The sequence below is a fragment of the Ranitomeya variabilis genome, chromosome 1, assembly GCF_051348905.1.
Source record: "Ranitomeya variabilis isolate aRanVar5 chromosome 1, aRanVar5.hap1, whole genome shotgun sequence".
NCBI lineage: Eukaryota > Metazoa > Chordata > Amphibia > Anura > Dendrobatidae > Ranitomeya > Ranitomeya variabilis.
In genome coordinates this window covers 256752251-256896429 of record NC_135232.1, presented here as the reverse complement: position 1 = coordinate 256896429, position 144179 = coordinate 256752251, and the positions used below count along the sequence as shown (strand labels likewise).

General features: G+C 45.6%; 3 protein-coding genes across 8 annotated transcripts in view; 1 reads left to right on the top strand and 2 right to left on the bottom strand.

Annotated features, from left to right (window-relative positions):
• The window catches only part of PGAM5 (PGAM family member 5, mitochondrial serine/threonine protein phosphatase), a 12384-nt gene extending 6136 nt beyond the window's left edge, over nucleotides 1-6248 (top strand). For 3 of the 4 annotated variants that reach the window (XM_077293374.1, XM_077293372.1, XM_077293376.1), the window contains exons 3-6: nucleotides 418-543; nucleotides 2009-2097; nucleotides 2428-2561; nucleotides 4154-6248. In XM_077293374.1, the coding sequence (XP_077149489.1) occupies nucleotides 418-543; nucleotides 2009-2097; nucleotides 2428-2561; nucleotides 4154-4304 (500 nt within the window). In that variant the 3' untranslated portion in view covers nucleotides 4305-6248. The remainder of the gene's footprint in view (nucleotides 1-417; nucleotides 544-2008; nucleotides 2098-2427; nucleotides 2562-4153) is intronic. The other variant, XM_077293373.1, reaches the window with a different exon arrangement.
• Nucleotides 6249-30193: 23945 nt separating this feature from the next.
• ANKLE2 (ankyrin repeat and LEM domain containing 2) lies at nucleotides 30194-142968 on the bottom strand. 3 transcript variants are annotated; one of them, XM_077293369.1, is made up of 13 exons: nucleotides 142812-142968; nucleotides 132895-133332; nucleotides 130100-130294; nucleotides 123670-123863; nucleotides 92063-92251; nucleotides 91861-91983; nucleotides 90915-90981; nucleotides 79385-79557; nucleotides 59769-59875; nucleotides 59184-59374; nucleotides 58413-59055; nucleotides 32621-32752; nucleotides 30194-32536 (listed from the first exon to the last, which is right to left on the bottom strand). In XM_077293369.1, exons 2-13 carry the CDS (start codon nucleotides 133319-133321, stop codon nucleotides 32305-32307), a joined length of 2673 nt encoding a protein of 890 aa, XP_077149484.1. In that variant the 5' UTR covers nucleotides 133322-133332; nucleotides 142812-142968; the 3' UTR covers nucleotides 30194-32304. The 3 variants fall into 3 exon arrangements, with proteins under 3 accessions (XP_077149484.1, XP_077149483.1, XP_077149485.1); XM_077293368.1 differs by having other exon boundaries at nucleotides 142173-142828; XM_077293370.1 differs by lacking the exon at nucleotides 142812-142968 and adding an exon at nucleotides 134364-134537.
• LOC143813231 (uncharacterized) lies at nucleotides 38040-40701 on the bottom strand. The gene is made up of 6 exons (XM_077293371.1): nucleotides 40583-40701; nucleotides 40428-40487; nucleotides 40271-40339; nucleotides 39816-40041; nucleotides 39433-39592; nucleotides 38040-39354 (listed from the first exon to the last, which is right to left on the bottom strand). Exons 1-6 carry the CDS (start codon nucleotides 40643-40645, stop codon nucleotides 38763-38765), a joined length of 1170 nt encoding a protein of 389 aa, XP_077149486.1. The 5' UTR covers nucleotides 40646-40701; the 3' UTR covers nucleotides 38040-38762.
• Nucleotides 142969-144179: the final 1211 nt, after the last annotated feature.

Here is a 144179-nt window from a genome sequence, read left to right as displayed (position 1 = left end):
CTGGATACGTTTTTTCGTCATAGACTAACATTAGCGACGCATTAGCGACGCATTGCAAAACGTCGCGTCCGTTTTGCGACGCTTGGGCGTGTGTTAGCGGACCGTCGGGAAAAAAAAACGTTACATGTAACGTTTTTTGCTCCCGACGGTCCGCTTTTTCCGACCGCGCATGCGCGGCCGGAACTCCGCCCCCACCTCCCCGCACTTCCCCGCACCTCACAATGGGGCAGCGGATGCGTGGGAAAAATGCATCCGCTGCCCCCGTTGTGCGGCGGAGACCACGCTAGCGTCGGGAACGGCGGCCCGACGCACAGCGACGGGTTGTTCCCGATGCTAGTGTGAAAGTAGCCTTAACTTGATGGCCTACGAGAAAGGAAAGCTGTTGACCGTACATTGCTGATTTTGTTTTCTGCGCAGGTCGTGAACAGGCTGAGCTGACTGGGCAGCGGTTATCAAATCTAGGATTTAAATACAGCCAAATAGTTCATTCATCTATGACTAGAGCCAAAGAGACAATGGAAATTATCAGCAAATACCTGCCAGGTAAGCATAGCAGTGATTGTTGTTATATAGCTTACTCTTCTGAATTGAAGCGTTTATTCAGAATCTTTCACTTCTGCATCAAGAGATGAGAAACGCTGTGGTAATGCCATTTCAATACGTACAGTCATTCTGTCCCCTTTTCAGAAAAGCATCCCAAAAAGTAGGATGCTTGCTCCCACCATGCTTCACTGTTGGGGTGGTGTTCTTGCAGTTGTACTCATCCTTCTTCCTCCAAATATGGCAAGTGGAGTTGATACCAAAAAGTTCTATTTTAGTTTCATCTGACCTTCTCTCATGCCTTCTCTGGATTATCCAGATGGTCATTGGCAAGTTTCACACTGGCCCAGACATGGCATGTGCTGGCGTGAGCAGAGAGACCTTGCGTGCCCTGCAGGATTTTAATCCATGACAGTGTAGTGTGTTACTAATGGTAATATTTGAGACTGTGTTCCCAGCTCTCTTTAGGTCATTGACAAGGTCCTTCTGTGTTGTTCTGGGCTGATTCCTGACCTTTCTCAGAATGATCCTTACCCCATGAGACAAGTTCTTGCATGGCGCCCCAGACCAAAGAAGATTGACAGTTATCTTGTGTTTCTTCCATTTTCTAATAATTGAGCCAATAGTTGTTGCCTTCTCACGAAGCTGCTTGTCTATTGTCCTGTAGCCCATATCAGCCTTGTGCAGGTGTATAACTTTGATATTGGTGTCCTTAAACAGCGCTTCGGTCTTGGCCATGGTGGAAAGGTTGGAGTGTGATTATGTGTACAGGTGTCTTTTATATAAGTAATGAGTTCAATTAATACAGGTAATGAGTGCAGAGTAGGAAGGCTTCTTAAAGAAAAATTAACACGTCTGTGAGAGTCAGAATTGTTGCTGATTAGTAGGTGATCAAATACTTAATTCATGCAATAAAATGCAATTTAATTATGTAAAAATCATACAATGTGATTTTTCTGGATTTTTTTTTTTTTAAGATTCAGTCTCACAGTTGAAGCGTACCTACAATAAAAATTACAGACCTCTCCATTCTTTGTAGGTTGGAAAACTTGCAAAATCGAGTGTATCAAATACTTATTTTCCCCACTGTAGTTTTTTATTTTTTTTTATTTTGCACTGATATGTTCTATATTAACTTGCTACAATTGAAGTGTATGATTTTTTTTATTTTAGAGTCAAACCTAATCTCCACACTCGCTAATACTTCTCTGTATAAATATTTCCATCTTGTCTGTGCATTGTTCATTAATTCAGTCCTTCAGTTATTACCTAGTGACACTAACTCGACCCCAGCAACCCCAATATTAGAGGTCAAGTTGAGTTTATGTATCAAGTGGCAGAGGAAAGTTAGTTTAAATCTAATCTCTCCTTAATTTGTGTCCTATACTTCCTCTTGTTCCTTGCTTATTTCATTTTTTTTTTTTTTACATATTTATCTTTTATTTTTTGTTCTGCTCAACATCTACAGGTGTGCAAAAATCTAGCTCTGACTTACTTCGTGAAGGAGCTCCCATTAGGCCCGATCCCCCGGTCTGTCACTGGAAACCAGATGTTGAGGTGGGAGGTGTCCTCCATTTCAATATGGATATTTCATAAGTATTGGGGTACTCTGAAGGTTTTGTATGGTTTAATTTCCTGGTGGGAGACAAGAAGTTGTTGCTACATTTTGTGATTCTTGGTTTTCATGCACAAGACGTTGGGGTACTATGGAGTATCACTATGTATGGTGTATGGTGCCCAGAGCAGTATGTCGGAGATATTCTCCCATATACGCCATTCCATGTGAATCCAGTGGGTGTCCAATTCTGACTGTTCCATAGTACGTCTTTATGGAGTTGTACTATGTGTCCATTACGATACGGCCACTGACCATGTTGATGTCTCCAGCAGTATTATGAAGATGGACCCCGCATTGAGGCTGCATTCAGGAATTACATTCACCGAGCTGAACCGAAACAAGAAGAGGATAGTTATGAGATCATTATTTGCCATGCTAACGTCATACGTTATATTGTGTGCAGGTAACAACGCATTTAATTTTGTGTGTAAATATATATTTTTGGGGTAAAAAAATAAAGATTCCCCAAATAGCCCAGGTATTAAGGGCTTAAAATGAAGGTTCTGGATTTGCTGCATTTATCAACATGAAGGAAGTTAAGATTTATCTATTGTATTGTAAATCTCTGAAATACTTCCTTCCTACCTCCATTTTTGGGTTTTAAGAGTTCTGCACACTGTCATTGAATAGGAAACTCTGGTTGCATCTAAGGGGTAAAGATTTGTCCTGATCAAGTGATGGACATACGGCTGCAGGACTTCTTATAGAACTCAGACCTGGGAACTGTGCTATAACTTGGTCGTACATTCGGTAGCTATCCTGATGGACATTACAGTGCCACGATTGTTGTTAAAAGGAACCTGACCGCTGATGTGTGCTGCCCGATACTGGTCAGCATGTAACAGAGGCTGGTTGCAGGAGACTGGAACAGTGCCAGTGTGGGGACCACATGTCCATCTAGAGAGATCTGTGTCAGGTCAACCGGGATTTGCCATAGCAGATATCTCTGGAACATCACCGACGTGTTGAGTAATCTGTTTTTAGAAATTTCACCGAGCTTTGCCAAACTTTTCTTAATAAAATCATGTGCAAATTACATGTGTTTTTATTGCATTTCTGCTGCATCTTGTTCAAGGCTATGCGGGAAATGTGCAAGTGAAAGACATAACTCACTGCAAGAAAAATTGACATGGTCCGGATTTTAAAAACACACATCAGGTCAATTTCTGTGTTGGTTAAAAAAAAAAAAAAAAAAGCACTCGTCTCATCCACTTCGCTGCAACTGTAATATGCTGTGGTTTTTTGTGCACAAAATTATGCAACAGTAAAAACGTACCAAATGGTCATTGTGGGAACTTGGCCTATAAGACTAATAATTAATCTAGAAAGTCTTTTGGGGAAAACAATGTACATTTTTATCCTATGGTAAATAAGCCTTGTGTGATGAAATATCAGTAGCTCTTGATAGTAACTTCCTGCCAGCAACAAACCTGCCATATGTGTTTTGGCGCTTTATGGATGAATTCAGACTGAATATTCCAGCGATACGATGTGGAAATTAAGCTTTAGGCTACGTTCCCACGATGAGTATTTGGTGCAGATTTTACTATGTAAATTAGGTTATTTGCATTTTTAAAAATTTTTTTAACCGTGCAGTTTTTGTATGTCATGTTTTAAATAAAACTGCTTTATTTTTTATACTTCCTGGTATTTGGATTTGACAAAAGGTTGATACATTCATGTTGGAATTACATGCCACTTTGGAAACGCAGTAAATGCGCATATGTATCTTTTACCTGCTGATTTTCTGCATATAATACAATTTTATGGGGAAAATCACACATCGCATGTCAGTTTATGCAGTGTTATGGGAAAAAAAACAACCATAACATTGGGCATGAGGTTTCTAGAAGTCCCATCCACTGCGTTTTGGCACAGTGAAAATACACATAGTCAAAAACTTATCGTGGGAACTTAACCTTGGCTCAGTTCTACTAAACTCACTTTCTGGGAGCCTTAATGTGCTGTACTTGTCCTGTTTTTGTTTCTGCACAGGGCCTTGCAGCTGCCCCCTGAAGCCTGGCTCCGCATGTCACTAAACAATGGCAGCATTACTTATTTGGTGGTCCGTCCCAGTGGGAATGTCTCTTTGAGGATGCTTGGTGACTCTGGCTTTATGCCTCCAGAAAAAATCAGCCGAACATAAGGACGACAGCGTCTGTGCAATCCAGCCTCTCACTGCCTGCTGTGAAGCTACCGGGACGAGATCTAATGCTGCATTATGTGTGACCAGCAACCCACTCTCTGTGCCTTCACCAGGGTTTCACAACAAGAATTTTTAATTGGGGGGTGTTTGAAAAGGTGGGCTGTCCTACAATTGGAAGACATGAAAAATAATGGCTCGCTTGGCAGATAGCAGATGCCTGTGATTTTAGGCATTAAGGATGTTTTTAGTTGTATTATTCCAGTTATATCTGTAAACCAATAAGTAGTCTATGGGACAACTGTAAAGAAAAGTCCTGTATAACAAGGAAGGTGCATGGTTCTTGTAGTTTAACGTGCTGTTCTTATCCCACAATATTTTTTGTATGAAGAATAGGGATGCAGTATTGATATTATGCTTTTATCATGAGTGCAGGAAAGCATTGTCACTTTTCCAAAAGAACAAAACGATAACGCCACATGTAGATCTAACATACAGGACACTAAATGCGGAGGTGACAAACACGGGTTCTGCTTTTACAAATACATCATGTTTGTAATTTGCTTTTGGATAGAAGAATAAGGTCGCATGTATCAAGCTGTGTTACAGATTTGTAATAATGTGCTCTGGACTTTAGACCACGAGGTCGTGCCTACATTTGGTAGAATAGGACACAAGCTTGCATTCTAGCCGGTGTCTGTAGACATAACAATGCCTGAGTGAATACATGCACTTTTGATTAATGAATAAACAAACTCCGTTATTGCTATACATGTAAAAGACATGAGGTAGTTAACTTTTTTTTTTTTTAATCAAAAAAGCGAAAAAGCCATCCAACCACGACAAGGTGACCTCAATTGGATGATCCCTAGCTCTAGTGACTCGCCTCTCCATGCTCCCAGATGGGCCTCAAATGAAAAAGGGGAGAGATAGGAACCAGGCTTAGCTCGTAATAGAAACTTCCTGGGATGAGATAAGGGTGCACATCCTGGGAAAGCCTCCCCCCACCACATAATACAAAGCAAACTAAACATGATTGATTGGCCCTAGAATATCCCTTTAAGGAAGGCTGTATTCACTCAGCTATGTAAACAGACATTTTGGGCACATAAAATGGGATTTAATCCGGCTAGGAAAGCAGAGGTCTTCTCTAAAGGCTTTACTACTTGGATGACCCCTTTTACTACTGATATTTTAGATGTAATACTTGAAGCCACCAGGATTTCTATATATTGTGCTTGTTTAATTTCATTTGGAACAAAGGTTAACAGGGGCATAAAATCAGAACTTTATCAAACTAACTGGCCTCCGTCATATAGTGACTCCACGTAGGAGTCATGTGTTTTGTGCCAAAATGGTTACATGTGAGCTAAATAGGAGACATTTTGAATTTTTGTTAAAGGGACTCTGGCACTTAATTTTTGCCATCTAATTTGAGAGCCTCATAATGTAGAGAAACAGATCCTGATTCCAGTGATGTTACTCATTGGGTTTCATAGTGTAGTTTTGATAAAATCACTGTTTTCTTAGATTTTCACTAGAGGACTAGTAAACCTTCTGCCAGGTAGTCAAACATATTCATGTGCTGTATGTAACCCAGCCCCATCACTGATTGGCAGCTTTTTGCCCATGTACACAATCAGTGATGGGAAAGGTTATACAGAGCTCATCGTTCAGCGAACTGGTAGATCTGCAGCAGATAAAACTGTGATTTTATTGAAGTGACGGTGAGCAATCCAGTAAGTAACACAACACTGGAATTAGGGTCTCTGCCTCTACAGCATACTGTTCTCACATGGTGGAGTACAACTTGGTGACAGATTCCCTTTTAAACCTTTACCCGTATTGTCTCTCATTCATTTGACTGTGCAGCCCGGTTACTTTGGTATGACTTGTAAAACTGGTTAATAGAATTTTTTAAATTAAAATCTGTGTTTGTATATTTTACCATGTTTTGATTTATTGCACTATTGTAACAATTAAGCATATCTCTGAGGTACTCTGCATGTTCAGCAAAGGCGCCAGCAACATACAAACTTATCCAAAAAATTCCATTCTCCTAATTGGAGGTTAGAAAAAACTGGCCCTGTAACATCTCCAGTCGATTTTTTTTATTATGTATGGGGATGACATATGTTGGGATCTCTTCCCAATGTATACCTTTATGTAAAACAGGAACACATGAGCCGTGCACACAGTGAACAAGCCTGTAGAGACATGTTCACACCACCAAGGGACTTGAAAACACAAAAAAGCACAGTAAAACCAAAAACACTCTGTTGCAAAAAAAAATCACAGTAAACAGCAAGTGCTAGTAAAAAAATGGAAAAAACAGGGTATTTGGTTGATACGTTTTTTTGCAAAAAATGTATACTAAGCCGCTCTACCAAACATCAAGGTATACCCGTATCAGAGCAGTCCTAACTCATGTGTATGTAATCCCTATCTGATGTATTTAAAAACCTGGTCATCTGTACAATACCTGCATGAGCAGGGTTCAGAGAGGGAATGTCCAATGTGGACACGCTGGATAGAACAGCTGTTGTGGGCAATATTGCCTTGCGCAGGCATGTACTCCGGAGGACAGAGAATGAACTTCAATCCAATATTGCAGCCAGCGGGTAAGGAAAGGGTGAATCAAACACCCGAAAATCCCGCCCATATGACCCAAAACTGGTCCCGCCAAATTCAGGTGACAGGTTCCCTTTAATGATCAGACTTCCCTGATTTCCAATATGGTACTGGCCCGCTTCTGGCCCACGTGAGCTGAAAACAAGCTAACCAGCTCACAAAGGGCTCTACGTACGAACTAGAAGTCACTTTCTCCATGCAAGACTATAGAGCTGCAATCAAAGGCTTACATTGATGAAAGTAGCACTAACCTACACAATGGTTCCTGTCCTATGTGAACCAGGAAAGTTTAAAAGCAATCAAGTGGGTCCGGGAAAAATAGCTATTGGTAAGTATCATTACATAAGAGAATAAAATGGATTATGAAATAAAAATTGTAACTAGATGGGTATTTCCTGAAGGAACTACAGATAGTGCTTTGGAATGGTGCCCGGGCTGCCCCTGCAAGACTTTCACACTTGGGTGCCCCTCAGGCGCTGGTTTGGTAGTCGTAGCCCCTCATTTGGTGGGCCGGGTCACTCTGGGTCCGATTTGGTGGGCCGGGTCACTCTGGGTCCGATTTGGTGGCCCGGGTCACTCTGGGTCCGATTTGGTGGCCCGGGTCACTCTGGGTCCGATTTGGTGGCCCGGGCCACTCTGGGTCCGATTTGGTGGCCCGGGCCACTCTGGGTCCGATTTGGTGGCCCGGGCCACTCTGGGTCCGATTTGGTGGCCCGGGCCACTCTGGGTCCGATTTGGTGGCCCGGGCCACTCTGGGTCCGATTTGGTGGCCCGGGCCACTCTGGGTCCGATTTGGTGGCCCGGGCCACTCGGGGTCCGATTTGGTGGCCCGGGTCACTCTGGGTCCGATTTGGTGGCCCGGGCCACTCGGGGTCCGATTTGGTGGCCCGGGCCACTCGGGGTCCGATTTGGTGGCCCGGGCCACTCGGGGTCCGATTTGGTGGCCCGGGCCACTCGGGGTCCGATTTGGTGGCCCGGGCCACTCGGGGTCCGATTTGGTGGCCCGGGCCACTCGGGGTCCGATTTGGTGGCCCGGGCCACTCGGGGTCCGATTTGGTGGCCCGGGCCACTCGGGGTCCGATTTGGTGGCCCGGGCCACTCTGGGTCCGATTTGGTGGGCCGGGTCACTCTGGGTCCGATTTGGTGGGCCGGGTCACTCTGGGTCCGATTTGGTGGGCCGGGTCACTCTGGGTCCGATTTGGTGGGCCGGGTCACTCTGGGTCCGATTTGGTGGGCCGGGTCACTCTGGGTCCGCTTTGGTGGGCCGGGTCACTCTGGGTCCGGTTTGGTGGGCCGGGTCACTCTGGGTCCGGTTTGGTGGGCCGGGTCACTCTGGGTCCTGTTTGGTGGGCCGGGTCACTCTGGGTCCGCTTTGGTGGGCCGGGTCACTCTGAATGGCTGATAACAGAGAGAAATAGACTGACAGCAGGACGGGGAATGGCTGATAACAGAGAGAATAGACTGACAGCAGGACAGGGGAATGGCTGATAATAGAGAGAATAGACTGACAGCAGGACGGGGAATGGCTGATAACAGAGAGAATAGACTGACAGCAGGACATGGGAATGGCTGATAACAGAGAGAAATAGATGGGTATTTCCTGAAGGAACTACAGATAGTGCTTTGGAATGGTGCCCGGGTTGCCCCAGCAAGACTTTCACACTTGGGTGCCCCTCAGGCGCTGGTTTGGTAGTTGTAGCCACTCTGGGTCCGATTTGGTGGGTGGGCCCCCTCAGGGGCCGATTTGGTGGGCGCTGTATACTGCGCGGCTCTGCGCGGTATACTGCGGGGCTCTGCGCTGTATGCTGCGGGGCTCTGCGCTGTATGCTGCGGGGCTCTGCGCTGTATGCTGCGCGGCTCTGCGCTGTATGCTGCGCGGCTCTGCGCTGTATGCTGCGCGGCTCTGCGCTGTATGCTGCGCGGCTCTGCGCTGTATGCTGCGCGGCCTCGCGCTGTATGCTGCGCGGCCCCGCGCTGTATGCTGCGCGGGTCCGCGCTGTATGCTGCGCGGCTCCGCGCTGTATGCTGCGCGGCTCCGCGCTGTATGCTGCGCGGCTCCGCGCTGTATGCTGGGCGGCGCTGCGCGGCTCTGCGCTGTATGCTGCGCGGCTCTGCGCTGTATGCTGCGCGGCTCTGCGCTGTATGCTGCGCGGCTCTGCGCTGTATGCTGCGGGGCACCGCGCTGTATGCTGCGGGGCACCGCGCTGTATGCTGCGGGGCTCCGCGCTGTATGCTGCGCGGCTCCGCGCTGTATGCTGCGCGGCTCCGCGCTGTATGCTGCGCGGCTCCGCGCTGTATGCTGCGCGGCTCCGCGCTGTATGCTGCGCGGCTCCGCGCTGTATGCTGCGCGGCTCCGCGCTGTATGCTGCGGGGCTCCGCGCTGTATGCTGCGGGGCTCCGCGCTGTATGCTGCGGGGCTCCGCGCTGTATGCTGCGGGGCTCCGCGCTGTATGCTGCGGGGCTCCGCGCTGTATGCTGCGGGGCTCCGCGCTGTATGCTGCGGGGCTCCGCGCTGTATGCTGCGGGGCTCCGCGCTGTATGCTGCGGGGCTCCGCGCTGTATGCTGCGGGGCTCTGCGCTGTATAATGCGGGGCTCTGCGCTGTATGCTGCGCGGCTCTGCGCTGTATGCTGCGGGGCTCTGCGCTGTATGCTGCGGGGCTCTGCGCTGTGTACTGTAATAATAATAAGACTACAGATAGTGCTTTGAAATTGTGCTGTGCTGTCACTTTAAGAGCTGATATTATCTGACAAAACTGTGACCTGGTGGAGTTGATAGGCGTTGGCATAGTAACTGTGTCTGACTGCGCATATCAATGAGCTAATCAGCCAGGTGGCATTTGGCAGTTAAGTTATTTTTAGAAATTGCCTCAGAAACCAGCCCATTTTAAACGTATAGGAAAATTTCCCTATTGAAATGCATTGAAACAATGCTTTCCAATGAGGGGGAAACAATTTTCAAATGCAAATTGCACCAAAACTACAAATCTGATCGACATGAAAATAACTTAGCACACCTCTCGTGGACGCTGGCTTCGAAATGACACCTCACTGGAGTCTGTGCGTTCAGCGGTTCGGGCCGCATTAACTGCGAAAAAAAGCCTAATAATAAGAAGAAGTTTACCACGATGGAATAACAGTATAGTGCTTTGTTCCAAAGCACTATAATAATAATAAGAAGTTTACCATGATGGAATAACAGTATAGTGCTTTGTTCCAAAGCACTATAATAAGAAGTTATCCACGATGGAATAACAGTATAGTGCTTTGCTCCAAAGCACTATAATAATAAGAATAAGAAGAAGTTATCCACGATGGAATAGCAGTATAGTGCTTTGTTCCAAAGCACTATAATTAGTTTAAATATTTTGAAGCATTTTTTCCAGCTAGGGCATGAATTGCTGCATTAAAACAGTGTGCATGTAGGGTGGAGCGCTTTGTGGGTGAGAGTGATACGTTTATATTGGTCTCTGTAGCAGATGGGCCATCAGTACAATGACTGGCACAGGGTAGAGGCATCGGTGTAGGAGTTGGACTGGAATTGATCCTGGCTAATGCATTCAGGATGGATTGGATGAGGGAGAGTTTAGTAAAAGGGAGATCAAGTATTTGAGTTGCAATAGTCCAGACAAGAATGAATAAGAGTAACGGTAAGAGTTTTTTCAGCGTCGAGAAAAGGTCGAATACTAGAGCTGTTTTTGAGGTGCAGGTGACATAAGTGAGTGAGTGGTTTGATATAGTAAGTAAGGGAGAGATCTGAATCAAGTATAACTCCAAGACGGCGGGCGTGCTGCAGGAGAGTTAGAGTAGAACCACACATGGGACTAGCAGTATTGGGTTTGGGAATGTTAGTAGAGAGAGGAAACACAAGGAGTTCAGTTTTTGAGAGATTCAGTTTTAAATAGAGGGAGGACATAATGTTAGAGACAGTGGAAAAGACAATCACTGGTATTTTGTAATAATGCATGGGTGATGTCAGGAGACAATGTGTATAACTAGGTGTCATCAGGATAGATATGGTACTGAAAACCGAATCTACGGCTTTAATAGGGGCAGTGTATTGAGTGGAGTGGACCTAGGACTGAACCCTGAAAAACTTAGACAGTAAGGAGAAAAGGAGGCTGCAAAAGATAAAGTGAAGGAGCAGTCAGATAGGTAGAAGAAGAGAGCAGTATCCTTGAGACAGCAGTGCATAGTGAGGAGGCGCTGCCAATCCACAGTGTCAAATGCTGGAGACATCCTGGAAAATCAGCAGAGAGTTGTGACCATTAGATTTAGCTGTTAGATCCTTTAGTTTGGGCAATTTCAGTGATCTGAGAGATTGCAGATTAGAAGGGAGTAGACCAGACCTTACAGAAGCTTAGAGATTATGGTCTCGAGGTCTAGTATGAATTTCCACAATCAGTGATGGTTTGGGGAGCCATGTCATCTGCTGGTGTAGTTCACTGTGTTTTATCAAGACCAAGGCCATAGACACCACAGAGCTGATTCCTCCAACTATGGGTACAAGTATACTTTTGACTGAAATCATCAGTAGAGAATCACACTTATGTCCCCATATCTCTGAAGCCATCAGTAACTTTATTGCCCACAATAACAGACTGTTATTCCTCGCCAGTGCCAGACAGGTGAGGATCCACATGGCTTTGTGGTTGTAGTCAGGCTTTTTTATTCGGACTCCCATGACAGCACTACGAGAGAGGGGATCCGCCCTTAAGGAACAGGAAACCTACAGATACAAAAAGGGCGGCACCTCTCCCATGCATCAGTCGGTTTCCTATTCCTAAAGGGACTGGATCCTACAGAAGAAGCTTAGGATTTCCAGGCCGGCCAGACCGATTCAGGTAGCGAGGGGGTCTCCTACCTCGGCCGGTGCGGGGTGCCTGAAGCAGTCACTGTGGTCCTGGTAGGGCTGCACGGCGGTGGCTGATCAGCAGGGAGCGGTCGCCGGGTTGTCCTGTCTCCGGAGCCGGCGCATGGTGAGTATTACGGATATCCCCTCCCTCGAGTGCTGTGGGGGCTCTGTTGGGGCGGCAGCTTCATGGTGGCGCCACCTGGAGTCCTGCTGGCAGTGTCTCGGCATCCCACACTGTTCACAGCGCTGACAGGAAGCGCTGTGGACTGGGGTGACGTCGGAGGGCGGCGCCCACCGGAAAAATGTGCGCTGATCACCCTCAGATGTCGGGCGATCCCCTGCAGCTGCGGGGCGGGGGGGGGTGGGGGGTGGATAACCAAAAGAGCGCTGCACAATTTCGCTGACCGAAGGAGGGGCTATATAACAGTCTTCAGGTGCGTGTTCCTTGCTTCTGGTCTCCAAACTTCTAAAGATGGAGTCTGATCAGGATCAGCAGTCTTTGCTGCTGGATGAAGCACCCCAGAAGCCTATAGAGAGGGAACGTGAGAAAAGAGGCGATGGATCTGGCCGCAGAAGCTCCTCCGGACAGGGGTCCGGAGCGTCAGCCAGGAAGAATCCCCCTCATACTTCGGTAGCTTTCTGGGTATGGGCATCCACTGGTAAGTGATCTTCGAGAATGTTCACTCAGTGACTAGTCTCCCCTCGTGTATGTTTTCACAGGGGAAGAAAAGCAAAGCATAGGGAATGTGCCATCTGCGGGGTTCCCTTGCCCGACTCCTACCCTAAAAAGCTATGCGACTCCTGTATCCAGCAGACGGTGAGGTCTGGGAGAGGGGAAGGGGGTGGGGGTTTGGCATTAGATCTTATAGACTAGTTTGCCTTACTTGCCCCCCTCAGGTAGCGGAAGAATCCTCTTCTATTGCGGCCAGTCTGAAGGAAATTGTTAGAATGGAAGTTAAGCAGTCCATCAAGAACCTTTCACAAACAGGTGTCTCGAATCGGATGTCCACTGAGTTTTCTGCTTAATCTGTGGATAAGGACAAGAGCGAAGAATCAGACGATTCAGCGGCATCGTCCTCCTTCTCAGAAGATGCTGCTCGTTTTTGTTTACCCTTGGAGAGAATAGACAAATTAATAAAGGCAGTCAGAGACACTATGGGTATAACAGAACCCAAGCCTCAACTATCTAAAGAACAAATGATGTTCAGTGGGTTAGAGCAAAGAAAGCGCAGAGTATTCCCTCTAAATGAGAAGATACAGGAGCTTATTAACAAGGAGTGGAAAAAAACAGAGAGAAAAGGCTCCTTACCACCTGCACAGAAGCGTAGGTATCCTTTTGGTGACCCAGCTGTAAATAATTGGGAAAAGGCCCCTAAACTGGATGCAGCGATTGCCAAGTTAGCAAAGCGATCCTCTCTGCCATTTGAAGATATGGGAACGCTTAAAGGGAACCTGTCACCACGTTTTTGGAAGATGGGATAAAAATAGCGTTAAATAGGGGCAGAGGTGGGCATTACATTAGTGTGTTTGTTATGCGTTTATTACCCACCTAAGTTGCCGAAATACCTTTGCAAAGTCTCCGTTTTCGCCTGTCAATCAGGCTGGTCTGGTCAAAAGGGCGTCTTGTCTTCCCCCAGATTTTGCGTAGTTTTCCGTTGGTGGCGTAGTGGTGTGCGCATGCCCAAGGTCCCGAATCCTCTGCCAGGGGATTTAAAAGAGCGCGCTGTTCGTTATTTCATTGGTGATCGGTGGGCGCGGCCATCTTCCTTTGGCCGCGCGTGCGCAGAAGCGGCGCTCTGCTGGCTGCGGCTTCAGGAAAATGGCCGCGGGATGCCGCGCGTGCGCAGATGGAGATCGCGGCGGCCATTTTCCTGAAGCCGCGGCCAGCAGAGCGCCACTTCTGCGCACGCGCGGCCAAAGGAAGATGGCCGCGCCCACCGATCACCAATGAAATAACGAACAGCGCGCTCTTTTAAATCCCCTGGCAGAGGATTCGGGACCTTGGGCATGCGCACACCACTACGCCACCAACGGAAAACTACGCAAAATCTGGAGGAAGACAACGCCCTTTTGACCAGACCAGCCTGATTGACAGGCGAAAACGGAGACTTTGCAAAGGTATTTCGGCAACTTAGGTGGGTAATAAACGCATAACAAACACACTAATGTAACGCCCACCTCTGCCCCTATTTAACGCTATTTTTATTCCATCTTCCAAAAACGTGGTGACAGGTTCCCTTTAAAGACCCCTTGGATAGGAAAGTAGATACCTTCCTAAAGGGGACCTGGGAAATGGCAGCTGGCTCCTTAAGACCTGCGGTGGCATCAACCTGTACGGCAAGGTCGATGATGGTTTGGCTGGACCAGTTAGAGACTCAATTAAAACAGGGGGCTTCCAGAGACTCTATACTAGCAGCATTACCGATAATCCAGGAGGGGGCGGCTTTCTTATCGGACGATTCAATTGACTCCGTTAAGTTGGCAGCTAGAGCAGCAGGTCTTTCTAATGCTGCAAGGAGAGCCCTATGGTTGAAATGCTGGCCAGGGGATATGCAGGCGAAAGCAAAGCTCTGCGCTATCCCTTGTAAGGGCAAATATTTATTTGGGCCTACCCTGGATGAGCTCCTGGAGAAAGCGGGAGATGATAAGAAAAAATTTCCCAATTTATTCAATTCATATCGTCGTCCCTTCAACAAGAGAAGGTTCAATCGGGGAGGGAAGCGCGCCTTCTCACCGGGTAGAGATCGATCCAGATGGGATGATAAACGCAAACGAGGTACAGGTCTCATGTTTCGCCGTAACCCGACAGAAAACAAAAAAACAGGATCAATGACTAGCAATTCCGGTGGGAGGGAGACTTTTGCATTTCTCGACAGAATGGTCAAAAATCACAAACAGCGTTTGGATACAAGACACTGTTTCCCATGCTCTCAAACTTGAATTTACTCATACTCCATGGGATAAATTCAAGTTAACACCCTGGCGCTCATCTCCCACTGAACAATTTGCCTTTGAAGAGGAAGTGAGGACTCTTTGCTCTAAAAACGTTCTGGTAGAAGTGCCGTATACTCAGGCAGGGAAAGGGTTTTACTCTCCCCTATTCCTGATCCAAAAACCGGATAAGACTTATAAAACTATTATAAATCTTAAGGGTCTCAATAAATTTTTGATCAAACATACGTTCAAAATGGAATCCATCAATTCGACAATAAAAATGCTTTTCAACAATTGTTTTATGGTAGTGGATTTAAAAGATGCCTACTATCATGTACCCATTCATGCAGATTTCCAACAATACCTGAGGGTAGCAGTGCTAATGGGGGGAAGGATTCAACATTTTCAGTTCAGGGCACTCCCCTTCGGGATAACTTCGGCTCCTAGAGTGTTCACTAAAATAATCGCTGAAGTCATGGCGCATTTAAAGGAATCAAATATCCTTATAATCCCCTACTTGGATGATTTCCTCATTGTAGGGAATTCGGTAGATCATTGTCTGTCGCTATGGGAGATTACTAAAGCTAAACTAGAAAACCTGGGTTGGATCATAAACTTTGAAAAATCTAAGTTACAGCCCCTAAATATTCAAAAATTCCTGGGATTAATGTTGAATTCAGTAACACAACAGTGTATTCTCCCTATTGAAAAAATAGAACTGATTCAGAATTATGTATTAAAAGCAATTAATACACCCTCCATGACACTTCGGCAAGCAATGTCCCTACTTGGGTCACTCACATGTTGCATTCCAGCAGTTAAGTGGCCTCAGTTTCACACCAGATCCCTACAAAAAGAAGTCTTGTTCCAGGACAGAGCCTTAGGAGGCCCATTAAATGGGAAATTGACGTTGGGGTCAATAACATTGGATTCCCTTAGGTGGTGGTTAGATAAACGAAATTTATCAACAGGGGTTCCCTGGATAGTAGACGCCACCCAGGTGATAACCACAGATGCCAGCTATTCGGGGTGGGGAGCCTATATGGGAGACATGGTGGTCCAGGGGCAATGGGAACCCTTCACAATGTTCTCATCCAATCAAAGGGAATTGTTGGCGGTTGAATTGGCTGTTAAAAAATTCCTCATATATCTGCAGGGCCAGCACGTCAGAATTCTGTCGGACAACAGAGTTGCAGTCGCCTATATAAACCGGCAAGGGGGAACACGTTCCGAGACATTAATGTGGATCACGGATCGCTTGTTCCAGGTGGCAGAGCTCAATTTTCAATCTTTGACAGCTCTCCACATCAAAGGAAAAGAGAATATAACAGCAGATTTCCTAAGCCGAAACGTATTAAGGCAAGGAGAGTGGTCTCTCAACGAGGACATTTTCAACCATATCGTCCACAGATGGGGTCAGCCAGTAGTGGATCTGTTCGCCACCAGAAGCAACAGAAAAGTAAAAGTTTTTTGCTCTCTAAATCCCAGGGGGAATCCCCTGGCGGTGGACGCGTTTCTAATAAAATTGAATTTTCCGCTTGCTTATGCCTTCCCACCATTGAACTTGATACCTCTAGTTGTGAGAAAAATCAGGGAAGATCGAGCAAAAGTCATCCTTATTGCCCTCTTTTGGCCCAGAAGAACTTGGTTTGCCTGGCTCAGAACAATGTCCGTATCGGTTCCCTGGGTACTGCCGGAGATCCCGAACTTGCTTTCTCAGGGACCAATCTCCCATCCACAAGTGGCAGCGCGGAGTTTGAACGGTCACTGTTAGTAGATAAAGGCTTCTCTCCAAACTTAGTAGAAACGCTCCTAAAGAGTAGGAAACAAATAACTACGAAAATCTACTCTAGGACTTGGAGGAAGTTCTTGACCTGTTCAAAATTTAATATCCAAGAAGGGGGTGCCGATACAACAAATTTTAGAGTTTCTGCAGAAGGGGTTTGAGTTAAAACTCTCTACTAGTACCCTTAGAGTACAGGTCTCAGCCTTGGGTGCCCCGTTTTCCTGTAATATAGCTAACAACTATTGGATAGCGAGATTTATGAAGGCAGTTAAGAACTAGACCAGTATATAAAGACAGAACAGTTCCGTGGGATCTAAATTTAGTTCTATCCTCTCTAACAAAACCCCCCTTTGAACCTCTACAAGATGCCTCGATCAAAATGTTGACACTTAAGACAGCCTTCTTGATTGCCATAACCTCAGCTCGCAGGATAGGGGATATCCAGGCACTTTCCAGACTTCCCCCATACACACAAATCTTGGCAGACAGGGTAGTCCTTAGGCCAGACCCAGCATATCTGCCGAAAGTAGCGACACGTTTTCATAGATCGCAGGAGATAGTTTTGCCATCTCTTATTCCTAATCCCTCTAATCCCAAAGAGCAGGAGCTTCATACGTTAGATTTCTTCTACAGTATATTTCGGTCACCGATAATTGGAAGAAAGATGAGGCACTCCTTCTTTCCTTCCAAGGAAAGGGTGTAGAGTATCGAAATATTCACTGGCTAAATGGATTAGGGAAACTATCTCTCTGGCTTATACAGCGGGTGGGGGGCCAGCTCCGCAGAATCTAAAGGCACATTCCACCCGGGCCATGGCGTCATCCTGGGCAGAAAGATCTGGAGTATCAGTGGAACAAATATGTAAGGCGGCCACATGGTCATCCCCTTCCACATTCTTTAAGCACTATCGGTTGGATTTGGGGTCCTCCTCTGATCTCACCTTCGGGTTAAGGGTGCTGCAGACTATAGTCCCTCCCTAAGGTAGCTTACATCTCTGTAAATCTCTCGTAGTGCTGTCATGGGAGTCCAAATAAAGCATTAAGCTACTTACAGGTAGCGGCATTTTTCGGAGGCCCATGACAGCACCCTTAGTTCCCTCCCTATTCACGTGGGGGTTGCACTTCCTAATATGTATATAGTGTGATATGTAGATCTCACGTATGGTGTCTAGTTACAATATAATAGGATATTTTTGTTTTCAAAATGTATATTTGTGTGCCACTAACCGCGGTAGTCCTCTCAGGCTCTGAAATACAACTGATGCATGGGAGAGGTGCCGCCTTTTTGTATCTGTAGGTTTCCTGTTCCTTAAGGGCGGATCCCCTCTCTCGTAGTGCTGTCATGGGCCTCTGAAAAATGCCGCTACCCATAAGTAGCTTAATGCTTTCCTACTATGACAACATTATTACACGTAAAGTATCAGCGCGTATCAATGAAATAATGTCTGGACCAAGTGGCCAGAGAAAGTAGAACATCCTGGTAATTGGCTGGCAGAGCAGTCCCCAGCTGGCTCACCTTCCTTCCAGATCAGGTGAGGTTGTATTCCCTGCCCAAGGCCTTTTTTATTGTGTCATTTGCGTCATAGCCCCCCCCATCTAGCTCTGATGGAAGGACAGCAAAAGCTTAAAAGGCATTGCCTGTAAATTCTAGAATTAAATACTGTGCTCACTGACCATGGAGTAGATGGTATTGCCTGCAGGATTTTTTTTGTAATCCCGAAGAAAGATGTCTAAATCTCCATCACAGGGAAGTTTTCCAAGCCGGGTCTCCATGAATTTAAGTCCTGGAAATCAAGTGGCTAAGAACTATTACATATTTGTAATCAGGTCATTTCCAACTAGAACTCTCTCAGCCTGGGAAGCCTTGTATTCTGCAGGCTGTTGCTACTGTAGAGCAAGGCGCATGCTGACATCACATGCTCCCAAATGGTGTAAAGCCATTCGCAAAGAAAATTACACGTTCTTCTCAGACCTGGTGACGTTGGTACTGTTAGGAGAAGTTGTTTCTGGGACAAGTTCGAGCACTTTGCCCCTCCAAATCGGGCTTCCTCTTTGTCTAGGTGCCTGCGTACACTGCTCAGAGGACTGCTCTGTCAATGCACCAGATCTTTAAGTTGTCCGCTATCTCAACTAGAGAAAGGAAAACCCGAACTTAAAAGATTGGGGTTTGCACCAGACATTTAGTGTCTGGTGCTTAATACCGAACATGGGTGGTTCCCAGACGGATCTTGCAATGTTCAAGAGGGGGAATTTTCCATAGCAAAAGTTTGGGTCACCATTCTTTTCAATGGGGTTTGGGTTCAAGTTCAGGAGCAGTTCTGGTACTCAAACCAAACTTTGGAATAAAGTTTGGTTTGGGTACCAGAACTTCCACTGGTCTGCTCATCCCTAGTCTCAATTCCTCTTGGCTCCCAGAAGTTCAGATTCAGTGCTGTTACTATTTATTGGTAAGCTGTTTCGTTGTTGTGTGGTCGCTGGAGAGCTGTCACACAGACAGCTCTCCAGCGACCAACTATGCCGAGGTCACCAGGTAACCAGGGTAAACATCGGGTTACTAAGCGCAGGGCCGTGCTTAGTAACCCGATGTTTACCCTGGTTACCAGTGTAAATGTAAAAAAACCCAAACACTACATACTCACATTCTGGTGTCTGTCGGGTCCCCCAGCGTCCACTTCCCTGCACTGTGTAAGCGCCCTGCGCTTAGTAACCCAATGTTTACCCTGGTTAGCAGTGAAGACATTGCTGGATCGGTGTCACACACACCGATCCAGCGATGTCAGCGGGTGATCCAGCGACTAAATAAGGTGCTGGCCTTCTAGCTCCGACCAACGATGTCACAGCAGGATCCTGATCGCTGCTGCGTGTCAAACACAACGATATCGCTATCCAGAACGCTGCAACGTCACGGATCGCTATCGTTGTTAAGTTGTTCAGTGTGAAGGTACTGTACCTTTAGGCTATGTGCACATGCTGCGGATTACTCTGCGGATTTTTCCGGACTGATTTTGGTAAATCCGCAGGTAAACCGCACTGCGGATTTACCGCGTTTTTTGGCTGATTTTGTGCGGATTCCTAAGATGGAGCAGGTGTAAACGGCTGTGGAATCCGCACAAAGAATTGACATGCTGCGGCATAAACGACACTACGTTTCCACGCGTTTTTTTCCACAGCATGTGCACTGCAGATTTTGTTTACCATAGGTTTACATGGTACTGTAAATGCATGGAAAACTGCTGCAGATCCGCAGCAAAATCCGCAGCGTGTGCACATAGTCTTAAAGCTTGCGCTCACCAGTCTGAGGTGTCAGGAACAACACTTTAGTCCCAGTGATACACCCCTTTGGTTCTGACTTCTTGTAATAACAGTACATAGAGGTTATGGCCTTTCTGTAGTGTCAATCATGTGAATGGCAGACTTAATCAAGCGTTACCGAGGTTATAATTTCCCCGTACAAACCTCTCCACCCACCCTCCTACTGTCCGGTCGTACTATTCCATCTGTGTGCTCTATGCGATTTTCATCGATTTGAAAAATTCCAATACATCTGTGCCGACAGGAGAAAAAAAAAATTTTTTTGCACAGACACAGTCGGGAAAAAAAAACAAATATAGGCTTTACTGCTATTCACATAAGTATATTTAAATGACATCACACCAATAGGTCAAATGGATCTACCAGATTAGAGAAAAAAAAACAACACACCCTGCTAAAATTTCACTCTTACAACTAAAACAAAATCAGTACAGCTCCAGATACTATCCCATAAAACAAGAACTATCATGGCAGTTATGGACCCTAGTCATAGGGTGGTACTGAATGCCAGTCTGCGTGTAGCAAGTTGGTCATCTAATAAACACGAGCTGAGGCATGTGCAGTGCAAATACTCCAAAGGGTAACCCCTTAGTGACAGAGCCAATTTGGTACTTAATGACCAAGCCAATTTTTACAATTCTGACCAGTGTCACTTTAAGAGGTTATAACTCTGGAACGCTTTATCGGATCCCGCTGATTCTGAGATTGTTTTTTCGTGACATGTTGTACTTCAAGTTAGTGGTAACATTTCTTCGATATTACTTGCGATTATTTATGAAAAAAATGGAAATATGGCGAAAATTTTTAAAATTTTGCAATTTTCAAACTTTGTATTTTTATGCCCTTAAATCAGAGAGATGTGTCACAAAAAATAGTTAATAAATAACATTTCTCACATGTCTACTTTACATCAGCACAATTTTGGAAACAATTTTTTTTTTTGTTAGGGAGTTATAAGGGTTAAAAGTTGACCAGCAATTTCTCATTTTTACAACACCATGTTTTTTTTAGGGACCACATCACCTTTGAAGTGATTTTGAGGGGTCTATATGATAGAAAATAACCAAGTGTGACACCATTCTAAACTGCACCCCTCAAGCTGCTCAAAACCACATTCAAGTTTATTAACCCTTTACGTACTTCACAGGAACTAAAACAATGTGGAAGAAAAAAAATGAACATTTAACTTTTTTTTGCAAACATTTTACTTCAGAACCATTTTTTTTAATTTTCACAAGTGTAAAAACAGAAATTTAACCACAAATTTTGTTGTGCAATTTTTCCTGAGTACGCCGATACCCCATATGTGGAGGTAAACCACTGTTTGGGCGCACCGCAGAGCTTGGAAGTGAAGGAGCACCGTTTGACTGTTTCAATGCAGAATTGGCTGGAATTGAGATCGGATGCCATGTCGCGTTTGGAGAGTCCCTGATATGCCTAAACAGTGGAAACCCCCCACAAGTGATACCATTTTGGAAACTAGACCCCTTAAGGAACTTATCTAGATGTGTGGTGAGCACTTTGAACCCCCAAGTGCTTCACAGAAGTTTATAACGTAGAGCCGTGAAAATAAAAAAAAAACGCATTTTTTCTACAAAAATGATCTTTTTGCCTCCAAATTTTTATTTTACCAAGGGTAACAGGAGAAAATGGACCCCAGAAGCTGTTGTACAATTTGTCTTGAGTACGCCGACACCCCATATGTGGGGGTAAACCACTGTTTGGGCGCATGGCTGAGCTCGGAAGCAAAGGAGCGCCATTTGACTTTTCAATGCAAAATTGACTGGAATTGAGATCGGACGCCATGTCGCGTTTGGAGAGCCCCTGATGTGCCTAAACAGTAGAAACCCCCCAAAAGTGACCCCATTTTGGAAACTAGACCCCCCATGGAACTTATCTAGATGTGTAGTGAGAACTTTGAATGCCCAAGTGCATCACAGAAGTTTATAATGCAGAGTAGTGAAAATAAAAAATATTTTTTTCCCACAAAAAATATTTTTTTAGCCCCCAAATTTTTATTTTCACAAGGGTAACAAGAGAAATTGGACCCCAAAAGTTGTTGTCCAATTTGTCCTGAGTATGCTGGTACCCCATATGTGGGGGTAAACCACTGTTTGGGCGCATGGCAGAGCTCGGAAGGGAAGGAGCGCCATTTTGGAATGCAGACTTTGATAGAATTGTCTGCGGGCGTTATGTTGCGTTTGCAGACCCCTAATGTACCTAAACAGTAGAAACCCCCACAAGTGACCAAATTTTGGAAACTAGACCCCCTAAGGAACTTATCTAGATATGTGGTGAGAACTTTGAAAGCTCAAGTGCTTCACAGAAGTTTATAATGCAGAGTAGTGAAAATAAAAAAATATTTTTTTTTCCAACAAAAAAGATTTTTAGCCCCCAAGTTTTTATTTTCACAAGGGTAACAGGAGAAATTGGACCCCAAAAGTTGTTGTCCAATTTATCCCGAGTACGCTGATGCCCCATATGTGGGGGTAAACCACTGTTTGGGCGCACGGCAGAGCGCAGAAGGGAGGGAGTACCATTTGACTTTTTTAGCGCAAAATTGGCTGTCGTGTTTGGAGACCCCCTGATGTACCTAAACAGTGGAAACCCCCCAATTCTAACTCCAACCCTAACCCTAATCTCAACCCGATCCATAATCCTAATCACAACCCTAACGATAATCACAACCCTAACCCCAAAACAGCCCTAATCTCAACCCTAACCATAACCCTAATCAAAACCCTAAATCCAACACACCCCTAACCCTAATCCCAACCCTAACCCTAATCCCAACCCTAATCCCAAACGTAACACTAATCCCAACCCTAATCCAAACCCTAACCCTAATCCCAACTCTAACCCTAACTTTAGCCCCAACCCTAACTTTAGCCCCAACCCTAACCATAACTTTAGCCCCCGTCATCACAAAAAAAGTTCAATGTAACCTTTTTTTTGTACGTCGCGTCCGCCATTTCCGCGCATGCGTGGCCGTAACTCTGCCCCCTCCTCCCCAGGACATAGACTGGGCAGCGGATGCGTTGAAAAACTGCATCCGCTGCCCACGTTGTGCACAATTTTCACAACGTGCGTCGGTACATCGGGCCGACGCATTGCGACCGCCCCGTACCGACGCAAGTGTGAAAGAAGCCTAAGGCTACTTTCACACTAGCGTCGTACTCGGCCCATCGCAGTGTGTCGGGCCGACGTACCGACGCTAGCGTTGTAAGCGCCGCACAACGGGTGCAGCGGATGCTGTTTTTTCAACGCATCCGCTGCCCCATTGTGAGGTGCGGGGAGGCGGGGGCGGAGTTCCGGCCACGCATGCGCGGTCGGAAATGGCGGACACGTCGCACAAAAAAGTTACATGTAGTTTTTTTTGTGTTGACGGTCCGCCAAAGCACGTCGCATCCGTCGCACGACGGATGCGACATGTGGCAATCCGTCGCAATGCGTCGCTAATGCAAGCCAATGGAGAAAAAACGCATCCTGCAAGCACTTTTGCAGGATGCGTTTTTTCTCCAACGACGCATTGCGACGGAAGCCAAAAAACGCTAGTGTGAAAGTAGCCTAACCCTAACCCTAAATTTAGCCCCAACCCTAACCCTAACTCTAACCCTAACCCTAACTCTAACCCTAACTTTAGCCCCAACTTGTCTTCTCCTGCCGGCCGGCAGATGGCAGCAGATGGCGGGCGCACTGCGCATGCGTCCGCCATGATGAAAAAGCCGGCTGGCAGGAGAAGACAGAAGAGGACCCAGGGACCCCGGGTGAGTATGATAGGGTCCCCGAATCCCCCTATTTCTCTGTCCTCTGATGTGCGATCACATCAGAGGACAGAGAAATAACTGATCGCTTTTTTTTTTTTTTTGCGGTCGCCGGTAAACTGTTAATTACCAGCGATCGCAAAGCAGGGGTCGGTGCAAACCGACCCCGATCATGTTCTTTGGGGTCTCAGCTACCCCCGGCAGCCGAGACCCCAAAGATCTTCCGGGTGCCGGGCGCACTGCGCGTGCGCCCGCCATTTTTTCCCGGAAAAAAGATGGCGGCGCCCATGGGGAGACACGAGGAGCACCGGGGGAGGTAGGTGAGTATTGGGGGGCTATTGGGGGCCATCGGGGACCACATTTCTCTGTCCTCCGATGTGCGATCACATCGGAGGACAGAGAAATTAAACGGCAAATCGCGTTTTTTTTTTTTTTGTTGCGACCACCGGCAAACGGTTAATTACCGGCGATCGCAACTCGGGGGTCGGTAAAAACCCCCCGAATCATGTTCTCTGGGGTCTCGGCTACCCTCGGCAACCGAGACCCCAGAGAAAATCCGACTCTGGGGGGCGCTATTCACTTTTTCCACAGCGCCGTTAATTAACGGCGCTGTGGATTAAGTACCCTTAGCGGCCGCCGTTAAAAGGCGTATCGGCGGTCGTTAAGGGGGTAAAATACAAAACAACAACAACAAAAAAAAAAAGGAAACGTAAGAATTTAACTGAAAATGTAAACAATATTAAAAATTACATAGAAAAGACACTGCACATTAAGGCTCTTATTTCAATGTAAATAAAAAAAAAATATACATTTTATACATAATCACTTTACTTTATGTGCGTAAAATCACTCCAGGGAGATACTGGAGCAGAGTTGTACCAAATTTTGCATTTTTTATTTTTATTTTTTTTTTTACATTTTTTGCACACAAAATTCACTATTGAAGAATCAGGTGAAAAAAAAAAATCTGGAAATCCAAAACGCTGCCCAGCCCACAATGGAGAATATAAGAAAAACACTTTTAAAAAGGCATGAGCTACAAAAAAAATAAATAAAAGGAGGAGGAAATTAAACGAAAACACAAATTCGAAAACAGGCAGGAATGCCATAGCTTCAGTTTCCACTCTGTTTCTACATAAGGGAAATATCACTGATGTAGCAAATCAGTGTCTCAGATTAGAGTTTGGTCAGTGTTTACCCTGTGTTTCAGCAGTCTTGCCTGATGGGGACCGCCACAAAATATGTAATCCTTATAGCACGAGTGCCATCAGCGTGATCGCCATGATTTTCACAGACTTGTGTCGATAATTTTGATTAGTGACTCCTTAACTTTTATGGACCATTCAATTCACAGAAAAAAAAAAACACCCAAAAAACAAAACCCCAAACTGACATTTAAACAGCCACATTGACTATAACAGGTCAACAACAAAAAAATTTTTTTCTGGTGTCCAAAATATTTTAATGAATTTGGGGTATTTTTGGGGTGCTGATTCTGAATATGTCATCAGTTTTGCCAGATTGGCTCAAGTTTTTGAGATTTTTGGTATCTTATTTATAGCACTTGTTGGTAAATGCAACGCATCATCTCATTAATTTCTTTGGATTAGTACTTGAACTGAGCAGTTCTCAATATAGTTTTGTGTTAATTAGTGTTCTAAAAGTTTGTTCATAGCTTGATTTTTGCACTAACTTTATGTTGTTGTCTGTTTTCCAGTGAAAAGCATGAACTCATCAAGAAGAAGTTGTCTTAACGATCCAGACTCATTCTGTTACATTTGTGGTGAATACACACTGCCAAAACATAGAAGAAACATAACAGACTTCGTAAAAAAAGTGTATTTTGCCTATTTTGGGGTTATGCTTGGGGACCAAGACAAGTTTTGGGCACCACACATAGTGTGCAAAGCACGTATCGAATTATTACGAAAATGGAGCAAAGGACAAAGAAAAAGCTTCAAATTTGGTGTTCCAATGGTGTGGAGAGAGCCAAAAAATCATCATGATGACTGTTATTTCTGTGCAGTGCAAGTGCAAGGATTCAATAAGCATAAGAAACGAAAATGGGAGTAACATGGAATCTGCAAGAAGGCCTGTCCCTCATTGTGAAGATGTGCCTGTACCTGTGTTTACCATAAATAACAGTCATCATGATGATTTTTTGGCTCTCTCCACACCATTGGAACACCAAATTTGAAGCTTTTTCTTTGTCCTTTGCTCAATTTTCGTAATAATTCGATACATGCTTTGCACACTATGTGTGGTGCCCAAAACTTGTCTTGGTCCCCAAGCATAACCCCAAAATAGGCAAAATACACTTTTTTTACGAAGTCTGTTATGTTTCTTCTATGTTTTGGCAGTGTGTATTCACCACAAATGTAACAGAATGAGTCTGGATCGTTAAGACAACTTCTTCTTGATGAGTTCATGCTTTTCACTGGAAAACAGACAACATAAAGTTAGCTTGATTTTTGCACTATGAACAAACTTTTAGAACACTAATTAACACAAAACTATATTGAGAACTGCTCAGTTCAAGTACTAATCCAAAGAAATTAATGAGATGATGCGTCGCATTTACCAACAAGTGCTATAAATAAGATACCAAAAATCTCAAAAACTTGAGCCAATCTGGCAAAACTGATGACATATTCAGAATCAGCACCCCAAAAATACCCTAAATTCGATGAAATATCTTTGGCACCAAAAATGCTGTTGACCAGTGTAATAAGCATGCTCCTTCCACAGAAAAAACATGAATAGAACACAGACATCTGACTGAGGTCTAAGGGCCGTGGCTGTCCCATAAAAGAGAAACCACTTTTGTTGAGTCTAGGATTTTATCTGAAGCTGTTCTGCTGGTTTTATTTGTAAAGAATAGCAATACATTTTATGTGTTGTATGGATATTGGTTGCTTTGTCTATTCATAGTAAGTACAACCGTAAGCCAGGCAGCCAGTGGCTGAGCTGCTTGAATGCATGCGATTCAGTTGTCCTATTCATTAGAACAAGACAAGTGCATACGACCAGGCGGATATCTGTAGACATGACATTACCAACATCGCTCATTCCCCGATGCAAAAATGAGTATTTAGATAACCCCTCTCTGCTACTGCACAATGACTCCCGGCGCCCGCGCAGAAGATCATCGTAGACACTGCCCATAGGAGGGCGGACAGGGTTCACGTAACCACGCGCGTGCATGGGATTACAAGGTCAGTGTCACCCTGATGGGAGGTACCATAATGAAGTGAGGAAGCAGTGATTTCTTCCAGGCACTGTACACCCCGGAGGCTGAAAATCATTACTATAAAACATTATAAATTAATTTCTCAAGATCTACACCGCAGCCATGAGGCATACAGGCAAGACTGGTTTAACCATTCTATTACCCGTGTGCCCATAGTAATAGCTTAAAGGGAATCTGTCACCTTCTGGACGATTTTAATTACTGCTATGTGCATGAGCACCAGCTCCCCTACGTGACACGGGGGCCCGATGTGCCATCTTGGTCTCACATGAAGCTCAGACGGCACCTGGATTGACTGGAGCATTATCATTTATACTATAGAATTGCAATAGTGTTGAAGCTGCGAGCCTTTATCCAATAAAATGCAGTGCCAAAGCCCCAAAGAGGACTCAAATGTAAAATATATTAAATTTTTTCGCTAGATGGTGTTTTTTTTTTTTTTTTAATATCCTTTTTCTGAGTCATACCCCTTTCTAAAGTGTAAAAACAAAGAAATGCGGTACGTATCTGGCATCGCCACGTCTATAAAAGTCCAATCTATCAAAATATAAAAGTGACCTAAAACTGGAAATCTCGTGAATTGCATAAGTATTTATTTCCAAAGTGGGTGACAAATGTTCGCATTTTTATTAACCAGCACATTTTCTTTTTGACAATTTAAACAAATAGCTGAAAATACATATTGAATCTGTTAGTCAATTGGCACCAAGGTATAAATGCACAAAACTAAAACGTGATGAAAAGCAAAAAAGTGAATACGCACATCAACTAGATGCAAATACATTTTCCAGCTAAAATTATGGCAGACTACGATCCATTAACAGAATAATCTCCATTTTCTAGAAAAGCAGCAAGTACTACTTAAATGCATTTCACTCCGATTGTGCATCTGGAAGACTAAGGCCGGGATCACACATACGCGAGATACGGCCGGCACTCCGGAGCGGAGCGTGCAGCTCCATGTATTGCTGTGCGGCTGCACGCTCCGCTCCGGAGTGCCGGCACCAGAGCTGGGTTTTCACCTGCGAGACTCGGCCGTATCTGGCATATGTGTGATCTCGGCCTAAGGCTTCTTTTACACTTGCTGTGATTTTGCGGCCCCAATAGATTTCTATGGGGCCGCATAAATTAGTCAAGGACGCTGTACGCCATATGGCCATGAAAAAAATACCGAGCCTGCTTGATATTTTTCACAGCTTATGGACATGGCACTCATTGAAAATCAATGGGGCCGCAAAAACAACGGAAGCTCGATTTTGCGGTGCACCGTCAAGAACGTATTTGCGGATCACCTTTTTTACGGCAATACGGCCCGCAAAAATTACGGCAAGTGTAAAAGAAGCCTAATGGGATTCCCTTCAAGCACAGGCTTTCAGTGGCCAGAAGTAAAGCCTGTTGTGTCAGAAACACATTTACCACCTCCACATTAAAAGTGTATTTTTCTATTTTTATCTGAGTAGATTGTAAACCTTTCCTTAGCCGTGTGCTTCATTTTTTTTCTCTTTTACATGGAACATATATTACACTCTCACAATACAGCCATTTAAATGCACATCATCTGCTTGTGTTAAAGGGACTATAGGTACGATGCACAGCAAGTTCCATGCATACGTCCTATTCTAATTAATGGAACTTGTGCATAACACCTCCGGAGAATCAAAGTTGAATCTCTCCAAGATAATACATCTTGACAACCCTTTAAATCTGTTAAATAATTGTTGTTTCTTTACCAAAATGACCATTACAAGAAAAGGATACGCAGTTAATGGATATTGTGGTTGCATATACTCCTCCACAGTACATAAAGGTACTAAAGGTATAAACTAGTAATAACTACAATGAAACAAAAACTATGATGAACCATTAGAAGGTGCTTCTGGAATCATTGTACAAGTTGTGGATCAACTGACTTGTCAAACTCTCTTTAAATGAATGATGAAGAAACAATATACTTCAACAGTAACAAAAGAACCTGATTTAAACATAATAATCTTGCAATTTTCACAATGACCACGAGGCTATTTTAGACTTTCTTCCGGTCTTCCCAATACAGAGCCTTGCAGAAAACTCCCCCTGAATGGGCAGCATTAGGATAGATTCACACGAGCATATATTCTCTCATCTGTGAGAATTGGGGAGATTATGCCAGTGTTTGACCATAGTGTCATTTAATTCTCACAGATGAAGTTTTGTTTTCTCAATCTACTCATCTTTTCTATCTGGTCAGTCAATGGATATCAAACTGCATTCAGCTGTCATCTCTGTAGTCCGATGTTTTCCACAGACTCACTCACTTGCATGGCTGAGTGCAATATGAATATCCGACCAAACTAAGACATGCAGAGATTTTTCCCTTGGTCTAAGGAAAAAAAAAAAAAATGACATGTGCACGGCCCCATAGCATAACGCTGGTCTGGATGCGATCTAATATTTTGCCGTTTGAGCCTGCTACATAGTGACAGATGAAGCCTCAAAACCCAACTGATAACACAGGATCCATCGATCACAATAGGTGATGTCCATCTCTACTCAGAAAAATTGTGAAAATTGCTGTTTGTTTCTTTTTTAAACTGATGTGTAAAAAACAAACATTGCCAAGGTTAATTAAAAAAAAAAACAAAACCTCAAACCAAATTGAAACAATGGGTAATTTTCCGATTATGGTATCCCTTTAAGAAACACTGCTCTAAGCTGGCCAATGTAGGTTTAGGCATGTGAGTAATAAATTGCACTTCTTTTTGTCTTGTAGATTTTTATTTATTTTTTTATTGAAAAGGTATTTTAAATAAAAAAAGAAACCCTTCAGGTGCCCCCCCCTGCCCTCCAACCACTTACTTATGAGTAAATTCTATGCCTAATCAGCCTGTATAACGTTTTTCTGTAACAGATGGGGTGTCAGTTGCCCCAGACTAGTCAGGCCTATATCCATGTTATTACGCCCCTGATAATTTGCAGAAGCTGTCGTCATTGCAAGATCCTGCAAATCTGGCCACCGCGCATTTCGGCCGAGTCACTGTGCCTCTGCAGCTGGGTGTACACTTCCGGTCAAGCACAGTGCGCCTCTGAAGCAGGGAAGCGTACACCCGGCAGAGGTGCAGTGACGCTGCTTAAACGTGCAGCGTGCGTACGCCAGATTTGCAGGAGCTGGCAACAGCTTTTGCAAATTAGGTTATCATGCCCACAGGGGCATGATACATTTTTATTTATATAGCGCCAACATAATCTACAGCGCTTTACAGTTTAACACACGGAAAGAGGGCTCACTAGTCTGGGGCAACTAACGCCCCATTGACTAGTCAATACCTTTATTAGCATAGGAAATGGGGACAATTTTTTTGTTTTTTACAGAAAACGTTCTACAGGACTGGTTAGGTAGGGAATTTACTCATAAATAAGTGACTGCTGCTGGGTTAAAGAGCATGGGGACCCGACAGGTTCCCTTTAACAAAATCTGTAAAACATATTGCATCTTAATATTAAAGGTGCTGTCCACTACTAGGACAACTCTTTCTTGATCTAAATGTGCGGCCACGATAAAATAAAAAACATAAAAAAAACCACCCTATTCTCCTCTCTCGTGCTTGTGCCATTCCAGCGGTATCAGCAGTCACTGTGCCAGAGCTCTAGTGCGGTTGTTGTGACACGTGAGCCCAGTGCCCAATCCGTGCCAGAGTAACTGTCCCCTCCTTCAGACAAATTGAACACGAAGAGGAAGTCCAGGCTGTAGCTGCTCTCACTTCCTGTCTCCTCCTCCTGTCAAACTGAACCAGCGCTGATTGGGCGCCAGGGTCATGTGTCACAACAACAGCACGGGAGTCCTGGGGAGAGCGAGGAACAGCACCAACACTGGAGAGTATAAGATTTTTTTATTTAATAAGGGCCAAGCATGGGGTGTGAGAAGAAGTTGTCCAAGTAGTGGACAACTTTAACTCTCACACAGAAAGGAGATTCTTTACACACGGACTGAAAGTTGTGTGTTATAAACAAAACAGATACTGGCCCACTCATCTTCAGGATACAAAAATGAAAGTCTAATTTTCATAATTTTAAAGTCATGATACATTCAGATACTGTGCATCAGTGTTTCCCCAATTTCAGTCCTCAGGACCCCACAACAGGCCAGGTTTTCAAGTGGTCATTAGAATTGCACAGATGAGAGAACCCTGAAGCAATTTCTGATGCCTTGATTAATATATTATTCATCTGTGTAATACTAAGGAAATGTTGAAAACCTCTGTTAATCCTCATGGCACCCCATGTTAGGCCGGTTTCACACACAATTAATTTGAGTTTACACCACAAAGTCTGGAATGGCCACAGGTATCATGACCTAAACGCAACAGCCAATTATGGACAGTGGATGTCAGATGTGTGAAACGGGTCTTTCTACATGACTGTCAGAAATGTCTTACCATGCTGTACACTAGCACTCTCTCACCATCTTTCAGAATGCATGTTGTGTATTTTACATATGTACGGACTTTATGCAGTTTTGAAAACAATGAAACAATGAACAAGGTTATAAGCAACGAAAAAAAGTGACAAAAAAGGCCCTAAAAAAAGGAGAATTACTAAGACTGCAAAAATACAAAGTTTTCCTTTTATACAAACTAAGATGTCAACATTTTCTGTACATGGACAACTTTATTTTGTTTTATTGCCTAGACCTGTTATCAATACTACGTGGAAATACACGGCACTCTGTTGTACAGACATTGGTGCTCAGTTAGGTTATCCGGCCCGTTATGTCAAAAACAACTTGGCATTCAAAAGGCTTTATGAAAAGAATTGTGTTCATTTATTATGAACACTATTCTTTTCATAAAGCCTTTTGAGTGCCAAGGTATTTTTGACATCTAATCAATACTAGTTCTTCCATGTTCAATATTAAACCAATCGCTTAAAACACTGTCCTTATCCTTGAATATTTATGCTATTTAATTGCTTTAACAGGCTAAAAGTTAAAATACAACATAACAATTAAAAACATAGAAAGGCCACTAAACCATAGAACTTTATGAAGTCTTCTCTTGACATGAAGTAGGAGTGTGGGGCTTAAAACACTGCATTAGTGCAAGAATTAAGGCTCCAGTAGGGTTAACTTTGGAGAGCCCTACACATGTCAGACACTACTAGTTATTGCTGAGTGCTAGGTGACAAAGTTTATAAAACCATATTATTACAGAAGTACTGCCAATGAGATTCACTGGCAAATTTCCTGACTGTGACTACTAAAGTTTGTTTGCTCAATTTTATTTAAAACATTGAAGGTTCACAAAAAGGGTACAGACACTGATCTAGAGCTTCCATCTTCTAAAGTTGAATAGATAATTGGCGTACAAAACCTTTAGCAAGTGTTGACACAGAACACTCTTTTACAGTTACACATGCGACTGTCAGTTCGTTTCTTGCTGTATCAACCATATTGAAAAGCTCTTTACTCCATGAGCTGGCCATGGCAGAAAGAAACCTCTTCAAAGGCTTGAGTGGTCAGAAAAATGCCTTAAACGTAAAAGTTGTATGTGACTGGCATATGCTGGGCTGTACCTCCCTGGACTGCCATAATCGGGTGTGTTCATGTATTTGCCTGGGCTCCCCAAAATGGGACTGCTCCTTCCAGGAGTGGAAAATCCACTACCCCCAGGGGAGTTGCCACCAAAAACGTTAGATCGGTTTCTTCCAGTCATAACTGCTGGGCTTGGCCAACTATAAAACAGAATAGATAGTTCACACAAAAATGCAAAGCCAAGTTATTTTCATGATCACAAAACTTATATTGCAAACCAATACCTCTGTCTTTCTGTATTTGAGTAATGCAAAACTGATTTCATCCATTTGGAGATACTGGGGAATTTCTGTGCATCAATTTCCACATTTTGTAAAGCTGATAGCACATCATTATCTAACTTGCTTGGCTCTTTCCTGAAAAAAAGGAAAAAAAAAAAAAAAGTGAGTTATCCAAGACAGATCTGAACCCATTGTAAGATGACAGTAAAAAAAATTCCAGACAAAATGGCTTTATGTGAGTTATCACAATCTTTGACCCTTTTACCCCCAAAGGTGGTTTGCATGTTAATGACCAGGCCAATTTTAAGGGTATGTGCACATGTTGCAAAATGTCATTTTGATCAGTCCTCTGATTTGTATCATTCTGCGGACAATGAACTAATTTCTAAGGATGATTCAGTTTTTCCTTTGGGATATTTTTCTTTTCAGGATCTCTTGAATTATAACAGGTAGCGAGATCTGCAATCGCATTCAGTAAGAAGAGACTGTTCACTCAATAACAGTTTTCATATGTCTGACCCTTTTTTTTATCCTATACAATCCAGACCTGTTTTGGACCTCTTTCAGGGACTTATTGAAAAGGACCTAATAGAATTGGATAGAGAATTATGTAAAGTCTCAGATAATCTCACTGTACAGGAAAGAAATGCCCTAAGAGCTGAAAACCAACACGGACCTCATAAGGGTATGTGCACACGTTGCAGATCCACAGCAGTTTTCCCATGTGTTGTACAGTACCATGTAAACCTATGGAAAACCAAATCCGCAGTGCACGTGCTGCGGAAACGCTGCAATTTTCCACAGCATGTCAATTCTTTGTGCGGATTCCGCAGCGTTTTACACCTATTCCTTTATAGGAATCCGCAGGCGTAAAAACGCAGGCGAAATCCGCACAAAAACTGCACAAAATCCACAGGTAAAATCCGCAATGGAATCTGCGTGTGCACATACCCTTACAATTCTGACCACTGTCACTGAGGTTATAACTAGTGATGAGCGAATATACTCGTTACTCGAGATTTCCCGAGCACGCTCGGGTGTCCTCCGAGTATTTTTTTTAGTGTTCGGAGATTTAGTTTTCATCCTGGCAGCTGAATGATTTACATCTGTTAGCCAGCATAAGTACATGTGGGGGTTGCCTGGTTGCTAGGGAATCCCCACATGTAATCTAGCTGGCTAACAGATGTAAATCATTCAGCTGCGGCGCTAAAAACAATCTCCGAGCACTAAAAAATACTCGGAGGAACACCCGAGCATGCTCGAGAAATCTCGAGTATATTCGCTCATCAATAGTTAGAACCCCGGGGATCCGTTGAAGTGCTCCAGAGTTATGAGATTTTTTTTGGGGGGGACATTTTTACTTCATGATAGTGGTAAAATAAATTTCTGATATGACTTGCGTTTGTGAAAAAAACGCAAATTTGGAGAATATTTTTTACGTTTTCCAACTTTGAATTTTCATGCCCTTAAATCAGAGACGTGTCACAAAATAGTTAATAAGTAACATTTCCCACGTCTGCTTTACATCAGCACAATTTTGTTAAGTTAACCAGCGATTTTTGCAACCAAAATAAGAGTTTTGTAAATTAGGGACCACATCATATTTGAAGTCACTTTGAGGGGTCTATATGATAGACGATATTCAAAAGTGACACCATTCTAAAAAATGCACCTCTCAAGGTGCTCAAAACCACTTTCAATAAATTTATGACGTGGAGCGGTGAAACAAAACAAAAGAAAACTAACACATTTTCCCACAAGTATATGTTTTAGTCCCAAATGTTGCATTTTCATAAGGGAAAGTATGTTTCCACGGTCAGGAAAGGCTCACTATTTGCTCAGGATTTGAGGCAGGTAAAATCTGCACCAAATTATCTGAGGTCACTGGCAGGTCACCTGCGTTTTTATGTGTTATTTTCATGCGGAATTGTGTTTTTGTAAGCCAAATAAAGATAGACAGATATATATATATATATAAAAAAAGAATTGTGATGTAATTTCCTTGTCCAGCCTCTTTTACATACTTCATTGAAGAATAATGTTTACACACAAAGATAGATCTATCTATATTACACACAAAGATAGATCTATCTATAGCTCTATCTATCTATTGTATTTTTTAGATCTATTATTTAACTAAAGATATATCTATCGATATATCTATCGATAGATAGATATTAGGAAGATGATAGATATATCGATAGATAATACCAAGCCCGATGTTTAGTAATAAACATAAAATAGTACATAAAGAGTTAGGCCGGGATCACACATGCGAGAAACTTGGACGAGTCTCGCATCTCAATACCCAGCACTGCCACCGCCACTCTGGGGTGGAGGGTGCGGGTGCATGTAATTCTATGCAGCCGCATGCTCCGCTCCCGAGTGACAGCAGCAGTGCCGGGTATTAAGATGCGAGACTCGTCCAAGTTTCTCGCATGTGTGATCCTGGCCTTAAAGACACACACACACGAAATCTGAATAGGCCTGAGTCACACTTGTGAGACACTCGCACCTCAATACCCGACACTCGGGACCGGAGTGTGCAGCTGCATGTATTTCTATGTAGCTGAACGCTCTGGTCCCGAGTGCCGGCGGCAGTGCTGGGTATTGAGGTGCGAGACACGTGCGAGTTTCTCACAAGTGTGACAGCTGCCTTAAACACAATATCTGTAACTTAAAAAAAAAAGAAAATTGAAAAAAAAAAATGGCGTGGGCTCCCGAGCTATTTTCTGCGCCAGAAAGGGAAAGCCAGCGACTAGGGGCCGATGTTTGTAGCCTGGGAAGGGGTTAATACCTATAGAGCTTCCCAGGCTATGAATCTTAGCCCACAGCTGTATATTTAGCCTTTACTGGCTATTAAAATAGGGGGACCCCAAAAAATAAAATGAAGTGGGGTCCCCCTTTAATTTTATAGAAAGGCTACGCAGACAACTGATGGCTGATATTCATAACCTTTCACATGTAAAGCGCCATGGAATAAATGGCGCTATAATAATAAATAATAATAATAATAATAATAATAATAATAGAGAGGCGCCATGTATATTGCCGCCCCCCCCCCCCGGTTCCAAATACCAGCTCCCAGCCGCCCCAGAAATGGCGCCTCTGTTAAGATGAGCCACTTCCTGCGCTTAGCCTCTTCCCACTGCGACTGTACAGCGTCAAACATGCAGCGTTTCCTGACCGTGGAAACATGCCCTAACAGGAGAAATGGCACCATACAATTTGTTGTGCAATGTTTCCCGAGTACGCTGATACCCCACCATATGAGAAACTACTGTTTGGGCGCAAGGCAGGGCTCGGAAGGGAAGGAGCGTCATTTGACTTTTTAAACATAAAATTTCTGGGAATCATTAGTGGATGTCCCATTTGGAGAGCCTCTGATGTGATTAAACAGTGGAAACCCCCACAAGTTACCCCCTTCTGGAAACTATACCTCTCAAGGAACGCATTTAGATGTACAGTAAGCACCTTTAACCCCCAGGTGCTTCACAGAAGGTTTTAACGTTGAGCCGTGAAAAAAACAAAAAAAACAAACATTTTCCCCACAAAAATGTTATTTTGGCCTCAAATTTAGTATTTTCATAAGGGAAACAGGAGAAATTGCACCATACAATTTGTTGTGCATTTTCTCCTGAGTACGCAGATACCCCATATGTGGGGGAAAACTACTTTTGAGGCACAGTGCAAAGTTCAGAAGGGAGGAGGCGCCATATTGGAGTTCAGATTTTGCTGTAATGGTTTGAGGGAGCCATGTCACATTAGCAGAGACCCCGAGGTACCAGAACAACACAAACCCCCTTATATGTGAACTCATTTTACAAACTACACTCCGCAATGAATTCATTTAGTGGCGCAGTGATCATATTGACCTCACATGTGCCTCACATTTTATACCACTGAGCGGTGAGGAAAGAATAAATTACATTTTTACCACTAAAATGTTGCTTTAGCTAGGGCTAATAGTAATTTTTTTATTTTTTTTTTACAGCAAACTGAGGTCCATTTTTACCTGAAAACACCAATACCCTACATGTAATAGGGAAATATTTATCAGGCACAGTGCAAAGCTCAAAAGGCAAGGAGTGCCAGATTTTAACCCCTTCATGACCCAGCCTATTTTGACCTTAATGACCTGGCCGTTTTTTGCAATTCTGACCAGTGTCCCTTTATGAGGTAATAACTCTGGAACGCTTCAACGGATCCTAAGGCTAGGTTCACATTGCGTCAAGTACATGGCGTTAAACGGATCCGTTAAACGCATGTACAGAAAAGGATCAAATTTGTAGAAAAATCGGCTTCACGTTAACGCTTGCGTTAACGCTTTTGACAGCGTTTTCCTCATTTTGATGTCCGTTCGCGATGTATCCGTTTGTCTGCGTTTGTCACTGTCAATAAAGTTTTTTTTTTTTTTCTCCTTTTGTCCTCGTCGGGGTGTAGGTGCAGACTCATTCTCCATTTTGAAAGCATTGAGTGAACTTCTGCTAGCAAGATGTTTGTGTCTGAGCTGGTTCGATTTCGCTTGATGCGGTTGCGACTTCGCCAGAGAAAGCGTAGTTCGCAAAGGAGATATTGGATCCACGAAGTGAATTTCTTGCGGAGTACTTATGGTGCCTTTCACACCCTGTATCTTCAGCTTCGGGATCACCCTTCAAAATTCCAACGCTATCTACGGATGTCCATTGAGACCTTTGATGTTCTGCTTTCACATGTGAAGGATGAGATACATCATCAGCGCAGCACTTTCCGTGAAAGCATCTGTGCGGAGGAACGATTAGTAGTGACTGTGAGGTAATTATAAAATTTTTTCTCATTCTATTGACAAAGACTAGATCTAGGTATCGTGGGGCATAATGGTCATTTAGCAATTGTATATTCTATTTATGTAGCCTTTTAGTTGTCCTTAAAAATCCTAAACATTTTTTTTTTCTTTTTCAATGCCGACAGATATCTGGCTACCGGAGAATCTTTTGCGTCACTGCATTACCAATTTAGACTGGGGAAGTCAACAATTTGCCAACTGGTTCGGGAAACTTGTGATGCCATTTGGAACAACTTGCAACCACTTGTGCTACCAACCCCAACATCAGAAATGTGGCTAGCGATTTCCCAACAGTTCGAGGATGTGGCTAATTTCCCCAATTGTATTGGTGCCGTGGACGGCAAGCACATACGGATTCAGAAACCAGCGCATAGTGGGTCCCTGTACTATAATTATAAAAAATACTTCTCGATAATCTTGATGGCTATTGCGGATGCAAGATACCGGTTTGTAGCTGTGGATATTGGTGCGTATGGCCGTACTAACGATTCAAGAGTCTTCAGAGACTCCAACATGGGGAGATGTTTGTATAGCAACAATTTTAACTTGCCCTCATCACGACCTCTACCGGGGACCGAAGACCCAAGTTTGCCCTTTGTTTTAGTTGGTGATGAGGCATTCCAACTTGGGCAAAATCTCCTCAAACCGTACTCAAGCCGCAGTCTGAACTCCACCAAGCGCATTTTTAATTATCGCTTGAGCCGGGCAAGACGTTATGTGGAGTGCGCCTTTGGGATTTTGACATTAAAATGGCGAATTCTACTAACGTGCATGCAACTGCAACCAGAAAATGTGGACCGTGTTGTGAAGGCATGCATCTGTCTGCATAATTTTGTGGCCAGACATGAACCCCAGGTGGTTGACCCCGATGAATGTGAGTCGAACCTCATGAGCATTGAATCTACTGCTGTTCGGTCTGCAGCACAAATAATGAGGATCCGTGACCAATTTGCACAGTACTTCATACATGAGGGGCATGTTCCATGGCAAGACAGACACGTGTAAAATTTATTTCAAGTCTGAAGCTGTGTCCTGATGTGTTTTTTGTTTTTTGTTTTTTTTTTTATTTCCCATATGTCTTGTAAAATATGTCTTGTAAAATGTTACATTACTGTTATGTTGTGTTCACAGTCATACAAGAATCAGATTTTAAACAGTTTACTTAAGTTTCTGAATTTTTATGAAAGAACAGTTGTGAACTTGTTACATATGATATCCCATAGGGATGTAAAAAAACACACACGAAATTGGGTGGTAAAAAAACAATAAACCAAAGAACGTGAAACACAGTTTGCACCTGGCTGGGGACACTGAGCTGTACTACAGACTCTGGTATTGCGCGGGCGTATTGTCTGCCCAGGTGTATGATGGACTGCTACTTTGTCTCTGATGTTCCATGCTCGTTTCACACCGGGCTCTATATTGAGGGTTGTAGGCCGGCATGTCTATGCTTCTGGTTCTCGATGGAGCTGGCTCCTGGGGTCCCACAAATTCCTCAAGAAGGTCATTCAGTCTTTGCCGAAACAAAAGGTTTCTGTGTGCCGGGATATTTTGTGCTACGGGAACATAGGACAAAAAAAGTAGCTTCCACTCATTTGCAGAATATACAGACTCGCGAGATTGTAAGTCGGTAATTTCCCGCCTCAGGTCTTTCAGTTCACTCCGACACATGTCCTCAACCCGCTGAAGTCCATCGACAATAATGGCATCAGCTTCATCTTTTTGTGAAGCTCGCTTGCGTCCACGCACTGATTGCAACCGGGCACTCACACCTGAAGCCACAGTGCTTCTCTCCCCAGATCGTGGCTCGCTGATGACAGAGACGTCTTCAGTGCCCGTCAGCTGACTTGGTTCCAGTGGAGATGGCTCCAGTTCTTCTGCCTGTCTAGGCGCGGCGGTACTGCATATCGTGCTGGAACCAAAAAAATATATATATTTAGCTTTAATTTTTAAACAATTTTGTCACGCACGCAGACTAATTTGTACTTACGAGCGCTGAGACACTGTTTTTTGAAGAAAGAGCAATTGCTCGTAATGCACATACGGGGTCACCCGTTTGGCACCTGATCCACTTGGTGGATTTTGACTATTCCGGTAGTCACGGACAAAGCGGTCCCTTATTGATTTCCAACGGGTATGGACCGCATCCGCTGTAATTTTTAAAAAAAGGTAAAAAATATATATATATATTAGTAGACAGTTCTTATTTTGATAGTTTAAAAATTGTGTATAGTTAGTTAAGATAGTTGATATATAGCTAGTAGATAGATAGTTGATAGATAGTAATTATAGATGATAGAGATATAGTTTAGTGTATAGGTAGTTGATAGTTCAGAGATAGATAGTAGACAATTTAACATCACCAATATTTACCAATTTTTTTCTTTGAGGTTGACGACTTCTCCATGTATCGAGGATCGAAGTGAGAGATAATTTGATCCCACAACTTCCGGTTCTTTACTATGTCATGGTGGGAGCTGTCGCTTTGGTCCCATATTGAGGGGTTGGCTTCCACAAGGTTGATCAGTGTCTCATTGTGAATGGTCAACGGCTCTTCATCAACCACAATCCTTTTTTTTTTTTGGCTCGCTGACTTGGACTATGTAAACACAAAGCGTAATGTTGAAAGGTTCAATTATAGATAGATACAGAGATAGATAGATAGATACAGAGATAGATAGATACATAGCTAGATACATAGATAGATAGATACATAGATAGATACAGCGAAAGATAGAGAGAGAGAGATAGTGGATAGATAGTTTATAGATATAGCAGATAGAAAGTGAATAGATAGATTGTAGATACATTTCTAGTTTTATATTTACCACTGGCAGTTGTGGAGACGACAGACGGCGAGGAACCTTCTTCCTCTTGTGTCCTCCGTGTGCCACAACCTATTGTGTATGTAAATGGAAAAAAAAATTACATTTCTTTGATCAATAAAATTATGTTTGCAAAAACTTAAAAATGTCTGCTATGTACCTTTGTTGGTTTTGCCTGTTTTTTTGGGGGGGGCCTAGCAGCCTCGGGCTCCGAAGACTCCTATTTGCAATAGAAACATGATTATACATATATATATAGCTTAATACACTGAATTTTCACACAAATTTTAGTGGTTTTTTAAAGTGCAAGCCTACCGACTGAGAAGAAAAAACCGCAGACACGCTGCTGCTGCTGCTGCTTCCCTCACTATCCGACATCTGCAACAAAGCAATACATTTTTAGTACACACACATCCGTCGTACAATACAGACTCCCATGATGTATACAGAGATATCTACTATATAATTGTCTAGGGAACTTCCGTCTTTCTGTCCTTCTGTCACGGTATTAATTCGCTGATTGGCCTCGGCAGCTGCCTGTCATGGCTGCCGCGGCCAATCAGCGACGCGCACAGTCAGAAAAAAAAGGGCCGCCCCGCACTCACTGCCCGGCGCCCGCATACACCCCTCTGCTCACCGCTCACACAGGGTACTGTGACAAACGTCGCTGTGCAATATACTACGTGACTGGGTTCTGTATACTACGTCGCTGGGTGCTGTATACTACTTCACTGTGCAATACACTACGTGGCTCTGTGATGTATACTACGTCACTGGGCAATATACTACGTAGCTGGGCAATATACTACATGCTACATGGCTGGGCAATATACTACGTGGACATGCATATTCTAGAATACCCAATGCATTATCGGGCCACCATCTAGTATATATATATATCTATATATATATATACAAATGTACTTACATTTCCTGTGATCTTTTGCAAGACACTTTTTCTCTGGTGTGCAGCAGGCCTCAGGATGGCCGAAATCCTGTTTCCTGTCACATGACCACATGGACATCCCTCAAACGCTATTAAAACGTATGGTTCTTTTTTGAAATTTATCAAGATTTGCGTCTGGCTGCGTTTGCAATAGACATCAATGGCAGAATTAACGCTTCCGTTAGTATTGCGTTAGCTTGGCCGGACCCAAAAACGCTGCAAGCCGCGTTCCAAGGTCCGTCAGAAAAAAACGTTATGTGACTAACGCATGCCAAATTTGGCATGCGTCACGAGGCGTCAGACAATGCAAGTCTATGGGCGCGTTAGTATGTGCGTTATATTGCGTTTTCACTACTTAAAAACGTGTCCGTTAGACGGACTCACCTAGCGCAATGTGAACCTAGCCTAACGATTCTGAGATTGTTTTTTCGTGACATATTGGGCTTCATGTTAGTGGTAAATTTAGGTCGATAATTTTTGCGTTTATTTGTGAAAAAAATGGAAATTTGGCGAAAATGTTGAAAATTTCGCAATTTTCAAATTTTGAATTTTTATTCTGTTAAACGAGAGTTATGTGACACAAAATAGTTAATAAATAACATTTCCCACATTTTTACTTTACATCAGCACAATTTTGGAAACAAAATTTATTTTTGCTAGGAAGTTATAACGGTTAAAATTTGACCAGCAATTTCTCATTTTTACAACGAAATTTACAAAACCATTTTTTTAAGGGACCACCTCACATTTGAAGTCAGTTTGAGGGGTCTATATGGCTGAAAATACCCAAAAGTGACACCATTCTAAAAACTGCACCCCTCAAGTTGCTCAAATCCACATTCAAGAAGTTTATTAACCCTTCAGGTGCTTCACAGCAGCAGAAGCAACATGGAAGGAAAATACGTAAGCTACTTACCGGTAGCAGTGTTTTTTCAGGAGTCCATGACAGCACAATGAGAGCGGGGATCCGCCCTTCAGGGACAGGAAACCTACAGACATAAAAGGGCGGTACTTCTCTCCCGCATCACTTGGTTCCAGAGCATGAGAGGACCCCCTTGGTTAGTGACACAGATACATCATAAACTTTGGTACAATTCATAATGTGAGTGAACGTAGAATTTAAAGGAGAAAACGGAAGTGTTGAGCCATCCGAGAAAGAATAGGGTAGGGAATATAAGGGTGCTGTCATGGTCTCCTGAAAAAACACTGCTGCCGGTAAGAAAAACACTGCTGCCGGTAAGTAGCTTACGTATTTATTCAGTCGCCATGACAACGAGAGACTTTCAGAGAAGTAAGGAAGATTAGGGAGGCATAACTGCCTCCAGCACCCTTCTCCCAAACGTGAGGTCGGAGGAGTCACCCAGATCCAATCTATAGTGCTTAAGAAAGGTAGATGGAGAAGACCATGTGGCCGCCTTGCAAATGTCTTCAATCGACACTTCCGATCTCTCCGCCCAGGATGTTGCTACGGCCCGAGTGGAGTGTGCTTTTATACCTTCTGGAATCTCCATGCCCCCTGCTGAATAAGCGAGAGAGATTGCCTCCCTGATCCATCTAGCTAGAGTGTTTTTGGATACCCTAAGACCCTTTCTAACACCCTGATAACTCCTTATTTTTAGCCTATCTTTTTTTCCAGGCATCTGAAACTGAAATATATTTAAGGAGACACCTCCTTACGTCTAAGGAATGAAACTTGCGTTCCATATTATTAGTGGGATTAGAACAAAATGAAGGCAGGACAACCTCTTGCAACCTATAAAACTTTGAAGCAACTTTTGGAAGATAAAGGGGATCAGGTCTCATAATTACCCTATCCTCCCTAAACTGCATGTATGGTGGTTGTCTATGAAGTGCCTGCAGATCACTAACCCTTCTTGCGGACATGAGTGCAACCAAGAGGGCTGTTTTAATTGATAAGATTTTAATCGGGATAGTATCAATAGGTTCAAATGGGGCTTGCGTTAAGGCTGAGAGAACAAGATATAGATCCCAAGGAACTATTTTTTGTTTAATGACTGACCTGGATCTAGTGACTGCCTTAAAGAACCTGGATATCCAGTGATTGCTGGGTAAGTTAGAATTGTATAGCTCTCCCAGAGCTGAAACTTGAACCCTGAAAGTACTTGTGGCCAGGCCCATTTCTAGACCTTTTTGTAAAAACTCTAGGATTTGATTTATACAGGGACTTTGGTCAATCTGAGCCCCTGAACTTGATAGGAATTTTTTCCAAACCCTGACATAGATGTTTGTTGTAGAGGGTTTTCTACTTTTTAGCAGTGTATTTACCAGGTCCCGAGAGAACCCCTTCCCCTTCAGTAAAGACCTCTCAAATTCCATGCTGCTAAGTGCAAATTGGCCACTCTTGGATGGAGAATTGGGCCTTGTGAGAGGAGATCTGGTAATTCTGGGAGAATCCATGGCTGACTGATAGACATTTTCCTCAGCCAAGGAAACCACGATCTTCTGGGCCAGAATGGGGCTATCAAAATTACTCGGGCCCTGTCTTCCCGAATCTTCCTCAGAACTACTGGAATTAGGTTTAGAGGGGGAAAAGCATAGGCGAGACTGAAGTGCCATGATATTAGAAGAGCGTCCACTGCATACGGGTTGTCTCTTGGATTTAAAGAGCAAAATTGGTGTAATTTTTTGTTTCCTCGGCTGGCAAAAAGATCTATTTCCGGACATCCCCATAACTGTACGATCTGATTGAAGACCGTTGGATTTAGTGACCAATCCTCTTGTCTGAGCTTGTTGCGGCTTAGATAGTCGGCCATGGTATTGAGCTTTCCCTTTATGTGTAGAGCCGTAAGAGAGTAGATGATTCTCGGCGATCCGAAATATACGATCCGCGACCTCCATTAATGAACCAGACCGTGTACCTCCTTGATGATTATTGTAGGCTACGGTTACCTGGTTGTCTGATAAAAGTCTGACGTGTCGACCCTGTAGAGGTTTAAAAAAACTATTCAAAGCGCGTTCCACGGCTAACAATTCTTTTCGATTGGAGGATGAGTCCTGTTCAGACTGGGACCATAGCCCCTGGACTCAATTATCACCTAAGTGTGCCCCCCATCCCTTGGGGCTAGCATCCGTAGTTATTCTAGTTACATGATTTGTCCAAGGGACCCCTCAACGCAAATTTGGGATGTGTGTCCACCAATTAAGTGAAAGAATAGTTTCAGAAGAAAGTGAAAATATGCCGTCGAGATGAGCTCTAGTCGACGAGAGTTATGTAGGACGTCCCATTGTAGCGCTCTGGTGTGATATTGAGCCCAGAGAACCGCCGGAATACAAGATGTAAGTGAACCCAATAGAGACATTGCAACTCTTACGGAGACTAAAGGATTGCTAATTATCCTGGTGGCTAGCTGATGGATATTAGATATTTTTGAATCTGGCAGGCGACATTCCTGCTGACTAGAGTCTATGACAAGACCCAGAAATTCCTGTGTTTTTAAGAGCTGTAAGCGAGACTTTTTAAGATTGATAATCCATCCTAACCTGTGTAATGCTACCACCACCTTCTGTAATTGGTCGTTGCACTGTGACTCTGAATGTCCCACAATCAATAAATCATCTAGGTATGGAATTATTAATATGTTCTGTTCGTGCAGGTGCATCATAACCTCTATCATGATTTTTGTAAACACCCGGGGTGCGACCGCGACTCCAAAGGGAAGTGCCCGATATTGAAAGTGTTCTACTGTGCCAGCCAGTGAAACTGCCACCCTAAGAAATTTTTGATGATCTACGTGTATTGGGACATGGTAGTAGGCGTCTTTAAGGTCTAAGACAACCCTGAAGCAATTGTTAAAGAGTAGCTTTATTGCTGACTTAACAGACTCCATTTTGAAGGATGGAATCAACAAAAAAATGTTCAGGCCTTTCAAGTTGATAATTGTACGAAAGGAACCGTCAGGTTTTCTGATCAGAAATAAAGGGGAATAGAATCCCCTACCTCTTTCTTCTGTAGGAACTTTGATCAGAACTCCTTTCTGTTGAAGTTCCCGAACCTCCGATTCCAGTGCCAATTGTTCTGCAGAGGAAGAACGGAATATGGTGGGAATCGAATCTTAGGCCCTTTTCGATAATTCATCAGAATCCATGGGCTATTAGTTATTTGCATCCAGGTCGGGTAGAAGGCTAAAAGCCTACCCCCCACCTGGTCCGCCAGTCATTGTGGTTTTTTAACGTCACGAGAGGGATTAAACATAAAACCTCTACCTCTTCTTCTGTTGCTGTCATATCTGGTTGACTCTGATCGAATCTCTGTTCGATCTTCTGCGGTTAGACCATCCTCTGTTGTAATCCCGTCTATAAAAGGGTTTTCCTAAGAAGGGGAATCGTTTTTTTTATTATCCCCCGCCTTTTCCAACAGCTCGTCTAGGACAGGTCCGAACAAATGAGCCCCTTCGCAGGGAATGCTACATAACTTTGTTCTGGCTTGTAAATCTCCTGGCAAACATTTTATCCAAAGCGCTCTTCGGGCCGCGTTAGATAAAGCTGAGGACCTGGCGGCCAATCTAACAGAGTCCGCCGATGCGTCCGAAAGGAAAGCTGCTGCATCCTGGATTATAGGCATGGAAGATAAGATCTCGTTTCTGGGAACCTTATCTTTGAGCTGATCTTCTAGGTGCCCCAGCCACACCATCAGCGACCGAGCTGTGCAAGTGGCTGCTATTGCTGGTCTCAGGGATCCGGCTGAGGTTTCCCAAGCACCTTTAAGGAAGATGTCAGCTTTCCTATCCAGTGGGTCCTTCAGATTCCCTAAATCCTCAAAAGGAAGAGAGGTTTTTTTGCACGCCTTGGCCACTGCCGCATCCAGTTTCGGGACCTTATCCGACGAGGATGATGCTTCCTCTTCGAAAGGATACCTCCTTTTAAATGCTGGCGGAAGTGACCCCCTTCCTCTCGGGTTTCTTCCATTCCCTTGAAATGAGCAACTTAATTTTATCCACTACTGGGAAGGACCTTCGGGATTTCCGATCTATACCCTTAAACATTATGTCCTGAATGGAGCACTCTGATTGGGTTTCCTCAATCCCCATCGTATTGTTGACCGCTTTGACCAGGTGGTTAATCCTATCGAGCGACAGGCAGGCCCGACTAGATTCCATATCCTCGGAGGAGGAAGACGACGGGAGAGAACCTGAACATAATTCACCCGAGTCTGAAACTACATCTGATACCGGGGATGTCGCTTCTTTTCTTGGCATCAGTTTTATGAGACCTGGACTTCATGGAACCTCTGACTTCTTGCCTAACCATTTCTCTTATCATAGAAGTAAGGTCAGGAGTCTCCTCCTCTATTAGATGTTGTATACAGGATCTACACAACCTCCTTTTATGACCATCTGGAAGTGGCTCTGCACATTCGGCACACTGCCTATGTTTGGCTTTAGACAAACACTTCCTCCCCTAGTAAGGAGAGAGGGAATATAAGGGGGACAATAATCAATAAGTGAACTTTCACGTAGATCACTTACCCAGCCCAGCAACGAGTGGTACCATAGTAGGGGGGTCCTTCGTAGCCGGCGACTCTTTACGGCTTGAGGACTTTGGTTTCAACATCTGAGCCCCTTTAGCTCCACCAGCGCGACTACTGCCACTAGACCGACGCTGGGAGCTCCTCTGAGGCTCTTCCAACTCCAGAAACTGCTGAAGTGGCTGCTGCTGCTGGTTGCTGCGCTGCTGTGTTCCTTCCGGCGACTCCATTATGGAATGGACAGGAACACTTTGCAGCCCTTGTGTACCGCTTAAATAGGTCCCCCAGGGTACCGCCCCCGGATGGGGGTCAGCAGGAACTCCAGGTGTCGTTTCCGGGTATCGAATACCGATAGGGTCCGGTTTTCCCCTCCGTGCCCCCGCTTGCCTGCCAGTGAGAACGCCGGACCCCCCCGAAGCCAAGCCCGCCCCAGACGCCGCCATCGGCCGGAAAAAAGTGCTACTGCGCATGCCCGGCCGCGTCATCAGCCCGCGCCACTCGCCGCGTCATCCGGACACGCCCCTTCCGGTCGCGACTGCGGCCCTGCGAGCAGATGCGCGGACAAGGATGGCAGCAGCCCCCGGACCGGTGCGGACACCCACCGCAAGCCGCGGACAGACTCCAGAGGCCCCGAGAAAACAACAGACCCCCCATACTTACCAGGTACGAATGCGGACACCATGGAAGCCAGCCTATCCTCCTAAGGCTGCTTCCTCCTGCTGCCACCTACACAAACAGTCCCCCTGTCGTGTGGTGCTTCCAGCATCCTGATCAGGCAGAGGTAGGGGACCCCCGCTACCTGCATCGGCCTGACAGGAGTGTGATTTCTTCTAATCTTCGACCTTCTTCTTAAGGCCTGCCTGAAGAGGTTCCGCTGTCAGGGACAGGAAACCAACTGATGAGGGAGAGAGGTACCGCCCTTTTATTTCTGTAGGTTTCCTGTCCCTGAAGGGCGGATCCCCTCTCTCGTTGTGCTGTCATGGCGACTGAATAAAAATGAACATTTAACTTTTTAGTCACAAAAATGATCTTTTAGCAACAATTTTTTTATTTTCCCAAGGGTAAAAGGAGAAACTGGACCACTTGTCGTGAGTACGCTGATACCCCATGTGTGGGGGGGAACCACTGTTGGGCGCACGGCAGGGCTCGGAAGGGAAGGAGCGCCATTTGAATTTTTCTATGAAAAATTGGCTCCAATCTTTAGCGGACACCATGTCGCGTTTGGAGAGCCCCTGTGTGCCTAAACATTGGAGCTCCCCCACAAGTGACCCCATTTTGGAAACTAAACCCCCCAAGGAGCTTATCTAGATGCATAGTGAGTACTTTGAAACCCCAGGTGCTTCACAAATTGATCCGTAAAAATTAAAAAGTACTTTTTTTTTTTTTTCCACAAAAAATTTATTTTAAAACTGAAGAAACAAGGGTGCACCAGGCTGTAAACAAGATATTAAATATGCAAATAGGGTGCAATGCCTAGTCCAATAGTAAATAGAATACCAAAGCGAAGAAAAAGAATTGGACTAAAAAAGGCATGCACAACCATAAAGTATGAAAGAATATGGAAAACCTTTATTCAACACCACAACAATTACAATAAAAACATTTAAAATCAATGCATATACAACACCCCCATATATATATATACCTATACAAAAAATGCAATATATACTAGATTATAAAGACATGCTCCACTGAGTCAGTGATTGAACCTCGTACCACCTAACAGTCAAAGCTTTGTGCTCATACACCCCCGGTCTATTTTTAGGATTTCTATCTACATGCGCATCCACCCGATTTTCTTTATCCTAACTACCTCGTGGCCACGGCGCACTCCAGTCCTGATTTGGGTAATTATGGCTACCTTGGCCTGCAATATATATAGCAGTACCAGATAAGTTAGCACTGCAGGTATTTTTACATGCAGGCTCTTTCTCCTCGATGCTAATGGCAATTGAGGATTCTAGTATAGGCAGCATTATACTACCTTTATTTGGGTGTTTCTAGTTTACTAGTAGGCTTAATACATCAGTCTTATATAGCCAGGTTTTTTGAATAGGACTGTTAGGTGGTACGAGGTTCAATCACTGACTCAGTGGAACATGTCTTTATAATCTAGTATATATTGCATTTTTTGTATAGGTATATATATATGGGGGTGTTGTATATGCATTGATTTTAAATGTTTTTATTGTAATTGTTGTGGTGTTGAATAAAGGTTTTCCATATTCTTTCATACTTTATGGTTGTGCATGCCTTTTTTAGTCCAATCCTTTTTCTTCGCTTTGGTAAAAAATTTATTTTAGCCTCAATTTATTCATTTCCACATGGGCAACAGGATAAAAGGGATCCTAAAATTTATTGGGCAATTTCTCCAGAGTACACTGATACCTCACATGTGGGGGTAAACAATCGTTAGAGGACACCATGTCGCATTTGGAGAGCCTAAACATTGGAGCTCCCCCACAAGTGACCCCATTTTTGAAACTAGACCTCCCATGGAACTAATCTAGATGTGTGGTGAGCACTTTAAACCCCCAAGTGCTTCACAGAAGTTTATAACGCAGAGCCGTGGAAAAAAAAAAAAAAAATCATTTTTCTTTCCTCAAAAATAATTTTTTTAGCAAGCAATTATTTATTTTCACAAGAGTAATAGGAGAAATTGGACCCCATAAGTTATTGTCCAGTTTGTCCTGAGTCCGCTGATACCCCATATGTGGGGGGAACCACTGTTTGGGCACACGTCGGGGCTCAGAAGGGAAGTAGTGACGTTTTGGAATGCAGACTTTGATAGAATGTCTGCGGGCATCATGTTACGTTTGCAGAGCCCCTGATGTGCCTAAACAGTAGAAACCCCCCACAGCTGACCCCATTTTGGAAACTAGACCCCCCAAGGAACTTATCTAGATGTGTGGTGAGAACTTTGAATGCCCAAGTGCTTCACAGAAGTTTACAACGCAGAGCTGTGAAAATAAAAAATCATTTTTTTTTCCTCAAAAATTGTTTTACCAAGCAATTTTTTATTTTTACAAGGGTAACAGGAGAAATTGGACCCCAATATTTATTGCCCAGTTTGTCCTGAGTACGCTGATACCCCATATGTGGGGGTAAACCACTGTTTGGGCACACGTCAGGGCTCGGAAGGAAGTAGTGACGTTTTAGAATGCAGACTTTGATGGAATGTTCTGCGGGCGTCAGGTTGCATTTGCATAGCCCCTGATGTGCCTGAACAGTAGAAACCCTCACAATTGACCCCATTTTGGAAACTAGACCCCCCAAGGAACTTATCTAGATGTGTGGTGAGCACTTTGAACCCCCAAGTGCTTCACAGAAGTTAATAACGCAGAGCCGTGAAAATAAAAAATCATTTTTCTTCCCTCAAAAATTTTTTAGCCCGCAATTTTTTATTTTCACAAGGGTAACAAGAGAAATTGGACCCCAAAAGTTGTTGTCCAGTTTGTCCTGAGTACGCTGATACCCGATATGTGGGGGCGAACCACTGTTTGGGCGCATGGCAGAGCTTGGAAGGGAAGTAGTGACGTTTTGAAAAGCAGACTTTGATGGAATGGTCGGCGGGCATCACGTTGCGTTTGCAGAGCCCCTGATGTGCCTATACAGTAGAAACCCCCCACAAGTGACCCCATTTTGGAAACTAGACCCCCCAAGGAACTTATCTAGATGTATGGTGAGCACTTTGATCCCCCAAGTGCTTCACAGAAATTTATAATGCAGAGCCGTGAAAATAAAAAATCTTTTTTTTTTCCACAAAAATAAGTTTTTAGCCCCCCATTTTTTTTATTTTCCCAAGGGTAACAGGAGAAATTAGACCACCAAAGTTGTTGTGCAATTTTTCCTGAGTACGGCGATAACCCATATGTTTGGGTAAACCTCTGTTTGGGCGCACGTTTGGGCTCGGAAGGGAGGGAGCACCATTTGACTTTTTGAACGCAAGATTGGCTGAAAATCAATGGTGGCGCCATGTCGCGTTTGGAGACCCCCTGATGTGCCTAAACAGTGGAAACCCCTCAATTCTAACTCCAACACTAGCCGCAACACACCCCTAACCCTAACCACAAGCCTAACCCTAACCCCAACACACCCCGAACCCTAATCTTAACCCTATTTCCAACCCCAACTCTAATTCCAACCCTAATCCTAAGGCTATGTGCCCACGTTGCGGATTCGTGTGAGGATTTTTCCACACAGTTTTTGAAAAATCAGTGCGCTTTACCTGCGGATTTACCACGGATTTCCAGTGTTTTTTGTGCAGATTTCAACTGCGGATTCCTATTGAGGAACAGGTGTAAAACTCTGCGGAATCCGCACAAAGAATTGAGTGCAGAAAATACAACGCGTTTCCGCGTGGTATTTTCCGCACCATGGGCACAGCGGATTTGGTTTTCCATAGGTTTACATGGTACTGTAAACGTGATGGAAAACTGCTACGAATCCGCACCAGCCAATCCGCTGCGGATCCGCAGCCAAATCTGCACAGTGTGCACATAGCCTAATTCGAACCCTAAGGCTACCTTCACACTAGCGTCGGTACGGGGCCGTCGCCATGCACGCACTTTGTGAAATAAATGCATAACGGGGGCAGCGGATGCAGTTTTTCAACGCATCCGCTGCCCCATTGTAATGTCCGAGGAGGAGGGGGCGGAGTTTCGGCCGCGCATGCGTGGTCGAAAATGGCGGACACGACGCGCAAAAAAAGTTACATGTAACTTTTTTTTGCCGACGGTCCGCCAAAACACGACGCAACCGTCGCACGACGGTTGCGACGTGTGGCACTCCGTCGCAATGCGTCGCTAATGCAATTCTATGGAGAAAAAACGCATCCTGCGGGCAACTTTGCAGGATGAGTTTTTTCTCCAAAATGACGCATTGCGACGGCCGTCACAACGCTAGTGTGAAAGTAGCCTAACCCTAGCCCTAACCCTAGTTCTAACAATAACCCTAACCCTAGTTCTAACAATAACCCTAACCCTAGTTCTAACAATAACCCTAACCCTAGTTCTAACAATAACCCTAACCCTAGTTCTAACCCTAGTGGAAAAATAAAAGTAAATATTTTTTTCTATTTTAATATTGTCCCTACCTATGGGGGTGATAAAGGGGGGGGGGGTGTTATTTTTTTATTTTGATCGCTGTGATAGGTTCTATCACAGCGATCAAAATGTACCTGGAACGAATCTGCCGGCTGCGCATGCGCCCGCCATTTTGGAAGATGGCGGCGCCCATGGAGCAGACGGACGGACACCGGGAGGGACACCAGAGGTCGGTAAGTATGAGGGGGGATCGGACAGCGGGGGTTAAGATCGGACTGCAGGGGGAGCGGGGGACAGCAAATGACAGGACGGAGGACCGTGGGGATGAGATCGGTGGCGGGGGGCAGATCGCGATCTCCAGCCATGGCGGATGCTGTTGCAGCATCGGTCATGGCTGGATTGTGATATTTCACCAATATTCATTGGTAAACTATTACTATCGCTCTGATTGAAAGTGAAACGTCACTTTCAACAGCCAATCAGAGCGATCGCAGCCACGGGGGGGGGCGAAGCCACCCCCCTGGGCTCAAGTACCACTCCCCCTATCCCTGCAGGTCGGGTGAAATTACAGTTAACCCTTTCACCCGGCCTGCAGGAGCGCGATCCGACCATGACTCATATGCTGTGTCACAGGTCGGATTGGCACAGGTTTTCATGATGCATACGCTGCATCAAAGGTAGGGAAGGGGTTAAGGTTATGGTTTGCAGCTGCCATGACCCACTGGGAGAGTGCATGAGGTGCCAACACATAAGAACCCTCCATAAGTGAATTCATTCAGAGGTGTAGGTTGTAAAATGGGGTCATCTAGAGGTCCAGTGATCATATTGACACCATGGGTGTGTCTCAGAATTTTATACCATTGGGCAGTGAAGACAAAATACATTTTTATCACCAAAATTTTGTTTTAGCCCCAGATTTTACATTTTCACACAAGAAGTGGGTAAAAATGGCACCACAATTTGTCCCACAAATTCTACTAAACATCATCCGGCGCTCTACAGTGACCACTTACTTTGGGGTTTCCATCTAAATCACTGAGTGACGTGATTCAGATGAAACCCGAGGAATCCATTCACATAATGAAGCAGCAGACTAAGGGTACCGTCTCACAGTGGCACTTTGGTCGCTACGACGGCACGATCCATGACGTTCCAGCGATATACTTACGATCTCGCTGTGTGACACGCTACTGCGATCAGGGACCCCGCTGAGAATCGTACGTCGTAGCAGATCGTTTGAAACTTTCTTTCGTCGTCAGATCACCCGCTGTCATCGCTGGATCGTTGTGTGTGACGCCGATCCAGCGATGTGTTCACTTGTAACCAGGGTAAATATCGGGTTACTAAGCGCAGGGCCGCGCTTAGTAACCCGATATTTACCCTGGTTACCATTGTAAAAGTTAAAAAAAAAAAAACCACTACATACTCACCTTCTGATGTCTGTCACGTCCCCCGGCGTCCACAGGGTTACGCACTGCTGCCGAGAGCTTCCTGCACTGAATGTATCAGCGCCGTCAATAAAGCGGAGCACAGCGGTGACGTGACCGCTATGCTCTGCTTTATGGCCGGCGCTGACACAGTCAGTGCAGGAAGTTCTTGGCAGCAGCGCGTAACCCTGTGGACGCCGGGGGACGTGACAGACATCAGAAGGTGAGTATGTAGTGTTTTTTTTTTGTTTTTTTTTAACTTTTACAATGGTAACCAAACACTACATACTCACCTTCTGATGTCTGTCACGTCCCCCGGCGTCCACAGGGTTACGCGCTGCTGCCGAGAACTTCCTGCACTGACTGTCAGCGCCGGCCATAAAGCAGAGCATAGCGGTCACGTCACCGCTGTGCTCCGCTTTATTGCCGGCGCTGATACATTCAGTGCAGGAAGCTCTCGGCAGCAGTGCGTAACCCTGTGGACGCCGGGGGACGTGACAGACATCAGAAGGTGAGTATGTAGTGTTTTGTTTTTTTTTTTTTACTTTTACAATGGTAACCAGGGTAAATATCTGGTTACTAAGCGCGGCCCTGCACTTAGTAACCCGATGTTTACCCTGGTTACCCGGGTGCTGCAGGGGGACTTCGGCATCGTTGAAGACAGTTTCAACGATGCCGAAGTCGTTCCCCTGATCGTTGGTTGCTGGAGAGAGCTGTCTGTGTGACAGCTCCCCAGCGACCACACAACGACTTACCAACGATCACGGCCAGGTCGTATCGCTGGTCGTGATCGTTGGTAAGTCTTTTAGTGTAACGGTACCCTTACTCTGGACTCCGTCTGGCCTCTGTTCAGCAGTGGCTTTTCAGAAGCGCACAAAACTGTGGCTGATGGCAAAGACTGACACTGTCGGGTCACAGGTCAGACAGCGTCCACTGTGCCTCCATCTGCCTCATTATAAGGAATCTTCCTCCAAGGGTTCCGTTGGAATCTCTCATTTCAGAGATTTACAAGGATAAATGTGGATAAATGTGCGCTGAGCCTTACGATCTTTGGGAGGCAGAATGAAAAAAAAAAAATCAACAGGTGAATAATTGGTTTTATTTTTTACGCCATTCCTTGCGATAATTGATTAGGCGATTTTACTCTTCGGGTTGGTGCGATTATAGAGGTTCCAGATTTATATCGGGTTTTTATGTTTGGCTGCTATGTTTTTGCATCAGCATATTTTGAGAGCTATAATTTTTCCATATTTTGACTCCGTCATAAGAGGGCTTTTTTGCAGAACGAGTTGATGTTTTTATTTGTACCATTTTTTGATCACTTTCTATTCCCATTTTTGGGAGGCAAAATGAACAAAAACCGGCAATTCAGGAATTTTTTTCTTGGGGGGGCGTTTTCAGTGGTACCATGTTTATTTACATCAGTCTTTTATCGTTTATAGGTCAGGTCGTTGCGGACGCAGCGATACCAAATGTGTACTTTTATTGTTTTTTTTTCATACAAATACTTAATTTATGAATAAAAGAGCTTGATTTAAAAAAAAAAAAATAAATAATTTTTTTTGCACTTTTGTTACCTTTTTTACTTTGTCCCACTATGGGTCTATTATTTTTTGCAGGCCGATTTCTTGTATAGTATGGGGATGCAGCAGTTGCTGATCATGCACTGAGTATGATCAAGTAACTTTGCTAGCTCTGGTGACCCGGACGTCGATATCGGGTCACCATGGCAATGATCTGGACCCCATGTCACACCACAGGGTCTCCAATCCAAGGGCAGAGGGGCTGTCATCCCTCTGCCAGCTCCCAGAATGCTGTGATCAGTTGCAGCATTTAGAGGGTTAAAATGCCAGGAGCAGTGTGTGACCACTCCTTGCACTTAGTGCAGGGTGTTAGCTGTCAGAATCAGCTGACAACCGGTGGCTATTGCCTGCGCACAGCCCACGTGCGATCGCGATGACGTAATAATCTGTCCCTTATCAAATAGGCCCAGGGAACAGGGACATTACAACATATATGTCAGAAAGGGGTTAATATGTAACCTTACAAAGACCCTAGTAAACAAAAAAAGCAAAAGTGCATTTAAATAACACGGTTTTTTAGTAATACTGTTTTTTGATCAAAAAATAGCACAAAAGCCATCCCACCTCGTCAAGGTAACTCTGATAGGAACAGTCCTACACGGTCTAATATTAAAACCTTACCATGTGTCAATGTTGACCTCAGTGTGAATAAAGGCAGACAAAAGGACTGGGCCCAACCAGTGAAACACCAGACTGGGGAAGCCTTATATATAGTCTCTAGCTCAGAAACAGGAAGGCCACACCCCGACTTGCACAGAATGCAACAATACAGATAAAAAAAACACAAAAATTGAGCTTAACTTTAGTTGGTACACATACAAAGGTTAAAAACGCATGTTCACATTGTCCACAAAACATTAAAACCTACAAGAGAAAAAAGTAAGCAAAAACCCTGATGTAACTAAGTAAAAAAGCAGAAGTGCATTTAAATAACAGTTTTTAGTAATACTGTTTTTTGATCAAAAAATTGCACAAAAGCCATCCCACCTCGTCAAGGTAACTGATAGGGACAGTCCCTATCAGAAAAAAAAAAGGAATTTTTTTTTAAAAAAAGGGTGTAAATTGCAAAAATGCAAATACACTTAAGATGTGCAAAACATTGCTTTGGAAAGGATATGGACACATTTGGGGCTAATATTTATTTTTAAATGGACTCTCCACAACTAGGACAACCCCTTCTCATGTTTGGCCCCAATAAAATAAAAAAACACTCAAACTCCCCTCCAGCTCCAACAGTGTTGGCACTCGCGGTCCCAGCGTTCACATGATGTTATGACACATGAGCCCGATGCACATCAGCGCTGGCATCACTTTCCCCTCCTTTGGACGTATGAATAATCAAAATGCAGTGGGAACTGCGGCTAGTTGCTTACTTCCTCTTGATTTCGTGCAAGTCGAGTGCTTTTATTTTATTGGGGCCAAACATGGGAAATGAGAAGGTGTTGTCCAAGTAGTGGACAACTCTTAAATAAATCCGAGTTCTACAGTCTATATGTATCACTGTACATAAATTGCAGAATGAGTTAACTCCTTCAGTGAGCTTATCTGGAGGCAGGGTCTATAATCCTTATCTATTCTCTCCTGAACAATCTTCTAAGCTGATTTAGGATAACAGCAGAGTTCAGGTAAAAAGAATGTAAAGGTACCTTCACACTAAGCGACTTTACAACGATAATGATAGCGATCCGTGACGTTGCAGCGTCCTGTATAGCGATATCGTTGTGTTTGACACGCAGCAGCGATCAGGATCCCGCTGTGAGATCGCTGGTCGTTGCTGAAAGTCCAGAACTTTATTTCGTCGCTGGATCTCCCGCTGACATCGCTGAATCGGTGTGTGTGACACCGATCCAGCGATGTCTTCACTGGTAACCAGGGTAAACATCGGGTTACTAAGTGCAGGGCCGCGCTTAGTAACCCGATGTTTACCCTGGTTACCATTGTAAAAGTAAAAAAAAAAAAAAAAAACACATACTCACATTCCGGTGCCCGGCGTCCGCTTCCCTGCACTCCTCCTGCATCCTGTGTAAGTGCCGGCCGTAAAGCAGAGCGGTGACGTCACCGCTCTTGCTCTGTGGGAGATGCCGGAGATGTTCGCGCTGACACAGGATGCAGGAGGAGTGCAGGGAAGCGGACGCCGGGCACCGGAATGTGAGTATGTGTTTTTTTTTTTTTTTTACTTTTACAATGGTAACCAGGGTAAACATCGGGTTACTAAGCGCGGCCCTGCGCTTAGTAACCCGATGTTTACCCTGGTTACCAGGGGACTTCGGCATCGTTGGTCGCTGGAGAGCTGTCTGTGTGACAGCTCTCCAGGGACCACACAGCGACTAAACAGCGACGCTGCAGCGATCGGCATCGTTGTCTGTATCGCTGCAGCGTCGCTTAGTGTGAAGGTACCTTAAGAGTGATAGACCTACAGGTGAGTTTATATTAGCTGACTGGCTGTAGTTTAGACAGGCCACTCAGGCTATGTACATAGACAGTTATTGGTCTCTGTAGAATATGTTTTATTCTCTCAGTACTGAGCTGCTGAAAAAGGATTAAAAATAATTTCACCCAGTTAAAGGGAACCTGTCGCCACTTTTCTGTCCTACTAGTTAAAAATAATTTATTCAGTGTCAGCTATGACTGCACGGGCGCAATATCTAACAGCGATCTGCGTCATCCACGTCAAGGACTGCGTGCAGCAGCCGAGGAGAGGGGTGGAGTGAACCGAAGCCATTGGCCTGGACAGACCCCATTAGCATACGTCGCTGGAGAAATATAAAAGGTTTTTATGGGTGATACATGGGGTGTCAGGGGGTGATATAAGTATTTAGGGAATGCATAGTGGACACTGAATAAAATTATAGTGTTAGCTGACAGGAAAATGGTTACAGGATATATCTATCTATACACATACATACATACATTATACATACATACATACATGTTTCGAGTTCATGAACCCATCCTGTATCAGAGAGCCTCTAAACTGAAATGTCATACACAGGTTGTCTGGATGCCATTAAAATATGTTTTGGCAGCTTTACATTGATTACAACAGGATAGTTTAGACTCAACACTGTGAAAGCCAACATTCATCATTGACTACAATATATGTGAGGCTCTGGCTACTATGTTGGAAAGATTTCCTGAGTGAGGCCTCCAATGTATGCTAAATTAAAGCCATACTTGGACAAAAATCAAAGTGACCCCTATTGGTAAAAAAAAGCAAATAAAAAAAAAGTGTATACTAAGGGGTTTGGGGCCAATTTAACGCAATATGCATTCTATTATACTTTGATATCACAGATTTTAAAAAAAGAAAAGAAAAATGATATAGTTATGTAATGCACAAGGGACACTTTCCTGCTAGCCATTTTAAACAGTTATTGTACAATAGAGTTGCAGAGGATAAAATAAAGATAGGAGATAAGTGTCACCATTCCGTGGTCCAGCACTGCCTCTCTGATGCCACTCTTGGGGATAGCTGCAGAAAGGTAAGTAAACTGCTTTATTTGTAATTTTAGACTCCTGCAACCTTATGGGCACAATATTTTAAAAACGGACAAGCCTATTAATATAACTAAATTAAACCCACAAATACAAAATCAAGCTATGTTCATTACCAACTGCTTGATGAAAGATCACATGGACTACACATACTGTATACATACCCATGAAGAAACAGAAACCCATTACTTTGGTGTTTAGTTGGAGTTTTCATGACATGTAGTTGGCTGAAAGGATGTGAAAGAGCATCTGATAAGGATGGTTCAGCGTTGGTCTCTGGGGATAAAGGGTGGTCCAGTTGGCTAGAACTAGAAGATTTAGCAATCTTCATTAACTCAGATTTTGTCCTCGTTACAGGGCTACTGGAGTCGAGTTCTACATGATCATCAGAAACAGTCATCTGATTCAATCTTTGTGACACTGAACACTCATTTGATGGAGATTTCTCATTACTGGCTTCCTTTAGCTCATTTAAAGACATTTTTTCAAACTTTGCATTGAGATTGGATACAGGCGATAGCAATGCCTCTGGCAAACGCTGCTGTTGTCTACGGTCTCCAGGAAGGATTCGCTCGTTCTCTACTGGACTGCAGTACTTCCGCTTTGACTCTTCATCAAGGCCGCAGCTTTGCAGGGATGTTGCATCCATGATGCACTCAGGGACTGTGATCGTCTCAGAAGAATTCAATGAAGGACTATTCTTCAAGGCTGCATTCTGGCGGTTTTTTATTTCTTCCAGACTCATATCATCTTCATCTTCTAAAAATGCTCCAACAGAAACCGAGTTGCAAATTTGTTTGCCTTTTCCTGCAAAGAAAAATGAATTATCTTTAACCAACTTTCTTCCAAGCCAATTAATTACGTAAAACACCACAATGCTATATTCTAGATTGAATTCATAATATGATCAGTAAGCCTAGCCAAAGCATAGTTACCTGCTGGGGATGGAGTCTTGTACTTGTTGCAAATATCATGATCATGTTCCAGCTGCATTTGCTCATTTGCTTCCTTTTTACCAAGATATTCCTCTAGTTTTCCCAAGCCATCAGGGGAAGAAAGATCAACAAAACAACCGAGAAATTCCCAATATTCTACCCACGGGACATCCTGCTCATGAGCAAGCTCTCTAGTAGGAATAAGAAGAGACATGGGTGGACAAAAAAATAAAAATAAATAAAAAAAATGTATTAAATCTGATTCTGTTCAAGGAAAAACAAAAACACAAACAGCATTTAAAGGGAACCCGTCACCTGAATTTGGCAGGACCAGTTTTGGGTCATATGGGCGGGGTTTTCGGGTGTTTGATTCACCCTTTCCTTACCCGCTGGCTGCATGCTGGCCGCAATATTGCCTTGCGCTGGCGTGTACTCCGGAGGACAGAGAATGAACTTCAATCCAATATTGCGGCCAGCATGCAGCCAGCGGGTAAGGAAAGGGTGAATCAAACACCCGAAAACCCCGCCCATATGACCCAAAACTGGTCCCGCCAAATTCAGGTAACAGGTTCCCTTTAACTTTACCTTCCAACTCTCTCTTCACCTCTCTCTGGATCAGTTTTTCTGACACTATGAAAAAGTCCAGCCCTATTCCGAGGTGGCGTTTTCCAAATCCTTCTAAAATCCTCAGCCTACAACATAATTTTTTTTAAAATTAGACAATAGGTTGACCCATTAAAACAAAAAAGGAAAAGAAAAAAAAAAAAAAAAAAAAAAAGGGTGGGGTGGGAATATATACATCTCATTATGCACCATCTGTGTTGCATCCATTGCATATATTTCACAAATGTGTACTGTATTATTTTCTATTTTTAAATAGAAAAATATCAGAGTCAGTAAAAAGAAAGATGGTTCTACAAAATCTCAGAAATACAGTGGGGAAAATAAGTTTTTGATACACTGCCGATTTCGCAAGTTTTCCCACCTACGAAGAATGGAGAGGTCTGTAATTTTTATCATAGGTACAATTAAACGGAGTAAGATAAAAAAAAAAAAAAATCAGAAATATCACACTGTAGGATTTTTACATAATTAATTTGCATTTTACTGCATGAAATAAGTATTTGATATAATAGAAAAACAGAACTTAATATTTGGCACAGAAACATTTGTTTACAATTACAGAAGTCAGACGTTTCCTGTAGTTCTTATCGTTTGCACACACTGCAGCAGGGATTTTGGCCCACTCCTCCATACAGATATTATCCAGATGTTTCAGATTTCAGGGTGGGCAGGTCTGGAGACTGGCTAGGCCACTCCAGGACCTCAAAATGCTTCTTATGGAGTCACTCCTTAGTTGCCCGGGCTTTGTGTTTTAGGTCATTGTCATGCTGGAAGACCCAGCCATGACCGATCTTCAATGCTCTTACTGTTCCACATCAATGCAATATCTGGGGGCACAGTTCACATCAGAGACTTCCCAATTATATCAGGCCAACTTCACCCCTCTTAACATGTACTACAGCCAATCTTCAAAGATATGGGAGAGCTAGATTGTCCTGGTTTGGTAGAATAAAGGTCATCAAAATGGATATTCTCCCCAGACTGTTGTACCTGTTCCAGGCAGTCTCTGTTATACTCTCGTAAGTTTTTTAAGCAACTAGAAGCAATCTGTAGTAAGTTCATATGGGGACTGAAGAGACCTCGACTTGCTCGCTCACTGCTTAGCAAACCCAAATCAGAGGGCAGTACGGGCATGCCGAACTTGTGAAACTACCATCGGACAGCCATAGTGATACGGGCCTTGGACTGGTTTCATGATCAGGGAGAAAAACAATGGGTCTCGATAGAAAGGTCTCTTTCACCACTAGCCCCGACTTTGCTACTTTGGACCCCTAAGACACATTGTAGCTGGGCCAACGCCCTACCTTTTCTGACACGTGATCTACTTAAAATATGGGCATTCTATTTTGGCACAGAGATACTCAAACAGCCCTGGGCCCATGACCCCAGTGTTGGACAAACCAGAGTTTCCCCCGGGTGTTGGAGTAGGGTTGTTTTTAGTGTGGTCCAACAAACTCAAACTCCGAGTGATGCACATCTCTAGTATGTTAGTGAGATGGCAATCACTGGCAGAACTGAGAGAGGAATTTCCAGAACTCCACATCTCATGGTTTTAGTGATGAGCTAGTATACTCGTTGCTCGGGTGACCTCCGAGTATTTGTTATTGCTCGGAGATATAGTTTTCTTCGCCTCAATTGCATGATTTACAGCTTCCATATACGCTGAATACATGTGGGAATTCCCTAACAAACAGGCATTCCTCACATGTATTCAGCGTATCTGGAAGCCGTAAATCATGCAACTGAGGCGATGAAAACTATATCTCCAAGCAATAACAAATACTTGGAGGTCACCCGAGCATGCTCGGGAAAACCTGAGCAACGAGTACACTGACTCATCACTACATGGTTTGCATATTTGCTTCAAGTCGTCCCTCCAGCTAGCTTCATAAAACGAGATCTGATGCCACTGGAATCATTGATGATGCAAGAGATGAGCCCAGCACACTCAGTCTCACAAGTATACTCAATTCTTATGTCAGAGAGAGCTGAGAATAAGTCAAGGTTTGCCTTGGGAACAGGAGATTGGGCTAGAGTTTTCTTTTGAGCAATGGAAAAGAGCTTTATTTTGTGCATACAGCCTCCCTTTGGCTTGTAGGGCTCAGGAAACGAACTTTAAACTTTTAACTAGATGGTACAGATGTCTAGCCCACTTTCATAAGTTATATTCACTGGTATCTGATCTCTGCTGGAGATGCGATGCATCTGAGGGTACCATGCTCCACATCTGGTGGGATTGTCCACCAATTAAAAGACTTTGGAATAAGGTCTTTGAATGACGTCACCAGAAATCTTTGAATACATTTCAAAGTAACCCACTCTCAGTCTGATAAAAGATCAAGCTCAATTATGATCAATGTCCATGCAGCGAGATACATATCATATATGCAGGGACCCAGTTTACGGAACAGCCAATCTAAGTGCTCTCCTCCGGCTAAACGGAATAGTCTCTGCGATAGGTGTAGTAAGTTTTCTTGTTAATCTTTTATTTTCTGTAAGTGACTATGCTGCATTGTTTTGCCCCCTTGTAAAATCTTTTGTATATTATTCATAAACACTGCCTCCCTTTGAATTCTATAGAACATTTAATAGTTCTGTTCCTTCTGTTCTGTAAACTACGCCTTGAAGCCACATGCTACCTTAATCTGTGTCCAATCGGCCAAAAACGTATTAGTGATGGCGGCGAGTAGTCTGGGGTTATCGTGGAGTTGGCTGTGACCATAACACATATTCCATGTGTTGGAATCTGTAGGTGTATGTGCCATACGCTCACCGTTCGTTTTCTGATAACCGACCAAGTAGTGCCAACAGCCTGCGACCTTCTCCGATGATAGTCGGCCAATTGTGTAATTGTCCAGACAATAGGAGGCAGCAGAGTGTGTTTCCCTCCAAAGATCACAGTGGGTGGTACTCGTGACCTTCCCAGCTTGTGATATTGTGAAATTAAGAATTTCCTGACAAATTATTCTTGACATGTACCCAAGATAAAAATTTACAGACCTCTCCATTTGTTGTAGGTGGCAAAATCAACAGTGTATCAATTGTTATTGCGCAATGAGAACTGCAATTTACTCATGGAAAGTCATTATGCGCCAAACTGGGCACAATACTTGCAATCATTTTCTAGGAGAAATACTTCATTTCCAGGAATAATTTCATTTACACATGTTTTGTTACTTATTACTGTATATAAGAACGTGTGATGAACACGCACCTCACCACCCCGCCTGATGTCATTATTACATCAGAAGGATCACGTAGTGTGGTCTCCCCACTTGCACCACAGTGACCTTACGCACCCCCTGGGGACATGCAAGGTCACCTTGGCACAGTTTATACAGACACGCCCTGTCCACACATGACCAGGGAGGTACGGGGATGTGGCCCACGCAGTCACTGACGTGGCACCACACTCGATCACAGCCCTGACAGGCTGAGAGGCCCCTTTCACTAGCACCAGTGAGAGCGCTGCCAGCCTAGTAGGACTGCCACCAATTCCTAGTTAGATATACGCCCGGACGGTTAACGGGATTATATTGGGACAGAAACCAGCCCCGATAGCATGGAAAGTTAAACCAACAATACGGATGTGTGGATTCGCGGATTGAGATAAAAGAGCAGCAATTATATCTTTAATCGCCTTAAGGGCACACTAGACAATACACTATATACATAATGGTTATACATATCCAATGGTCAGATATGCAAATACAAATAGTGGCAGTACAAAAGAGATAAGCAGATGGATCATCTCAATTACCTTTTTGATATTCGACCATGTGTGCGCTGGGCCGCAGGGAACATGGGCTGCCAGCTGGTTCCCAATTACTTCAAAGCATGTTACTTGAGGTGGCCCCCATTTTCAAAGTGAATAGCAAGCATAACAGAGACCACATGGCCTTACAATAGCATTTTATCCCTTTTGGGTCACTCCCTGCCTGCCCCTAAATCCCCTCACATTGCCTCTAGAAGCTATAAACTCCAAAACCCAAGATGGGTCATAACTCCTTAATGGAAGGTCTTAGGGAGGCGGTTTTGGCGCCATCAGATCCAGTCGGGCCCCTGCTATGCCTTGAGACCAAACACAGCTTTGCCATTTGGTTTCTGCTAGCCATTCTATATATCTCCCTACCTTGTGGTGATAGCACGGGTCGAGACCCTGGAAGGTATTCGGTCCGTTCCATAGATCTCGAAAATGTAACCGGTGTGTGACCAGGTCCATATTCTCATTATGAAATCATAGACTCAACAAAGCAGTTCGACCGCATGGTTATCTACAGGGGTTCTTCCTGTGGGAACTTGATGCTAGCTAACTGGCGAGGGTGTGAATTTATTTTCTGAAGCCCAGAAGGCTGTTCCCACCCTCCGAGCCAGACGTCCTGTTAGAGCTGAACTAAAGTGTTTTTTTATAATCTGACGCCAAATAGGATAGAAATGATTGACATGAAATTATATCACCAATATTCTTCACAAAACATCACAAACGGGGGGAAAAATGGCAACTTAGGACAGAATTTCATACAAACCCCCCAAAATGGGCCAGACAAAGTTGTTGGCACCCTCAACTTAATGTTTGATGGCACACCCTTTGGAATAAATAGCTGCAGTCAATCACTTTCTATAACCATCAACATGCTTCTTACGCCTCAACTGGAATTTTGGACCACTTTTCCAAAACTGCTCCAGGTCTCTCATATTTGAAGGGTGCCTTCTCTCAAGATCTCTCCACAGGTGTTCAATGGGATTTAGATCCAGACTCATTGTTGGCCACTTCACAACTCTCCAGCCCTTTGTTTCCATCCATTTCTGGGTGCTTTTGAAGTATGTTTGGTGCCACTGCTTGCTGGAAGACTGTTGACACAGCATGCAAACCCAGCTTTCTGAACTGTGGCAACTTTCAGGTTTCATGATTCCTTGCAAAGTATTTTGGGTCGCAATGTAGTGCACCCAGTCAAGGCACCCAGAGCCAGCAAAACTACCCCAAAGTATGTTTGAACATCCACTACATTTGACTATAGAGAGGTATGGTGTTTTCTTTGTATGCCTCATTCTGCTTTCGTTAAAGTGTAGAATGAGGTGCTTTAACAAAAATCTTTATCTTGGTCTCATGTGTTCATAAGACTATTTCCCAGAAGGATTTTGGCTTACTCACATTTTGGTCTACTGCATTATAGCTTTTCTTATGACTGTGTCAACAGTGGGGTCCTCCTGGGTCTCTTGCCATAGCGTTCTGTCGATTGACAGTTCACGCTGAAACAGACGCACCTCAAGCCTGCAGGACAGCTTGAATTTCTTTTGAACTTGACTGGGGCTGCTTACCCACCCTCCCGACTATCCTGCATTGCAATATTTCAATTTTTTTCTGTTATCCACGTCCAGTGAGATAAGCTACCGACAAAAAAACCCATCAAGATCTGGAGATCTTGTAACCCACGTCCAGTGAGATAAGCTACCGACAAAAAAAACCATCAAGATCTGGAGATCTTGTAACCTTCAGAAAGTTGATATTGTTCAACATTAGTTCTCAAGTCCTCAGACAGTGCTCTTCTTCTGTTCACCATGCTTAGTTTGGCACACAGACACACAATGCAAAGAATGAGTTAACTTCTTCCCCTTTTTATCTGGTTTCAGGTATGATTTTCATACTGTTGACACGTTACTTGCCATAGATGAGTTTGAACGAGCATCACATGCATGAAAGAAAGTTTATCAACAATTTTGGAAAGGTGCCAACAATTTTGCACAGACCATTTTTGGGGGTTGTGTATAAAGTTATGTCCAATTTACCTTTTTTCCCTCAGTTTTTTTTTGTGTTTTGTTATCCACATATTTATTTCCTTTGTGTGTATTGGAACATGTGTAATTCCAGCAAGTTTTTGGGAGGAATACTTTATTTTCTGGAACAATTTCAAGGGTACCAACATTTTCGGTCATATATGTTGTATTTCCTAACTCCTAACTTAAATGCAAGCAATCCTTTCACTGGCACAAACTAGGCACATAAATGGCATATCTGAAAAATTTTCCATTTTCACTCTTCAAATTTGTACAGAATGGATTTTGCAAACGCATCAAGTCAATCAAATCAAATTAGGGATATAAGTGAATAGTGAATAAGTGAATAGCTTCGGATAACTCCTTATCAAATAGATATAGCGCTTACCTAATAGCTGCATCGGGAACCCGGATACCTGGAGCGCTCCCGAGCCGGTTTGTTGGGCTCTCCATGCATGTGTTGTGACTGTCGCACAGCATGGAGCTGTCAACACACATGCAGCTGTGGCGCCGTTCAGCTGATTATCGGGATCGCTCCAGGTATCCAGATGCAGCTAGTCGGTAAGCGCTATAGCTATTAATCAGATAAGGCGTTATCCAAAGCCATACACTCATTCCTAGACAAAATGCTTACTGCACACCATGAAAAAAAAAAAAAAAAAAAAAGGGATTTCTGGTAGTTCGGCATTAGGCCTGGCTGCAGGGGAGAGGACACATGGAGGCGACACTCCATGTGCTCGTATGTTGATGGTGTGGGCGCCCTTTAAAAGGGACCGGTCGCCTCTAAAAATCATCACAGGCATGGCATCCTATGTAGTGCATCGCTTATCCGGACACTCCCTATTTGGGTGACTGGCAAATGTTCTATGAGGGAATTTAGTCCTTTTGAAGGACAGTGCGTGATCCGGAGCAGAACCGCAGTCCTCATCAACCTACATTGTGTGGATGACGGACTCAATAAGTGAATCCCATGTTTTCTGGAAAAAACTGGCAAGTGCAGATCCAGGAAACCCAGAGGCTTCTGTCCTGTGAAGCGTTTGTCTGGCCGCTTTCTGTGACGCTGAATAATGTCCTCAAATTCAGGATGGTTGGTGAACATCTTATACAGATGGTTAATCCTCTTAAAGGACACCGCTTGACACGGAACAGAGATTCGTCCACCTTCAGGTTTTGGTTGACGGCTTCAACGAGTTTATCTACCGTCAAATGAGTCCCAGGCGAGTCCTGATTGAGAATCATCAGACTCCCACTCTAAGTCCTGGTCACTGTGAACCCGTGGTGGTGGTGGGGGGGGGGCGAGAAGCAGAGCTAACGGACTCTGAGGTGCGGGAAGGCCCGGGAGACGTACTATGGGTACATCTTCTAGCCGCCCTAGAATTTTGTGCCGGAGATCGGCCTCTGCAGGCCAACGGGTTCCCGTGTCGAAAAGGAACCTTCTGAGACAGGCAGACTGATGCCCTGACTTGTGGAGGGGTACCAGAAGGGCTCAATCCCTTTAGGTCAGTGAGGCCCTGGACTGTGGCAGTGACTAAGCTCACTCAGGGGGACTATGTGCGCTAGGTTCAGTAATGACGGAGGGCTCCTGAGCCTTCACAGAGATTACTCTGTCCCTGGGATAGCGAGGACTGACAAGAGGTGCATATGGCAAAAAACACTGTATGGGTACCCCCTTATGTTCTGGGTCTGCTGAATGCACCCAATGAGAAGGGTAATGCCCAGAATATACTGCGGGGAAGGGGCCAACGGGAAAAAAAAAAAATGCCCAGGATCAAAGCGCAGCTCTTACCCCTGTCCTGTGCCCGGAGATAGAATCTATCCGCTGCTGGAACCCAGTCTGCAGAGCGCAGCCAGAAGCCTGATAATGGACGTCAGGAACAGAGAAACGTGCTGAGGGAGTGGGCCTAGCACAGGCCGAAGCCGGGGAGAAAACTTTTGGACGTAGGGAAGAGAAGGGGCGGAGCCGGCTCAGCGCACAAGCAAGTGGGTGGGACGTCCGGCTTGCGGCCTGCTACAGGCCGAAGCCGGGGAGTAAATATCCAGCGCCAGCTAGCACGTGTCCGCTGGGTAGCCGCGGTGCACCAGGAGCCCTCCTGCCGAACCCGACCCGTCACTCACCGATTGGCTGTCCGGGGGGGTCCACTGTGAGAAGCTGCACAGCTCGACCGCTCTGTTGCAGGTCAGGTGCCTTCAATTTGGTTGGTGCAGGAACCCTCCATCCACCATCCCCTTCATAGGGAGGTGGTTAGGGACCGTCCACCTCCTTGCACCATCCGCTTTAACAGTGGTGGTGCAGTGGGGGCTGCACGGACGCCAAAGGGGGGCCTCTGGAATGCCCACCAGGCCGTGGGGTACTCGGTACCGGTACTTAAAGGGGATGTCACGGTGGCGGCGACATGGTCCGTGGCCCTGGGCGCCCAAGTAAAAGGGAAAGTCCTTAAAGTGGATTTGAATGAAGTTTGTGTTTGTGACGCCACCTGTGGTTCTCGGTCAGAGGTGACCGACGCTGCTTAAAGGGGTCCCCACTGGGGTGATATTATGGCGGCTAAGATGGTATAGCTTCCCACAGGTGAAGCAGGGTCCCTAGGGCTCCCAGTGTATAGATGAAGTTGGAGGGTAGTGTAGCAAGAAACGGAGGACAAGTTTGCAGCTCTTTACCTGGTTTATTGATGAATTCAGGCAGCCACAGTCAAGAGCACCAGATCACAGGCAGGGTGGATAAAAATCAAGGTTTTTTAAAAAAAAATCTAAAAAAATCGGATTTTTTTGATTTAAATCGGATTTTTTTGATTTAAATCGGATTTTTTTCAATAAACTGCTTTTTGAGGAAAATATTTTACCATCCAAAGGTTCTTCCATCATGAGATAAAGATGAGTTGTTTAACTCAGTAGAATAAAGGCTGTATATGTGTAACATTCACAATGCCATGCTCTTCCAGAGGTTTCTGTAGGATTAGTGGGCAGTTTCTCTCCGATATTATCACAGACGCTCGCTTTACTTACGCAGTTCTCAAAACTGAATTTGACTCCGCAGAGGTCCCAGCCTCTTCTTCATGGCAAAAATGTTACAACATGAACAGAGTTGAGAAAAAGACCTTAATCCTATTGTTCTACAAACCTATGAATACAGAATCAACCCCTTCAGTGCCAAGTCCAAGAAGTTAGACAATATGTTTCTGATTGTTTGGAGTGGAATAGATCTGCACAACACAAGAAGAATGTGAATCTAAGTGTTTTGAGGAGGAAGGGCAAGCAGACAAAAAAATGAAAGTGAAACGTTGAGCACAATACTGCAGCATAGCCACAGACAGACAAGTCTGGATCTGTTTGTGTGTACGATCTGAGGTTTATTACATTCTTTCCTTATAATGGCAGCAGGCCGTAAAAGAGACCCAGTTTGGGAATATTTTAATGAAGCTCCTTCGCCTATCGGTAAGGCAGGCATGCGTGCAAAATGCAAACGATGCAACAAAGATGCAAGGCCTGGTGGCGTGAATGAGGCAACATCATGAGAAGTGCGGTGATGAAGATGACCAAAGAAACACTTCACTATCAACATCTTCATTTCCCTTCTGGTTGCAGTTTTCATAATGTGATTTCAAACGGCAAACAAGTCCTTGGATATCCTTTTGACAGTATTTGCACTTTGCTCTTGCACCTTTCTTTCCAAGATCTGCTGCTGGCATCTCAACAAAATGAACCCAAATAGGGTCTCTCTTACGACCTGCCATGGCTCACACAGATCACTTATGAAGTTTGATTGTTACTACAGCCAAGTACTGCTGACTATCCAACAAGTTTGGGCATGTCAACTGAATGGAAAAAGAAACTAAACCAAAAGTGAAACCAAGCTAGAAGTGTGGAATTAAAGGGGCAGTATGAACAAAATGTGGAGGCTATTAATAGTTTATACAATTAAGACATGCTGCTTTTAAACACCTACCTATTGCCATATAGTAAAACAAAGATTTTTACTTACTTTGGGGTCCCCCCCTCACCCTGGCGTTAGATCGTTGCCCCTAGTTTCGTCCGTGTAACTATGGGCGCACATGCGCACTGCTCTCACTTCTCATTTTAATCGTGATTTATATTGAAAAAAACCTTTTGATTTAAATCAGTGATTTAAATCATGATTAAAATCATGATTTAAATCGATCCGATTTAAATAGAAAAAAATCTTTTGATTTAAATCGTGATTTAAATCATGATTTAAATCGGCGTGATTTAAATCAATCCACCCTGATCACAGGTAGGGTCCGGCCGTCATGGAAGCTAGTTTGGAGTCCCCTTTACCAGTTGGAGTTAGAAGCCTTCCCTCTAGCGCTGTGGTGTAGTTGCTTGCTGTCCTAGGCCTCTCACAAGGTCCTCACGTGTTCTCTGTCCTCCTTGTAGTTAGGACACTAACCCGTATGACAGGTGACTCGAGCCTTTTTACAGGGTCTCCATCACGACCCGAGCTCCACTCGCCACTGTGTCTCCAGGTGTAAAGGTGGACAGGGGACTTGTAATCCAGCTGTCCTGCTGTGAGACGTGGAGTCCCTTACAACCTCGGCCTTCCGGCTACCGGTGTCAGCGCTCTGTAGGGGAAGAAGCCCAGTTGCAGTTATCCCCAGTTCTTCACTCTCCTGCTCTTCACTTCTCCTACACGCTCACTACAATCTGTTGGGCTTTCTTTCTCGGAGCTGCAGCACTTCTCATGGCTGCACGGACCCTCTGCTCCCTTCTCCTCTGTCTCTGACAGACTACTCTAACTTCCCCTCCAGACAGAATATATATATAGGGGAGCCACCCACAAAATGGATCAGAGCAACCCCTTCTGGCCTGAAGTAAGGACATGTTGCATGTTTGCTAATACCTCAAAAAAGGAATCGTTCCTCGCTTCCAAGCATGACATCACTCTCCCCATGTGGAAAGCAATCCCACTGTAAACCAGGACCCTGGGGGTGTTACACCTCTGTACATCCAAAGGGTTAATCCCCTAGGATGCCCTAGGATGGGACAGGGCTGAATGTCCGGCATTAGGCCTGGCGGAAACGACACTCCATTTGCTCGCCCGTTAAGGGTGTGGTGAGATCAGTGCCCTTCAAGGGACCAGTCGCCCCTAAAAAAAACAACCCAGGCATGGCATCCCACGTCGCAAGAGAGGATACAGGGAGGCGACACTCGCCGTTCTCGCCTGTTGGTTGGGGGATATCGGCCCCTTGAAAGGGTCCGTCACCCCAGTCTTCCTTGTAAAAAGGTTTAAAAATAGGGATTTTTGTGTTACTCACCGTAAAATCCTTTTCTCCGAGACGCTCATTGGGGGACACAGGACTGTGGGTGTATGCTTCTGCCGCCAGGAGGCTGACACTAAGTAAACGTGAAAAAACGTTAGCAGCTCCTCCCTCGAATACACCCTGACACTGGCTGCTGGAGACTCCAGTTCGGTGCAAAAGCAGTAGGAGAAAAAACACGAGATATAATATAACAGCATAAATACAGAAAAACTTATGTCTAGAAAAGGTCCTACTGACTGACAAAATCCGATATTACCAGGGAGGGAGCTGTGTCCCCCAATGAGCGTCTCGGAGAAAAGGATTTTACGGTGAGTAACACAAAAATCCCTATTTCTCCTTCGCCTCATTGGGGGACATAGGACTGTGGGATGTCCTAAAGAAGTCCCTGGGTGGGGAATTAACTCACCAGTAATAATCATCCAGATAACGGATTGTCTAAAAGTGCGCTACTGCCGCTTGAAGAATCCTTCTACCCAGACTTGCATCTGCAGAGATCTGAGAGTGGACATTAGAATGTTTGACAAAGTATGCAGACTAGACCAGGTCGCAGCTTTGCAAACCTGTTCTGCTGAGACCTGGTGTCAAATGGCCCAGGAAGCCCCCACTGCTCTAGTGGAATGAGCCTTGATCCCAGCCGAAACCGTCACGCCCTTGGCGCAATAGGCTTCCTGAATGGCCGCACGTATCCACCTGGCCAGGGTGGATTTTGAGGCCGCGCCTCCTTTCCTGCAACCTTCCGGAAGGACAAACAGAGCATCCGTCTGGCGGAAAGGAGCCGTTCGAGAAATGTATCTCCTAAGTGCTCTCACCAGATCCAACGTATGGAGAGCTTTTTCTACACGGTGCGTAGGTGCCGGACAAAAAGAGGGAAGAACTATATCCTCATTAATATGGAATGAGGAAACAACCTTCGGCAAAAAAAGAAGGTGCTGGTCTGAGCACTACCTTATCCTGATGAAAATGCAGAAAAGGAGTACAACAGGAAAAGGCTGCCAGCTCTGACAACCGCCTTATGGATGTGATGGCCACCAAAAACACGACCTTCCAAGAAAGGAAAGTCAAGGAAATATCTTGAAGAGGCTCAAAAGGAGCTTCCTGCAATGCCCTTAAGACCAAATTAAGGTCCCAAGCATCCAAGGGAGTTTTGTAAGGAGGGACCTTATGAGCGACTCCCTGGAAAAAATTCCTAACCTGACGGTTAGTAGCAATCCTGCGCTGATAAAGGACTGATAAGGCCGAGATCTGCCTTCTGAGGGTACTTGGAGCAAGCCCAGAATCCAGGCCTGCTTGAAGAAAGGCTAGAATGTTTGGGACGGAAAAACGCAGAGGAGGCAGTCCGCGCCCTCTACACCATGAAAGAAAAACTTTCCAAGTGTGATAATAAATTCTGGCTGAAACAGTTTTACGCGCACTGATCATGGTATCAGCTACCTCTTGGGAGAACCCTGCCTGAGTTAAAACCCAAGATTCAACGGCCAGGCCATCAAACGTAGGACCCCTGAGTTCTGATGGTAGATCGGCCCTTGAGATAGAAGATCCGGCCGATCGGGGAGCCGCCATGGAACCCTGGAGAGAAGCTGTACTAGGTTCGCATACCAGGTCCGTCGTGGCCAATCCGGGGCAATCAGAATAACAGATACTCTTTCTAACTTGATCTTCTTGATTACCCTCGGGAGAAGCGCCAGAGGAGGGAAAAGATAAGAGAGATGGAACTGGTTCCAAGTCAGAACTAGCGCATCCACAGCGATTGCCTGTGGGTTTCGGTACCGGGAGACAAATCTGGGTACTTTGGCATTCACCCTGGACGCCATTAGATCCACGTCCGGGGTCCCCCATAGACGGCATATCTGCTGAAATACCTCGGGATGGAGAGACCATTCCCCGGACGCCAGACCCTGATGGCTTAGGAAATCTGCCGCCCAATTTTCTACGCCTGAAATGATGTGGACTGCTGAAATCACAGAGTGATTTATCTCGGCCCAGAAGAGAATTTGTCTTACCTCTCGCATGGCTGCCCTGCTGCGGGTGCCCCCCTGGTGATTTATGTAGGCCACTGCTGTGGCGTTGTCCGATTGAATTCGGACAGGGCGACCCGCCAGGAGATGGTGGAAATGCTGCAACGCTAGTCGAACCGCCCGAATCTCCAAGAGATTGATGGGGAGATTTGATTCCCAAGGAGACCAGCGCCCTTGAGCTGTGTGGTGAAAAAACACTGCTCCCCAACCCAGGAGACTGGCATCTGTTGTGACCATCAGCCAATTGGTTGGGGGAAAGGGCTTCCCTCCGAGTAGGGATGAGCTGTTTAACCACCATGATAGAGCCTGCCTGACCTGGGGAGACAAGCGAAAACTGCGGTTGAGGGAGAGTGGATTCCTGTTCCATACTGCTAGGATTGCCTGTTGGAGAGGACGAAGATGAAGCTGCTTGAATGATACTGCTTCTATAGTTGCAACCATCTTCCCTAACACCCTCATGCAGGACCGAATCGTACGGTTGCTGAAGATTCCTCACTTCCCGCCGAAGGGCTAGGACCTTGTCCTGGGGAAGGATTGATAGGGCCTGAGAGGTGTCAAAAATCATACCTAGAAATGATATCTTCCGAGACGGTTGTAGGGATGACTTCCTTAAATTTACTAGCCAACCCAGGCGAGCAAGGGTGTCTAGAACAATGCTGACATTTTCCTTGCAAGCTTGAAAGGTAGGCCCCTTGATCAGAAGATCGTCCAGATATGGCATGACTACTATGCCTCGGGAGTGCAGGATGGACACTACAGTGGACATGACCTTCGTGAACACCCTTGGGGCGGAGGCCAGCCTGAAGGGTAACGCCGTGAAATGGAAGTGTAGGTTGTTTAGTGCGAACCTTAGAAACCTTTGATGAGGAGGAAAAATGGGAATATGTAGGTAAGCGTCCTGAACATCTATTGAGGCCAAGAACTCTCCCTTTTCCATTGAAGCAATCACTGACCGCAGAGACTCCATCCGAAAATGGTGAACGCGAACAAACTTGTTTAGGCATTTTAGATCTAGGATAGGCCTTACTGTTACGTCCGTTTTGGGGACCACAAAAAGGTTGGAATAGAACCCTTGAAACCTTTCCTCCCTTGGGACAGGAGAAATGACTCCGCTGAGATGAAGGGATTCTACAGAATTGTACAGGTCTCGTCGGAGGGACTTGGACCTGGGAAGACGTGATGGGAAGAACCGTAGAGGAGGCTGACGGACCAGCTCTATCTTGTAACCTGAAGATACGAGCTCTTTTACCCACCGGTCGTGGATTACCTGAATCCAGACCTGGCGACACAAAAGTAGACGTCCGCCTACTCTGTTGGAGGCACTCTGAGGAGGCCTCCAGTCATTTGGCTGAAAACCTTTGAGTCCTAGATCCTCTCGATCTAGTTGACTGGGAACGCATTCTTCCCCCTGGTTGGCCGTATAAGAGACCCGTGCATCTCGGCCCTGATTGGGCCGACCTTGCGCCACAGTGCCCGATGCGGGGGCCCATCTAGTATTGCGAAAGGATCTGAAACGGGCTTGAAATTGGCGACGAAAAGGCTGCCTTATCCCTCCTGTGGAGTCAGAAATAAGCTGATCCAGCTTCTCTCCGAATAGGCGATCCCCCTGATACGGAAGGGTTGTAAGAGATTTTTTAGAGGTAGAGTCTGCCCGCCATGTCCTTAACAGAGAGCCCTTCTAATAGCATTGGCGTTAGCAGCAGCCGAAGAGGCACAGTCTGCAGCATCCAAGGAAGCATTGATCAGATAGCTACCCGCAAGTGCTATCTGAGAAGACATTTCTGCCAACTATGCAGACAACTCACGTTCCTGAAGAGCCTTTGTTAAAGACTCTGACCAGGACATCATAGCTTTCGCAACCCAAGTTGCTGCAAACGAAGGAAAAAGTGCTGAACTTGAAGCCTCAAAAACTGAACGAGCCAAGCTCTCTATATGACGATCCGTAGGATCCTTAATCGACGAGCCACTAGGGAGAGATAGCAATGTGTTACGCCGAATCAGGTCCTCAAACACAGGGTGAGAGGAAAAAACTCTATGGGCTCGTTTAAATGATACCTTATGATCTGAGGATGAGGCGAGTTCGTCCTCTATCCCCAGGGACTGATTGACAGCCTCAATCAGGCTATCGACTCCTGAAAACCAGGACTCTCAAAATTAAGGGACTCCTCTGACTCATAGTCTGTCAACTTCCCCGCTCTCTGCTGGGGAAGGAGAACGCGACACGGAACTCCAGGGTGCAGAAGCACCTGAGAGCCTGGGCGACGCTGTGCGAATCCGCTTTCCACGTGTCTGTCTGGTGCGGGCACGGCCCCTGCAGGCCGAAGGCTCTTGAGACCCCGAGGCCCTATCCGAGACAGAAGGACTGCTGGCCCTGACTGCGGGGTCTGAAGGGATTTGATTGCTTCAGTAAGGGACGCCATGGATTGTGATAAAGTCGTAACCCATTCCGGCGGATCAGCCCCAGCCACTGCTTGAGGGGCAAGGGCCGGAGAGATAGCTGGGGAGCTGGCGGGGGGGGGGCTCCTGGGCGCGTTCCAAGTCACAGGCCTCACAGAGACAGTTGCTCTGGGCACACGGGAATGGGGCACGACAAGTTACACAACCGGTAAATAGGACCATATGAGCCTTAACCCTTCTAGACATAGTGAAAACTATACCCAGGGCCTGAGACCGGGAAAAAAAATAATGCTACTACCTGCTGGAGGGAGAAGCACTTACCTTAGTCCTGTGTCCCTACCAGAAACAGTGATGCCGAACTCATGATGCGGAGCCAAATGAGCCGTCTTTAACTTGTGCAGACCTCAGGGGGCGGGACCGCCCTGATGCGGTGCGGCCTATAGTAAGCCTGAAGCCGGGGACTCAATTTTTCCCTGGGAGAGGGAAGGGAAAGCGAAACCGGAAGTAGACGCGCCGGAGGGGGCGGGGCCTCACAGTGCGGTTAGCTGGGCGAAATGCCGGGTCTGAGCAACCCGGAAGTACTCTGATGGAGGCCAGGCCGGAGCCGGAAGCCTCAGGAGGACCATGATGCCGGCGCACAGTACCACTGGAGCGCCGCTGTACCGGAGCGGCGCCGGTGTCACCGCATAGTAACGGCGCCGACCTCAGTTTTAAAATGCCACCTCGATTACAGCTCCATCCCCTGCCCTGCCTGCCTGTGTTCAGCAAGGGTATGTGCTGCATGGAGTCCATCTGCACAACACCCTGCTATAGCGTTCTGCTCAGCCACACTGTCATAGTGCTACATACACTCGCAGTACCAGGAAAATAGGCATCTGCAGATGCCTTGCGCCAAAACAGGAGCCCCCCCTCCTATGAGTATTATCCGGTGGATTGGGGAGGTCATGGCCCTGATGGCAGGACCTGGGAGCGGGGGGAGGTAAATGACGGTGCAGGAACCCTAGCTCCATTATCTACTAAGGATAAGGAGAGGGACCGTCCACCACCCCATCTAACACTGTAGCAAAAGCAGAGGTGTAGAGTTAACAGGGGGGACACGCGGACATTCTACGGGCACCTGTACAGCCTAGGGTCTAAATACCTTCGGGTGGTCAGGGCCTAGTCCGGTGAGGGATCCCACGTCGCGGGAAAGGATACATGGAGAAATTCACACGTGCTTGCCCGTTGTTGGTTTTGGGGAGATCGGACCCTCAAAAAGGTCCGTCGCCCCTTCAATTCCGTTGGTGAAGAGATGAAAGGAAATGGGTCCAAAAGATCCGGGACCCAGATGGTGTGCCTCCTTCAGACACTAAGCAAGAACTGGAGTCTCCAGCAGCCAGTGTCAGGGTGTATACGAGGGAGGAGGAGCTAACGTTTTTTTACATTTACTTAGTGTCAGCCTCCTGGCGGCAGAAGCATACACCCACAGTCCTGTGTCCCCCAATGAGGCGAAGGAGAAAAGTAAAACTTGAAAGACAAAAATTAAACTAAAAAAGTATGGTCTGAATAGCAGACCCCTTTGGTTGGTAGTTTTGAGTCGTGTGGAAGGAGCATACAGATGCACGGTGCCAAGGGACCCGATGGTGTGCTTGTTGGGGTGCGTGGATGAGATTGGAGTGGATAACAACCTGAAGACAGCTATTGCCAGATTGCTGTATATGGCCCGGAAGGTAATTGCGCGAAATTGGATTAAGGACGAGCCGCCTTCAAGAAGAGAATTCCTCCAATATGTGAAGCAGGGCCTGAGACTGGAAAAGGGGTTTTATCAGAAAAGAGGGAAAATTGAAATGTTCGATAAGCTGTGGTCTCTGTGGCTTGCCATGGGATAGGTTTGTTATAGAGACCGGGCGAATCAAGACCCTGAATTGGTGAAAACATAACACGTGGCCTATGGTCCTAACTGAGGGGATAGTCATCCTATAGATTTGAGTGTGGAGCTATTAAACAAGGTGGGCTGTCTTATGGGGGGGGGGGGGGGGCAGGATAAGTTGGGATTGCAGGGTTCGTTTGAGGGGAAAATATTGTACTGAAAACAAGAATGTAACATGTCAATTGTAATGTTATTCTTAATAAAAATTTATTTGAGTTAAAAATGAATAGCAGACCCCAGTGTGCCTCCTATGGACACTAAGCATGAACTGGTTCTCTGGGAGCAAGCAGGAGGGTGTATACTGCAGGAGAGGAGCTAACTTTCTTTGTATTACCTAGTGTCAGCCTCCTGTGGCAGCAGCATACACACACGGGCTGTGTCCCCCAATGAGGCGAAGGAGAAATCAATTTTTGACCTGCTGTTGAGGTGTTCAAATTAGTTTTTACGCTGTTCCTCGTGGTATAAATAATTAGACTACTATTCCTCAGGTAGGTGCGATTACAGCAATTTACAAAGTGGTATAATATTTGGCTGCTGTCACACACTAAGACGCTTTTATTTGCAAAATAGTTTTTTGCATCGCCATATTTTAAGAGCTATAATTTAACCATACTTTTGCCAAGAAGAGTCATGTGAGGACTTGTGTTTTGTGGGTCGAGGTGACTTATCGGTACATCGGTTTTTGTCCACATAGCTTTCAATTCAGATTTTTGGGAGGCAGAATTAACAAAAACTAGCAATTCACTATTTTTTTATGCTGTTCACAGTGTGGCTAAAGTATTATTTTAAACTTTGTAAAACGTTATTCTTCGGGTCAGTATGATTACAGCGATACCACTTTTTTATCTTTTGGCACTTTTACACAATAAAAACTATTTTAAAGAAAAAGTATTTTTTGTCTTCACTCTACTCAGCTATAGCATTTTTATTTTTCTGCGGATTGAGCTTCATGGCAGCTTGTTTTTTGCGGGACATGATTACATTTTCAGCAATACTATTTTTATTTACAGTTGACTTCTTGATCAGCGATATGAAAAAGCATAGTTTGCTACGTTTTTATTTAGTTTTTGCGGTGTTCACTGAAGGAGTTATCTTGCACGGAAGTTTTTTATGTCAGGTCTGAACGTAGTAATAACAAACACGTACCGTATATACTTGAGTATAAGCCAACTCGAGTATAAGCCAGGTATGTGTGGCTCCCCCGGTCTTTGTATACATGGCTCGCCTCCCCCAGTCGTATGCATGGCTTGGCTCCCCCGGTCATATGCATGCATGGCACACAAAAACCACCCGTCCCACTCACCCTCCTTGTGCCATCGCTGCATCTCCGCTGTCCCGGCGCCAGCAGCTCTTCCTGTGCTGAGCGGTACCACATAATGAATATAAGCTTCATGCCTATGGGAGTTGAGACGCGTGCATATTCATTACCTTAACAGAGATGCAGGGACAGATGCCGCGTCGGCACCAGGACAGTGAGTATGATGTCTGCTGGAAGCCGGCGGCTGCAGCTGTCACTGTGCCACAGTGGCTTTCTGGACAATGACAGGTGTATAAGCCGAGGGGGGCGTTTTCAGCTCAAAAAAAAAAAAAAAAGTGTGCTGAAAATCTCGGCTTATACATGAGTATAAGTGGTACTTTATTTTTACTTCAATTTAAGTATTTATTGGATTAATATTTTTCTTTTTTTTTTTTTAAATCTTGTGATTTTTTTTAACAATTTTTACTCATTTATTTATTTTTACTCTTCTACCTTGTCCCAGTATGTGACATAAACTTTCCCTGCCGTGATCTAACACTCTGCAATGCTTACTAATTGCAGGGCATTAGATCTGTACATTGCATGCTCTGAGCAGGAGCTTATGGGTCACCGTACGTGGGTGACCCTGCGACATCTTTCAGCCCAGGGTCACCATCGGTACAACGCAAATGCAATTGTGTTGTGACGATAGGAGAGAGGGAGCTCTCTACCTATCAAAGTCGCTGTCACTATTGACAGAGGCAACAAAGCAGTTAAACGTCAGCAATCAGCACCGATCGTAGACTTTGCAGCAGTGTGTCAGCTCTCAGAGCTGACACCCATTTTTGATCATGTCAGCACTCGGAGCGAGCCCGTGCGATTATCACGATGTTAGACATACTGTACACATGTACAGAAGATGTCGTGAAGGGGTTGATTCTAAAATGGATTCCATTACTTAAGTCTCTCACCTTGGAAGGGCTCATGGGTCCTGCAAATGCTTTAACAGCTAGCAATGGATCTTTTGGGGTGCCACAGTACCGTGGTTGAGAAAGAATATCAGGCTGCTCAGGTGACCATGGTCTACCAATTATAGGAAATGAAGAGTTATCCTCAGCACGCAGCAAAGGGACATAAAAATGGCCTGGTAAAAAGAGAGCAGAAATAAATTTGTGATTGTGAAGTGCTGATGCATGCAAGCTATAATAGCAAATCTATAAATTCTGGTATTTCTTCAATTGATTACAAGCAATAGCAAATTCATACGATTCTATTCAAGTAAGGCTTCTTTCACACTTCCGTTTTTACAATCTGCACAGGATCCGTCAAAATGTTGAAAAGACGGATCCTGTGTAGATTGTAAAAAACGAGTGCATTGGGCCCGTTTTTTCTGACGGACCCGTCGAGATTAATGTGCACCTGTTGTGTATGCATCTTCGCAGCGGTTTTCTGCTGCGAAAACGCATACACAACACAAGTTAAAAATCGCAATATTTTTACCTTCCGGCGTCCCGCGCAGCGTTACCGTTGCTCGCGATGATCCCGGCAGCTAGAGTTCCCAGTAATGTCTTGCGTGCAATGACCTCTGATGACGTCGCGAGACCGCGACGTCATTGGGTCATTTCACAATGCATTACTGGGAAAGCTACCTGCCGGGATCATCGCGAGCATCGGTAACGCTGCGCGGGATGCCGGAAGGTAAGAATATTGCGACTTTTTAAAATTATTTTTAACATTATATCTTGCTACTATTGATGCATTAAAAAGAGAAAACGATCGAGAATTTCCCCGATGGGAAATTCTTTCGCACATGCTCAGTTTGAAAAGACGGAACCCGTCGGTGGATTCTTGCTTTTCACAGTCAGCGACGGATCCTGCGTCCATAGGCTTCCATTATAGCCAACGACGGGCAGCGCAGGATCCGTTGCTGAGCGATTTTCCGACGTGCAGAAAAAACGATCCTCTGAACGTTTTCTCTGCCCGACGGACAGCAATTTTCCGACGGATCCAGTGCACGACGGATGAGATGGATGGCCATCCGTCACAATCCGTCGCTAATACAAGTCTATGGGAAAAACAGGATCCATCAATAAAGCAATATCTGTGTATTGGGTGTAAACCATACAGAAAATCCCAATAACGAAAAACAGGATCCAGTAGAAAGATTTGCTGGAAACTTTTTTTCAAAAATCGATGGATTTTGATGGGCACTAAAAGACGGAAGTGTGAAAGAGGCCTAAATTGTACCTGCATCACAAAATGTTAGTGATCTAGCACATTTATTAAAAGGGTTTTCCAGTTTTATAAAACAAGAATCAAAGAGCTGTTCTTTACTCAACCTCCCCAGGTCCCGCATTAAGTCTTAGGCTACTTTCACACTAGCGTCGGATGACGAATTGCGTCGTTGCGACGTACCGACGCTAGCAGTGAATGCGCCGCACAACGGACCCATTGTGAGGTGCGGGGAGGCGGGGGCGGAGTTCCGGCTGCGCATGCGCAATCGGAAAAGACGGGAACGACACACCAAAAAACGTTACAAGCAACGTTTTTTGGTGGCGACGGTCCGACGCACGGCGGTTGCGACGTGTGGCAATGCGTCGCACTGCGTCGCTAATAAAAGTCTATGGAGAAAAAACGCATCCTGCAAGCACTTTTGCAGGATGCGTTTTTTCTGCAAAACGACTTATAGCGACGTGCAGTGCACGACGCTAGTGTGAAAGTAGCCTTAAACCGCTGCTCTTCGTTACTGTTATGGTCTGCAGCACTGACATGGTGACAAAGCTGCAGCCAGTAAGTGAGCTCAGCGACTGCCAGAGATGACAACACAAGCCACTGAGCTCAGTTATTGGCTGCTGTGAAAGCTGCACAGAACAACAGACATTGGGAGCAGAAGGAGACTCAGCACTAAACCCAGGGAGGGAGGAGTAAGAAACCAAAGCTGTGCTTTACGCAAACTGCAGCCGAGAGACAATGGGTTTTCTGAAATGAGAAATTGTATATATTTTTTAAATTTTAAAAGGGTGACACTTCATGTCAACCAATTTTATCCTGCAGATATATTGTTAATATGCAGGTTAAAATGCTGCCCTTGTCACCTTACTGAAAGCACAGCTATCGGGATCGGCTAGTCACCGCTCAGTACACAGTGAGTGGCGGCTGTAAGCACACCCTAGCACTGACAGCTCACTGTGTATAGATGCACTCACTCCTAGCATGTCATTATGACTGAAAGCAGACAGATCTTCACAGAGGAATAGTGTTAATTTACTCCCAGTAGCTGCACTTTCAGTAAGGCTTCTTTCACTTTTCCGTCAGTACGGGGCCGTCACGAAGCGTCGGCGCGAAGTACCGATGAAGTGTGTGCTTTCACATTTCCATCAGACTGCAGGGTGAGGAAAGATCGTGAGAGCGATATTTCCTGCTGGGCATGCGCAGTCTGAAACACTGGATGCGACGTACAGAAAAACGTTCCCTTGAACGTTTTTCTGTGACGACGGTCCGCCAAAACCCGACGCAAGCAGTGCATGACAGACGCAACGTGTGGCCATACGTCGCGATCCGTCGGCAATACAAGTCTATGGGGAAAAAACGCATCCTGCGGGAAAATTTGCAGAATACTTTTTGCCCCAAAACGAAACATTGTGAAGGATTCCCAAAAATGGAAATGTGACAGTAGCATAAGGCGTCCAGACAGCCATTAGCCTGCATATTAGCCCTATATCTGCCGGTGAATAGCATTTGGGGAGATCTGTAAAAATTAAACTTTTCTTTTAATAAAAAGGTTTTTCTGTTGTAGGGAATTTGTCAGCAGGTTTAAACAGTATTTACAATTGCTTAGTTTGCCGTTTCACCCAGTTAATTATCTTTTCCATTAGGTCTGACATCACTTGATTAAAAAGCTACGAGCTGAATCCTTCTAAGCTCTATGTAGAAGCAGTGAAGTCTGCTTTCCCTGTTTGAGTCATCCCCCTCTAACTCCTGACCGAGCTGCTCTGATCCTTCACTGTGCCAGGGACTTTGCAGCAAAGTAGAATTTTAGTTCTAAGGCTATGTTCACACGTTGCATTTTCGCTGCATTTTTTTTCCTGCAGCAAAACATGCTGTGTTTGTGTCATGCTACATTTGTCTCGTGCATGCTAATAAAGTTTAGAGCAAAAAAATTCTACTTTAGATTTTTGCAACAAAAAAAAAAAAAAGAAAGAAAAGAAAACCCACATCATGCATTTTTTTCAGCGTTTTTCATCACCCATTACTTTCACTTTCAATGGGTAAAACCTAAGGTTTTGCACAAAATACTGAGGACAAAAAAACCCAAACTGTGCATCAGATTTCTGGAATTTCGTAGACCTAGCTGGTACAGCAAAACGCAACACGAAACTAAAATTAGCATTAACCCCTTTCTGACCTCGGACGGGATAGTACGTCCGAGGTCAGATCCCCTGCTTTGATGTGGGCTCCGGCGGTGAGCCCGCATCAAATCCCGGACATGTCCGCTGTTTTGAACAGCTGACATGTGCCCGCAATAGCGGCGGATGAAATTGTGATTGACCCGCCGCTATTAACTAGTTAAATGCCGCTGTCAAACGCTGACAGTGGCATTTAACCGGCACTTCCGGCCGCGTGGTCGGAAATGAGCGCATCGCCGACCCCCGTCACATGATCGGGGGTCAGCGATGCGTCAGAATGGTAACCATAGAGGTCATTGAGACCTCTATGGTTACTGATGCTGGCCTGCTGTGAGCACCCCCCCCTGTGGTCAGCGCTCATAGCACACCTGCACTTCTGCTGCATAGCAGAGATCTGATGATCGCTGCTATGTAACAGAGGCGATCGAGTTCTGCCAGCTTCTAGCCTATGGAGGCTATTGAAGCATGGCAAAAGTAAACAAAAAAAAAAAAAAAAAAAAAAAAAAATCGAAACGCCAGAATACGGGCGATCAAAAGAACGTATCTGCACCAAAATGCCATCATTAAAAATGCCAGCTCAGCACGCAAAAAATAAGCCCACCTGACCCCAGATCATGAAAAATGGAGACGCTACGGTTATCGGAAAATGGCGCAATTTTTTATTAATTTTTTTTTAAGCAAAGTTTGGAATTTTTTTTCACCACTTCGATGAAAGAGAACCTAGAGATATTTGGTGTCTATGAACTCATAATGGCCTGGAGAATCATAATGGCAGGTCAGTTTTAGCATTTAGTGAACCTAGTAAAAAAGCCAATCAAAAAACAAGTGTGGGGATTGCACTTTTTTTTGCAATTTCACCGTACTTGGAATTTTTTTCCCGTTTTCTAGTACACGACAAGCCAATTATGTCGTTCAAAAGTACAACTTGTTTCGCAAAAAAATAAGCCCTCACGTGGCCATATTGACGGAAAAATAAAAAAAAGTTATGGCTCTGGGAAGAAGGGGAGCAAAAAACGAACATAGAGAAAAACGGAAAATCCCAAGGTCATGAAGGGGTTAAAAAAAATGCACCAAAACTGCATTCTTGTGAAAATACCCCAAGGCTAGGGTAAGAACTAATTCAGGAGATTATGCAAATTATACTTTGATCAAACTCATAAGAATTTGATTAGAGTGTCAGCACAGTGTGACCAGTTTCTCTCCGATAAGAGAATCGGAGCACACCAAGAACAAAATTTCCCCATGTTCTCCATCGTGTCAGTGCGCCGAAATCTGTCTGCACTCAGATGTCATCCAAGTGTAGTCCGATCATTTACACACATTAATTTGCATGGCTGATTGCAAGCCTAATATCGGCTAGGACATGGACAGAAAATATGGGTGTGCACCTGGCTTAATGATGACTCATGCAGAGAAAAAAGACCCTGTGTGCCTCCTATGGACACTAAGCTTGAACTGGAAGCCAGCATGAGGGTGTATACCGCAGGGGAGGAGCTAACTTTTGTCTCAACTTAGTGTCAGCCTCCTGGCGACAGCAGCATAACACCCATGGTTCCGTGTTCAACAATGTGGCAAAGGAGAAAAATGACTTCCTGTTTCTATATAGAGCTTATGAGGATTCAGCTAGTTATGTTTTAATCACATGAGGTCATAGACGTAATGGAAAAAGAACTGAGCATGGGCAAAACAGGGATTTTTGTGTACTCACCGTAAAATCCTTTTCTCTGAGCCACTCATTGGGGGACACAGACCATGGGGTGTATGCTGCTTACAACTAGGAGGCTGACACTAAACACAAAAAAAGTTAGCTCCTCCTCTGCAGTATACACCCTCGTGATGGCTCCCAGAGAACTAGTTCAGTGCAAAAACAGGAGAACATTAACAATACATAAGAACATGTCAAACTAAAGAACAAGCACAAGTCATTAGGCTAACAGGGTGGGTGCTGTGTCCCCCAAATAGTGGCTCGGAGAAAATGATTTTACGGTGAGTACACAAACACCTGTTTCTCCCTCATTGGGGGACACAGACCATGGGACGACCCAAAGCAGTCTCTGGGTGGGAAATGAACACAAAGGATTAGGCTTCATGCAACATCTGCCTAGATGTGCGCCACCGCTGCCTGCAGAATTCTTCTGCCCAGACTCGCATCCGCTGAAGCCTGAGAGTGATTATAGTGCTTTACGAAGGCATGTAAACTGAACCAAGTCGCAGCTTTATAGCCCTGCTCCACCATCGCCTGATGCCGAATGGCTCAAGAAGCCCCCGCCACTCGAGTGGAGTGTGCTCTGATCCCTGTTGTGATGGGCTGATCTCTGACTCTGTATGACTCCTAGATGGTGGAACGAATCCACTTGGCTATCGTGGCCTTAGAAGTGGCAAGACCCTTCCTGTGACCTTCCGGGAGAATGAAAGGAGCGTCTGTTCTTTTGAAGGATGCCGTCAGACCTTCGTAAAGCTCTGACCAGGTCCAGAGTGTGAAGAGCTCTTTCAACCCTGTGAATAGGACAATGTACTTGTTAAGATGGAAGGACGAAAAGACCTTTGGCAAAAAGGATGGCGACGGCCTGAGGACAACCTTGTCCTGATGGAAGTTAAGGTAAGGAGTCCGGCAGGATAAGGCTGAAACCCTTCTGATCGATGTGATCGCCACAAGGAAGGCAACCTTCCAGGACAGAAAGATCAGCGAAATGTCCTGAAGCGGTTCAAAGGGCGGTTCCTGAAGGGCACTTAGCAACAAGTTGAAGTCCCAAGGCTCTAAAGGCATGCGATAGGGAGGAGCGACATGTGACACCCCCTGAAGAAAAGTCTTAACCTGAAGTCTTGACGCGATGTGCCTGTGAAATAAGACCGATAGAGCAGAGATTTGGCCCTTGAGGGAAACTGAGTGCCAGCCCAGAGACCAGACCGGCCTGTAGGAACTCTAAAATGGTGGTAACTGAAAAGACGAGAGGAGAAAGACCACGCTCCTTGCACCAAGCAAAAAAAGGTCTTCCAGGTACGATGATAGATGCGTACCGATGAGGGTTTACGGGCACTAACCATGGAGGAAATGACGTGTTGAGAAAACCCTGCCTGGGTTAAGACCCAGGATTCAAGGACCACGCTATTAAACACAGAACCCCCAAGTTCTGGTGGTAGATGGGGCCCTGGGAGAGCAGATCTGGTCGATCCGGCAGTCTCCAGGGTATGTTGGCAACGACACGTACCAACTCCGCGAACCATGCGCGCGAAGACCAATTGGGAGCAACCAGGATACAGGTACTCCTTCGGCCTTGATTTTCCTGATTACTCTGGGGAGTAACGGTAGAGGAGGAAAAATGTATGGAAGGCAGAATTGGCGCCATGAAAGAACCAGAGCGTCGACACCGATGGCTCTTGGATCTCGAGACCTCGCTATAAACTGGGGAACCTTGGCATTCAGTCTCGACGCCATGAGGTCCACATCTGGGATCCCCCTGTGAAGACAGATCTGGGAGAAGACTTACGGATGGAGCTCCCACTCCCCCGAAGTGAGACCCTGATGGCTGAGGAAGTCTAAGGTCCAGTTATCCACTCCTGGAATATGCACCGCTGAGATCACGAGTGGATGTTCCTTGCCCATCGAAGGATGTGAGTTCTCGGGCATGGCCGCCATGCTGCGGGTACCCTCCTGATGATTGATGTATGCCACAGCCGTGGCATTGTCTGATTGGATACAGATTGGATGACCCCGAAGATGTTGGAAGTGCTGCAGGGCCAGTCAAATAGCACGGATCTCCAGAACGTTGATCGGTAGCTTCAATTCCTGAATTGACCAGCGGTCCTGAGCAGTGTGGTGGCGGAAGATTGCCATCGGTAGTCACCACTAGCCATCAAATGGGTAGAAAAGACTTCCCCCCCCCCCCCGGTTGAGGGAAGAGTTCAATGTCCACCACCTGAGAGTCTGACCTGTAGGGATAAGCGGCACCTTCGATCGAGGGAGAAAGGGTTTCTGTCCCAAGCTGCCAGAAGGGCATGTTGTAGGGGACGAAGGTGCAGTTGCGCAAATGGGACTGCTTCCATTGCGGCCACCATCTTTCCTAGTACCCTCATTACAAACCGGATGGAGCGAGGGTAAGACTGACGAAGCGCTCGGGCTCCTTGTTGAAGGGCTAAGACTTGGGAGTATTACCAACCCCCGAGACAAGTCCAGGGACATTCCTAGAAAGGAAATCTGCTGGGCTGGGACCGGAGAGAATTTGCTTAAGTTTAGTCAGCCAGCCCAGGCGAGAAAGGGTATCACAAGTAATGCGAATGGACTCCACACAGTCGTGGAAGGACGGACCTTTGATCAAAAGGTCGTCCAGATAGGGAAGAATGATCACGCCCCGGGACTGCAGGATGGACATGATGGCCGCCATGACCTTTGTGAACACTCTGGGGGCAGTAGCAAGGCTGAATTGCAGGACCGTGAATTGGAAATGCTGGTCGCGAATGGCAAAGCGCAGGAATCTCTGGTGAGGGGGAAAAAAATTGTGCAAGTAAGCGTCTCTGATGTCGATTTAGGCCAAGAATTCCCCTTCTTCCAGGAAAGTGATAACTGAACGCAGAGATCCCATGCGGAAATGACATACCTTGACAAACTTGTTTAGAAGTTTGAGGTCTCGTATCGGTCTCACCTTTCCATCCTTCTTTGGGACGACAAAATGGTTGGAATAGAAACCCTGAAACCTTTCCCTTTCTGGGACGGGGACAATGACGCCATCGTGATGCAATGCGTCTATGGCCCGGGAGAAAGCCTTTGCTCTTGCCTCTGAAGAGTGAGGACGGGAGGGAAAGAAACATGAAGGGGGCACACAAAGTCGATTTTGTATCCGGACGACACCAGATCTCTGACCCACTCGAAGACGACAGAAAGCCAGACCTGACAAAAGAAGTAGGCGGCTACCTACCCTGCCGATGTCGACTGGATAGCGCTGATAGTCAGAGTGAGGAAAATCTCTGGGACTCAGGCCCTTTAGGCCTCGACTGCTTGGGTCGGGACTTCAAATGCTGGTTAGGCCTGTACGAGACCAGAGTTCCTCCATCTCTTTGTGGAGAACGTCATGAATTGGACGAAGTAGTGGTAGTGGCCCAGCTTGGAGTGGAGCAAAAGGAACGGAAAAGGATTTGTTGCTGTCTCCAAAAGGGACGCCCAAGTCTCTGTTGGGGAAGGAATTTACTCTTTCCTCCCATAGTATCGGAAAGGATCTGATCCAGCTTTTCTCCAAATTAGCGGCCGCTTTGATAAGGAAGGGAGGTGAGACTTTTTTGATGCAGAGTCCGCCTTCCAATCTCTGAGCCATAATGACTTTCTGACAGAGATGGCATTGCCTGCTGACTGAGCAGCACAACCGGCCGAATCCAAGGATGCGTGTACCAGGTAATCACCTGCCCAGGAAATCTGGTTGGCAAGGCGCGCCGCCTCTGGAGGAAGGTTACTGTTCTGAAGTGAATTAGCCAAGTCTCTGACCAGAAAACCATAGCCTTAGCTACCCATGCTGCGGCAAAGGATGGATAGAGCCGAACCTGAGGACTCAAAAACAGAGCGGGCCAAGCCTTCTGATGGTCTCTGGGATTTTTGATGGATGAGCTATCCGACACGGACAGGAGAGTTTTGGAGGCTAGGCGGAATACTGGGGGGTCTACCACCGGAGATTCCGCCCAATCCTTTTTCAGATCAGCTGAAAAGGGATACTTTGCTTCAGGAGGCCTTTGTCCTGTGAAGCGTTTATCCGGGCGCTCTCTGTGCCTATTAACTTGTCAACTATGGCTCCAAATTCAGAGTGAATAGAAAATGCCTTATGAGAGCTTTTAGTTCTCTTAAAGGACACGTTCTGTTCCGGAGCGAAGCAGGAATCTTCCTCAACCTTTAAAGCCTGGTTAGCTGCCTCAATAAGCGAATCCACTGTCTAATTAAAGTCTGGCGAATCCGGATATAAGGAACCGTCAGATTCACATTCGCTACTGAACTCTGGAGAGGGAGAGCTAGAAACGGAGCTGTGAAGCGACAAGGCACTGTCTGCTCAGGAGAAGCGCTATGGATCTGTTTTCTAGGTGCCTGATGGCTTCTAGAGTGCTTTCAGACCGTTAACAGACTGCTCCCGGCTTGGGGAGGATCCGTCTTAGTCAGTCCTGCAAACGCTCCGGTCCCCCGAAGGATCACGGAGGGATTCAGTCGCTTTAGCTAGCGAAGCCATGGATTGAGACAGTGACTAAGCCCACTCAGGGGGACTAGGTACACTGGGCTCGGTGGCAGCAGAGGGCTCCTGAGCGCAGTTTGGGTCACAGGCATTGCAGAGTGGTGAACTCTGAGCCTTAGGAAATGCAGATTGGCAGGAGGAGCATGAAGTAAAGAATATAGCCATAGACTTTTTTGATGCCTTAGGCTGGGACAACGCACCGGAGGAGGATCATGCAGTGCTCCCTAACCCAGGTCTGTGGCCCTGCTCCTCCTGCATTACTCCGACTGCGTGGACCCTGCTGTCTCCGTCCTGATGGCAGATAGTGCTGAGGCAGTTGGGGGGGGAAGAAAGCTGGCCCCCGAGATTTGAGAGACGCTTCTCATGCTGTACCAGAAGCGCCAGGACCGGTGGGCGGAGTCTCCGCATCGAGAATGGATCCCCCTTACCCAGCGCCACGCCAGTCTGCCCTAAAAAAAGAAAAAAAAACAAAAAAAGGAGCCCTCCAGCCCCACCACTTACCTGGAGAGGATTCCGGGTGGCAGATAAGGCAGCTTGCTGCAGGTCCTCCTGTGCTGCTGCTGGTTTGGACGGTGCAGGGATAGGAGGGAAAACCCTCAATCTACCATCCCTTTAGGAGGGAGGTGGAGAGGGACCGTCCGCCACCTTGCACCATCAGCTTTAACAGTGGTGGTGCAGTGTGGGCTGCTCGGACGTCATGAGTTGAGCCTCTGTACATCCAAAGCGCTAATCCTCTAGGATGGAAGAGGGCTGAATGTCTGGCAATAGGCCTGGCTGCAGAAGATGATACGTGGAGGCGACACTCCATGTGCTCGTCCGTTGAAGGTGTGGGGAGATCGGTGCCCTTGAAGGGACCCGTCGCTCTTAAGAATCAGCTCAGGAGTGGCATCCCATGTCGCAGGAAAGGATACGGAGAGGCGACACTCTGCGTGCTCGCCTGTTGATGGTTCAGGGAGATCGGAGCCTTGAAAGGATCCGTCGCCCCTTCATCCATTGTAAAAAAATAAAATCAAAAGTGTAAAACTTGTAAAAAAGTAAAAAATAAAATTATTAAGAGTTTGGGGTCTGAATAGAAGACCCGACCGAGTGCATACTACGGACACTAAGCAAAAACTGGTTCTCTGGGAGCCAGCACGAGGGTGTATACTGCAGAGGAGGAGCTAACTTTTTTTGTGTTAACTTAGTGTCAGCTTCATAGTGGCAGCAGCATACACCCCATGGTCTGTGTCCCTCAATGAGGCGAAGGAGAAATCAGTAAAATGTTAGTACGCCGTTATATGATGATTGCAATATATTAAGAAAAAAACTTTGATGGGGTGCTTCCTTAAAGAAGCACTTCCATCTCATTTTTAGTTAAATGTGGGCATGTGTTCATGCAGCGCATTAATATACTCCCCTATTGCCGCGCTCTTTGGGATCTAGCACAGTTCTGCTGTGCTTCTCAGCGATGTCACCGCAATTCTGACTAGTGGTCTTACTATGTATGAGCTGGAAGTCTCTTGTAAGCCCATACAGCCTCGCTTTGATACTCCATAGACTTACATTGTAAAAGCCACTTCTGGGTCACAAAGGGAGCAGTGTGACTTGGACATGGACAATCTGCAGAGTGCTTGATACGACTCAAGTGGAGCAGAATGGTGCTGGATCCCGGAGAGCGAGGCAGTAAGTTGCAAAGAAAAATAAAGTGCAACATGAAAATGTCAAATCGCTAATTAGGTTTTAGCAATTCCATGTTAGTTTGAACTCACACCCGCTTAAAGTGAAGTAGCTGGAATAGCATTTCTGTCAAGACACACCACTGAGACGATTATATCATTTCAATAATCGTACCTTAAAGAAATGTTAGGTGACAATAGGTAGGACAAAAAATAAACAACAAAACGGACACTAACCTTTCAGGTATTCTCTAATCTTTTCTTTTAATTCTGATGATTTATTTTTGCTTCGCTCACATATGACCTGTGTTGGGGAAAGAGTAAAGCGTTAAAAGGAAAAAAAAAAAAAAGATTTTGGGTACTTACCGTATAATCTTTCTACGAGCCTTCCAGGGGGGTGGGGGTGGGGTGTCTGACACACTGGAAACCATAGGTGTATGCTGCTGCCACTCTGGGTAGTGCCATTCGTTTGCTATGGCAGCTATCGCATGTTCCAAGTCCCCTTGAACTCTCAATTATTATTATTTATTTTTTTTTTTTTAAGTATGAAACATCATCCTTGTTCCCCAACTTAAGAGGGAAACTCATCAGGTTGTATACCCCAAACCAATGCCATCTATGTAAAGGCGCTGTGATATAAGTTATGTCTATACCTTTTAGAAATATGGGTTTACTTTTCATAGAATTTTTTAAATTGTTATGCAATTATACACAGTATGTATCTACATCTAGATTACAGTATAAAGATAAAATGGTGGTCTCCTCTGAAGCCCAGCCTAAGGCACAGGAAGCTTTAATGCATAATGAAGTAGACCGCACAATATAAGAAAAAAAAAAAAGAAGAAGAAGAAGAAGAAGAAGAAGAAGAAGAAGAAGAAGAAGAAGAAGAGGTTAACTGCAAGGATCGGAGCCAAGCACAAATTGCTGCTCTTATTTGAAGATAGCATCCAGCCAAACATGGACCGAACATCTGCCCAATTCGGTAGATTCCCAATAGGCTGCAGCACAACTCCATAGTGGGTCACCAGCCCTTTAACTTTACTGCATATAGGCATGGGCGTAACGATAGTAGAGAGTATGACCATGACTGGGCCTGTGGGCTTGTCGCGAGTTCAGCTCCCGAGATCCCTCCATACAACAGCATCTGGTGTGTAGAAAAAAACAATAACACTGAAATAATTACCTGCTCTGGAGTCTGATCATATTTGTTCTTGGGTTTTTTTTGAATGTCAGGATGTGAACAGAGCACATTAACTACGTGTGCGTTGCCAAATTTGCAAGCAAAATGAAGAGGAGTGTCAAATCCCTATAAGTACAAAGAGAATTGGTAATCCTACCTTCAAAAACAAAGTGCAAACATCTGCAGTATTCTCTGGGAGACTTACCACTTTATCAGGGGTGTTCAGATACAGATCAACAATATATCTGATCCTTTTCTGAAGCATGAGGTCACCATCATCAGGGTACATAAGTCCCATAAACTCTGGGTTTTCCAAAGTATCCAGTAAAAGCTGACTAACCCCAGCCTGATTTTCCTTAGCAGCCACATGCATGACATTGTACCTACAACCTTCCTGTAGTAAAAAATAAATACATACATTAATACATACAAATCAGCTACAAATGGATTTTATGCAAGGTATGTGTCTGGTTGCAAGATGTGGGTTAAAATGTGCTGCAGGCGCCTTCATGTATGGCACAACACACTGTATTGTACTTGCACTTTAACGCTTCTATGGGAGAATATGATGGAACCATAGAGCATTAACGGTATTTCTAAGAGAGGAAAGGACATTGGAAGACCATGTCTATTTATAAGATTTCTCCGCAAGAGAAATTACATCTTAATGTATTGAACGTGGTAAATCCGCACAGTTCAGTGAACACATGCAGATTTACCTGCGTTCCATAGAAGGCAGCGCTTTGGACGCAGCGAACATGCACTGCATCCAAAGCACTGCTACTTCCGGATCGTGGGCACCCGTTCTAATACACACCCAAGCTTCAGAGAGAAAAAAAAAAAAGGTCTGAAACCAAATATAATGCAAAAATGTTTCAAGAGAACCTGTCAGCACGGTTTGTCACGTTAAAGTAGATGCATAGCCATTTTGCTGCTGTTATACACATTAAAAAGATACCTTCAGTGAAGAAACCCGTATAGTGGTTGTTCTTTAATCGGCAATTTAAGTTTAGATGTAGGGTCTTCAGCTCCTGCCCAGCCCCTCTGCCTACCTCTGGTGTCTATATGACAGGTCACTGCTTTGCGAGTGGCTTGCCTCCTGTTTGAAAGTTTTGAGGTTTCAAGGTCTTTCTTGGATAGCGAAAACGTGCACAGGCTTCATGAGAACAGGTGCTGGCTTAAACTAGCCAAGACTTGAGATGAGGGTTGCCTGCCAATGCAGGAACTTTAAATTTTCCTCACATATATATTTTTTTCTTCCCTGAATGGGGGAGGAAACGCGTAGGAAGCTTTGACAATATCTGGTGGTTACATCTTAGTAGCCTTACTTGGGAACTGTTCTTGTAAGGGCAGGAGCAACACATGGGAACGACAGGGGATATTAGAAACTCCAATCCCCCCATATTTTTCTGGTTAACACGGTTATCCTCTGGGCTCCTGCGTACCTGCGACCTGCAGAGAACTACTACAGAAGTGGTGAGACCAAACCATTTATTGAGAACTGGTAACCATCACTTTTTGTTTGTCGGGATTTATCCAGTTTTTTTTTTTTTAGACTATAGATTAAAAGTTATGTTTTATATATTGTCACTAGCTATTTCCAGCCAGCTAACGCTCGGCACGCTCATTGCTATCTAATTAACACTGCATGGTGGGGGGGGAATTATGTGTGGCAATGTGGTGGGGGTGCGGGATTGTGTGTGGTAATGTGGTGGGGGGTGGGATTGTGTGTGTGTGTGTGTGTGTGTGTGTGTGTGTGTGTGTGTGTGTGTGTGTGTGTGTGTGTGTGTGTGTGTGTGTGTGTGTGTGTGTGTGTGTGTGTGTGTGTGTGTGTATATATATATATATATATATATATATATATATATATATATATATATATATATATATATATATATATATATATATATATAGCCAGGTTTTATTACATCTGATGGTTGACTTGTGGCTTGCGATACGGTCCTTTGTGTTGTGTGGTTTCTCCCACGTAAAGGAGTCCAAAGGGACATTTCACCAGGTACACCACAAAATTGGACTCACAAGTATAAAAACCACGGATCTGGTAGGATTTACCGGTTCTGGGATGAGTTATATTGTCTGATTTGATGACATTGGAGCAAGCAGCGCAATTTAAACAAGGAAAAGTGCCATTAGAGGCCAGTGTTTTTTGATAATGGAATAAACCTTGGGCATGAGCGGATGAAACGTGTGTACGAATGGAACGCTCTCCCTAGAACGCATCCGAGGACAGAGAGATTGTGGAGTTAGGGCACGTGTTTTTTCCTCCTTGAGGAGTCCCTCTGGGTAACCCCTTTCCTGAAATTTGCACGCCATCGTGTCCAATCTGTCATTGAGGGCTTTGGAATCAGACGATACGTGTAACTACTCAGCTGAGAGCGTGGTAGACTTGTTTTCTCCTACGCCTCATTGGGGGACACAGGACCATGGGTGTTATGCTGCTTGCCACTAGGAGGACACTAAGTAAACACACACAGAATTAACTCCTCCTCTGCAGTATACACCCCTTGACTGGCTAGTAATGACTCAGTTCTTGCTTAGTGTCTGTAGGAGGCACTTGGGTCTGTTTTCAGACCCCACCGTTTTTAATTGTATTTTTATTTCCTGTAAATTTTTATTTTTTAATTAACGGAGTGAAGGGGGAGATGGATTCCTTTCTAGGGTCCGCTCTCCCCCGAACCATCAACAGGCGAGCACGGCGAGTATACCTCCCCGTACCTCTACTGCGACGAATGGGGCACGCCTAATCTACGCCAGGGTGACGGTTCCTATACGGTCTCGATCTCCCACCTGTTAGATGGCGAGCACATAGAGTATAGCTCTTATGTGCATCTCCCGGGTTCCACCGCAATCAAGCCCTCACCTCTGCATCATGTAGTCCCCTCGGTAGCCGTAAGTCTCCTGCGGCAGGAACAGCCATAAGTCCCCTGCGGCAGGCACATATCAGGACGCTCTCCATCCCCCGGCATAGGGAGGATCGATTAAGCTGGAGGCAGCATCTCTACTCGGTGAGTAGTACCCTTCCTCATGCTACCTGCGTGGGAAGGTGCAGTCCGGGTCCCTGGGGAGGAGAGGTGCCGCTGGCTAGATGCCAGCAGCGATCATTCGGCGCTACATCGCGGCCGCGTTCCGCCGGCAGGCTTCATAAATTAAGTCCCCTGCTTCTTCAGCCGGACTAGGCCGCAGTTGAAATTCCCGCCCACCGCCGGAGCCCCGCCCACTACTCAGGCGCTTGTCGCTCTGAACGAGAAGAGCCCTGCAAATCTCAGGCGCCATCTTGGGACTCCACTTCTGCAGGGAAATCAGCCGAAAACGCTAATTTTCCTCTTCCTCCCCGGGGACACCAGCACAGGACCGTGGGTAAGCTGCTCCACTCTATAGGGAAAAGCTTAACCCCTTCTCTGCACCCATAGCCCTGCTACCGCAGTTTATTGGAGGCATAGACATGCACTATGTCTCAATCTAAGGAGGCAAAAAGGGGCAATAAAAAGCACACTTTACTTCATGTGCCACTTGCAATTCTGCTTTGCCACGTGCCCACAATACCCCTTTGTGCCAGAACTGTGACCCAGCCTGTGCGCAGCCGCCTTCTGCCTCCACCTCCAATGTTTCCACCGACCCTCCGTCGACCACAACGGAATCTGGTGCCGGTACGGGGCCGTCCGACCACAGGGGGCGTACCGTACTACGGGATTCTCGGGGCTCCAGAAAAAGAACTCATGCCATGTCCCCCGTACACGTTCGAACTTCAGCATCTGCGAGCTCAATTTCTCACTCCCCTTCCCCCCCCCGAGGGTCGCAGCGTACATGACTCGGAATACAAGTCAGAGGAATCTTTAACCCAAGACTCCTCGATCGGTCAGGAGACATTTGACTCCCTTATTGAGGCAGTCAACAAAACGCTGATGGTGGACGAGGAATCTGTATCCACTCATGAACACGTCGTGTCTTTTAAAAAGACTAAACACGTCCAAAAGATATTTGCTAATCACCCTGAGTTTCAGCACATTGTCCAAAAACACAGGGAACACCCGGATAAGCGATTTACGGCTCAAAAGGCCACGGAAGCTAAATATCCTTTCTCCAAGGACCTATTGAAGGAGTTGCTTCTCTCTCCTTCTGTGGATCCTGCCGTATCGCATCTCGCATCCAAAACAATCCTATCTGTCCGACGGTTCATCAGTCAAAAACCCTTCTGACCGTCAAATTGACTACCTGGCTTGCTCAGTCTTTGAGGCCTCAGGAGCAGCACTCCTTCCATCTTTTGCTGCTACCTGGGTGGCTAAGGCAATGGTGGCCTGGGCAGAGGTGTTAACCTCTACCATCCACGGCAGTAATCTTCCCCCAGAGGCGGCCAGACTCGCTAAGTAGATAACTACGAACTCTCCGGCCTGAGCCAACGCTTCCATAGATGCAGCTAATTGCTCAGCACAAGCGGCTGCAAACGTAATCTCCATCAAGAGGGCCTTGTGGCTCCGCGATAGGCGAGCAGATTCTGCCTCTAAAAAGTCGCTGACTTCATTAGCCTTACCATGCTGGCCGCTTATTTGGGGAAAAATAGATCAAATCATTCCTGATGCTACCGGAGCGAAGAGTAAATTTCTTCCTCAGCAAAAACCTACCCGGCCCTTTCGGAATCAAGTGTTTCGATTCCGGTCCTTTCGTAACAACTCCAGTTGGTCATCCACTTGCCCTGGTTCGGGACGGCAGGGAGACAAAAATCCCCAGGTCTCATACAGACCTAACCGTTCCTGGAAACCCAGACTGAGACCTTCTGGCCCTAAGGCATCCGCATCCATTAAACCTTCTACACAATGACTCGTCGACGTGTCCGGCGGACGTCTTTCGTTCCGTCAAAATTGGCTCTTGGTCGTCCACGACGAGTGAGTCAGAGAGCTCGTGTCCTCTGGATACAAAATCGAGTGTTCTTCCACGCTTCTTCCAATCCTCTCCCCCCAAATCAAGAGCGTCACATCTTCAGGCCATACAGGGGCTTCGAAGGGACGGTGTCATCGTTCCTGTCCCTCGAGACCAAAGGTTCAGGGGGTTTTACTCGAACCCATTCGTGGTCCCAAAGAAGGACGGGACTCTATGGCCCATACTGGACCTCAAACGGCTAAACAAGTTCGTACGGGTTCGACACTTCAGGATGGACTCGCTCCGTTCCGTTATTGCGTCCCTGGAAAAAGGAGAGTTCCTTGCATCCATAGACATCAAGAATGCTTCTCTCCACATCCTGATTTTTCCCTCATCAGCAGTTCCTGCGCTTCGCAGTCCAGGACGAACACTTCCAGTTTGTGGCCTTGCCCTTCGGACTCGCCACTGCCCCCAGAGTCTTCACAAAGGTCATGGCAGCGGTTATGGCCATTCTTCACACTAAGGGGAGTGGTACTTCTTCCGTATCTGGACGACCTATTGATCAAGGGTCCGTCCCATTCTGACTGTGAGGAGTCTGTAAGTATCACCGTGGATTCTCTTTCTTGCCTGGGTTGGAAAATCAACTTCGAGAAATCATCTCCGGTGCCGGCTCAGCAAATCTGCTTCCTGGGCATGATTTTGGACTCTTCCCGCGGGTTAGTCAGTCTCCCTCCAGAAAAGGTCTTGTCCTTACAACAGGGAGCGCGCAAGCTCTCCCATCCAGTCCCTCACTCCATTCACTTCATGATGCGCATCCTTGGGAAAATGGTTGCGGCAATGGAAGCCATTCCGTTTGCGCAGTTCCATCTCCGTCCCTTGCAACAGGCGCTGCTGTTAGCCTGGGACAGGAGTCCATTTTCCCTCGACCGTCGTTTTCGCCTATCCCCACAGGTCAGGAAAACCCTCAGGTGGTGGACGCTACAGTCCTCTCTGAACCAAGGGAAGTCTTTTCTCCCTGTGCGCTGGTTAGTGGTGACCACTGATGCCAGCCTTTTGGGCTGGGGCGCAGTTTTCAATCACCACACGGCACAGGGTCGTTGGTCCACGCGAGAGTCGCGTCTCCCAATCAATATCTTGGAGATACGAGCGATGACACTTGCCTTACACAATTTTCACCACCTTCTCGCAGGCCATCCCATCAGAATCCAATCCGACACGACAACGCCACGGCCGTGGCGTATATCAACCTGCAAGGGGGAACCTGCAGCAGGGCGGCCATGCGCGAAGTCTCCCACATTCTACGCTGGGCTGAGACCAATCATTCGCTCATCTCGGGGATCCACCTACCGGGTGTGGAGAATTGGGACGCGGACTTCCTCAGTCGCCAAGGTCTTGCCTCGGGCGAGTGGTCCCTCCATCCGGAAGTCTTCCAGCAGATGTCTTTGCTGGGGGACGCCGGATGTGGATCTCATGGCCTCAAGGCTAAACAACCAAGTTCCCCAGTTAATTGCTCGATCCTTGCGCCATCGGAGCAGATGCTCTGGTTCTGTCGGTTCCAGCTGCGTACATATTTCCTCCTTTACCTCTGCTCCCGAGGGTCATCAAGAAGATCAGGGCAGAGGGGAGACCGGTGATCCTTGTCGCACCGGACTGACCGCGTCAAGCATGGTACGCGGAACTCGTCCAAATTGTCGCCGATGTCCCCTAGCGGCTTTCAGAGCGCATGGATCTTCTCTCACAGGGCCCGATTTGCCACCAGAACTCTGGGGCCCTGTCTTTGACGGCGTGGCCGTTGAATCCTGGATTTTAGCCCAAGCCGGATTCTCTCCAGGGGTTTCTTCTACCATGATTCATTCTAGGAAACCCGTATCCATGCGCATTTATCATCGCACCTGGCGCATCTTCTTATGGTGCAATGCGCATGGACGTTCTCTTGTGTTTTCCATTCCGTCCATTCTGGAGTTCCTCCAATCAGGTTTAGAGTCAGGCCTTGCCCTAGGATCGCTCAAGGGACAAGTGTCCGCATTGTCAGTTCTATTCCAAAGAAAGATCGCATCCAGACTGCCGGTTAAGACTTTCATCCAAGGAGTCTCCCGGGTGGTCCCTCCCTATAGAATGCCATTGGTTTCATGGGATCTTAACTTGGTTCTCGGAGTTCTTCAGGAAGCCCCTTTCGAACCATTGCAGTACATCTCTCTCACCCTCCTTTCATGGAAGGTGGTCTTCCTAGTGGCGATTACGTCAATCAGGTGAGTCTCTGAGGTGGCGGCTCTCTTGCCGCCCCCCTTTTCTGATTTTTCACCCAGACAAGGCAGTTTTGAGGACTCCTCCCTCTTTCCTACCTAAAGTTGTCTCCTCTTTTCACCTAAATGAGGACATTGTCTTGCCGTCATTCTGTCCGGCACCAACCCATCGTATCGAGAAAGCTCTCCATACTCTTGATGTAGTTAGGGCTCTTCGGCGATACATATCTCGGACGGCTCCCTTCTGTAAGTCGGACGTCCTTTTGTGCTTCCGGAGAAACACAGGAAAGGTCTAGCCGCCTCAAAGGCCACTATAGCCAGGTGGATTTGCTACACTATCCAAGAATCCTACCGCGTCAGGAACACCCCTGTCCCAGCAGGGATTAAAGCGCATTCGACTCGGTCGGTGCCTCTTGGGCCATTCGGCACCAGGCATCAGCACAACAGCTTTGCAAAGCTGCGACTTGGTCCAGTCTGCATACCTTTACGAAGCACTATCACGTTCATACCCAGGCTTCGGCTGACGCTGCCCTTGGCAGGCGCATTCTGCGGACAGCGGTACCTCAGTAAGCCAGTGGTACATGGGGTTTTAGCAGTGCAATTGCTCCCCACCCAGGGCCTGCTTTAGGACGTCCCATGGTCCTCTGTCCCCCAATGAGGCGTAGGAGAAAAGGAGATTTTTGTGTACTCACCGTAAAATCTTTTTCTCCGAGCCAATCATTGGGGGACACAGCACCCACCCTATTAGCCTATTGGCTTGTTGTTTGTTCCTCAGTTTTTGACAGTTTACTTGTCTTGGTTTTCTTATACTCCTACTGCTTTACTACCGAACTGAGTCATTACTGGCCAGTCAAGGTGTGTATACTGCAGAGGAGGAGTTAATTCTTTGTGTGTTTTCTTAGTGTCCTCCTAGTGGCAAGCAGCATAACACCCATGGTCCTGTGTCCCCCAATGATTGGCTCGGAGAAAAAGATTTACGGTGAGCACAAAAATCTCCTTTTAATGGACTTTGGGTGGCAGCTTGTGTAGTGCAATAGAATATTGCAATCTGTGGGTTTGCAGTAAATGTCTGTTGTGAGGCAGCCCTTGGTGTCCTTGATAACCTTTGTGTCCAAGAAAGGTACAGAATCATTGCTACAGTGAATGGTAAATTGGAGCTCAGGAAATATAGAGTTAAGGTCGGTGTGAAAGGCTGTTAAGGAGAAAAGATTGAGTAGTTTTTAATAAGTGGCGTCAAGACTTTCTCAAGGAAGACGGAAAAGGAAATTTGTGTATACTCACCGTAAATCTTTCTCTTAGCCTCTAATTGGGGGACACAGGACCATGGGTGTTATGCTGCTGTCCACTAGGAGGTGACACTATGCATAATCTGAAAAAGATTAACCGTGGCTCCTCCTCTGCAGTATACACCCCTGGACGGCATCAGCCTTCTCCAGTTTTGTGCAAAAGCAGTAGGAGGAACGTAACATGAATAACAACCATGCCTATAAGAAGGCAACTATGTACGAGCTCAAGAAAACAATATGAGAACTCAACAGTAACCAATGGCCCGGATAGGGCAACAGGGTGGGAGCTGTGTCCCCCAATTAGAGGCTAAGAGAAAGATTTTACGGTGAGTACACAAAAATCTCCTTTACTCTGTCGCCTCATTGGGGGACACAGGACCATGGAACGTCCCAAAGCAGTCCCTGGGTGGGAAGCAATGGACGAATATTGTGCAGACAGGCCCCTATACTTGGGGCACCGCCGCCTGCAGAACCCGTCTACCCAGGCTCGTGTCCGCTGAGGACTGGGTATGAACCCTGTAGTGTTTAGTAAACGTGTGTAGGCTAGTCCAAGTGGCCACCTTACACAGTTGTTGTGCCATAGCCTGGAGCCGAATGGCCCAGGAGGCCCCTACCGCCCATGTAGAGTGTGCCGTAATACAGGCTGGAAGAGGAGAATTCTTAAGGCGGTAGGGCCTCTTGTATGGTGGATGTGATCCACCTGGCAAGGGTAACTTTAGAAGCTGGCAGACCCTTGCGGCCGCCTTCCAGAAGAAGGAAAAAGAATCAGACCTCAGGAAGGACGCAGTCCGAGACACATATATACGCAATGCCCTGACAAGGTCAAGCGTATGCAGAGTCTTCTCCACTCTATGAACCGGGACCGGACAAAGGCAAGGCAGAGAAATTTCCTCACTGAGGTGGAAGTTGGACACAACCTTCGGAAGGAAGGATGGGACCGTACAGAGAACTACCTTGTCCTGATGAAATGCCAGGAATGGCCGTCTGCAGGAGAGTGCTGTCAGTTCAGACACCCTGCGTAGCGAGGTGATTGCCACCAGGAAAACCACCTTCTGGGAGAGAAGGTGGAGCGGGACCTCCTTAAGGGGTTCGAAGGGTGGTTCCTGCAATGCTGTCAGGACCAGGTTGAGGTCCCACGTTTCTAGTGGTCGTCTGTAGGGGGAAACCAATTGGGAACCCCCTGAAGAAAAGTCCTTACTTGTGGCTTGGTAGCAATGCGCCTTTGAAAAAGCACTGAGAGGGTAGACACCTGGCTCTTAAGCGAGCCCAGGGACAGCCTGGCCTCCAGACCTGATTGGAGAAACCCAAGTAGTTGGGGAGGGAATAAGGAAATGGGGTCTGGCCACGAGATTTGCACCAGGCAAAGAAAGCTTTCCAGGTACGGTAATAAATCTTGGCAGAGGCTGGCTTCCGTGCCCTGATCATGGTCCTAATGACATCCGGTGAGAGCCCTGCCTGGGTTAGAACCCAGGTTTCAAGGGCCACGCCGTCAAATTGAGGGCCCCTGAGTTCTGGTGGTAGAACGGGCCTTGTGATAGAAGATCCGGGCGGTCGGGGAGGCGCCAGGGGGCGTCTGCTGTAAGTTGTACGATGTCGGCGTACCACGTACATCTGGGCCAGTCCTATGCAATTAGGATGGTTGGAACTCCCTCGTTTGATCTTCCTCACCACTCTGGATATCAGGGGGAGAGGTGGAAAAATATACAGAAGCTGGAACTGGGTCCAGTCCTGAACCAGAGCGTCTGGTCCGAGCGACCGTGGATCGTGTTCTGGCCAGGAAGTTGGAGACCTTGGCAGAGTCCCCCAGCGATGGCAGATCTGGTGAAAAATATCGGGATGGAGAGACCACTCTCCCGAGTCTATTCCTTCTCGGCTGAGGAAGTCTGCTTCCCAGTTGTCCACACCTGGAATGTGGACCGCCGAGAGAACCGACCATGTGTCCTCTGCCCAGTGGAGGATGTGGGACAATTCTCGCATCGCCTGGGTACTGTGGGGCCCCCTTGGTGATTCACATATGCCACAGCTGTGGCATTGTCCGACTGTATTCTGATGTGAGAGGATGCCAGTAAGTGATGGAAGGCCCTCAATGCCAGGAGAATGGCATGAATTTCCAGGATGTTGATGGGCATGGTCGCTTCCACTCTGGACCACTTGCCCTGTGGTGTAGGTGCACAGCACCCCAACCCGTCAGGCTCGCATCGGTGGTCAGAACCTTCCATTGACCTGTGAAAAAGGATTTCCCCTTTGCTAGTGAGGTTGGCTTGAGCCACCAGTGCAGGGACCTCCTGGTTGACTACGTTAGCCGGAACTCCCTGTCGAGAGAGAAAGGGTTCTTGTCCCAGGACTTGAGGATGGCTAGTTGGAGAGGCTGAGGTGAAACTGGGCAAATGGGACCACTTCTATTGCGGCCCCAATCCTGCCGAGGACTCATGGCAAACCGGAGAGATCAAGGGGGTTTGCGGAGGAGGGTGCCAACTCCTAGGCGGAGAGCCAGTGCCTTGTCCTTGGGAAGGAGCACTAGACCCCTGGACGTGTTGAATAGCATTCCCAGGAAGGTCAGAGACTGACTCGGGGTTAGTGATGACTTTTGTAGGTTGACTAACCAGCCCATGCGACTCAGTGTCGGTTGTGATAGAGACGTTGAGCTCACAGTCCTTGAAGGTTAGAGCCTTGATGAGTAGATCGTCCAAGCATGGGACGACTACTATGCCTCTGGAGTGCAGGACGTCCATGGTGGCTGCCATGACTTTGGTAAACACTCTGGGAGCCATGACGAGTCCAAACGGAAGAGCCACGAACTGGTAGTGGTCCTGGTCGATTGCGAACCTGGGAAATCTCTGATGGGCGGGTGCAATCGGTATATGCAGGTATGCGTCTTGTATGTTTATGGAGGCGAGATATTCTCCCTTCTCCATGGACGCAAAGATAGACTGAAGGGACTCCATGCGGAAGTGACGGACCGGTACATATTTGTCGAGTTGTTTTAAGTCCAGTATGGGCCGCACGCTGCCTCCTTTCTTGGGTACTACGACTAGATTGGAGTAGAACCCTCGGAAGCGGTCGGTCGTGGGTACCGGTACTATGACTCCTGCTTGAAAAAGCGAGGAGACCGCTTGGTGGTAGGCACGAGCCTTGGCTGGCGGTCTTGGGAGGACAGAGGAAGAATCGGTCCGGTGGGTTGGAGGTGAAGTCTATTTTGTATCCGGAAGACACTAGTTCCCTGACCCACCTGTCTTCTGTAATAGGCAGCCAGACTTGATGAAAGAGCAAAAGTCGGCCACCTACGGTTGTGGTGTCTTCCGGAGTCCATGAGTCATGATGAGGAGAAAGTCTGAGATTTTCCTCCTCTGGGCTTAGACTGGCCTGCTTTTGACTGCCAGGTCTTGTCCGACCTTTGCATCCATCGGGAGTTGTCCCTGCGTGGAGAACGGTTACGATTTTGTGCTGGACGCGAGACGGACCAGCCCGAGGAGTTCTGAAAGTATCGGAATTGAGTTTGGTTACGCTTCTTGTAAGTGCGTTTAGGTTTCAGTTGGGGAAGAGAGGTACTCTTACCCCCGGTGGCGTTGGATATCTTCGTGTCCAACTGCTCACCGAAAAGTCACCCACTGAGGTAGGGGAGGTGCGTGAGGGACTTCTTTGAGGCTGCGTCCGCATTCCATTCCTGCAGCCAGAGGATACACCGAATTGTGATGGCGTTTTATGCTATCCCTGCTACACCCCTTGCTGAATCCAGATCTGCATGAAGCATGAAATCTGCTACGACTGCTATTTGAACTGCTTGGTCCGACAGCTCAGGGGCGGATGCTTGAGTCCAGCTTGTAAATTTTTGGCCCAGGCAAGAATGGCCTTGGCAGCCCAAACTGAAGCGAATGCGGGAGCCAGGGATGCACCTGCAGCCTCGAAAATTGAACGAGCCATGCGTTCTACCTGCCGGTCTGCTGCGTCCCTAACGGTTGAGCTATCTGGCAGTAAAAGGAGGATATGTGCTGCTAGTCTAGAGACTGGGGGGTCCACTTCGGGTGGGTCTGTCCATTCCTTGGTATTCTTCTGCGGTACCTCGCCTCCAGATATTTGCGGTTAGCAAATTTTTTCTCAGGCTGTGAGAGCTGCTTTTTAAGGATCGCCTTAAACTCTGGGTGGTTAGAGACAACCTTAGGCGGCTTCAGAGGTCTTTTAAAAAGAATTCTTGTATTCTGGGGCCTCTGGTGGCGGATCAGAAATGTCCAGCACCCGATGGATGGAAGAGATTAAGTCCTCAACTAGCGCTGTATTGCCAGGGGGGATTGGGATCAGGGACCCCCCTTTTCCTTGTCTGAGTCGGAGTCACACATGCCTTCCGAATCCTGTGTATCACTGAGGCGTCCCCTGCTGGGTGAGCTGGGGTGGAGGCCATCTCTGGTCGGGGATTGTGGAGATCTGCATTGGCTGCCCCTGAAAGAGGACGGTCTAGATGACCTGGAACTACGGTGTCTCTCCCTAGAGGGGGATGACCGTGTGCTATGGGATGATGCAAATGGACTTGACCTATGGGTCTGCTTGCATCCTGACCTAGACGTGGATGTGCCAGGGTCGTCCTGTCCCTGAGTCAAGCTCTCCCTTTGCTGGGTAACTGCCGTAGCCGAGGCATGACTCTGCAGAGCCTGAAGCAATGTGGAGGCTAGGTTATCTATAGACTGCGTCAGATTGCGACATCTTGAGTGACCCATTCCAGCGTGGCATCAGACACCGAAGCATCGGCAGGGGCTTCTTGGGGCTCTGACACAGTAGTCTGAATGCAGTCCTGGCAGTGCGGGTACATGCTGCCACTGGGGAGAGCGTTCCTGCAGGCTGTGCAGAATGCATAATAGCAGTCCTGCCTGGTTCTCTTGGACTTTGAGCCCGGCATAGTGCACAGAGTGTAGAAGGGCTGGCTATGCAGAGGAACCTATAGGGGAGCCTTATAGGGAATATGGATTCACAGCCGAGTAAAACAATCCAGCTGTGATCTTACCCCACCAGTTTGCCCCTAGGTCCAGCGCCGAAGATACACAGTCCTGTGCCCCCCGGAGACTGGCTGGCCTGGTTCTGCTGACCGGGAGATGCAGGGTTAATCCTTGCTGCAGTAGAAATGGCCGCCGAGGAGAAGAGGAAGGGGGAGAAGGGGGCGGAGAGCTGAAAAAAAAAAAAAAAAAGCGGCAAAGCTGTGTAAAAACGCGCCCTTTCTGTCTCGACTCGCCTCTATGACACTGTAGTCATATTTGTCATCCGGGGGTCGGGCCGGGGGCGGACAGGAGGCGGCTTCAGCTAGGCCGAAGCCACGGCCTAAATTAGATGCCTGATGCCCAGAAAGGCTCCAGGCCGGCGAGGAAAGTCCGGGAGAGGGGGGGGGGGGGGGGGTCGGATCTGAACCGGACTCCCCCGGACTTAAAGGGAACCCGTCACCCCCAAAATCGATGGTGAGGTAAGCTCACAGTCATCAGGGACTTATCTACAGCATTCTGTAATGCTGTAGATAAGCTGCCGATGTTACCTGAAAGGAGAAAAAGGACGTTAGATTATACTCACCCAGGGGCGGTCCCGCTCTGATGAGCGTCTCAGGTCCGGTACAGCGCCTCCCATCTTCATTCCATGACGTCCTCTTTTGGGCTTCATGCCACAGCTCCGGCGCAGGCGTACTTTGTCTGCCCTGTTGAGGGCAGAGCAAAGTACTGCAGTGCGCAGGCGCCGGAAAGGTCAGAGAGGCCCGGCGCCTGCGCACTGCAGTACTTTGCTCTGCCCTCAACAGGGCAGACAAAGTACGCCTGCGCCGGAGCCGCGGCATGAAGACCAGAAGAGGACGTCATGGAATTAAGATAGGAGGCGCCGGAGCGGACCTGAGACACCCATTTGACCGGACCGCAGCGGGACCGCCCCTGGGCGAGTATAATCTAACCTCTTTTTCTCATCTTTCAGGATACATCGGGGGCTTATCTACAGCATTACAGAATGCTGTAGATAAGCCCCTGATGACGGTGATCTTACCTCACCATCGATTTTGGGGGTGACAGGTTCCCTTTAAAAGCAGGATAGCGGTGGGGCTATAAAGCGGAAGAGGGGCCCTGTGAGGAGTCCCCCTGAGGCAGTATAGAGCTGGTGCTGCCGCAAAGGCAGGGGCGCAGGTAGCCCTGTGTCTCTATTGTGCAATGCCTGCCTGAACTCCCCCTGGCCCCAACAGGAGCCCGCAGCTGGGCTGGGGTCCCTGGATGCAGGCGCAGTGTGCTGGCCCATTGCTGGAAGCTGCAGAGTGCTGCGTGTACAGGCCCTACATGAGGCGTCTCAACCTAATGCCCCCAGAGGGGAATTAGGGAGGGTGCTGCTGTCACCTTCAGGGGGCTTTATCTTCGCCTCGACCTCAACCCAGAAACCAAAAGGAATTGGGGGAAGGAGGGGGGGTCTCGACTTTGAACCATCACCCGAGGGACTGGGGAAGGAGCGACATGGGGAATAGGCATCTCGACTTCAACCGGGCACCCCGTAATAGGGGGCCGAGGAAGGAGCCATGCCGGGAGTCTCACAGGAGACCCACTTTTCTTCATCTGTAATCCGTCAGAAATTTTTTATTTTTTTTGGTGTGCCTCCTATGCGACACTAAGCAAAAACTGGGAAAGGCTGATGCCGTCCAGGGGTATATACTGCAGAGGAGGAGCCACGGTTAATCTTTTTCAGATTATGCATAGTGTCGCCTCCTAGTGGACAGCAGCATAACACCCGTGGTCCTGTGTCCCCCAATGAGGCGACAGAGTAACAGGAGATAAGACAGAATCTGTGGAAGCCACAATAGGTCTGCCCAGAAGATTGTGGAGTGATTTGTGGATCTTAGGTAACACATAGAAGACCGGTGTGATGGGATAGGGATTGATAAGAAGGGTTGACGTTTTTTGGTCAATAATGTGACGTGCGAGATATGCGTCTACCACATTGCGAACCTTATTACTTATACTGATGACCGGGTCTCTCGATATGATGCCGTAAGTATTCGTGTCACACAGTTGGCGAGCTATTTCATTCATATATTGTGCCTTGTTCATCACTACAATCGCCCCTCCTTTGTCTGCCGGTTTTATGATGATGGTTTCATTGGTACAGAGGGATAAAAGGGCTTGTTTTTCAGTAGTTGAGAGATTAGAGTGAGAAGGAAAAAAGCCAAGTTGTTGTTGGTATGAAAGGGAGTCAACCTCCCGGTCAACTAAGAAGATAAAGGTCTCAGTAGCGTGATATGTGTGTGGAGGACAGAAATTACTCAGATTATGAAGACCAAAGGAAGAAATTGACAATTCAGGTATATGATCAACCCTTGAGGGTAGCAGTGGATTCCGATCAGCATTAGGTTCAGACCAAAACGAGTTTTTAGTCTGATAGTCCGATAGAAGCGTTCAAGGTCTTTTTTCAACTGAAAACAAGTCTACCACCATTATAACAAGTCTACCACGCTCTCAGCTCAATAGAGTTAAACGTATTGTCTCTGATTCCAAAACGTTCAGTGACCGATTGGACACGATGGCGTGCAAATTTCAGGAAAGCGGTTACCCGGAGGGACTCCTCAAGGAGGAAAAACACGTGCCCTAACTCCACAATCTCCCTGTCCTCGGATGCGTTCTAGGGAGAGCGTTCCATTCGTACACACGTTTCATCCGCTCATGCCCAAGGTTTATTCCATTATCAAAAAACACTGGCCTCTAATGGCACTTTTCCTTGTTTAAATTGCGCTGCTTGCTCCAATGTCATCAAATCAGACAATATAACTCATCCCAAAACCGGTAAATCCTACCATATCCCTGGTTTTTATACTTGTGAGTCCAATTTTGTGGTGTACCTGGTGAAATGTCCCTGTGGACTCCTTTACGTGGGAGAAACCACACAACACAAAAGACCGTATCGCAAGCCACAAGTCCACCATCAGATGTAATAAAACTTGGCTACTTTTTGCTAGACACACAGTGGCACAACTCAAATTTCAGGTCATCGAACATGTCCCCCGCCCCAGAAGAGGCGTAGATCATATCAGGTTACTTAAGTCACGTGAAACTTACTGGATTTATAAAGTTGACACCTCGGCTCCAAAGGGACTAAATAGGGAGATAGATTGGCTGTTGTGAACATTTACTAATGTTGTCTTCATTACTTTACAGACTCGCTAACGCACGATGACTGTAGGTGAGTTCGTTACCCCTAACTCCTATTTATAACACTTACTCTTTTCCCATATCGCAGAGTACTCCTATAGCATATTCTCTATAGCTTAATACCATCTTAGTGCCCTTTTTAATTATTCTATATACTTTTATACGTCCTTCTATCCAGGGACATTGCGGACGCATAAAAAACTTAATCCCATAAATAGCGCTACTGCCTTTAGTTCCAATACAGAGACAACCATCGCCCCTCCATTTCGGGCATCGGGATGACTTAGCGATGGCCGCACATGCGCAGAACACACATAACGGCCGCGATATGTCACATCTGGCCGGGGCCGCTGACTTCCTGTCCGGCGGCACAGGGTAATATTTAACCCAGGCTGCGGCGATGAACACACACGCCGGCACAGCAGGGCGCGGGAGCGCCGCTCATAACTACCTTCCATACAGGTAACTCACCACTACTAATTCAGCCTGTCTTCTATGCTACTCCTGTATTAAAACCTGGCACATATGTATACATTACTTGCTTACAGATCACCGACAGCCATAAAGTGGGCTACCACAAACGGACGCATATCTACTAGGTACCTCATACCCCTATAGGCACTTGGGTGGAATAGTCTATATGCTAATTTCTCTTTTAATGTTTCTCACAGTATCCATGCGATACCTCTGGGATCGTTATCCCCATCCTTCTTTATCTCTTTTCCTTCTGGAATAAGGTAACCATGCATTTTTCACTACCCCTATTCATGATCCATCCCTGTAACAGTATACTTGGTATGTAGGTAGGTAGGTAGGTATATATACAGGTCCTTCTCAAAAAATTAGCATATAGTGTTAAATTTCATTATTTACCATAATGTAATGATTACAATTAAACTTTCATATATTATAGATTCATTATCCACCAACTGAAATTTGTCAGGTCTTTTATTGTTTTAATACTGATGATTTTGGCCTACAACTCCTGATAACCCAAAAAACCTGTCTCAATAAATTAGCATATTTCACCCGTCCAATCAAATAAAAGTGTTTTTTAATAACAAACAAAAAAACCATCAAATAATAATGTTCAGTTATGCACTCAATACTTGGTCGGGAATCCTTTGGCAGAAATGACTGCTTCAATGCGGCGTGGCATGGAGGCAATCAGCCTGTGACACTGCTGAGATGTTATGGAGGCCCAGGATGCTTCAATAGCGGCCTTAAGCTCATCCAGAGTGTTGGGTCTTGCGTCTCTCAACTTTCTCTTCACAATATCCCACAGATTCTCTATGGGGTTCAGGTCAGGAGAGTTGGCTGGCCAATTGAGCACAGTAATACCATGGTCAGTAAACAATTTACCAGTGGTTTTGGCACTGTGAGCAGGTGCCAGGTCGTGCTGAAAAATGAAATCTTCATCTCCATAAAGCATTTCAGCCGATGGAAGCATGAAGTGCTCCAAAATCTCCTGATAGCTAGCTGCATTGACCCTGCCCTTGATGAAACACAGTGGACCAACACCAGCAGCTGACATGGCACCCCACACCATCACTGACTGTGGGTACTTGACAGTGGACTTCAGGCATTTTGGCATTTCCTTCTCCCCAGTCTTCCTCCAGACTCTGGCACCTTGATTTCCGAATGACATGCAAAATTTGCTTTCATCAGAAAAAAGTACTTGGGACCACTTAGCAACAGTCCAGTGCTGCTTCTCTGTAGCCCAGGTCAGGCGCTTCTGCCGCTGTTTATGGTTCAAAAGCGGCTTTACCTGGGGAATGCGGCACCTGTAGCCCATTTCCTGCACATGCCTGTGCACGGTGGCTCTGGATGTTTCCACACCAGACTCAGTCCACTGCTTCCTCAGGTTCCCCAAGGTCTGGAATCGGTCCTTCTCCACAATCTTCCTCAGGGTCCGGTCACCTCTTCTCGTTGTACAGCGTTTTCTGCCACATTGTTTCCTTCCAACAGACTTCCCATTGAGGTGCCTTGATACAGCACTCTGGGAACAGCCTATTTGTTGAGAAATGTCTTTCTGGGTCTTACCCTCTTGCTTGAGGGTGTCAATGATGGCCTTCTTGACATCTGTCAGGTCGCTAGTCTTACCCATGATGGGGGTTTTGAGTAATGAACCAGGCAGGGAGTTTTTAAAAGCCTCAGGTATCTTTTGCATGTGTTTAGAGTTAATTAGTTGATTTAGAAGATTAGGGTAATAGGTCATTTAGAGAACCTTTTCTTGATATGCTAATTTATTGAGACAGGTTTTTTGGGTTATCAGGAGTTGTATGCCAAAATCATCAGTATTAAAACAATAAAAGACCTGACAAATTTCAGTTGGTGGATAATGAATCTATAATATATGAAAGTTTAATTGAAAATAAATATATATATATATATATATATATATATATATATATATATATATATATATATATATATATATATATATATATATATATATATATATATATATATATATTACAGCTGAATGTGTGTATGTATGTGTGTATGTCCGGGATTGGCATCTGAACCGTCGCAGCTACAGCCACAAAATTTTGCACAGTCACACGTCTGGACCCCGAGAGCGTCATAGGCTATGTTGTGAGGTGAAATTTTAACCCCGCGCTTTCCAGTTCACCAAACAATTTTGCCCCTATCTACATAATGGGGAAAAAATGAAAAGAAAAGTGTTGGGAGGCAAATTAACAGCAGCCAGATGTGAACAAGGGGGACTTAAAGAATGAGAGCGATGGCGCCAAAGAGTATATACTGTACAGTTGCTAAGGTGGGGCCCCGACATGGGATAATCACCACACCACCACGGGGATATGAACACACACAAAATGCGCCACACACTACCACGTGCTCGAACACATATACCACCCTCAGCGCACATTTCACCACACATACACCAACCTCGCCACATAAAAGTCGAAACACAAAAGTCGCCGCTCAAAACTCGCCACGCGCAAAACTCTCCACATGCAAAACTCGCCACACGTGCAAAACTCACCTCATGGAAAACTCGCCACACGCAAAACTTGCACACGCGGAAAAATTGCCACATGCACAAAAGTTGCAACACATGCAAAAGTTGCCTCACACAAAACTTGCACATACTCAAAAGGCACCACACATAAAACTCGCCACGCGCAAAACTCGCCATGCGCAAAACTTGCTGCACACAACTTGCTACACTAACCTGTCACATGCAAATCGACACAAAAAATTGCTACACGCATGTCGCCACACAAAACTCATCTCACAAAAGTCGCTACATGCATGTCGCCACACGCAACTCAACACACACAACTTGACACACGAAACTTGCCCTAAAACACACACAAGTCTGGTATTATCCTTCAAAAATAAAAATCTGATTAATAAGCTGACAAACTACAAGAGCAACAAATGTACCATATAGGAATCCGGCAGCTGTCAGTCACATGACCAGTCTATTATGTGTATGTGTGAGCTAATATATACTGCCAGGGGGTGGGCTTACTGTTGGCTGGGGATTTATCAGGCTGCCAATTTAGCTTACAAATACTGAGTTAAAAATACTGACCAAATAACGTGTGAACGAGGTCTAATACAGGAGGAGATGACATACAGATATATACTATATACAGGAGGAGATGACACAGGTATATACTATTTACATAGGAGATGACACAGGTATATACTATATGCAGGAGGAGATGACAGGTATATACTATATAGAGGAGGAGATGACATACAGGTACATACTACATACAGCAGGAGAGGACATACAGGTATATACTATATACAGAAGGAGATGACACAGGTATATACTATATACAGGAGCAGATTACCTACAGGTATATAGTATATACAGGAGGAGATGACATACAGGTATATGCTATGTATAGGAGGAGATGACATACAGGTATATACAGGAGGAGATGACACAGATATATACTATATATAGGTGAGATGACACAGGTATATACTATATACAGAAGGAGATGACACAGGTATATACTATATACAGGAGCTACAGGTATATAGTATATACAGGAGGAGATGACATACAGGACATACAGGTATATGCTATGTATAGGAGGAGATGACATACAGGTATATACTATATACAGGAGGAGATGACACACAGATATATACTATATATAGGTGAGATGACACAGGTATATACTATATACAGGAGGAGATTACATACAGGTGTATACTATATATAAGGGAGATGACAAACATGTATATACTGAGGTGAAAATGAGAGGTGTGAGGTGAAAATGAAAAGGTGTGAGTGCAAAATGAGAGGAGTGAGGGAAAATAGTGGAGTGATCGGAAAATGACAGATGTGAGGTCGAAATGACAAGTGTTAGGGGGGAATGAGAGGAGTGAGGGGGAAAATGAAAGATGTGATGGGGAAAATGAGAGGCGTGATGGGAAAATAAGAGAAGTGAGGTGCTATAACTAACCACAGATATTTACTATGCCCAGGCAACGCTGGGCTCTTCAGGTAGCTTAGATTTACAATCTCCATGCTTTTCTCATGGCCAACTTTGTGGCCTGTTCAAGGGTTGGAACAGCCAAAAATCTGTTTGTCTTTGCACCTGAAGGAAAAACTAAGAATGTCGTTTATCAAAAGGCTCTCGAATAAGTAGTAGAAGATTACTTCACATTACTTGGCCAATTTAGTTAAATCTGTGTGGAATATCTCTGGTGTTGAAATATATGTTGTAAAATGCTTCTATTAGCTTAGTTTTTGCCTTTTAATAATTACATTTCTATCTATTTGTTTTGTGTTTTTTTTTGCAGAATAAATTTTTGTTAACACATTCTATTTTGCTAACAGCAGTTATTACCCCGGGCGAAGCCGGGTAGTACAGTATGTGTATATGTATGTATGTATATATGTATATATATATATATATATATATATATATATATATATATATATGTGTGTGTGTGTGTGTGTGTGTGTGTGTGTGTGTGTGTGTGTGTGTGTGTGTGTGTGTGTGTGTGTGTGTGTGTGTGTGTGTGTGTGTGTGTGTGTGTGTGTGTGTGTGTGTGTGTGTGTGTGTGTGTGTGTATGTATGTATATATGTGTATGTATATATATGTATATATATATATATATATATATATATATATATATATATATATATATATATATATATATATATATATATATATATTCAGGACCCTTAGTCCACAGACTCAGGTGGACCTATTTTTCTATTCTATATATTTATTTGCACCAGGAGGATCTCACATTATGGACTAGCCGAAACGATTCCTCGCTAATTAGTCACATATTTTGAGAGTAATTTTGGGGTGGGTCATATAGACTGCATCTATTTGCTGACTGGCAAATAAATAAGCCCTCACGCAGCCCTGGATGCCCAAAAAACAAATATTATGGGTCTTGGAATATGGGGACAAACTTTTTCTTTTTACAAAATTTCTGTTTTTTCGAACACCTAAATAAATTAACAAAAAAAAAAAAAAAACACCACACAAACAAACCAACCAACCACACTATACCTCTTTGGCATAGTATAGTAGTACACGCTGTACATTTTTTCATAAGAATTTGGGAAATATATGAAATGTCCTATAAACGTCTGTTCCTGATCCAGGGATCTCGGCTTTTAGTTTAGATGAATCTGTGCTGCACTTTATGTACATGGTCAGTAGAAAGGCAGGGCTGTGGGGATCGGAGTCAAACTGAGGTGTCACAGGTTTGGCTTACTGACTCCACAGCCCTGGTAAACTGAATGGTGTCATTCAAAATGTATAACTTGTCCCACAAGAACAAGCCCTCATGACTATATGGTCAGAGGAAAAAAAAAAAAAAAAAAAAAAGCCATGTTATGGCACTTGGAACGGGAGGGGAAAAAAAAAAAAAAATCACAGGAAATTGTTGGGTAGTGAAGGGGTTAAATAAGAGTTTGTCCGCTTGAACAATGATTTTGGGTAGAGAGTTTTATTCTTACATGCCTTAATACACACTCACATTTTATCAGAACCCACAACCTGTCTTTTGTATACTCAAAGACTTGTACACACCTTAAGGGTTTTTTTTAAAGGGAACCTCTGGAATGCTGTAGATAAGCCCCGGATGTATCCTAAAAGATGAGAAAAATAGGCTAGATTATACTCACCTGGGCGGGCGGTCCGATCCAGTGGGCGTCGCGGTCCGGGGCCTCCCATCTTCATAGGATGACGTCCTCTTCTGGTCTTCACGCTGCGGTTCCAGCGCAGGAGTACTCTGTCTGCCCTGTTGAGGGCAGAGCAAAGTACTGCAGTGCGCAGGCGCCGGGAAAGGTCAGAGATGCCGGCGCACTGCAGTACTTTGCTCTGACCTCAACAGGGCAGACAAAGTACGCCTGCGCCGCAGCGTGAAGACCAGAAGAGGACGTCATCTGATGAAGATGGGAGGCGCCGGACCGCGACACCCATCGGACTGGACCGGGACCGCCGCTGGGTGAGTATAATCTAACCTCTTTTTCTTATCTTTTAGGATACATCGGGAGCTTATCTACAGCATTCCAGAATGCTGTAGATAAGCCCCTGATGCTGGTGGGCTTAGCTCACCCTTGATTTTGGAGGTGACTGGTTCCCATTAACCTTTTTGCACAAGAACCTGTTTTCGCCTTTAAGACCGGGCCAAATTACTACAATTCTGACCACTGTCCCTTTATAAGGTAATAACTCTGGAACGCTTCAACGTATCCCAGTAATTCTAAGACGGTTTCTTCGTGACATATTGTACATCATGACAGTGGTAAAATGTACTCGATATAACTTGCGTTTAGTTTTGAAAATATCGGAAGTTTGGCAAAAATTTGGCAAGTGTCACAATTTTCAAACTTTTAATCTTTATGCCCTTAAAACCAGAAAGTTGTGTCACACAAAAAGTTCATAAATAACATTTTCCAACATGTCTACATCAGCACAATTTTTAAACACATTTTTGTTACCAAAATAGAATGGTTAAAAGTTGATCAGCAATTTTTCATAACATTTTCAGGTTTATTTATTTATTTATTAAAGGCACCACATATTTGAAGTGGCATGTATGAAAAAAGACCACATTCAAGAAGCTTATTGACCTTCCAGGTACTTCACAGGAAAGGAAAAAAAAAACAAAAAAAAAACAATCCCACAAAAATGTTGTTACTTTAGAGCCAAATTTTGCATTTTCACAAGGGTAACAAGCCTAAAACGCACCATTAAATTTGTTGTGTGATTCCTCCCAAGTACGTCAATACCACATATGTGGTGGAAAATTACTGTTTGGGCACAGGGGTCAGAAGGAGCACCATTTGAGTTTTGGAATGCAAAATTGTCTGGAATTTATCGAGGATGCAATGTTGCGTTTGGAGAGCCCCTGATGTGCCTAAACAGTGGAAACCCCCCAATTGACCCCCTCTTAGAAACTAAAGGTACCTTCACACTGACCAACTTTCCAACAATAACGATAGCGATCCGTGACGTTGCAGCGTCCTGGATAGCGATATCGTTGTGTTTGACATGCAGCAGCGATCTGGATCCTGCTGTGATATCGCTGGTCGGAGCTAGAAGGCCAGCACCTTATTTCGTCGTCAGATCGGCGTGTATCGTTGTGTTTGACAGCAAAAGCAACGATGCCAGCAATGTTTTACAATGGTAACCAGGGTAAATATCGGGTTACTAAGCGCAGAGCCGTGCTTAGTAACCCGATATTTACCCTGGTTACCATTGTAAAAGTAAAAAAAAAAACACTACATACTCACCTTCTGATGTCTGTCACGTCCCCCGGTGTCCGCGCTGCTGCTCAGAGCTTCCTGCACTGAATGTGTCAGTGCCGGCCGTAAAGCAAAGCACAGCGGTGACGTCACCGCTGTGCTTTAGGCCTGGCGCTTACACAGTGCAGGGAAGCGGACGCCGGGAGACGCGACAGACACCGGAATGTAAGTACGGTATGTACTGTTTGGGTTTTTTTACATTTACACTGGTAACCAGGGTAAACATCGGGTTACTAAGCGCAGCCCTGCGCTTAGTAACCCGATGTTTACCCTTGTTACCCGGGGACTTCGGCATTGTTGGTCGCTGGAGAGCTGTCTGTGTGACAGCTCTCCAGCGACCACACAACGATGAAACAGCGACGCTGCAGCGATCGGCATCGTTGTCTATATTGCTGCAGCGTCACTTAATGTGACGGTACCCCTAAACCTCTCAAGGACTTTATCAAGATGTGTGATGAGCACTTAGAACCCTCAGGGGCTTAACAGAATTTCATGATGTTGAGCCGTGAAAATTAAAAAAAAAAAAAACACATTAAACATTAAAAAAAAGCTTTATTCTGAGAGTAGGAGCTGTAGTCTTCATTCCAGGTACACCAACAGCTCAGTGTTCTATTGGCTTTGTTGTGAAACCAGTGGAATGGCCATTTCTCCAGTGTCCCAGGAGCCGCATGTTACCTGTGCTACTGGGACAACCCAGAAAGGCCTATAGGAGTTACCATGTCCTGCAGTGCCGCCAGACAAATTTAACATCTGGGACGTGATTGGTAAGCAATTGCAAAGGGAGCTGCCAGGCCAGCAGTGGATCATTTGCGTACTTAAATACATTTTGCATGGCCAAACATTTCTGAGACAACCATGTAGTAGTGGCTGCAGAGAATATTATATAATTTTAATGTTTTTGCATCTTAATTGCAAAGATATTAGCAACCAAAGCATTTGACACCTAACCACTGTGTCTTAAAAGTTAATTAGATGGTCTGCACCTCTTCCTCTAAAGGTACCTTCACACTGAACGATATCGCTAGCGATCTGTGACGTTGCAGCGTCCTTGGCTAGCGATATCATTGAGTTTGACACGCAGCAGCGATCAGGATCCTGCTGTGCCATCGTTGGTCGAAGCAGAAAGTCCAGAACTTTATTTCGTCGCTGGACTCCGGCAGACATCGCTGAATCGGTGTGTGTGACGCCGATTCAGCGATGTCTTCACTGGTAACCAGGGTAAACATCGGGTTACTAAGCGCAGGGCCGCGCTTAGTAACCCGATGTTTAGCACTGGTAACCAGTGCTAATGTAAAAAAAAAAGCCGGATTACTCACCGGTAATGCTCTTTTAGTGAGTCCACGACAGCACCCCACTGGAGAGAGGGATCCGCCCCGCAGGAACAGGAAACCTATTGAGAAATAAAATGGGGCGGTCCGCCTCTCCTCCTCAGTTTTGATTTCAGAGTACCCGGAGGACCGCCAGTGTTAGGCAAATATCATTTATTTCGTTCTTTAAACTTATTTGCTTATGATTAAAAGGATTTTACTCCAATAATATGCATTATGTTAATATAGGGAGGGATGTAAGAGGGTGCTGTCGTGGACTCACTAAAAGAGCATTACCGGTGAGTAATCCGGCTTTTTACTCTTCGCCACGACAGCACCCCACTGGAGATCTTTCAGAGACCATCACCTAGGGAGGGGACCACCGTGCGGAGGACAGTCCTGCCAAAGTCTAGGTCAGAAGTTGACGATAGGTCTAGCCTATAGTGGTTATAAAATGTAGAAGGATTTGACCACGTTGCCGCCTTACATATAGTTTCAATCGGGACGTCTCCCCTCTCTGCCCAGGAGGATGCCATCGCTCTGGTGGAGTGTGCCGTTATGCCTTCCGGAGGGATTTCTTTCCTCGCGGAGTAAGCCAGTCTGATAGCCTCTCTGATCCACCGGGATAAGGTGCTTTTTGTTACTCCATGACCCTTCTTGACTCCCTGGAAGGAAATAAACAGAGCCCTACTCTGTCGCCAGCTGCTGGTCTTTTCAATGTATTTTAACACTACTCTTTTAACGTCTAGAGTGTGATATTTTTGTTCTTCAGGAGTGGAGGGATTACTGAAGAAAGTGGGCAAGATTATTTCTTGTGACCTGTGGAATTTTTTCGCTACTTTGGGTAGGTAGGAAGGGTCTGGTTTAAGAATTAACTTATCCTGAAAAGTTAACAAAAAAGGTGGATCTATAGAGAGTGCTTGGATGTCACTGATTCTCCTAGCTGAAGTCAGTGCTACCAAGAGGGCCGTTTTTAGTGATAAACATTTGATTGGTATTGAGTCTATTGGCTCGAATGGAGAGTCTGTTAGGGCTTGTAAGACTAAATTTAAATCCCAGGGTGGAATTCTAGGTATGTTAACTGGATTCATTCTTTCGCAGGCCGTAATAAATCTGGATACCCATCTATCCCCCGCAATGTTATGGCCATAGAGGGCTCCTAGTGCTGAAACATGAACCTTTAAGGTGTTTACAGTTAGACCTAGTTCTCTCCCTTTTTGAAGAAACTCCAGGATAGAATGTATCGGAATCTCTGATGTGTTGGTAGATGTATGGAATTGAAAAAATTTTCTCCATACTCTTGTATAAATTTTTGTGGTGGAGGGTTTTCTACTATGGAGAAGCGTATCAATTAAACCCCCCGAGAATCCTCTCGATCTTAGCATCTGCCTCTCAAGTTCCAGGCCGTCAGGTGGAGATTGTCCACCTGAGGGTGGAAAAACGGACCCTGGAAGAGAAGGTTGGGCGTTGAGGGGAGGACCCAAGGATCTGAGACCGACATAGTCTGTAGCCATGAGAACCATGGTCTCTTGGGCCAGAATGGAGCTATCAGTACAACTCTCGCCCCTTCTTCTCTGATTTTGCGTATAACTTGAGGTAGCAATATGATCGGAGGAAACGCGTACGCCAGACTGAACTGCCAAGGGGCTTGGAGAGCGTCCAGAATGTCCGGGTGATCCGCTGGATATAGAGAAGCAAATCTCCGGACTTTTCTGTTTTTTCTTGTGGCGAAAAGATCTATCTGAGGACGGCCCCAAAGAGATATTATGTCCAGAAATATTTGCTGGTTTAGACACCACTCTCCTTGTCTCAGGGTGTGTCGGCTTAAAAAGTCCGCCTGCTGATTGCTTGCTCCTCTTATGTGCAATGCAGTAAGGGATGTTAGATGACTTTCTGCTAGGTTTAAAATTTCTGTAGCAGAAGACATCAGAGTTTCTGATCTCGTACCTCCTTGCCGGTTTAGGTACGCCACCGTGGTGGTGTTGTCGGACAGGACTCTGACGTCTTTCCCCCGAAGCTGTGGGAGGAAATGATATAAGGCGTATTTTACAGCATTTAGCTCTTTGAAGTTTGAGGAGCTGCAGCTTTCCTCCATGTTCCATAATCCCTGGCAGTAATCATTTCCCATATGAGCGCCCCAACCATAAGGACTGGCGTCAGTGGTTATGATGTGAGATGGTGTTATTACCCATGGAACCCCACTCAAATGGTTTGAGTCTAGCCACCACTCTAAGGAAGTTAAAACCTCTTGAGATAAGGTTATTTTTGTATTTAGGTGACCCAATAACCGTCTATCCTCTTGTAAAACTTGATGTTGCAGTGTTCTAGTATGGTGTTGAGCCCATCTTACTGCAGGTATACAAGAGATAAGAGACCCTAATAATGACATGGCCTGTCTTAGGGATGTACGTGGTTTGTTTATTGCAGCTAGGACTTTGTGTCTGATCAGTTGAATTTTTACCTGTGGTAGAAGACACTTTTGAGATATAGAGTCTAAATGGAACCCCAAGAACGCTTGACGGGAAAGTGGAGTGAGTCTGGATTTTTCGGTATTGATTATCCAGCCCAGGTCCTGTAGAGAGGAAATTGCATGAGCTAAACGATCAGAACATTGAGTAACTGAATTTCCTATTACCAAAAAGTCATCCAGATAGGGCACAATCAAAGTTTCCTTCTGGCGAAGATAGGACATCACCTCTAGCATTATCTTGGTGAAGATCCTCGGCGCTGTTGAGAGGCCGAAGGGCAGAGCCGCATACTGGAAGTGACGAACCTCGTTGTTGATTTTTACCGCCACTGAGGAATTTTTGGTATCTATCATGAATAGGGAGATGATAGTAAGCATCCTTTAGATCAATGCCCGCCATCATACAATTTGGGAAGAGGAGCTTTATGGTGGATCTAATGGACTCCATTTTAAAGGTATAATTTTCGATAAATAAGTTGAGTTTTTTAAGGTTAATGATTGTCCTGAAAGAACCGTCGGGCTTAGAAATTAAGAATAGGGGAGAGTAGAACCTCCTACCCTCCTGTCCCACCGGAACTTGGACTAGGACCCGTTTTGATAATAGGGTTTGAATTTCAAGCTCTAACGCCTGTTGCTGTATAGGCGAGCTGAAAGATGTTATAATATAAGACTCGTGGGGGACACGAGAGAATTTTAATTTAATTCCATCTCGGATGATATTTAAAACCCACGAGCTAGATGTTATCTTTTCCCATTGAGTAGTGAAAAACTTCAGTCTACCCCCAACTGGTATATCCTCAGTATTTGTTATCTTTTGAGGGGTTGGGTCTTCTGAACATGGTACCTCTCTGCTTTTCATCTTTAGCGGTCCATGTTGTAGACCTATCCGTTTGCTTTCTTTTGCCAAACGGTCTCCTTTTGAAGGCTCTCCTATAAAAGGGAATGGAAGAGTCAGGAAAAGCTTTTTTCCTGTCTTTCGCCTTCTTTAGTATGTCATCTAGAGTTTTGCCAAAGAGGAACTCACCCTCACATGGGATGGCGCATATTTTCGATTTTGACTGCGCATCGCCCTTCCAGCTTTTCATCCATAGTGCACGCCTTGCGTTGTTTACCAGACCTGCAGACCTTGCCGCTAACCGAAGGGAGTCCGCGGATGCGTCCGCCATAAAGGCTGCTGCACCCCGTATTAAGGGGATGGCTGCCCGTAATTTCTCTCTTGGGGTTTTATTCTCAATTTGTTGGTCCAATTGATCTATCCATATGAGCATTGATCTGGCTGTGCAAGTGCTTGCTACTGCTGGCTTAAATATTCCCGTAGTTGCCTCCCAGGATCTTTTTAGGGAGGACTCGGCTTTGCGATCCAGAGGATCCGAGAGCAGTCCCGCATCTTCTACAGGCAAAGTTGACTGCTTCGAGGTAGAGGCTACAGCAGCGTCAACTTTAGGGACTTTTGTCCATGTGAGAAGCTCGTCGTCACTAAACGGGTATTTTCGTTTTGACGATGAGGGTAAAAAGCTTCTCTGATCTTGCTTTTCCCACTCCCTTTTTATTAACGCTTTTACTGCCGGTATGACCGGAAAGCATCTCCTTTTTCTCTCTGCCAAACCCGCAAACATTATATCTTGCGTGGTTTGTGCTCCTTTTGTCTCTTCACACCCCATAGTGTCTCGTATTGATTTCACTAAATTGTCCACACTTTCCACCGGGAAGCAAGGACGTCCCTCAATTTCAGACGATGAAGATGATGATGATGATGATGATGATGATAGGGAGGCGTCTGAACACACAACCTGGTCACTGTCTGAATTTGACGAGGGTGTCGGTATTTTGGGTTTGGCTTTATGCGGTTTATCTTGGGATATAGCTCTTAATTCTTCCCTGATAATGGTACGCAAGTCCGTAATGGACATTGCCGCTCCTTGTGTGGTTTCAGTTATACAGCCTTGACAAAGTTTTTTGGGGTATGAGTCGGGTAGGGGCTGGCTACATAGAGCACATTCTTTATGTTTTGTTTTTTCACGTTTTTTACCCTGACCCGTGCGCTGAGAGAAGGAGGGAAGGGAGGAGAGAGAGAGAGGGGAAATAGCATTAGCTTAATAGGTAGAGTCACTCACACTCACCCAGTGAAGCTGATAATACCGGATCAGAAGCCCGAGATCCTGTCCTGGATCTGACCACCGAACCGCTCTTATGACCGGTGTCTGAAGATCCTTTGCTGGGACGATCTTTGGCAGGGGGTACTTGGTCTCCTGTTTCAGGGTCCATGGCACCTGGGGATGACATCTTACATCGCCAGATAGTGGCGCTCATTTGATTTAAATATGGCGCCTAAGCGTCCTCCATATTGCGCATGCGCAAGGACCGCACCTTCCCCCCGCCGCCGGCCGCAGCTTGGATACTCCGGAAGTTCAAACTATACTTCCGGGTAAATCCTTGGTGGTGGTCGGCGCGTGCGCAGTCCGGGCCCCGGACTCACTTCCGGAACGCTGTCCTCACCTGATCAGCGAGGATTCCGGCGCCTGCTATCGCCACCTGCTTCGGAAATGATGCCCGGCGGCCCTACCCGGACCAGGTCATCATCCGGGCTTCTGTCAGGCGAGGAGGGAGCCATCAAACGGATCTCCCCCGACGCTGCCTCTGGACTGCAGCCCCTGCCGTTCTTAAAAGACACCGCACAGGCGGCTTGCATGCCCAGGTATTTTATCTTCATAGAAATCCTGTCGTTCCTGCAGGAACAGGAAACCTAAACTGAGGAGGAGAGGCGGACCGCCCCATTTTATTTCTCAATAGGTTTCCTGTTCCTGCGGGGCGGATCCCTCTCTCCAGTGGGGTGCTGTCGTGGCGAAGAGTAAAAAAAAAACACTACATACTTACATTCCGGTGTCTGTCCCCCGGCGCTGTGCTTTCCTGCACTGTCAGCGCCGGCCAGCCGTAAAGCAGATTACAGCGGTGACGTCACCGCTCTGCTTTCCGGCCGGCGCTCACAGTCAGTGCAGGAAAGAACAGCGCCGGGGGACAGACACCGGAATGTAAGTATGTAGTGTTTGGTTTTTTTTACATTAGCACTGGTAACCAGGGTAAACATCGGGTTACTAAGCGCGGCCCTGCGCTTAGTAACCCGATGTTTACCCTGGTTACCCGGGGACCGGCATCGTTGGTCGCTGGAGAGCGGTCTGTGTGACAGCTCTCCAGCGACCACACAACGACGAAACAGCGATGCTGCAGTGATCGGCATCGTTGTCTAGATCGCTGCAGCGTCGCTAAATGTGACGGTACCTTAAGAAGCTGACTAATCATACTGCAGTCACCATTACATGCTGTGTCCATGAAAAACTAGGTGAAAGGTCCTCTTTAGTAACCTCATTGATAGCATGCCAAGGTAAATAAAGTGTGTATACTCAATAGTGAATAGATTGATAGGTTTTCTTTTGTTATCATTTGCATATCATTAACGTTTCTATTGATCCTGCAACTTCATGCCACAAATTTTCCTTCTTGGAGCTGCCATTTTAATATTCAAGAGTGATTCAATATCATTTATTCCTATGGTCATTAATGCTACACAATAATCGTTACAATTAAAAATAAACAGATAATTAACAATTAAGTGATGTATCACATTTAACCTATATTATGAGACATCTTTTGATGTTCACAAGAAAGTTAACACTTTATATATGTACACATTTTGTCCGGCCTCATTTATAATCTCAAATACCTGGACAACAGTTGGATTGTCCCCAGATCCTATAAGATAACGAGGATTGCTCCAGATCAGATCAGAGAATGTGGCAAGGTCTCCTTTTTCTACAGCCTTCCTCAGTTTTGCTGTCAAATCTTGTGTCCTAGGGCTTTTGAAGCAGTTTGCCTTCTCTTTATTCAGGCTTTCTACATCTGGAGCCGACAACCCATCTACACATTCAAATAAAGAAATAATTTTGAAAGCTCTTCTACGAACCTAAACATACAGTAATACCTTAATCATCTTGTCACAAACAATGCCCATGACTTGGATACTACAGACGAGGGGTTCTCCACTTGTCACACACACTCACTCACTTATCGGAATAGGCAGATAATGAGCCAAGCGCACCCCACAGCCAGTTCACACATCCATATCATATGTGTCGCTGCCACCGCTTGTTAGGCCAACAAGACACGTGCACACCTGTGTTTTCATGGGCAGCAGATACATTTTTTTTGCACTCTGATATACACAACAACTAAACTATAAGTTCCTCCTTCAGGAGTTGGGGTACAATAAAAAAAAAAAAAAAAAGCCCAAAAAGATTAAATAAGACACATACAAACATGAACAGTATAAAATAAAAAGGGATACAATACAGAAGTGTGTTAAGAGTTTTATTTCTATTGCGGTTCATATCTTCAACCAGGAACCTCCTAGAAAAACATGGGGCTATATTACTGAACATACATTAACCCCTTTCTGCCAGCTGACGGAATAGTACGTCAGCTGGCAGATCCCCTGCTTTAAGGTGGGCTCCGGCGGTGAGCCCACCTTAAAGCCGCGACATGTCAGCTGTTTTGTACAGCTGACATGTGCGCGCAATGAGCGCGAGCGGAATCGCGATCCGCCCGCGCCCATTAACTAGTTAAATGCCGCCGTCAAGTACTGACAGCGGCATTTAACTAGCGCTCCCGGCCGCACGTGCTCGCACCGCTGACCCCCGTCACATGATCGGGGGTCATCGGTGCATTGTCATAACAACCAGAGGTCTCCTTGAGACCTCTATGGTGGTTGATGGCCGATTGCTTTGAGCGCCACCCTGTGGTCGGCGCTCAAAGTACACCTGGATTTCTGCTACACAGAGGTGATCTGTACTTCACCTCTATGTAGCAGAGCCGATCGAGTTGTGCATGCTTCTAGCCTCCTATGGAGGCTATTGAAGCATGCCAAAATTAAAAAAAAAAAAAAAAAGTGTTTAAAAATATCAAAAAAAATAAAAAAAATATATAAAAGTTCAAATCACCCCCCTTTCGCCCCAATCAAAATAAAACAATTAAAAAAAAATAAACATACACATATTTGGTATCGCCGCATTCAGAATCGTCCAATCTATAAAAACAAAGGATTAACCTGACCGCTAAATGGCGTAGCGAGAAAAAAAGTCAAAAACGCCAAAATTACGTTTTTTTTGGTCGCCGCGACATTGCATTAAAATGCAATAACGGGCGATCAAAAGAATGTATCTGCACCAAAATGGTATCATTAAAAACGCCAGCTCGGCATGCAAAAAATAAGCCCTCACCTGACCCCAGATCATGAAAATTGGAGACGCTACGGGTATCGGAAAATCCCGCAGCTTTTTGTTGTTTTATTTTTAGCAAACTTTGGAATTTTTTTTTCACTACTTAGATAAAAAATAACCTAGACATGTTAGGTGTCTATGAACTCGTAATGACCTGGAGAATCATAATGGCAGGTTAGTTTTAGCATTTGGTGAACCTAGCAAAAAAGCCAAACAAAAAACCAGTGTGAGATTGCACTTTATTGCAATTTCATCACACTTGGAATTTTTTTCCCGTTTTCTGTTACATGGCATGGCAAAACCAATGGTATCGTTCAAAAGTACATCTCGTCCCGCAAAAAATAAGCCCTCACATGGCCATATTGACGGAAAAATAAAAAAGTTATGGCTCTGGGAAGGAGGGGAGCGAAAAACGAAAACAGCTCCGGGGGTGAAGGGGTTTAAGTGGTATTCCCATCTCCAAATCCTATCCCCAATATGTAGTAGGTGTAAGAATAATATTAGCAAAATAACTCCAATTAAACATGTAGTATTGTTTTTTCTGATTGTCCATGTCTCTTTCCTCATGGGCAAGCATTGCAGGACCTTCGGTATCTATGGTTATGACCACTAGCAAAAAGCTCTCACTTTATCGGTGGCTGTAATCAGGTCCTGCAATGCTTGCACATGAGGAAAGACAAGCAGTATTAGAAACTATACTCTTATTGGAGGCATCTGCTAATATTATTACTACTACTATTACAACACATTGGGTAGGGATCTTGGAGATGGGAATACCCCTTTAAGCATTACATTACACACACCACAAATTGGATATATCCATAATTCAGTAGGATATGGCGCTCAGATGCCAATGTTCCCCGATCATGGATTGTGTAAACTATGATTATTATGAAGATAAAGAAACAATACTTCTATGGTATGTCTGTGGGCTTCCTGCAGCTAAAGAGTCAGTGTGTTTTGGCTTTTGAGACCCTTTTCTCTTTTCCCATAGATGCTCCACATAAAGCTGTGCCATATATACAATGCTCTGCACCGTTGCCCCATAGCTGTGCCATATATATATAATGCTCTGCACCGTTGCCCCATAGCTGTGCCATATAGTGCTCTGCACCGTTGCCCCATAGCTGTGCCATATAGTGCTCTGCACCATTGCCCCATAGCTGTGCCATATAGTGCTCTGCACCGTCCATTATTGCCCCATAGCTGTGCCATATAGTGCTCTGCACCATTGCCCCATAGCTGTGCCATATAGTGCTCTGCACCGTTATTGCCCCATAGCTGTGCCATATAGTGCTCTGCACCATAGCCCCATAGCTGTGCCATATAGTGCTCTGCACCATTGCCCCATAGCTGTGCCATATAGTGCTCTGCACCGTTGTCCCATAGCTGTGCCATATAGTGCTCTGCACCGTTGTCCCATAGCTGTGCCATATAGTGCTCTGCACCGTTATTGCCCCATAGCTGTGCCATATAGTGCTCTGCACCATTGCCCCATAGCTGTGCCATATAGTGCTCTGCACCGTCCATTATTGCCCCATAGCTGTTGCTGCAATAAAAAAAAAAAAAACATACTCACCTGTCTTGCTTGCAGCTCCTTGGCGCCATCTTCCCGGCGTCTCTCCGCACTGACTGATCAGGCAGAGGGCGGCGCACACTATATGCGTCATCGCGCCCTCTGCCTGAACAGTCAGTGCAGAGAGAGAGACGCCGGGAAGATGGCGCGACGCCCGGCGTGTGGAACGCGGACAGGTGAATATGTCATACTTACCTGCTCCCGGCGTCCCGCTCCTTCCCCCTGCCTGTCTTCGGTGCCGCAGCCTCTTTCTCTATCAGCGGTCACCGGCACCGCTTCATTAGAGAAATGAATAGGCGGCTCCGCCTTTATGGGAGGTGGAGCCGCCTATTCATTTCTCTAATGAGCGGTCCCACGTGACCGCTCAGGGGAAGAGGCTGCGGCACCGAAGACAGTGTGACAGGCAGGGGGAGCGCCAGGATCGCCGGGACTAGGTAAGTATATGACAGTGCTCACCCGCCGACCCCACCACCGATCATGACTCGAGTATAAGCCGAGAGGGGCACTTTCAGCCTTTTCAAAAAATTTGGGCTGAAAATCTCGGCTTATACTCGAGTATATACGGTAAGTATTTGATAGACTGCCGACTTTGCAAGCTTTCCCACCTAAAAAGAATGGAGAGATCTGTAATTTTTATCGTTGGTACATTTCAAGACAGAATCTAAAAACAAAAGAAAATCACATTGCAACTACCGTATATAAGCCGAGATTTTCAGCCCATTTTTTTTTTCTTTTTTTTTTTTTTTTAAAGGCTGAAAGTGCCCCTCAAGGCTTACACTCGAGTCATTGTCCCAGGGGGTCGGCGGGGGAGCGGCAGCTGTCACATCATACTCACCCTCCCGGCGCGGTCCCTGGCAGCTTCTCCGATGGTCTCCGGCAGCTCTTCCTGTACTCAGCGGTCACATGGTACCGCTCATTAAAGTAATGAATATGGAGGCGACTCCACTCCCATAGAAGTGGAGCGCATATTCACTACTTTAACAAGTGGTACCAGTGACCGCTGAGTACAGGAAGAGCTGTCGGCGCCCATCGCATCGGAGAAGCTGCCAGGGTCCGCGCCAGGGAGGGTGAGCATTGCGATATTCGCCTGCTCCCGTTCCACCACCGGGTTCCGTCTTCCGAGTCTTCTGGCTGTGACGTTCAGGTCAGAGGGCGTGATGACACGGTTAGTGCGTGCCCTCTGCCTGAACAGTCAGAAAGCCGGAAGACGGAGCGGAGCACAGCGGTGGAACGGGGACATGTGAATATTGCAAGTACCGCTGTCCCCGCCTTCTGAGGACAAGAAGTGAGTATGTCTTTTTTATTATTTTTTATCGCAGCAGCAGCATATGGGGCAAATGTTTCTATGGAGCATCTTATGGGGCCATAATCAACCTTTATTCAGCATTATATGGGGCAAATGTTTCTATGGAGTATCTTATGGGGCCATAATCAACCTTTATGCAGCATTATATGGGGCAAATGTTTTTATGGAGCATCTTATGGGGCCATAATCAACCTTTATGCAGCATTATAGCATTATATAGGGCAAATGTTTCTATGGAGCATCTTATGGGGCCATAATCATCCTTTATGCAGCATTGTATGGGGCAAATGTTTCTATGGAGCATCTTATTGGGCCATAAACAACCTTTGTGCAGCATTATATTGCCCATATTTTTGTATGAAGCATCTTATGGGGCTTGTCATAAACTTTATGGAGCATTATATGGGGTGTATTTTGTATGGAGCATCTTATGGGGCGCCTGATTCAATATGGATATTCAAAACACAACCTACTGAGGTCTCAATTTTACATTTATTGGTATCTATTTTTAATTATTGAAATTTACCAGTAGCTGCTGCATTTCCCACCCTAGGCTTATACTTGGGTCAGCTTATACTCGAGTATATATGGTAAATAATTTAAAAATCATACAAACTTAAAAATTGGTAGGGTATCAAACACTTATTTTCCCCACTGTACAAGCTAGCAAGGGAGCAGGTGGAAAAAATCTGTTGGACCGTTAGATTTTCTAGATTTGACAGCTATTTCCTAATTAATCTATAAGACACAATGTTTGAGCTACTGGGGGATAGTTAGTTTCAATTAGCTGCTCACATAGCAGCCCTAAGCATTTGACTGCAACAACTCAACCATTATAACAAACACATTAACCATTTTCATTACCACGTTCATATCCCTCACCACCTTTTAAATTGTTCAGATCAAAATGTAAATATATTCTAATTCTAAATGTTTAAAGAATTAGAAAGTCCCTACTATTCCATCTTTCCTGCACTGTGAGCAGGGATCACCTATTGAGCACAAGTAGGAATTGACAACAGGCACATGCTCTGTAGAGTAGTGACTAGCCCAGCCCCTGAAATTCCGGTCACAGATGACACTTCGTTTCAGAGTGTGGACAGAAGCTGCGACCCCTGATGAAGTTCTGTTAATCCCCGCATGCACGGAGGCCTCTGAAAGGAATGGTCATCAAAAATGAAATAAAAAAAAAAAAAAAAAAAAAAAAAAAAAGGTAGAGAAGAAACAGTAGGGACTTTTTAATGAGTGTATATTAGAATAATGATTAGATTACGAATTTAGACATTTAGGGCAGAGACAGACAGCCGTATTTCTCGTGCGAGAATCGCACCACACTGCATGGACTGGACTGGCACGTCTCCTGACCTGAGCAAGACAGTATGATGCATTTCTATGCAGCTGTCAAGCTCAGGTCAGGAAGCGCAGACAGTCAGTACGATGTTCACCATGAGATTCTCACACGAGAAATACAGCAGTCTGTCTCTGCCCTTCGGATTAAAATCAATTTAAGGCTATGTGCACACGTTGCGGATTGTCTGCGGATGCGCAGCGTTTTTTGCAGTGCAGAAACGCTGCAGATCCGCAATTGATTTACAGTACAATGTAAATCAATGAGAAAAAAAAAATGCTGTGCACACGTTGCGGAAAATCCGCTGCGGAAACGCTGCGGTTTAAAAGAAGTAGCATGTCACTTATTTTTTGTGAATCTGCAGCGTTTTTGTACCCATTCCATTATAGAAAACCGCAGGGGTAAAAAAATGCAGCAAATCCGCAAGAAAACCGCAGCAAAAACGCACAAAAACGCTGCGGAACCGCACAAAAAAACGCAGGTGCGTTTTCTGCCAGGAGAGGCAGAATCCGCACCAGAAATTCCTAAGCCGAATCCGCAACGTGTGCACATAGCCTTACTATCAGACCACCCCTTCAAACCCCAATCTATATTTCATTTACTCATACACAAACTCAGAGCTCTGTACCAATGGACACAGCCTACTACCTCTAAGAAGACCAGAAGCGAGTTTAACCGGTGACAAGGAAAGAGAGGATTTGCTGGGTGATGGATAATAGTCACAAATGCCTGTAGCAAACTTTTCTGCATCTTCTCTTGACTGGAATGATTTGAACCGAGAGCCTTTCAGCATTTTCACAACCTGCAGGGCTTCCTTTTGGTCAGTGTAAATGTGGATCTTTTCTGAAACAAGAAGCAGGGTTGTAAATTAGTCTCAAGTAGCAAGCAATGACCTCATTAATGGCATTTTATTGCCACAAACTGACTATTCAAACCAAGTACAGCGCCTTGTTGGGGGACTAAAAAAAACAAACAAAAATAAACACATACCTTTAGCTTCCTTATTAATTGTATACTGCATTTATTCACACTGCCAATTATTCTTTGCTCATATATTTTATCAAGAAACTTGGTCCACACTTGGCATTACCTAGCAGTGCATTTTCACCCTACTCATTTTCCATTTCCACATCTTAATTAACTGACTGCTCTAACTTAACCCCTTCATGACCCAGCCTATTTTGACCTTAATGACCTGGCCATTTTTTGCAATTCTGACCAGTGTCCCTTTATGAGGTAATAACTCCGGAACGCTTCAACGGATCGTAGCGATTCTTAGACTGTTTTTCGTGACATATTGGGCTTCATATTAGTGGTAAATTTAGGTCGATAATTTTTGCGATTATTCGTGAGCAAAATGGAAATTTGGTGAAAATTTTCACAATTTACAAATTTTGAATCTATTCCGTTAAACCAGAGTTATGGGACACAAAATAGTTAATAAACATTACCCACATGTCTACTTTACATCAGCACAATTTTAGAAACATTTTTTTTTTTGCTAGGAAGTTATAAGGGTTAAAATTTGACCAGCGATTTCTCATTTTTACAGCAAAAATTACAAAACTTTTTTTTTTTTTTTTTTTTTTAGGGAACACCTCACATTTGAAGTTAGTTTGAGGGGTCTATATGGCTGAAAATACCCAAAAGTGACACCATTCTAAAAACTGCACCCCTCAAGGTGCTCAAAACCACATTCAAGAAGTTTATTAACCCTTCAGGTGTTTCACAGCAGCGGAAGCAACATGGAAGGAAAAAATGAACATTTAACTTTTTAGTCACAAAAATTATCTTTTAGCAACAATTTTTTTTATTTTACCAAAGGGTAAAAGGAGAAACTGGACCCCGAAAGTTGTTGTCCAATTTGTCCCGAGTACGCCGATATCCCATATGTGGGGGGGAACCACGACACTGCTCGGAAGGGAAGGAGCGCCATTTGACTTTTTGAATGAAAAGTTAGCTCCAATCTTTGGCGTTGGCGCCAATATCGCGTTTGGAGAGCCCCTGTGTGTTTATATTTTTACAACTACCGTATTTTCTGGTGTATAAGACGACTGGGTGTATAAGACGACCCCCAACTTTTCCATATAAAATATGGAATTTGGGATATGCCTGCTGTATAAGACGGGGGTCATCTTATACGCCCAGTCATCTTATACGGCGTGTGGTTCCCAGGGTCTGGAGGAGAGGAGACTCTCCTTCAGGCCCTGGGATCCATATTCATGTAAAAAACAAAGAATAAAAAAAAAAAAATATGGATATACTCACCCCTCCGAGAAGCCTGGCTGTCACCGCTGCAAGCGTCTGCCTCCGTTCCTAAGAATTGCAGAGCGTGAAGGACCTACGATGACGTCACGGTCTTGTAATTGGTCCTTGACCGCTCATGTGACCGGTCACCTGACCGCGACATCATCGAAGGTCCTTCACGCTCTGCAATTCTTAGGAACGGAGGCAGACGCTTGCAGCGGTGACAGCCAGGCTTCTCGGAGGGGTGAGTATATCCATATTTTTTATTTTTATTCTTTATTTTTTACATGAATATGGATCCCAGGGCCTGAAGGAGAGTTTTCGCTCCTTCAGACCGTGGGAACATCCAGGATCGCTCCCTGCACACGCCGTACCCGGCGTATAAGACGACCCCTGACTTTTGGGACAATTTTTAGGGGTTAAAAAGTCGTCTTATACGCCGGAAAATACGGTATTTAAAAATGTTGTTTTACATTTTCTAACTTTTTTTTTTTTTTTAACTTTGTCCCACTATGGGACTATTATTTTTTGCAGGCTGATCGTTTCTATAGCATGGAGATATAGCAGCATCTGCATGCTATAGAAACTGTCAGATCTGCACTGACAGAAACTTGGCTATCATGCACTGGGCACGATCAGCACGTTTTCTAGGTATGGTGGCCCGGATGTCGTCATGACGACATCGGGTCCCCGTGTCACTCAGCAGGGTCTCCGATCCAAAGACAGAGGGGGCAGTTAGCCCTCTGCTGGTTTCCGAAATGCTGTGATAGTGTTCGATCGCAGCATTTCGGGGGTTAAAGTGGCAGGAGCGGTCTGTGACCACTCCAGGCACCTAGTGCCAAGTGTCAGAATCAGCTGACACCCCGGGGTGATCGCGGCTTATCGCCATGATGTAATGATCCGTCCATGGTCAAATAGGCCCAGGGCACATAGATGGATTGTGTCCGATGTCAGCAAGGGGTTGAGTGTGAAGATTCATTAGGAAAAAGCCCCTTTTTAATCTTATAGTCATGTGAACCCGTAAAAGGCTGTACTACATACACTGTACTAGAGTAATATGACCGGCAATCATAATCCATCTACATCTATGTTCTTGCAGCATTTTTTACATATAAAATGGTTAAAAATGATGAGCGTACCCGCTTATTGAGCATCATAAGTTATTTCAGCCCCAAGTCAAAAGCTAAGTAACTTACCAGTCCTATCTGGGGTGTCCTCACACAACGGGCAGACAGCATAGTACACAGGTGGGCCATTAGAATAGGAATCCGTGGAGAAGTGAGCAGCTCCTGAACGCTCACTGGCTGCAAAGTCTTTTTTGGAAATGGAGTCTTCTGTTGGAGGGTTTAAACCTACACCGTAACCAAAGTCCCTGTCTTCAGAATACTTGGCCTGCAGATCACAATACGCCTTTTGTTGATTAGTGGATGTAGCTATCCCATCATTTGAGCTGGAGGTCTCCACCTCAAAGCCTTGCTGTTCCAGTAGGGTGCGAGCGAGTTTCTTCTCAAACAAATATCTAGTTGTCAATGTGATAGGCCCACACTTTAATCCTGCCTTTAATATCTCTTCTCGTAGCTCATCTGGATCTAGCAGCTTTAAATTGCTCAAAATCTTCTCCATAGTCTGTTTAGCTACAATTTACAAGTTCAGGTTAAGAAAACGTTAATATATGTACACCAACACAATGCAAGAAAGATTATGTTAGATCATATATAGAATGTAGACATTGCATCTCACCCACAGTTAAGTATAAAGTACATATAAATTCTGCAATACAAAGAGCATAATGTGTATTAGATCTACAACAAAATCCGCAGCAAAGTGTCAAACATTCTGCAAGATAAATTGACCTGCTGTGGATTCCACGCTGCACAGAAATTTTCAGCAACCTTTAAATTGAAGATCTGTGGAAATTCAATCTATCCTGTGCATACAAATAAAGGGAATCTGTCACCCCCTGAACAAGTTTGATCTATTACTATGGCATACAGGTAATCATACAATCATAGAATGGTAGAGTTGGAAGAGACCTACTGGGTCATCTGGTCCAACCCCCTGCTCAAAGCAGGATTTACTAAATCATCCCACACAGATGTCTGTCCAGCCTGTTTGAAGACTTCCAAATAGAATTGTTTAACCAGTCTTACCTGTATGCCTCATTATTGCGGTGTAGATCTTGAGAAATTCACTTCTGTTATACGGTAAAGATTTCTTCCAGGCTCCAGTGCCTGGAAGAAATCACTGCCTTCTAACTACATTATAATGGTACACCAATCCCATCAGTGTCACACTGACCTGTTCGGTGCTGTAATCCCACGTATGCGCTATACATGTGCGCAGTTATGCAAACCCTGTCCGCCCTCCTATGGGCAGTGTCTGCATTGATCTTCTGCACAGGCGCAGTGAATCAGTCACAGTAAATCATGTGAAATAGCATGGCACTATAGAGGAAAAATGAGAGCAGCTGTCTCTGGTTAACCTGAAATGTAACACTGCAGAGCATTAACCTATCTGTACTGCTACAGCTAAGGGAAGCAAGAAGAAAGTGGTCTGGCATCTTGCCTGGCCTGTCCTGTCAGGGATTTTGACTTTGGCATTGTTAAAGCATGAAACTTCCAGGAATGTAGGCACAGCTAAATGAATGAAAAACTCAGTCACTCACTGAAATTTTGCTTGGTTTTCCAGACATTATCTTGATCTCCACTGTTTCTGTTAACTGCCAATTCTTCTTTACATTTCTAATGGAGGAAAGAGCAACTTGAAAATGCTGTGCTATCTTCTTATAGCCTTCTCCTGCTTTTATCATTTTCAGAACCCATGGCTGCTGTTTTTTGGCACAAAGAGAGGATGGCTTTTTAGTAAGCTGGGAAATTTGCATCACCTAGCCTTTTCTAATGATGATAGTCAACAATCCATAACCCCAACAGGTCAATTAAGGTCTGAAACCGTGGTCAATTTTAAAATGCAAAAAATAAAATAAAATGACTTTCCCCAAAATACTAAGGAAATGTGTCATCTTTAACTTTAGCCCTTTTAGAAATCATTTAATCTTCAACTTGCTTAACTGCACAGGTTCTAGGGAACCACTATCCTAATGGGCAGAATAAAAAGGTTTTGCAAAGTATACTGGCCTTATGCAGAAGGAAAAAAGAAAAAAAAGCTTAAGAACAAAAAAAATAAAGAATCTATGCAGACATTGCCTTAGGCAGAAAATATCAGTTCTATGCACATGTCCAGAATATACAGGCTGTACAGATACTGATTTGGTGGACAAGTCATGCTGGTTTTCTGCAGCTATAGCCCATGTGGGCAGAATATACAGACTCTATACACATACTGCACTAGTGGGCAGAACAAGCAGGCTTTATGTAGACATGTCTTGGTAGACAGTCCATGCAACACACAATTTATATACAGATGATGCCCTGATAGGCAGAGCATATTGAATAATATTCAGGTTTGCCCGGGAGGAAGAAGGGGGGGGGGGGGGAATTACTCATTTTGGAGTGGTTACAAGTATAAACAGCTAGGTAAACACTTAATACCACTGTTTGTAGTTGCTTACTATGGCTGTCTTAACAACAGTTACTGGCTATGGGGAAATGCACAGGAAAAGAAAAAGAAAAAAAAAAGAAATGGCGCACATTGTCAGAATAGATTTTATTATGGACTGGAAGCAGATTGCCTGTTGCCTCCATCTGTGTAATCCACAGCTATCGTGATAACTGCCTCTAGAGAGTGAGTGCCATGTTAGCTACCGAAGTTGTGTCTCAGGATGTGGAAATTCTGGGCTGTCGAATCGCGACCAATGGGGCTCCACCAGCCAACAGGAAGCAGGGTAACAAGTCCATCCTCTCTACATCCCCCACACCTAAAAAAAATCCTGTGGGGCAAATGTACAGTAAAAGCATTTGTGTCACAGAGGGGCACACCTAGCAGGGGGAACCTACGCTCCTGGAGAGGAGTGAAATTACTATTGGAAATGAGGGGCCACTACTGGTCTCCACAGCTGTAAAACAGTGGTCCTAGTATGAGGGTAGGGAGGACGGGGCCTGCTCAGACATGCCTTAAACTACTATTGCTGGGAAAGGCCAAAGCCAAATCTTGGGGGGAGGGGGGGTTAAGATATAGGTTCAAAAGCCTCAATTCTTTAACACAAACCAAGTAGGGGCACCCTGAAGAACAGTTTCTATACTACAGGTAACCCTACTTAAGTCTCTGCTGTCATGGGGGCAAAGACTAAAGCAGAGGTGGCCAAGGAGGAGGATTCATGAGAATCTAAACATGCAGTCATACTGCCTTCAGCACTCACGATGTGCTAGCAGAGTCATCAATGCCTTTTCCTCGGATAGGGGAGTACACTGGAAAACTGGGGAGGGTCAAAGCTGGCAACACTGGGTGGACCCCATAGCTGGTGGGAAGGGGGAAAAATTATTACTTGCCCTGTTCACACTGTTCATGCTCCAAGAAATAGAAAACTATTGCACATACTTCCCTTCTCTGAGAGATATGCAGGGAGGTGGTGTCCTCTCAGTTTCCGAGCAAGAGAGGGAAAAGGGGGTGGTGGACAATCTAAAATAAAGCAACGAAGCTGGGCAAGAGGACTGACTTCTGCAGCACACCACGCTAAAACCGATTAGCTCAGTCCCTTCAGGAGGGGTAGGAGGCTTTCCAGCATTTTCCAAAATGATTTGCCGGTAAGTAAACATACAAAAACAGTACCATCTTAAAGGGAACCTGTCATCAGGTTTGACTGAGATGAGAAACAGCCACCAGCTTTCAGGCCTGATATACAGCATTCTATAATGCTGTATATATTGCCACAACCCAACCTGCAAGAGAAGAAAAAGACCTTTCATTATAGTCACCTGCGGGGTGGTCAGAGGGGTATCGCTGGTCAGGGTCCAGCACTTCCCTTCTTTTGATGCCGTCCTCCTTTCGTGTGGATGACACGTCCCTACGTCATGCACAGTCTCCCCGACATTGAGCTCCTGCGCAGGCGAACTTCTCTGCCCTGACTAGGGCAGAGCAAAGTACTGCAACGTGCATGCGCTGGGAAGGTTCAAAGAGTCAGCGGTGAGTATAAAAGGTGGTTTTCTTGTCTTGCAGGTCGGGTTGGGGGGGCATAAACACAGCATATTAGAATGCTGTATATCAGGCCTCAAACTTGGTGGTCTTCTCATATAGGTCAAACCAGCTGACAGGTTCGTTTTAAATAGTATAAAGTTCCTAATACAGATTTTGGGGTGTCTGCCATGACAACTTGCGGTATTTAAAAATAGAGAACTCTGGCTGAGTCATACTTCGGAAGAGTAAACCATTCCTGCATTGCAAGTACGAGGATTATGCCAAAGCACAGATGTTAAAAGTATGCACTATTCAGAGGCCAAGAGAACATTTTCCACAGCAGAAAAACTAGAATAGTGTGTATTTTTACATTTATTTTATACATGGGATTATATTACATTGGATGGATAGCTGCAAATTGACTTCCCCCTAAACTGGACAAAGACATTTAGTCTTACATGTAAGGCCAAATCGAGCAGTAAAAAAAAAAAAAAAAAAAAAAAAAAAAATGATAATGATACAGCATCAATAAGAAAAAGTATAGAACATAAAAAGCCCAGTTCACTTCCCACACTGGTATCTTCTCAGCGATGCCACAAAACACCACGAGCACTGCAGCCGGTAAGCAGACACTGCTGCAGCACTCGTGAGACAAAAAAAACATAAGAGCTAGGAGACCCAGAGCCAAATTAGGATGGAAGCATAAGGTTTTTTTTTTACTCAGGACTTTACAGCATTTAGGAGCAGTTTAAAGAAACACACCATTTTTTCCTCACCCTCCCCAGGTCCAGAGCATTGTCTCTTTCACTGTTCCCCAGCACTGATGTCATGTCAACAGCACTGTAGCCAATAACTGCTCAGCGGGTCTGGTGAAGTAGACTAAAGAAGTTGCTCAGTTCACAGATGTGAGGCAGACAATGCCAGGCACAGGAGTTCTGCAGGAGACTCAGGGTATGTGCACACGTAGGTAGGATCTCTGCGGATTTTCTGCAGATTTACTGCAGAATTATCGCGGTTTTTGTGCGGATTCCACCTGCCTATTATGGAGCAGGTAAAACCGCAGCAGAATCCGCACAAAGAATTGACATGCTGCGGAATTATCAACACAGCATTTCCGCACGTTTTTTTCCGCAGCATGTGCACTACGGATCTTGTTTTCCATAGGTTTACATGGTACTGTGCAACGCATGGAAAACAGCTGCCAATCTGCAGCGTCCAATCTGCTGTGGATCAGCAGCAAAGTCCGCAGCGTGTGCACATAGCCTCAAAGTTAAACCAGGGGAAGGTGAGCAGATATTTTTTTTTTTTTTTTTTTTTAACACAACCTGAAAATAATTGTTTTCTGGAAGTGGAAACCCCTTTAAAGAAGGGTTTTTCTAAGTATTGGAGAATCCCTTTTAAGGCTAGTAATCTTTCATGTTCTTTTACAGACGTGGATCTATATACGAGATTGTCTACTTAATATATTTTGTTTACATTTTTTTTTTTTTGTGCTACAAAAGTAGAAATCAATTCATTGTTTTTTAAATGCTCGCGTTTCGCACAAAACTAAAGTGTTCATGTTATTAGTCATGTAGAATACGTCCTCTTCCTGATATTATGTAATGCACGTATGTTAATATATATTATGTGTCAAGGAAAAAAAATAAATAAATCATGGAGACATGTCCTTGCCTGCTTTACATGACAGACAAGTGTGGGCCTGACTGATGAAGATGAAGCTGGCAGTAACATAACACAGACAAGTGTCACAGCGTTTCATGGTGAAACATACATATCTGCAATAACAGGGCATGCCTGATATATACCAACAAGGGCTCAGGCAGACGAATTATGCAACAAGTTCCCACTGACATAATTTGCCCTCCCAAAAGGTCATAAAAGTTGTATGGGGGAGAATAATGTGTTTAATGTCCACTTTTGAAATGTAGTGGGGGTGTAACAGGGGAAATTGGCCCCTAAGAGTAGGTGTAGGTCTATTCTGATGAGTTTCTGTAGCAGTGTTAAACACTACTTTTATAGTGACAAGTCACCGTTAGAGCAGATCTGGGTGTGATGGCGCTCTGCAGCAGACACTCGGTGAGAATGTACCGTAATTCCTGGATACTTTTATTCATTACATGGCGAAAAGAAGCAGTAAAACTAAATAAATATCGTGCCCAATGCCTCCAACATAAGTAGAGCAGCCCGGTACCCATTAGATGGAAGCAGGCATGGCATACTCTGGTATGGTTGCGGCTATATGTAACCATTAGTCTTAGTAGTACACGGTGGTCCGCCCTTGTAACGACAGTGGGTGCACTCTGCAGGCACATGACGCATCAGAGCTCCGCACAGGCGGTACCGCTGTTAGTAACCCCCCTCCCCACACAGGCGGTACCGCCATGTAGTAACCCCCCTCCCACACACAGCTCCGAGCAGGCGGTACCGCCATGTAGTAAACCCCCCTCCCACACACAGCCACGCAGGCGGTACCGCCATGTAGTAACCCCCCTCCCACACACAGCTCTGCGCAGGCGGTACCGCCATGTAGTAACCCCCCTCTCACACACAGCTCCGCGCAGGCGGTACCGCCATGGAGTAACCCCCTCCTCCCCACACAGCTCCGCGCAGGCAGTACCGCCTTATAGTACCCTCCCTCCCCACACAGCTCCGCGCAGGCGGTACCGCTGTTAGTAACCACCCTCCCACACAGCTCTGCGCAGGCAGAACCGCCATGTAGTATCTCTCCTCCCCACACAGCTCCGAGCAGGCAGTTCCACCATGTACAGTCATGGCAAAAAGTTTTGAGAATGACACCAAAATTATATTTTCACATGATCTGCTGCCCTCTGGTTTTTATTAGTGTTTGTCTGATGTTTATATCACATACAGAAATATAATTGCAATCATATTATGAGTACCAATAGGTTATATTGACAGTTAGAATGAGTTAATGCAGCAAGTCAATATTTGCAGTGTTAACCCTTCTTCAAGACCTCTGCAATTCTCCCTGGCATGCTCTCAATCAACTTCTGGACCAAATCCTGACTGATAGCAGTCCATTCTTGCATAATCAATGCTTGCATTTTGCCAGAATTTGTTGGTTTTTGTTTGACCACCCGTCTCTTGATGATTGACCACAAGTTCTCAATGGGATTAAGATCTGAGGAGTTTCCAGGCCATGGACCCAAAATCTCTATGTTTTGTTCCATGAGCCATTTAGTTATCACCTTTGCTTTATGGCAAGGTGCTCCATCATGCTGGAAAGGCATTGTTGGGCGCCAAACTGCTCTTGGACGGTTGGGAGAAGTTGCTCTTGGAGGACATTCTGGTACCATTCTTTATTCATGGCTGTGTTTTTAGGCAAGACTGTGAGTGAGCCGATTCCCTTGGCTGAGAAGCAACCCCACACATGAATGGTTTCAGGATGCTTTACAGTTGGCATGAGACAAGACTGGTGGTTAGCGCTCACCTCTTCTTCTCCGAATAAGCTGTTTTCCAGATGTCCCAAACAATCGAAAAGGGGATTCATCAGAGAAAATGACTTTGCCCCAGTCCTCAGTAGTCCACTCCCTGTACCTTTTGCAGAATATCAGTCGGTCCCTGATGTTTTTTCTGGAGAGAAGTGGCTTCTTTGCTGCCCTCCTTGAAACCAGGCCTTGCTCAAAGTGTCTCCGCCTCACAGTGCGTGCAGAAGCACTCACACCAGCCTGCTGCCATTCCCGAGCAAGCTCGGCATTGCTGGTAGTCCGATCCCGCAGCGGAAACAGTTTTAAGATACGGTCCTGGCGCTTGCTGGTCTTTCTTGGGCACCCTGGAGCCTTTTTGACAACAATGGAAGCGCTCTCCTTGAAGTTCTTGATGATGCGATAGATTGTTGACTGAGGTACAATCTTTGCAGCTGCGATACTCTTCCCTGTTAGGCCATTTTTGTGCAGTGCAATGATGGCTGCACGTGTTTCTTTAGAGATAACCATGGTTAACTGAAGAGAAACAATGATACCAAGCACCAGCCTCCTTTTAAAGTGTCCAGTGATGTCATTCTTACTTAATCATGACTGATTGATCGCCAGCCCTGTCCTCATCAACACCCACACCTGTGTTAATGGATCAATCACTAAAACGATGTTAGCTGCTCCTTTTAAGGCAGGACTGCAATGATGTTGAAATGTGTTTTGGGGGTTAAAGTTCAATTCTGGGCAAATATTGACTTTGCAAGTACAGTAATTGCTGTTAAGCTGATCACTCTGACATTCAGGAGTATATGCAAATTGCCATTAGAAAAAATGAAGCAGTAGACTCTAGAAAAATTAATATTTGTCTCATTCTCAAAATTTTTGTCCATGACTGTAGTAAACCCCCCCACACACAGCTCCGCGCAGGCGGTACCGCCATGTAGTATCTCCCCTCCCCACACAGCTCCGAGGAAACAGTACCGCCATGTAGTAACCCCCCTTCCCCACACAGCTCCGCGCAGGCGGTACCACCATGTAGTAAACCCCCCTCCCCCCACAGCTCCGCACAGGTGGTACCGCCATGTAGTAACCCCCCCTCCCCACACAGCTCCACGCAGGCGGTACCGCTGTTAGTAACCACCCTCCCACACAGCTCTGCGCAGGCAGCACCGCCATGTAGTATCTCCCCTCCCCACACAGCTCCGAGCAGGCAGTACCGCCATGTAGTAAACCCCCCTCCCCACACAGCTCCGCGCAGGCGGTACCACCATGTAGTAACCCCCCACACACACACAGCTCCACGCAGGCGGTACCGCCATGTAGTAAACCCCCCCTCCACACATAGCTCCGCGCAGGCGGTACCGCTGTTAGTAACCACCCTCCCACACAGCTCTGCGCAGGCGTAACCGCCATGTAGTAACCCCCCCTCCCCACACAGCTCTGCGCAGGCGGTACCGCCATGTAGTAAACCCCCCCTCCCCACACAGCTCCGCGCAGGCGGTACCGCTGTTAGTAACCCCCCCTCGCCACACAGCTCCGCGCAGGTGGTACCACCATGTAGTAACCTCCCCCCACACACACACACAGCTCCGTGCAGGCGGTACCGCTGTTAGTAACCTCACTCCCACACAGCTCCGCGCAGGCGGTACCGCCATGTAGTAAACCCCCCTCCCCACACAGCTCCGCGCAGGCGGTACCGCCATGTAGTAACCCCCCCTCCCCACACAGCTCCGTGCAGGCGGTACCGCTGTTAGTAACCTCACTCCCACACAGCTCCGTGCAGGCGGTACCGCCATGTAGTAAACCCCCCTCCCCACACAGCTCCGCGCAGGCGGTACCGCCATGTAGTAACCCCCCCTCCCCACACAGCTCCGTGCAGGCGGTACCGCTGTTAGTAACCTCACTCCCACACAGCTCCGCGCAGGCGGTACCGCCATGTAGTAACCCCCCAGCTCCCAGCTCCTCACCTGGCAGCTCCGGGGCAGGGGTCGCAGGGGTCTGTCTCCAGAGTCTCCGCTCCACCAGGCGGTAGAGCCAACCCACAGTCACCATCACACAGGCCACGAGCACGGAGAAGCCCACGGAAGCATCCCACCCGGACATGAGCTCGGAGAAGCCCACGGAGGCGTCCCACTTGGACACGAGCTCGGAGAAGCCCACGGAGGCGTCCCACTTGGACACGAGCTCGGAGAAAGACATGGTCCCGTACAACTTTCCGCAGAGCGCTATCCCGACCGCTCCACACGTTCTCCCATAGGCGGCGCCGCAGTCCTCCTGATCCCTCCGCTCTAATCTGGGCGGGCTGGCCCTCAGTACGGCGCCTCCAGCCTACGTGCCGCCTCTGGAACTACTTATCTGCGCGGTCACCAGTGTGTGTCCTTCCGCAGCCCCCCCTGCATATGTCGGAGGATCGTGCAGCCCTAGTGCTCCTTATAAAGCTTCTACCGCGCTCTCCCCATCCCGCCAGTGCTGTGTGTGGATTCCCCGGCCCGGACGCCTCTTCTTCCCTCTGTGTCACTCGTGCACTGTCCACCAACCAGACTTGTGCCAAACACCTCAGCGCCGCCTCACACACGAAACCGACTCCAAATTTGGGTCCTCCCTACCTCCTCCGCTTTAAGTCGGATCCACCCGAGTCCACAGCGCAACGTGCGTGCGACACTTCCGGTCCGGCCCGACAGGACCCCGCCGGCGTCTCATGGCAACCGTGAGGCTGTCTTCTCTGCGCCGGGCTGAGGACTGATAAGCACGTCAACACGGTTGAGCCTAGAGTGTATGGGCTCCTTCCTGGTATATACGGTATTATTGTAGATACAGACTGGGCCCCTGCCAGGTATATATTATTGTAGATACAGACTGTACGGGCTCCTGTCAGGTATATATTATTGAAGATACAGACTGTACGGGCTCCTGTCAGGTATATATTATTGTAGATACAGACTGTACGGGCTCCTGTCAGGTATATATTATTGTAGATACAGACTGTATGGGCTCCTGTCAGGTATATATTATTGTAGATACAGACTGTACGGGCTCCTGTCATATATATATTATTGTATATACAGACTGTACGGGCTCCTGTCAGGTATATATTATTGTAGATATAGACTGTACAGGCTCCTGTCAGGTATATATTATTGTAGATACAGACTGTATGGGCTCCTGTCAGGTATATATTATTGTAGATACAGACTGTACGGGCTCCTGTCAGGTATATATTATTGAAGATACAGACTGTACGGGCTCCTGTCAGGTATATATTATTGTAGATATAGACTGTACAGGCTCCTGTCAGGTATATATTATTGTAGATACAGACTGTATGGGCTCCTGTCAGGTATATATTATTGTAGATATAGACTGTATGGGCTCCTGTCAGGTATATATTATTGTAGATATAGACTGTACGGACTCCTGTCAGGTATATATTATTGTAGATATAGACTGTACGGGCTCCTGTCAGGTATATATTATTGTAGATACAGACTGTACGGGCTCCTGTCAGGTATATATTATTGTAGATATAGACTGTACAGGCTCCTGTCAGGTATATATTATTGTAGATATAGACTGTACAGGCTCCTGTCAGATATATATTATTGTAGATACAGACTGTACGGGCTCCTGTCAGGTATATATTATTGTAGATATAGACTGTACGGGCTCCTGTCAGGTATATATTATTGTAGATATAGACTGTACGGACTCCTGTCAGATATATTATTGTAGATATAGACTGTATGGGCTCCTGTCAGGTATATATTATTGTAGATACAGACTGTACGGACTCCTGTCAGATATATATTATTGTAGATACAGACTGTACGGGCTCCTGTCAGGTATATATTATTGTAGATATAGACTGTACGGACTCCTGTCAGGTATATATTATTGTAGATATAGACTGTACAGGCTCCTGTCAGGTATATATTATTGTAGATACAGACTGTACGGGCTCCTGTCAGGTATATATT

Coding starts and splice junctions, on each gene's coding strand:
- LOC143813231 (XM_077293371.1), bottom strand. CDS start 40,645: ATGTCGGATAGTGAGGGAAGCAGCAGCAGCAGCAGCGTGTCTGCGGTT. Junction 40,488..40,582: donor CGGTTTTTTCTTCTCAGTCG/GTAGGCTTGCAC, acceptor TATTGCAAATAG/GAGTCTTCGGAGCCCGAGGC. Junction 39,593..39,815: donor AACCTCAAAGAAAAAAATTG/GTAAATATTGGT, acceptor TAAAAATTACAG/CGGATGCGGTCCATACCCGT.
- ANKLE2 (XM_077293368.1), bottom strand. CDS start 142,404: ATGTCTTTCTCCGAGCTCGTGTCCAAGTGGGACGCCTCCGTGGGCTTC. Junction 90,982..91,860: donor ATGATCAGACTCCAGAGCAG/GTAATTATTTCA, acceptor TCCCCAACACAG/GTCATATGTGAGCGAAGCAA. Junction 79,558..90,914: donor GATTAGAGAATACCTGAAAG/GTTAGTGTCCGT, acceptor TCTTTTTACCAG/GCCATTTTTATGTCCCTTTG.